The following is a 144,179-nucleotide window of genomic DNA, read 5'->3' on the forward strand; positions in this document are numbered from 1 at the left end:
GTGATGAGCCAGTTTTACTTCAGAGAAGAGTCTAAAATTTGAGTTTAAAAGACAAACAAGCAAACCAACCAAAAAGATAATGTTGTTACACGCTTGTGCATTCTCCTCACTTGGGTGGAGGATTGAGCTTTTCTTCTGGTTCAGGGTTTTTGCAGTCCAGGCTCAATGAGGAAGGACTGCTTGATTCTTCTTTGATTATTGGAAATATAACATCCTTCCAGGTGTGATACAGTTTGTTTGTATTAATATTTAGAAGAAATTTAGTCCAAGTGATCTTCCACAAGGAGCATTAGCATTGTGTAAAGACTATGGCCACATTGTTGGCAGGCTCAGGAGGGTCAATGCTCCCAGATGTTTACTGGCTGAGAAATGATCAGCAGCCACCGCTGGCCGAGATGCTGTAGGCTGCAGGCGGTTAAGCCTTGGGACTGTTCGCCTAACACACAAACAGTGAAGAGGACCAAGCGTGGGAGGAAGCTAAATTTCCAAACTCTTTACTGGTGGTAAGTTGACTTGGAATTTTTAAAATTATTGTTGGTTTTATGTTTCTCTCTCTAGTCGTACAATTTTACTGATCTGCGAAAAGCTCTTTGTATATTAAGGATATCAACTCTCTGGGATATTAAGCAAATAGTTTTTCTAAATTTGTTTGCTCATTTATAATTTCTGAATTTGTATCAAACATGGGAGCAAATCTGGTGCAGTGGCTCTCATTCCGGGGTGATTCAGACCCCGAGAGACATCTGGCAGTTTCTGGAGGCACTTTTGGTTGTCACAAGTGGGGGCAGGGTGCTCCAGGCATTTAGCGGTCAAGACAGGAATGCTGTAAAACGTCATAGAACACACAGGGTACTCCCACCACTAAGAATCATCCAACCCCAACTCAATAATGCTAAAGTTGAGAAACCCTGATCTAAACATTCATCTTGGCGTGTAGTTGTTTCCAGGAGTTGAGTTTCCCTATTTATAAAAGAGAAGGTGAAGGTTTCCCAGAATCTTCCAAGATGGTCGTATCTGTTTATTTCCTGATTTTTTAAGACTGACTCGCTAAGTAGCCATGAACTGGTTGAGAAAAGTCAGATGCAATCACCCCTGTTTGTTTTTTCTCTGATGAATTAAGGGTACTGTTAGGATTTTAGAGGCCTTGCAGAGAAAACTGCTCAAAATGTAAGACAGGCTCTTACATTAAATTCCCCAAACTAGCAATCCTTCTCTAGAGGACCTCACTGTTGAACTGTCCCTGACCTGCATGCCACCAGTTCCTAACCTGCCAGCCACCATGCCAGTAGAGGGGCTGCTCTCCCTGGCAAGCCCGTCACCCGGCAGAGTGACCTTTGGCTCTTTGCTGTCTTTACCGTCAGAGTCCTGATTGCAAGGCCTTGTTCTTCCAGGATCTGGCCCTTTGTTTTCTATGCCAAATTTCGCTTAAAAATTCAGCAACTTTATTGAGATATAACTGACGTACGATAAACTGCACATACTTAAAGTGTGAGTTCCGACATACGCCTGCACTGACGAGACCTCCGCCACAGTCAGACAGGGAACATGCTTTCTGCTTGCAGGAGTGTCCTTTGCCCTGTGTAATCTCTCCGTCATGAGTGTGTGTGTGTGTCCTACCTCCTCCCCTCATCCTCAGGCAGCTGCTGGTCTGCTCTCTCTCAGTACAGTACATTAGTTCGCATTTTCTAAGAATGTTACAGAATTGGAAGAGTCACACAGAATGTATTCTTTTTCGGTCTGCTTTCTTTCACTTGGCACAATTATTCTGAGACATATCTGTGTTGTTGAGTGTGTCAGTAGCTCAGCTCCTTCTGTGTTGAGCAGGATTCCGCTGTAGGGGTACACCACAATTGATCCAATCACTTTATCCAGTTGTACACCCAATAAACTCTACAGAGTGAGGAAAAAAGACATCAAGTTCCAATACCTTTTTGAACTTATTTTTATGTAATAAAAGTTTTACCCTATCTCTTTACGCTTACTTCTGTAAGCATTCAAAATGAATTTATCATATGTAAATAAAAGGGTCCATTGGACCCATATGGTAAATTGTAGTGACTATTTTTTCTAGTATACTGAGGGATGACCAAGGAAAACTCTAGAATTTTAACCTCTACTTACCAAAAATATTGCTGGAATACAAGTAACTTTTTTGAAATTTGACAACTCACTTTGAACAAGGTTTTATCAAAGAGAAATACATTGACAAACATTAAATGACCACCACCAGCACCACAAAAACAACAGAAATGGAGGGAGTGAGCAGCTGTTTCTCTTGTCGATGAAAATAACCCATAACCAATCTATAAATGAAAATTTGGGTGAGTTTATTCTGAGCTGAAATCTGAGGGCCATGGCCCGGGGCCTTTCTTCCCGAAGGAAGAAAGGGCACCAAAGAAGTGAGGTGTACAGAGTGGTTATATACCCCCAAGCAGGACATTTCACATACGATTGAAATGTCCCTCCCACAATAGTCACAAGATTGCCCTGTCGGCACAGCGCTTGATGGACACAGCAGGTAGTGGGTCTGCTATCTCAGAGGGTGTAATAGGAGGCAAGCCTATTCTCTCGAGCTGGGTGGTCACAGGTGAGTGCAGCAATCAGTTTCTAGCCTAAGGAAAGATGCTTAATCCTTAAGGGAATGCCAACGTTGGGAGGGGGAGGAAAGTTGCACCTTTATCTCCAGGGCTTTTGTTCTTGCCATAGGGAGTATCTAAAGCAGATATACAACGCATGCTCAACGGCCTCGGTCAGGCCCTTTTGGAAAGACAAGGTCAGGCCGAATTAGGTTTACACAAAATGGCTCCCTCATATTCTCCAATATATCCTATTGCTTGCCATTTTTATTTGTCACTCTCCCGTCTTTTAAAGCAGTCGGTGTTGCAGGTGCTCAGCGTGAGGGAACGACTGCCTCCACGTGGAGAGCGGCAAGCAGCAGGGAAGATCAAAGCCCCTCACGGGCACCAGGCACCCGGCCCCTCAGCCTGGGCAGCTGCCCAGCCTAACGTGAGCATAGCGAGCTGCCTTTCCTACCTGGATGAACCATAACACATATTTCAGATTCCAGCACTTTGGAGGGCTTCCATCTCTCCAGTTCCAAGTGAAGCACGAAAGTTCTGCTTCCGACCGGATTTAGAAGAGGCCGGTTAACGACGACCAGCCAGGAGGCGGGAGCAGTCTTTTCCGACCTCGTTACTTCGCCCTCCCTTTACGCTGACTTTAAGAGCTTCAAGTCATGGTGTCCATGAGTGCTACATTGAAGGACACCACATGTCACCAATCCTAAACTAGTAAGCAATTTCTGGTTATTAAGGAGTTTTTGAGCAGAAGGAAACCTGTGGCACCAGAAGCCTTCCCGTCTGCAAGTCGTTCAGTGGAAGGAAGCAGGACAGGGAAAGAAGGCTCGACAGACAACTTCCCCATTGGCCTTCCAGCCTTCCCTGGACCCATGTGCATGTCCAACCTGGCCTCTTCTCAGGGAACGTTCACTATCCGCGCAACAGGTAACACATTTAGCTGGCGAGCGCGTCATAAGTTTTTTTAAATCTAGCAATTAACCTATACATTGGTAGAGCTAATTGATTTGATTAGGTCTAAGATAGTCTCACGGAAGCTGATTAAAATATGAATTTAAATTCTACCATCTCTTTATGGAAAATTCGCACAATCACCATTTTTTAAAAGGCTCATTTCTTATCTTTTATTTTAGAAAATGAAAAATATATTTTCCTAGTATTACCAAGAAATGCCACAGGACCCACCCAGATCCCAGGCTACTCATTGTCCTTTCTCTTAATTGCTTTGACGTCATTCCAAGCCGCGAGTTTGCACTTAACATACGCTGGATAAACCCTGCCAGCCTGAAGGATGGCAGTCTGTCTTACATTCCTCAGCCTGTGAAGCATTTTTTTTCTGCTTCACATGCCTAAAGGGGCAAAGGTCAACCTCCTCAGCTGCAGATGAGGTCATTCCTGCTGACGGTCTGCAGCTGATCACAATAAAAACAGGGTCTCCCACTAGACCCGTCCCCCTGCTGGGGAGCAGTGATGTCATCTCTGGTGAGACAGGATGAGATGTGCAACTTGTTTTAAATTGAACCACATAAATTTTTCTTCCGACTTCACTGCAACCTTTTATTTATTTTAGCAGAAGGACTAGTTTGGTCATCATTTCAAACTAAAAAACAAAGATAAATGAAATAAAGGGAGCTTATATTTTACAAGTAGTCTTTCATTCCTATTAGGTTGGGCTAGATGAAATTGCTGCTTTTATGTGTCAAAATGGTTGGATGTTGGCAATCTCATACGGTTCATCCTAATTCTTGCAAAGCACCTCCCTCCAGGAATAGTCCATGTTCTCACGAGTCGCAGAGTCAGGCAGACCTTAGTTCCAGTTCCTGCTCTGCCATTTACTAGCTGAGTGACCTCAAAAACTTTAGAGTAACTTTCTGAGCCCTTATTTACTCAAGTTTTTAAACTGTAGAAAGGAATATGCTATTTATATTATGTTATTTAAAATGTAGAAAGAACACAGGGGTAAATTTAACATGTATGAAGTGCCAAGAAGACCACGTGCCCACAGGAGGCATTCAGTCCCCAGTGTTGGCAGCCACAGCAGTAACACAGGTGGTGGAGTGGCACAGGTCCCCTAACCAAAGCCCCTGGGACCAGATGTGCTTTAAAATTCATAACTTTCCAGATTCTACAAAGGTACCAAAGTGCTTCTACTCAGGACTAGCTATATAATTTGCAGGGCCCTGTGCAAAATGAAAAATGCCAGACCTCTTGTTCCAAAATTATTAAAGATTTCAAGAGGGTGACAGCAGAGCTTTAAGCAGGACTTTCTAAGTGTGGGGCCCTCGTGTGACAGCCCTGCTTACACGATATCTCAGTTTACACCCACAGCCAGGGGCTGAGAACAGTAATGAAACACATTGACATTTCTCTAGTGAAATGTGCGAATATTCATATCAAGTGGGAGAAATAAAGACTGTAGATGTCCTCGTGGCAGCTCAGGTCAGACCGACCACCAGAGTTCATCATACACTTAAGAAAAACTTAATGCTCTCAGAGCTTTTTGCATTTTGCGATTCCAGATAAGGTATTGGGGTGGTATTTGCATTGCATTTTCCAGGCCAGTCACACATTGGGCATTTATGTGACAGACCTAAAGGACCATCAGAGGACATTGGGGCCGAGGGGAACTGGGTTTGGATTCTGTTTTGATCCATGTTGGTTGTGAGACCTCAGGCAGGACATTGGGGCAGCGGTGCAGTGTGGTTCTCACTTCAGTGGAAGGAAGCCAGGCTGGGGGTGAGGAGGGGTGAGAGAAACCAGTGCCTTTATTTATAAGTAGTGGTGGTTGACTGGGCAGCAGGCTTCTAAAATCAACAACAAAACAACCAAAACAAATCCCTACAATTTGACTTCCTTCTACTGAGTGGAGTTCTGCGTTCATACGCTTTCCTCTGACGCCTTTTCATCCTTGTGTCAACCTGTCATGCTGACATACTTTCTTCACAAATGTGCACAAAATGCAGAATGAGCTCAGACAGTCACTGTGCCTCCTGCCCCAGCCCTGTCTTTGGTTAGAGTTGAGGCTATGGAATAATAATGGGTACCAGTTATTGAAATTCACCATTTCTGTGAACAAAGGGCAGATGAACCCATGAACAGTAGGGGCTTGCATCTGGGCTTCCTATGAGTGGATGTGATTTATTTATCACGAGCTAGATACACTAGTGATGTCCCCTAATTACCCAGTAGAATGATGCCTGAGGTAAGCAGTTTTAATGAACCAAAACTAAATATAAGTATATATTTATATTTTCCTCACAATGCATAAAGAAATCAGGTGATTTTAATATGTATAATATTCATTATGTTATTAATATATAATGTTGTTAGGATATAAAATAAATGGGCAGAATTTTTAACAACTTAAGAGGATAGAATTTAAGTGGAAAATTGAAAACCAGAATTGAACAAAAATAGATGCATACACATGCACCAGAAAAAAATTACTGGTTTTTAATATCCTTACAGAATAAGAAATAAGACAGTTGATGGAACTGTCCTCATAGAATGCAAACTCTGCCATCATTTCAAGCACGCTGGATGGAGAGGATTAAGGGCAGGACCCATATTTCACACCTTTGCTTCCTGGGGAATGAGGCTGCCTAAGAGAGAGGCATGACCAGCTCCTACTATTTTCCACAAGCTGCGTGTGCAATTGTGTTATCATTCAACAGAAGTTCAAAGTAGGAAAATATCTTATTACAGGTGGGGACACTCCAAGAAATTTCCGGATTGTTAGAGTGAACAGAAATATTCAGAAACGAGCCTGTTTACCTTAAAATATCTGAATGCCAGATGCAAAATGTTTGAACATAAGTCCCTCACTTAATAAGCAGAGATGAACACAGTCATGTGGTCACTGACAAGAAAGGGGTGGATTTATTTGATAAGAACTGCAGATGAGTACTCTTCCTGGGTGAGAGAAGTTCGGATGAACTGCAGACTCCAAACCAACAACATAAGTGCCATCAGAAGCCTTGTAAATGGTATCAACAATACAAGATGGGCTTTAAAAAAATACCGAATAGGCCTCCTAAAAGAATAACATTTTACCACCAAATTCCCTTGGTCCAGGGCCGCAGAAGAATGTGCCTCTACTAGATGCCTGTAACATTTCCCCCTTCGCTTCTCAGGCTGGAGAGGCTCCACAGCCATCTCCAGTGACCGTCCCCTCCAGGCCTGATGCTGCACACAGTCACTGATTCTGACAGCTTTCTTTCTTTTATCTTCCATAAGGTTAAGGGTTTCCAAAAGCCATTAGGACCCAAGAGAGTAAAACCAACCAAACGAAGAAGCATAAAATCTCCACAAACATAAGGAATCTGCATGGTTAAATTTCTTCTCCAAAGTCGCCTGCACCCCAATTCCATGTGGCTCTGCCTTCGGTAGGCACCCATTAGACGCCTCTGCTCTCCCCTTCCGGGGAGAGTAACAGAATCCCCCGTCTGCTGAGCCGCTTGTGCATTTCGTGGGAAGCGTAGGATGCTGTGACCTCCTTCAGAATTCTGTACTAACTTTTTACGGGGGAAGCCTCCTGCTTCCAATGTCTAGAACTGTGGAATCTCTAAATATGCTTTCTTTTTTTGTCACGGTCTTCCTCTTTCCAGTTTCTTAACATGGTTTTGGTTTCACTCCTCAGTCTTTCTCTTCGGTTTTGCCTGCGACTTCTGCTGTACAAATTCAATCGTAAGAACAGCCAGACTTCTGTAGCACTGACTCTGCCAGCACTCAGCCAGCCTCACGGCCTCTCTCTGTGGGGGGGTCATGACTGTCATCTCCATCTTCAAAGTGAGAGATGGAGTCAGGGAGGTTAGACACCCGGCTCCAGGGGGCAGCACTGAGCAGCGCAGAGCCCTGACTCCATGGCAGCCCGCTGCTTCCAAATCCTGCTTCTGCCTGCCCCACAGCGCTCCCACCTACCCGCTTCCCTCTGGAGGGTGTTGTCCTCTGTGCCTTTGGTCCTGGGTCATCTTATCCCCCCGTGTTTAGAGTCTTCAATTCTCATAAAAAAAACAGAAATAAGTGCTAAAATATTTGGAAGCCCTTTTTAACTTTTCTGAGGTGAGATATTTTCCAGTTCTATCACCATGGACTTAACAGTCCCCGAACCCCAGGAGCCTCCCTGATGTGCAATCCAGGGATTTTAATAACCACCCTGTGCTGTTATCATGACAGCAGATATTACACAAGCACAGCGGGGCCCCTTCATCCAGCTGCTGCGATGGGCCTTCCTACTCGGCTCCCTAACTCCAGAATCTTAATGGTCAGTGAGGGTCCATCCAGTCCAAGAATCTATTTATTAGTACCTGGAGAGGATCTTGATTTTAGAACTTTGGGAATACAAAAATTTTTTTTGAGAATCATCACGTTCTCTGTTTAATTACATACAGGTTCTTATTCATAAAATACACCTATCAGTTTATTGCCTCGGCTCCAAGTTCACTCTCCAGTACCTGCTCTGGGATATTGGCAGGGCGCTTTTCGGTCCTGGTGCCTCCTGGGAACATGGATGCTCACATTCCTTCACCCTGTGACCCTTCCTGTGTAGGACACTGCAGGATGCAGCTCCTCTTCATGAAACCAGTTTCTTAACCTTTTGCGGTGTCAGAAATGCTGGAAAAGAAAGCCATAAAATTATGGTGATAGTCAGTGGAAGACAGTGAGACATTTTAAAATCCATAGTTCCTGAAGGACAAATCATGAATGTCCATGCATTCGAGCTCTCTGTTGACCGAGAATGGCTATTTATCTCCCACAGGGAGGAACCGGTGAGGAGCCACGGAGAGCGGAGAATAAGTCTTAGCCTGGGGGACCTGCCGAAGGAGCGGGTGGTGCGTGGGTGAGGGGAGCCCCTTTCCCTTTGCCTCTCTCGCCAGCCCCGCGTGGCTCCTGACCGCTCTCGGATGACTCTCCTCTGGTAGCACGATGTCCCACGGGCTCCTTTCTGCTCCTGCAAAACAGCTACGCAGTGGGCACACTAGAGCATGGCCCTGCGTTAAACACTCTGAAAATGAGAAAGACGGGGAAGAAACATCCGTCTCTGGCTTACGTCACGGAAGAATTATGGTGAAAAACATGGCATAAGGAGATTCGCGTTTTTTCCTAGGACAGTATTCCCTCTGCTGGTGAAAGCCTGGAACTTCCCCCCACGAATGCAGCTTTATAAAGAAGCAGCCGACCGGGACTGTCGTTTCTGTATTCCAGGGAACACTTGGCGTTTTCTTGCACACCACGTGTTGTTTTTAGAGTCTGACAAAACCTCCAAGGAAATCACCAGTTACGTCTTTTTTTTATTTTCCTACATATTCAATTCTGAAGTTTTCTCTTCCCCAAACGAAAGCTTCGTGTCTGAGGAGAGACTGCGTTTATTTACTAAATGAGCATCTCTCTCCCAGGGTGTGGTTTATTTTCCATAGAGCCCAACATTATGATTTAGAAGGAAGCTCTCCCAGTGTGGTCCCTGAGATGCTCTCTTGGTCTCCCCGGAGAATTAAAGAGCAGTTGTGTCCCAGAGGCTAAAAGTGATAGATATCTGTGTCCAATTCAGTCGACTTAATAAGATCCTTGTGACCTATACTTGAGGCTGTCCTACTCATTTCTGCCTTCGGAGGAAGCTTACGTCAGCGGTCCTGGAGGAAGCGGCCTGTTCTAGTGACTCACCTGGGAAAGCCGCGAGGAGACGCCTTCTTGGACACAAAGAGGATGCCAGAGCCCTCCAAGGGCTACACAGCTAACACTAGTGTGATTTTTGCACTGATATTTAACACACTAAGAAAGTAAGAAATAAATGTAAATAGAAGAAAAAGGAAATTGACTTGGATTAGACTCCTCTCAACATTTTGATGAAGGCACTGGGGTCAATAATTAAAGCAGTAGATTTACCGGCAATTTTCAGAGTGGCACCTGAATACCGTTGTTACCCTGGAGGGCCTGCATCCTGTGTTACCCGAGGAAATGTTTCAATGTATCCTTGCAGCTCGCCAACAGTCACTCCAAACTCAACTTCCAGTTAATTCTGACAGCGCGGGGTCCCCTTTCCACTTTCTGTTTTTAATTGTTTTTCCTCCTGTGTTTTGAGTTGAATATTCACTTTCTCCTAAAACTGAGATTATTTTGAAGAGTGTTAAAAGGTAAATTTCAAAAATGGTTAAAATCGTGACTCTCATGGAGATAAAAATGAGCAGATGTTAGAGATTTTATTCTGCTCGTTAACCAGTGAGGGAACCAGGCAGATGTCATACCTGGTTTAAAAGAGAATCTGAAGAAATGGTGCATTTATAAATCAGGAATATTGAAGTGAATGTGCAAATGGAGGCAAAGTTGGTTTTTGAACAGGAGGAGACAGGACATTAATTGAACCTCTACTGGGCAGGGCACAATTTGCATGTCAACAGACAAGAGTTATTTTGCACTGTTACTACTTATCTTTGATTTACAGAGTTGCAGAAGAGCTCAAGGCCGGAAAAGACTAGGATCAGAGAGTCCTGCAGTGTTCTAGGGCCCAGACAATGCATGGTTTTCCAGTGAAGCACAACTTTTTTCCTACAAGAAAAAATAATTTTCTGCTTGAGGCTCTTTCTATCAATTTTCTTAGAAAACAGGCAGATCCAAGGCTTGGTATGCAACCTCTGGGTTTCTGTGTCGGATTCTTCTTGTTTCTCTCACACAGCATATAGTGAACCTCCATGAGAAATTGCTAAGTACACATATGAGATAGTCCGCACTTCGAGAGTCCCCCCAACAATGAAGTTTTATTTAACTACGTGAAATATCCAATTTTCTCTTGTTCCTTAGCATTCTTTCTATTTGTTTAGCAAATATTTACCAGTCACCCACTCGCCCAGCGTCAGGGCTAAGAAAACAGAAGTAGATCGACAGGGGGACCGAGGCAAGCAATGAGCTCAAATACAACAGACAGGAATTTTCTTCCAGAAACTCAGAGGTCCAAGAAATACCAACATACGTTATTTTCTTTAAATCAAAGAATCTGAATCTGAGACCCAGATGCCTGATTGGCAGATAATTTAATCTCAGTCATTATCCAGCTTCCTTGGGGTCATGGGAAGGCCCAAGGATTATAAAAAAGCAAAATATTTGTGGGGTTTGTCTGTGGTCTTTGGTCCCACAGGGAAAATTGTGCAAGACTGTGTAATTTAGTAGGCATTCTGACTGGCTCGTCCGTGTGGGTCGTGTCTGCTGTCGGTTGTCTTTGACTAGGTTATTTGACAGCTCCATAGAGATAGATGTTAACTTGTAGAGCATGAATAATAACCCAAATGTTTCCTGGGCATAGCTAAGCAAATGGTTCCTGTTCATGGCAATGCAAATTAATTTTGTTTGATAGAGAATATAAATCTCTGGAAGTCAAATTTCCATTTGAACTGATTGTTATATATCTTACTGGTTCCCTTATTAATTATTGAGTTAAATGAAATCCTTGACGTACTCATGTTACATTTGTATGTGAATTATGATTTTTCCCTCTTGTAAAATGTGTCCTGTTTCATTCCCACTAAGATATCGCCCTGAAGGTCACATGTCATTTGAGTTGGCTTTCCTGCCTCAGCAGGGACGAAAGTCCTGGCAGGGATCTGTGGTTTCAGGACTCCCACGTGGTTGTGCAGAGTTGGTAGTACTCAATTCTAGGGGGCGCCGTTCACGTAGGCCAAGAGTAAAATTTTTCCCTTAGTAAACATGCTGCAGGCTGTTGGTCTCTGTCATGACCACTCAGCTCTGCCCTGGTTGCTCAAGAGCAGCCATAGGCAACACACTGATGAATCGAGGTGGCCGTGTTCCGAAAAAGCTTCATTTACAGAAACAGGCAGCAGCCCGCAGGCTTAGTTCACCAGCTCCTGACGTACACCGCAGTAGCCTGTCTGAAATCCTTGGAAAACTCTAAGAGAGTGAGAAGTAGGGGCTCACCATTTACATTTCTTTTTCCCCTGTGCCCTACTTGCCCCGCAAAAGGCACTGTTTTTTTTTGTTTCTCTTTATCCTCTAGCATAATTTTCTCAAAAAGTCTAGTCTTTTGAAAACAAAAGATGGAGGGGATACTGTTGGGACATTTCGCTTTGGCCCGTAGTGTCCCTGAATCAGAGGACAAGAAGACTGCCACCATGATGTAAAAGGAGAGGAAAAACACAGGATCAAAACACTCATTGATAAATTATCTGGTCACAAGGATAAGACCTATTTCTTCTATAATCGTTATTATTATTATTTTTTTTACAATTTTCTTACTTTTATGAAGTGCTATGGTTTTTCAAAGCATTTTTCAACATGTTCTCAGACATAGCCAGCAAAGCAAGAAGAGCTAAGTCAGCCGTCTTCTAGTCAACGTTCAACAACTGGCTAAAGACTTAAACTACGTCAGAAAAGGCCATTGGCTTCCATCTGGTGCTTCTGGGATGCTTGCTGTGAAGGAGACTTGCTCCCCTGTAGGAAATCGGACTACCCCGCGTCCACCTTGCTGGAGGGAACACATGTAGGGACTTTGGTAGATGGCCACCATTACCTGCAAGACATACGCGCAAGCTGTCTTGGACATCCAGACCGGTTAAGCCTTCAGACAACTGTCGCATCAACTGATGTCCGATTGCCACTATATGAGGAACCCCAAATGAGAACTGCCCAGGTGGGCCGTTCATGAATTCCTGACCCACATAACTGTGAGCAAAATGAATGATTATTGTTTCATGTCACCAATTTTTAGATTAATTTATTTGGCAATAGGAACTGTAACAGGAAGAAAGCAACAATGTTTGGAGAGTCATCGCACACGGAGAGTGAAGGAGAGAGAGGAGTCAGAGAGGATTCTAGAGACTGAATCTTTTAGAAAATAATTTTGTCATCTCGGGGAACAGGAAAGTGAGTTGAAACAAAATGAAGGAGGGAAGACGATGCAGATCATCTTGAGTACATTAAATTTCGAGTGTGTCTTCGTCAGTTCAGCCTGCTGTAAGATAATCCCACAGATTGGGTGGCTTAAACCACAGAAACTTACTTCTCACAGTTCCGGAAGCTAGGAAATCTAATCAAGGCATGGGCAGATCCAGTGTCTGCTGACATCCTGCTTCCTGCTTTGCCGATGGCCATCTTCTCATTGTATCCTCACAGGTCAAACAGAGAGAGAGAGCCAGAGAGCAAGCTCTGGCGTCTCTTCTTATAAGAGCACTGTGATGTTGTGAATTACAATAAGAAAATACAGTAAGAGTATTCGGTCTTCGTCCCTGTTCCTGGTACAGAGCTCCTAAAGCCCTTATACTTTCCTAAGTGATAGAGCAATGACGGTGTCTTCTCTTATTCAGAACAAGCCCCTTTCAACCACACACGAGTTTTGTTAATGAGGTGATTTTTGGAAAGCCCCTACGTTTGGGGGCTGGTTCCCAGGGGAACCAATCCCCTGATTAGAGGGTTAGAACTTTCAGCCCCCACCCCGTCCTCCAGGAAAGGGAGAGAAGCTGGGTTTCTCTTCTGTACACATGTTGTTAAACCTTGATTTTTTTCCTGTCATTCTGTCTCGCATCAATGTAATTCTTAGGCCGGCCGGAAGGACCTAGAGGGGAGAGGAATTGTCTCCCTTCTCTGCAGCTTCATATGAGCCATGGAGGCTCGAATCCCATGTCACTGTGGCAAAATCGCTAGATTTCATACATTTTCTTTTAAAAATGTCAACGACTAAGGTATTTTCTTTCATTGAAGAATTACTGCACATACATGACAAAAATTCAAATAGTTCAAAAGAGTATATTATGACCAAGGGAAGCTCTCCTCTCATTTCAGACCCCTTTCTCCTTTACCAAGGCATCCACTATAAAGAGTTTCTTGTGGATCTTTCGAAATATATTCTGTACTTATGCAAACTTATATAGATGTATGTATAGACACATAGACATCCAGTGTTTACCCGAATATGTTCTTTGTCTTGAAGCACCTGAGAGACTATTCCTTTCAGATCTACTCTGGTCTTTTCATGGTGGCACAGCTTTCTAACGTAGGACAGGACCAGTATCCCATGTATATAGTATAACATATAGATGACTCTATATTATGTTTAACATGTTTCTTATTGGTGAGCATTTAGGCTGCTTTAAAATTTTTTTAAATTACAACTGCAATTAGCATGTGTGTATATACATATTCCATACATGCATGCATATAAGTATATATATCAGTGTATGGATATGAGAGTGTAACTATAGCATAAACTTCTAAAAATGGAAGTGCTAGGTTAAAGGGCATATGCATTCTATATTTTTAAAAGATAATATCAAATTGCCCCCCAAGGAGATTTTACTAGCTTCATTCTCACTGCCTATTTTCTCACATCCTTACCAATTAATGTTATCATTGAATAAATTATTTTTACCATTCTCATTGGTGAAAAATTATGTCATTGCTCTAATTTGCATTTCCTTAATTATTAGGTCGGTTTAGTTCTTTTAATACATTTTTGGCCAGTTATATTTCCTTTTCCCTGAACTTACCCATTTTTAATAGATTTTCAAGAGTCCTTGTGTATTCGGGACTATTAATCATGAGGCCTTCAGTTGTAAATAAGTCTACTGCTCAGTTGAGGAGTGGGGCCAATGGAAGCACATTCCTGCCATCTCACCATGTGGGGACAAGTGAATGAAGCAGGGGACCATAAAGTCAGAGCTCTCCTCCCAATAATCCTGGAAGGAGCAGGAAGTCTGTTCCAGGGACTTCCTAGTTCTGAAATGAGCCTATATTGGAATATAACTATTATAAACACACCCTGATGCATGAATAATAGTCAAATGGCATATATTTCATTTAAAGGACAGTGGAACAATGACACAGAGTGTTCTTAGATTTACACTGAGACATTAGACCTGGCTCCTACAGTAGTGACTTAGCTGGGCTCTGTGGCAGAGGGCTCACTTTAGTCTTAGGTACTTCCTTCCATCGCTTATTTCTAGAGTAGATTAGCAGAGATGGAATGTTTAAACATTTAGGGACATTTTGGGGCTTAAAATCAAATGGTATATTTCTTTCTGTCGCAGCCTTTGCTCTGCCAGGGAGAGCTATTTTCCCAGGTCTGATCACTGCTCCTGGGTCTACAGAGCAACCCAGAGACCAAATGATTTAATTTTCTCTTACTAGGGATGTTAAAAGTGGGATTTGGTGTTCTTTGCTCAAATAAGGACAACGGGCTGAGAAGCTGAGCTACCAGCAGCCCTTACAGAAGTCAGCAAGTATGTGTGAGCCGCCCAAGGAACACAGTGAGGTTATGAATTGAATTCTCCTCTCGTCACAAGTGGCCAGTGCCCAGCAGGCCCTGCAGTCTAGGCAGGAAAGAAACATTTCTTCTCTCTGTGACTGCAGTTGCCACTGTCATTTCGCACTGGCCTCCAGGTGGCTGAGTTTCCTGCAGAGCTTCAGCGGCCAGAGACCTTGGGTTACGCTCCCAGCCTCCAGGTGCTGCCATACAGTTCCATCCTTCAGAGGCTTAGAAGAAGTGATAATTTAGAGGCCACTTGCTAGATGAGTTCAGAGACTGAAATGTCAGCCAATACCTGAGTCACAGGCCGTTGGGTGCCAGATGCTTATAATCCGCTGTCCGACGGAGGCTTTACACTTGACAGAGACCTGATATTTTAAAAGAGATGAAGTTAGTCACCACATAAAATCTTCCACCGATATCCATGTTGTTCTCTGTTTTTATCCAAATACTGAGGTGGGAAGTGCTCTAATTAAAAAAATGTGCAGCATATCTAAAAATATAAAAATGATCAGTAATTGGATTGATTGAGGTGATGGATTAGAGAGGTCCTGTAGACAGGAAGGGGTGAGGGATGCAGTGAGAAGCATTGTCCAATGCTGTGCACTGAGTATGGGGTATCTGCTGGCCCAGGAGACAGCTGACATTTTTGCTGCATTTCCATATCTGCAAAAATTCAAGTTGACATGAGCATATGGTAGCACCTCTAGGAATGGATTCAGGTTATGCATCCTCAGCAGCAATGTCACAGAGTGATACAGTCTTCCCATAAACCCTAGTGGAGGCACATATTTTCAACCTATTGCACTACTAGTGATGTTTAACTTTGATCACTTGAATTAAGTTGTATCTGCATTCACGCATCTCCATTGCAACATCACACTTTCCCCTTTGTAATTAGAGAATATTTTGTGGAATGATACATTAAGTCTATATAAATATCTCTTTCCTCATCACTTTCCATTTACTCATTTATTTATTTATATCCTATTTAGTTTTCCTATTTAGTTCAATGGGTGATAACCTGTTACTATCATAATGAATTTGATACTCAGATTCTCCCATAGTTGGCCACTGGGAGTCCCGTCAAGCTAGCTTCGTTATCCTTTTGACGTGGTCCTTTGTTCTTTGAGTTCTTCCTGAGTTCCTATCACAAGATATTCCAGGTTCATTTTGTATTTTCTCTTTCCCAATCTGAAATCAACCATTTTTCCAATGTGACTCTTAATGGAGAATTGTGGTTAAACACCATGATCGGGGTACTACGTGCTCATTGATTTGGGGTGTTGCTGTTCACAGTTACTTTCAGTGGTCACATATAAACATATACAACTCTACACATTTACTTTTCTATATTTTAAAAATAAACTTTATTGAAGTTTAACTTATGTGCAATAAAATGCACCCATTTTAAGTATCCAGTTAAATGAGTTTTGACACATGTAGACAATCTTGTAACTACCTCCCCAATCAAGACAGGGTGACTTTCTATCATTCAGAAAGCTCCCCTGTGCTCCTCTGCAGTCAGTCCTCCTGACCCCACCACAGGTAGACACTGAATGGATTCTATCACCTTCAGTTGGTTTTATCTGCTCTAAAATTTCAGAGGAGAATCATACGGTGTAGTTTTTTGTGTTGGCTTTCATCACTCAGCGTGTCAATGAGATTCATTCACATTGCTGTGTGTATCAGCAGGCTGTTCTTTCTTGTTGCTGAGTAGTGGTTCATTGGATGAATAAACCATGATGTGTTTATGGCATTGACTGCTCATGAACATTTGGGTTGTGTTGAGTTTTTGCTATTGTAAATCAAGTTGCCAGGAAAACATGTGAAGTGTTTTTGTGGACATATGTTTTCTTTCCTTTTGGGTAAATACCTAAAAGTAGAAGAGTCGGTCTTAGGGGAAGTGTTGGCTAACTTTACAAGGAAGAGCCAAACTCTTTTCCAAAGTGGCTGCACCATCTTAGACTCTTATCGCCAGTGTATGGGTTTCAGTTGCTCCATACTTGCTGACACTTGGTAATGTCAATCTTTTTAATTTTAGCTAATCTAGTGAGTATGAAGTGATATCTCATTATAGTTTTAATTTTGATTTTATTGATGACTAATGCTGGTGAGAATTTTTATGTGTTTATTGATCATTAATGTATCTTCTTTCTCCATGTTCAAATATTCTGACCATTTATGGGGGTGGTTTGCTTTTTCTTATTGAGTTATAAGAGTTCTTTTATATTCTGGATGCAAGTCCTTGGTCAGATATATATATATAAAATATTTTCTTCTAGCCTCAAGGGCTTGCTTCACCTTTCAGTTTTCTTAATGGAGCCTTTTAAAGAGCAAAACTTTAAAATTTTTCTGGAGTTTGATAATTTTTTTCTTATGTGCTTGGTAATTTTTGTGTCCTGAATAAGAAATCTTTGCCTAAGTGAAGGTCAGAAAGATTTTCTCCTGTGTATTTTCCCAGGAGTTTTATAGTTTTAGTTTTTAGTTGAGTCTTTACCATCCATGTTGATTTATTTTTGTGCCAACAAAGAGAACAATTAAATTGTATCATACATTTGAACTTTCATGAAAGCTCTAATAAATATATTGGATCAAGAAAGATGCTGGGCCCGGCCTGGTGACATGGTGGTTAAGTGCACACATTCCATTTCGGTGGCCCAGGGTTCACCGGTTCGGATCCCGGGTGCGGACATACGCACCACTTGACAAGCTATGCTGTGGCAGGCATCCCACATATAAAGCAGAGGAAGACGGGCACAGATGTTAGCTCAGGGCCAGCCTTCCTCAGCAAAAAGAGGAGGATTGGTGGCGGATGTTAGCTCAGGGCTAATCTTCCTCAAAAAAAAAAAAAAAAGAAAGAAAAGAAAGATGCCTTCCTCCTTTTAAACCAAGAGAAAGTCACTTTGGGATTAAGCCCTGGATGTACTTCCTTAGCGTTCTGGGTGAAAATGTTTTGAGCAAATGCATTTAGGAATCAAATTCTTGGGTGTTCCAAATTTAGTTTTATAGCAAGAAAAAAAAAATCAAAGAAGTCAAAACATACTTAGCCCAAATCAGACTGATCTTATCTTTTTAATCATTTGTTCAGTGGCTTTACAGCCCAGAAGAGAAAGTGTTAACTGCTTTGGCCCATTAGCATGTACAGTCAAGGGAGTGATTTTCTCCACTGAATCACTTTTCTAGTTCTTATGGGGAGGCCAGCCCATCTCCCCCCCCACCCCGTCTTGTTTGCCGTTCTCATGGTGGATATTAGCCAGGTTGTCTTTCGTACCCACAAAAGCTCTCCTCATAAACCAGACTGTATCATAAACCAGAGTTTCTCAACCTTGGCACTATCGACATTTTGGGCTGGAAACTTGCATGAGTTTACTGAGGCCGCCATAACAAAATACCACAGGCCATGTGGCTTCAACAATAGGAATTTGTTTCTCACAGTTCTGGAGGCTGGAAGGCCAAGATCAGGTTTGGTTTCTTCTGAAGCCTCTCTCCTTGGCTGGCAGATGGCTGTACTCTTGCTGTGTCCTCACATGGTCTTTCTTCTGTGAGAACATCCCGGGTGTCTTTCTTGTGTCCAAATTCCCTCTTTTTATAGGGACATCAGTCAGATTAGATTAGGGCCCACCCTAATGATCTCATTTTAACTTAATCTCTTCTCTAAAGGCCCTTGTCTTCAAATGTCCCCGGGCAGGGCCGGGGGAATTGCCCCTGGTTCAGAAGCACTGTCTTAAAGGAACTCAAGGACAGTCCGCAGTTTGCTCACTTTCTGCCCCTCAGCCTTTACCACGATTACATAAAATCACTCAGTGGTTGAGATAATTTTGAACCCAGATATTCCTTCAACCTGAATCTAAAAACCGCATCCTTTCTATTACATTACGTTCTCCTTATAGCCTAAATATTCAAAAAAGTTTAAGTGAATTTGGGAACATAAATTAGTGGGTACTAATTAGCTGCCATATGCTCTCTCTCTCTCTCTCTCTATCCATCCAGCCATCCATCCGTTCATCATCTATCATCATTTTCAACTCAAATCCAACCACACAGGATTTTATGCTAGTTTCCCCTCTTTCCATATTTGTTCTGTCCTTTTTTGACACTGAGAAACCCCCTTTTACGTATGTGGGGTGTATATATATATATGTATCTATATCCACCCCATGTATGTATCCAATCTCTCATTGCCACTGTTACCACTGACATCTCTTTCCTGCTGTGTGTGTCCTCCTTGCTTTGCTGGGCTCCGGTACCCCTGGGCTGCTCCCCAGCATAGACTCCCTTCCCGCACTGTTCAGGCTTATGCCCTGCGCTGGGGTACCCCTACATAGTTACCCCTCCTCATCCTGCTTGGGTTCTGATGCCTCATGCTGGCCACTCCTGCATGGACACTCTCTTTACTCCTCACATTCTGACATTCTACATTAAGCAGCCCTCATAACATACACTTGTAATCTGATCCCCTATGACAGCCGCACACTTCTACCCTACACAGGCACTCCCCTCCCCCTGCTCAGACTCTGACGGCCCCTGCTGCCCTGACACCTGGTGTGGATGCCTTTGTTGCTTTCTCAGATTGGGTAACTCTGCTCCCCACCCTCCTGCATGGGCATCTACTGGCTTTAGACTGACTTTTTCTCAGGAAAGGAAGGGAAAGATAGGGAAGGGGTTGGAGGCAGAAGAATTTTAAAGGGGCTACATGGAAGGGAAAGGAGTTGGTCAGGAGGGACCTTGTTCAAATCAAGATTCATTGTCTTTCTTTCCAGGCCAGCCCTTCCTCCTGTTTCCATCTGTGGTGACATTCTCCTAATCAGCAGTAAGCTCTTTGGTGAAAATAGAAAATTAGAGTCAATGAGCATCTGCTAAGAATTTTTTCCTAAGCCGTGGGGGTATCTCCCTTATGTCAAGTACCTTGAAATCATTATTTTGGAGCTATAAAGGTATGGGATCATATAATGAAAAAGAAAGACTCTTTCCTAAATGTCATAAGACTACCAACTTCTCTGGTATCTTTGGACCCTGGGGTGGGAAGGTTACCTTTCATGTTGGACAAGGGTTATATCCTGGCATCAAAAATCTGTTTAAACCTTGAAAATCAAATGTACTGATTCTCATTCCGAGAACTGTCATTAATGTATTGTTTCATTAGACAAGTCCTGGACTTCGGTTTCTCTTTTGGTCAAGTGAGAAGAGCATTTCTCATTGGCCAAAATAAGCAGAGGTCAGTGCAATAAAAAAGTTAAAACCAAGATGTGCCATGCTTCTCAGGTGAAAGGTTTTATGTAAGTACAAAATATTGATTTATTTCTAAAATACCTCTATCTTTATTAGAAACACTCCAGAGGGCAAAATACTCTTATTATTTTGGAAATTAAATAAAAGTACCAGCAAATATTGGCTTAAACTAACTAACTGGGCCATTTTAAAGACAATCATTCATGTCATTGACATTTGAAATAAAATAATCATGCAAAAATGAATGTTTTGGTTATTTGTGTTGGCTTCTTGGTCATGGAGTTTAATAACATTAGTAGGACTTTGTGGATGCTTGGAGAAAGGCAGATTGACCAAACCACCTCTGGAATACTTACGCTTGATATTATTTTCCATATCTATTTTATTCTTTCATCAAACAAAATTTCAGAGTTCATACACTTTATGACCTGTAGTTTTTATTATAAACCATTAGTTCTGCTCCTAAGAAGTCATTGGCCGAGATCTCTCTGTGTTTTATTGACTTTAGCTGAATTACATTCAGATACAGTTATCAATTGTTATAGTTGGCGGGGGAGGCCAAATGGTTGAGTGGAAAGCACGCTTCCCGGGAGTCCTGGGATCCGGGTTCACGCTTCAGGTCTGTGGAATCTTAGTTTTTCTCCTCTTTGGGCCTTGGTTTCATTTGTCAAATAGGGGATGAATATATTGCATCTATCCATCTCAGGGGGATTTGTGTGACAGTAAATAAGTGTGAAAGCCATTTTGAAATTCTACAACACTGTACTACAGAAGATACTCATTTATGTTTAATTCCCTCTGCATTTGTTAAGTGAATTTATCTTCATTCCCTCATCTACTCCACTTTTCAAATACCCCTTTTCTATACAATTACTTTCATTATACGGGCTGGAGAGTTTGTAGACCCATTCTGTTTTTCTGTTACCTTTTTCGGCTTTCTCCAACTTTTCATCAAGCTCATTAGTTCTTCCCCCATGTAACAGCTCAGTTTTACTCTATCACTCTAGCATCATTGCTGTCAATCTGTGTTGAGCCTACTCTTCTTCAGTAATGAGTTAGGAGATGGGGTAGCAAGGACCTTTCTCAGCTTTACTCCTCCTTCAGAGTCTTAGCTCACCAAAGAGCCCTTAACTAGCGACATTGTGACTAACACTCCCCAATAGAAAGCAGAGTATGGCTTTTATGTTTTATACAGTGAATCCTCTTTCGGCGCAGGCACTTTGGGGACACCTGAACTTGCATAATTGGAGAACCTGATATCCAGATGTTATGGCCACGACTGTGTATGGAAGACACTCAGGGAAAGGGTTAAGGGAGAGGTCTTCAAAGAATTGAGATTGTGCCATTCTTGAACACAGCACAAGGTTAGGGACTTGAGGAGTGGGAGATACTTGGAAATCCGGAGTGGGAAATAGTCAGGACCTAGGAATCTGTTATCAGGGAGCAGAGGCTCGGCAGTGAGCAGGAGTCTAGACCTTGGGAGAGGGACTCTTGAGAGCCGGTCATGTCTTCAGCCAAGGATGAGGAACTGGGGGTAGGAGAGTATACCAGCTATTGATTAGAGGTGAGGGTCAGGCTGTTGACAAAAAAGAAGCAATGTTGTCAGAATGGGGGATGATGGAAGGTAATCTAGCACCTTCTTTAACTCGAGTGAATGATGCTGCGTTCTACGAGTTTGGTTCAAAGCTTATTAAATCCTCTCTTCCTGAAGTCAGGTTTGTCCTAGGGACTGAGATGTTGCTGAACTACTCCAGCTATGGAGGAAGGAGTTCTCTGGAGGCCGGGAATGAGGCACAATTGGCTGACAGCTGCACCATCAGGGAAAGAAAACTGGCTGTGAAATCAAGCCACCTGCGTTCAAGCCCAGCCTCATTCTCCCTGCAACTGTGAGCAAGTTATTCACTTTCCTGAGAATCAGTTTCCTCGTCTGTGCAGTGGGGATGATCTTGTCTATGTAATAAGGTTATTTTAAGGCTTAGGGAAAATAATATATAGTTTTGGGAACTATCCTGTGCTATATATTCATTGATATTCTTACTGATTTAAAAAATAGTATTCTACTACTTTCATGGGTGAGAAAAGCAGAAGCTTACAAAATTTTTTGAAACTATGTGCATGGCTGGCTTTGTTTCTTGGTTCAATTTACTCCCTTTGTGAGTCACTGTCTTAAACAAAATTAGGGTTTTTAATTTTTGAGCAAATGCTAACAAATCCTCCTTCATTCAGCAATTATTTAATGAGCATCTACTATATGTGAGGTGCTGTTCTAAGTGCTTGGGATATTTCATAAATAAATCAAACAAAAATCTCTTATAATAGAGCTTACGTTCTGGTGGGAAGAGATGGACTAGAAACTGAACGTAATACATATAATTTATCAGACTGTGCTACGTGCTATGGAAGAAATAAAGCGGGAGAAATGTTAACATTTTAAACAGAGTCTTTAAGGTAGACCTCATTGAAAAGGTGATATTTGAATAAGGAAGTGAGTGAGTAAGCCATGGGGATATTTGGAGGGAGGTGCTCATGGCAGAAGGAACAGCCAGTTCTAGGGCAGGTACTGAAAAACTACAGCCCATGGGCCAGATCTGGCCCTCCAACAGTTTTTGTCAATAAAGTTTTATTGGCACAAACAGGCCAGTGCTGAAGTGAACTGAACAAATAATGTTTTACTTTCTCTTTTTCTGTGAAGGAACAGATTAAAAAATTTTCATTTATTTACCATTTTCTTTGTGGAAGTTCCTTTTTAGCTTACTTAGACTATATCTAGTGAAAGCACAGTATTAATACACAGATCTGTTTTTTTGACAGATCAAATAAGGGACTCTCTTGCCTTTTATCATATTTATTCCCCCTAACAATGGCAATCACGCTTTTATTTGTTCTTTAAATTTTGCTTATGAAAGAAAAACACCCAGCCTGTTCCCAAAGAACATTCAAAAACAACGGGTGAACAGAAGTGCGATACCAGACTGGGTCCAACAGGTGGCTGTATTTCTCAAAGTTTCAAAACCAGCCTGCCTGCCTGTCGGGTGAAAATTGACGTCCCAGTCTGCAGATACCTCACTTAACTCTGTGATTCCAGGATCACTAATTTTATAACAAACGGATAAGCAGTGGGGAAAAAAAGAGAGATCATCATACAACCAGAAATTATTTCACGGGCTTTGTTCAGATCAGGGCTTCTATTGCTCTTTCAACAGATTTGTGACCAATATTTGTCCACATCTTCAGTCTGCTTAGCTACTCTGTGGCACCGTCTCAAACTACATGGGAAATATGCAGAGTTGGGACATCGGGCGGAGTCCTGGATGCATCATATAGCAACTGAAGGAATTTGAAAGCTATTTGCCCCCTTGAGTAATTTAATCAGTAAAAGACTTTAATAATAATTCCTACTTCATAGTATTCTAGGAAGTTTCATATAGGATGTTGGTAAAAGTCCTTAATTTTCATCAAGAGGTTTTATACTGTTATTATTACTATTCACTCTTCCTTCCTCTTTTCTCAAATGTTTTTCACAGTCTGTTTTATTCTATCAGAAAATGTCTGTGCATAGATCTCATCTTACCCACTTGGAACGATCTCTCCATGATTGCCCTGGCTTACTGTTTAAAAGATTCTGAATTCATCCTTGTTCCCTTGGCACTAATATGTGGACAGCTGAAGCCATGTCATCCCAAATATTTCCCAGGTATTTTCTCCTGAATATGCCTGTTCTGTGTTTGTCTCCTACAACGCTATTGTCCAAAATGGAATCTAGTTTTACTTCAAGTTACTGTTTTAAAATCTTTTGTGCAGGCGAGTGTGTTTTTTTGTCAGACCTAGTCTTTCCAGTCCTTATAAAATAATGCTGTCCCTAGGCCGTTATTCTGATAAGTCAATGTACAGAAAATGAAATTCAGCAATTTACAAACAATGTGCAAGAGGTTTTAGTATATAAAATTCTAACCCCAGGAAGGTTACAACCGAATGTGAAACATGGTAAGAGGAGATCATTCTCGGTGCAACAAGTCAGAATAATCTTTTTCTCCTACTCCTTCTTTACCAGATATCCGCTTCCCGCATCACTCTCTCTCTGCAGAAAATCTAAAGAGGGGTTGGTGGACAGGAAAGATGTTGGTGGGTTCTCTGTCCACCTGAGACACACGCCTATTCCCACAGATTATAGGTCAAGTCACCATGCAGCCCTCAAGCTCCTCCGTACCCCTGTGCCTTAGGGATTCATCCTGAGATAGAATCCTATTATCCACCCGGTGGGGAAGAGATTCCTATATTATTTAGTCTTTGGAATACTGGAGCCTATTCTGATCATTTTACCTAACACAGAATTTGAAAAAAGTACAAAGAGTAAAATAATGAAGAGCCTGTATTGATTAGAGAAGCTCAATGAAGAAGATGACAATTTCTTCTCAGCGTTAAAAGATACTAGCTGAGTTGAAATATAAATTTCTATATTCATTGCAAATGCTAGCAGCAGATGAGACCTTAGTTATTCCCTTGAGGTTTACTCATTAGAGGTTATGGGAGTTACAGTCATGCATTAATTCAACAAACATTTATTTAATGATTTTTCTGTGTCAGGCACTATGGTTGATGCTGAGGATATACTGATAACCAAGACAGACGTAATCTCGTCCTCATGGGCGCATTAGCTTTCTACAGCTGCTGTAACAAATTACTACAAACCATGGCTTCAAATAACACAGAAATTTACAGTTCTAGAGGTCAGAAGCCCAGCATAGGTCTCACTGGGCTAAATCAGGGTGTCAGAAAGGCTGTATTCCTCTCTGGAATCTCTAGGGCAGCGTCCTTTTCCCTGCCTTTTCCAGGATCCAAAGGCTGGTCTTGTGGCCTCTTCCTCTATCTTCAAAGCCAGCAATGTGGTATCTGTCTGACCCTTTGTCCTTCATTGACTCTTTCTATGACCACAGCTGGGAAAGGCTCTCCACTTCTAAGAACTCATGTGACTAGCTGGGAAAATCCAGGGGAAAATCCATCTCAATGTCTGTACCCTTAACCACATTTGCAAAGCCCATTTTGCCTTGTAAAGTACTATTCACGGGTTCTGGAGAATAGGATGTGGCCATCTTCGGGGCTGTTATTCTGCCCTTTACGTGGAGCTTAAAGTTGAGTGCTTGAGTAGCAAGCTCAGATGTCATTTGGGCAGCAGGTGACTGAAACGCGGGGGGTCGGCTGTGAAGGCTCTGTGACCAGGCGCATTCACGCGGATTGTTAGCGCATGAATACACTGGCGCCATGTTGCCACATCTTTCCATATGTCAGGGAAAGCTGGAAATCTGGATTATGTGAAATCTACCAATTTTTAAAATGTGAGCAACTGTCTTCGGTTGTCGCTTCCTCAGAAGCAGACCCTGCGTTGGGAATTGGTATATAAGTAGTTTACTTAGGAAGTGCTCCAGGGGAAGCGGGAAGGGGGGGTGATCATCAGGACCAGGAAGGGGAAGAATCCCAGCCAGGGTGCAGGCTCAGGCACAGTCCTACAGCCTGGTCCCATGGGGAAACTCTGCAGCATGAGTCATAGCCCGTGGTTACCCCCGTGCGGAGCAGGGGAGCTGGGGGCGCGCAATCGTGCACGGCTCAGCCGTTGGTTAAGAGCTTCCTGAGGGCGCACAAACTGCCCGGTATCACTCGGGTGATCCTGGATAACAGTGCTCATGTTATTTTCTTACTTGGTCTGATGTTTATATGCCCCTAGATATCAGAGGAACAACGATTCCCAAAAATATCCATGTGGCTAGCTGACTACCCTAATTCTAAATGCCCTTCTAAATCTAGGAAAGTATGCATGGGAGATTGTAATCACGTCTTATAGGTCAGGAAACGGCCTTACAGTCCAGCCAGTTGAGCTCACATGTTATTGTAGAGAGGGCATGAGAAGTAGAGCAGGCCAGAGTTGGTGAGAAAAATGCTTTCCTCGCCCTTTGGTCCTTTCTTGGAAACCACCATCCATTGCCTGAAACTGTATCTAACGCTTGGTTTTGTTACTCAAAAGAATGTCATCAGTACCTTTGCTACAGTTTCATGAAGTAATCTGCCTTCTTTTCAAATGATAGGTTTTCTGTGTCTTCTGGGGGTCACAACTAGTTTTTATTCGTGTATCTTCCAAAGCACTAGAGGAACCCATATGCATTGAAACATTGTCACATGTTAATTAAAACGTCCAGGAAAATTGGCCATTTTTTCAGAAATCAAAGAAAATAAGTCAGTTGATATTTAAAAAACTATTTAAGAATATTTGTGACTCTTTTTGTCGCTCCTTTCTGTAAGATTTTTGCAGGTATTTTGGTGAGCAAATTTGGTGAAGGCATTTAGTTACAAGTCAATCTACTCATTTTTGGATGACTTGAAGAGATGGAAATGGCATTAAAAAGTAATAATAAGGCAGCTGAAAATTTGGGAAGCCAATATTTTAATTTTATTGTTTACAGAGCTGAATGAAACTGGAGAAAGAGAGCAGTTGACTCTTTATCATGCCCAAGAGTACATGTGGTGTTAGTCTGGGGATAATCTCATGAGTCTTATTAAAGAAAGATTATATGACTGTGCATTGAAGGCTTTGGCTCAATTTTGATTTTATAATGCTTAACCCAGTCATAATTATATCTTTACAATATTCTAGATGTTGCAACCACTAAACACTTGCCCAGCTAAACCACAGATTCCATATGGACACATGCATCTTGTGGAGTTCACGTCACAATTTTTCATTTTTAAAAATATCTTTTAATTGGTTTAAGGCACCAACACCATGTGCTGAAGTCTGCTAGTGCACTAATTTGAAGACCAGCTCATAAAAAAAGTACCAGAAATATCTGTATGTTAAATTCCTAGAAGTTTTCCATGAGGTCAATAACTTGGATTTGTTTTTATGGATTGTTGTTGAGTAAATTGCATATATAATTTGCTAATATCTCTTACCGTATGTTTCATCTTTAACTGTCATGAGTTAGGTCTCAAATATTGTCAAACCTACAAGAACATGGTAGAGATCGGTGAGGTGACTTAGTCAAGCACGTGTAGGGTGTAGGCTATTTCTCCAAAAATGATGATGGAGTCAAGAAGACACCAGTTTCAAAGTGGGAAGCCTTGGTTATGACTTTTATTAGCATGTGGCAACAGATGAGTATCTTAGCATCTGGATATCCATTTCTTCATCTCCAAAATGAGGAGTTCAGATTTAGACAACTTTCGAAGTCTTTCCAACTCTGCCATTCTGCCTCGTTCTCTGTTTCTCCATTCAGACAGGCTAGAGCTAGGTCAAGATGACATCACTGTCTCTTCTTTTGCTCAACAGATTTATCCTACATTTGTCAGGCCATTTCTCTTCTAATCTGGAAATCCAAGTTTAGGAAATCCTGGCTTGTGTTCTAGAGTCACTAGACCCTGTAAAAGGAGGCACTGGACTTTCTCCTAGTCGGTCAAGTCATTTGTTCCCTGCACGAACACCATAAAAACAATCTTTCTGTTTCCATTCCTTTTGCTTTGATGCCTGTGCAGTGAAGAAAATTGCTCCCAAGATACCAACCAAGCTTCTTTTCTCTGGCCACTTTCAACTGGTGGTCCTGGTAGGGAACAGGAAGGAATTGACAAGCTGGTCTCTGGAGGAAACGGGCTGTACGGCTTCTTCCACCCGCAGCCTCCAGACCCTACTGGACAGACCCTGCTGAAAGCTCTCCACGGGGATCAGGGCTCTCGCCTTTGGAAACAGGGCCACTCTTCTTTCCTGGACTGTGGGGCTTGTTTGAACAGTTCAGAATTGCGTTCACAGTGATTACATGTTCTTTTTGGATTTTTCCCCTTGTCTCTTTGGTTCTGTGTTTTTGCTAGAATAACCTGCAAGCTCTTTTAGAGCCCGATGTTCCTTTTCATGAAAGGAATTGTATCGTCTGTAGAGGAAGGGAGAAAAGAGGAGAGGGGAAGAGAGAAAATGGCCCAGTTCCACTTCCTTTCCCAGGTCCCCTTCCTGTTTTGGAGATTTTACTACGAATGACATAGGGGGAAGGCATGGAAAGAAACACCTACTTTCCTCTCAAACCCTATAAGAATGCGTATTTTCTGTTCAAAGACTTAACCACAGTGAGAGGGGACAAGGAGAACCTGGGATTTTGCAGCCTTGGTTCTGCTTCCAGGCAGCTTCCCTTGGGGCCCTGAGCCTGAAAGCTAGATGAGGCTCTCAATCCCGAGAGCCCAGCACCGTTGCCCAGCACCTATTTCCTGTCCATCGCCTTGTTCCGAGTACTTACCGGGTTCAAAGACAGTCAAGTGAAAAAAAATCATTCTCAACTTTAAAGTTGTGTGATGGGGCTATGTAGAGAGAATAGAAGAGATTTAGAGGGAGATGTCTTTTGTGTCTTGGGCTTTCTCAGCCTTGGCACCACTGACATTTTTCTGGATAATTCTTTGATGAGATAGGGGGAGTAGGAGCACCCTGACCATCGAAGGATGTTTAGCAGTATCCTTGGCCTTTACCTGCTAGATAGCAATAGCCTTCCCCCTGCATCCCTAAAGTTGTGACGAGCAGAAATGTTTCCAGATATTGCCAAACATCCACTAGGGGACAATCTTCGTTGGTCAAGACCACTGCTCTATCCTAAAAAAATCGTGGTTTTACACTATTCTATCATGTTCGACAGAATGGTGTCTGCCATACAGAAGCAAGCTGATCCACCCAAATCAATTTGATAACAGCCAATTTCACCAAATGCCCATTTGCCAAAGGAGCAAATGCCAAATGAGTAATTCACAAAATTTACCATATTTACCCAATTCATAAAAGGTTCTTTTAAGGAATGCTCTTCTTGAACATATTAAATGAATTTTTAAGGAGAATATACATAGTCCTAAGAAATGTATACTTTCCTTCTTTGAATAGATTTAAAAATAACATCCTTAAAGGCGTTCTTAGCAAATCTACAAAGCTAGTAGACACAGCAAATTGTTTTCCAATGAATTGGCTTTCACAGAAGTGATGTCAGAGAACTAAATTAGAGTCCGACCACATCTGTTGCCATGGCAGCCAGAGTGGTGTCTATCCTGGAAGGGGCCCTGGTGACCACGAATGTGACTCGGTAGACCTGTTGAAATGCGTCTCTTGAGAAGGATAAGTGACAGATATGTTGGTGTCGTTTCTTTTTGTGGCAAAGAAAACCACTGGTCTCTGATCTTGGGTTTGTGTTTTAGACATGGATTTACATAGCAAACGTGTGTATTAGAGGCATTTTTGAGTTAATATCATGGTTCCTGTGCCTATGTTAAAACAGTGTCTTGGTCTTTAAGCTGAGGTAACAGGTAGTACCTACCTAGATGGAACTCTCCTGCATGGCCTCCTTAACTGACATAATCTTTATATTTTGCCTATATTACTTATAAAAGCAGCGTCTGTTTAGAACTGGACAAGAGAAGCAATGCCATGGTGCACCTATTGTATTCCGGTCAATATATGGTATTTTTTTTTTTGAGGAAGGTTAACCCTGAGCTAGCATCTGCTGCCAATCCTTCTCTTTTTGCTGAGGAAGATTGGCCCAGAGCTAACATCTGTGCCCATCTTCCTCTATTTTATATGTGGATCCCTGCCACAACATGGCTTGATAAGCGATGCATAGATCTGCACCTGGCATCGGAACTGGTGAACCCCAGGCTGCAAAAGCGGAGAGCGCAAACTTAACCATTATGCCACCAGGCCAGCCTCAATATATGGAGATTTTACTTAGGAAGTTTATGGGGGCAAGGGAAGTATAGGTGAAAAAATGTAGAGGAGGAAAATAGAAATATTCTAAGACACTTCTTGCCCTGAAATACCCCTAAATCTCCAGGACTAGATTGACTGCTTTGGGTTACGTAGTCAGATTGGGAGGAACAGGTCGGGAGGGCATGGTCTCTCCATAGACAGACATTATGTAGAAAGGAGAAGGGTTCTGGGCTGCCACTGAGCATTTAAGCATCTTTTAAACTTGTGTAAGCCTTAAGATGACCAGTCTACCTAGCTGTCTTCTTAGAGAACACTCTCAGAGGGGTGATAGAGTATACAAGATATACCCACTTAATGGAGACTGGCAGGAAACCCTACAAGCGTAAACCCAGTCCAAAAAAGCCTCTAGTTGGGTCACTGGAAGTCAGAGATGTCAGCCAGCAAGCACGGGTGGTGGAGGTGGGAAGGGAGAGAATGTTTCAAGAGAAGGTATTATAAATAGGTTCAGGCCGAATCCTTCCTTTTGATATTTATTATTTAAACCAGGGTTGGCCTGGTTGGCAAAACTTAGAGAAGATGCTTCTGGCTGTTTGTAGACTTCATTACTCCCCAGATGTTAGGTGTTTAGAACTGCTGTAGGAAGCATGCTGTTGATTTCCTTCCATTTCAGACGTGACTGAGATGGTACTTTTCCCTGATTAGCTTAGGCGCAGCTTCAGAGTCCGTCTCCTCATAGTGCTTTTAGCAGCCACTACCGAATAATCAGAGTGGGCACACAAGTCAAAGCTCAATCACCATCTCGGATGCTTGCAGGTCAAGATGTATACCTATGATTACTACCCTATTATTACTAAGTTCTCCTCTAAGAAATCTCCACAGTCCTCACAAAACTTCGTCAAACCCAGATCCTTGTCTTTGTTAGTGCCATGCTTTGTATGTACTTTGGAATATGCTTGGCTGGAGATTAAGTAGCTTGGAAGCTTTTCCCTGAGAAGGCACATTGTCTCATTCTTTCATAGTACTTTGAAAATCTTAAATCTTTTATTTGAAGGTGGAGGATTTCAAGCACTCAATAAACACTTGTTCATTTGACTTGTTCCAAATTGTCACATCATCACCAATGACACACGGTATACAGAAAGCACGGTTCTGTACAACTCAATCCTCATTTTCACGAGCGAGCTAACTGTCTTGCCTCTAGAGGGAGCCGGGAAGCCCACCTTCCATGGAAAGACAGAGTTGATGCTGCGTGATGATTCTCACGCGGCGTTGGACTCACTCTGTCCACGACACATCTCCATTATGCTCGGTTTCACCAAGGCTGGGTTTTTAGGAACTTTATCAATAAGCTTCAATTACATTGAAATCTCTCTTTCTCAATAAAATTTATAACTTTGGTCAGAATAGATGTACTCATGCCTTGCTGGTTCTCATATTTCATGTTTCCTCAACTGTCTTAGACATTTTTCTTTAAACAAGTCAACTGCAGTTGCCTATTTCATAATCTTTTTGAAAGAAGGTCAAAGCCTTCTTTATTTTATACTCATATTCATCATATACACACCTGTATGAAATATTTCAACCTTCACACCTTCCGTGAGACACGTTAACGGTGTCCTCGGTAGGCTTAGGTCTGCACTAGGTCACCATCTGCCCGTTGATTTATTTATTCAATCAACGAGCATTGAACCTCTACTGAGAGCCAGGACTTACGATGGAAATAACAGGAGAGAGGATGCTGGGAGATGGCGGCATTCTCCTTTCCTGGTAGGTGCAGAACTAAGGTCAGTGCTCTTATGCTAGAATAACAACAGGCTAATCCTCATCTCTCAACTTAGGGGCCATCAAATTAGTTTTGTGTCTTCTATACAGAAAAAAATTAATGTTCTATTGGGTAGCTTTAAATTCCATTATCTAGGTCATGTTATTGGCCTGTATCTGTATTATTAGGTTCATTGTCAACTAAAATCTTTTATATTCTTATGAGCGCTGCTGTTAAACCACATTCCTTTTCTCCTGAACTTGTGCAATTCATTTTCTTCTTATTCTAAGCACAGTTTATTTCATTATCATAAAACTTCAAGTCAATATTAGCCGTATTTTCAAGCCCAGAGAGAATGTTTTGAATTCCTATTGATGTAGATCTCAAAAATATTGGTTTTCTGAAGATTCTATGGACATGCTTTTGCCTTCACATGAGTAACTGATAAACCCATGGACTAGGACAATGCCAAACACGAGTCCTGAATCACACTATCTCTTTAGTCAGGCACAAATGTCGCTCACTGTGCCAATATCCAGCTGACATTTCTTCACCTTATCTATAAGCTTATTTTGAAAGAGTTTTTCAAATGTTTTAAGACATTCCCCCTTATCTTCAAATTTTGTTTCTCCAAATTGTAAATGAAATTACTTTGGAATACCTTCAGCGTAGACCCAAGGACGGGCCATTTCCAATTCTTAAGATGGTGCAAAATATGGAAAGCATCTCTCTAAGAAAGATAAATCAGTCAGTGCATCTGAGGCTGGATTTGAGATGGAAAGATAGGAAAAAGGGACACAAGAGAGGAAGCCATTGACACAATCAAAGCAATAGGTAATGAACCCCAACTAAGGTGTGGGGAGTAAACACAGAAAGGATGGGAGAAATCCGATGTGTTCTGGAAGGAACAGAGCTCCTTGACTTCAAAGGGGATTCAAGGATGACTCTGGGCACCTAAAATGAGGAAATTTGGAGGGGCAATATTCTAAGATGCACAGGTTGTGTAAAAAGATATCTGAGTAGTTTTCATTCTGTCTTTCATAACATTGTATCTTATGTAGCATTTGGTATAGAACAGGAGACATTAATTATCACTGTCAATTCTATTTGAAGTAACAAGTATAAGGACACAGACTACCCTTCATTCATGACACATGACTCCACTTAGGGTCCCCCACTCCCATTACCCTCAGCTCTTCAGATATCTAAAACAGGTGAGTCTGCAACTCCAATGTATGGAATTGAAGGTTGGGCAATATGTTGAGGCTGGAGATGGAGACAATGTTGGCAGTCATACAGGAGGAGAAACAGATGCCTGAAGATCGTCATTTCATGCAGGGAGGAGAGGAAGGAGAGGACTGGAAGAAACATTAATTGGCCAGTGAGGTAAGAGAAACAGAATAGGAAGGAAAGCCAAGACAGGGTTTCTGGTAGAAGAGAATGGTCAAATACGTAAAATGTTACTCAAAGGAGATATGTGGATTTCTTTAGAGTGACATTATTGCTGACTACATAGATTGATTATAGTAGACTTGAGGGGATACATAACAGATTACAAGGAATGGTTGGTAAAAAAATAAAGAAGTGGATTGGGGAGATGTGTGGGTTGACAGAAAGAACAGCCACATTGAACTGCTTCTATTTTAGATGGGAGAGTGTTTGAGGCAGGAAGAAAAAGGATGGTTTAGAGAGGGAGGCTGAAAATACGAGAGTTTTCCTGCAGTGTGGACTGTGGGAAAGAGGCATCTGTAGAGATGAGAAGAGCTGGCATTGAAAGGACAAGAGGAAACCTTGTGTTCAGTAAAGAGGGAGGCCGCTTTCTCTGAGACTGGGTGAGAAGGATAAACATAAGAAGGGCAGCTGAGCCAGATAGTGCCAGAGGACTAGAGCCCTCACTTTCAGAACTTCTTAAGAGTAGTTCTGCTGAGTTGAAACGTGACTTTCCAATGTTCACTTGCTCATCTCCTCCTTACCTTGATTTAGGACTTTGCTAGTTCATCCTCTGTGTGATGATCAACACCCTTCATTTCCCCTTCTCCAAGCCTTCTGAAAACCCCATTACAGAAAGATATGAATAAGGAGCACAGGCAGGGTCCCATTTACTTGGACTCATTTGCTTAAGGTCCTAAGTATAGGGCCATTTAAGGGGCATTGAGGGGGCTTCCTGATCCTGAACAATTGTTCTATCAGTGAAATAGTGAACCAGAAACTTCACCTTTAAGTGTTTATCTTTTGTTTTACCAAGTGCCTTTTAAAAATACAAAAATTCCTTGGGATTTTGACCTTTTCAGATTGGCCACAAGTTGGGTTTTTTTTTTTTTTGTGAGGAGGATTGGCCTTGAGCTGACATCTATTGCCAATCTTCCTCTGTTCTCTCCCCAAAGCCCGAGTATATAGTTGTATATTCCTAGTTGTAAGTCCTTCTAGTTCTTCTATGTGAGATGCCACCACAGCGTGGCTTGATGAGTGGTATGTAGGTCCATGCCCAGGATCCAGACCAGTGAACCCCCAGGCTGCGGAAGTGGAGAGTGCGAACTTAACCATTATACCACTAGGCTGGTCCCTGTGGCCACAAGTGGTTTTATTTTAATAAATATTTAATAAATATTTATTTAGGGTTGCATTTTTTTAAAAATCTTTTCTTTCTCCCTTTGTTCCTTGTCTTCTATCCTCCCTTCCTTTCTTCTTACCTTTCTTCCTACTTTTTTTCCTTCCCATCTTCCTTCCTTCCACAAATAATAAGCCCTTTATGCTGTCCCAAGTACTATGTGAGGCTGAGGAGACAAGGATGAATTCATAACCCTCAAATACCTCGTAGCCTAAAGAGCCAATGGATATTAATGCAATGACAACATGGCGAAGTAACTAGTACCATGGAGGTGTGCTAGGATCAAAGCACTCAAGTTCAGGAGTTTTACTGGAGCATTAGAAAGAAGGGAGATGCAACACTACTTAGAGAGGGGTGGCTTGGGAGGAGAATCCCAGGAGGGAACCCTGGCAGTCAGAGGGTAGCTCTCAGGAGGTGGGATAACCCTGGAGCTACAGAATGTGCCTGGGTCTGTCCTGAACACAGGAGCGGGGAGGCAGCCTAACTTAGTTAGCCTAACAATGCCTAACTCTTGGCTTCAATGTTTTTGTTGCCTACCAATGAGCAATTAGCACACAACAGTATGTGGATCCAATGCAGGGTTAGAGTGAAAGGTTTCAGTAAGTTATGTCTCCACTCTCAAACAATGCTATCATAAATTTGCCAAGCTGATCTTGGAAGCCAGAGCAGCCCACATAAATCAGTTTTAACTGGGAAGGTTTAGATCTACTCTCAATTAATAATGAACTTCAAATGGGATGTTGTCTTTCCTCCAGCAGTTACCCAAATAAATATAGATCATTTATATTTTGACTTATCCCCATGGCTCTTGCTGTTAGGACACTGGAATTATTGTCAATGGCAAAACACAAAAGGGGAAAGGCAAGAAGGGGACTGGGAAAATGAATTTAAGTCCAACTTTTTCTTACCAAACACTTCCCTTCTGTTGAATTTTATTATGATTTTCACAAAGCTATTAAATGTCATGTTTGGAGTAAATGTCATTAAAAATCCAGAGGCAAATTAGAAAAATAACATCTGAACTTAATACGAAAATATCTGCTTAGAGCTGCACAAGCTCGTGGAAAGAGGATGCTCTGTACCCCCCACCCCCATGCTCCAAACTCACCCCACTCCCAACCCTTCTTCTCCGAAAGGACGTCTAATGACAGTGCACTTGACCAGTGAATGACAACTGTCTCACTGGCTTAGAATTTTGTTAGCTACTCTAGTTATGAAAGAACACTTTATTTTTCCAAAAACATTCTCCTTAGGACATGATGCAAACCATCCCCCAAATTGGTGATTTGAGAAATTGCGCATGATATTTACCAGTTGCATTCTTTGCAAATGTCAGCAATGTGCCAGCCAACACTCAGATTGTGGAATTGGAATACTCTAATTTTAGAGAGTTTTTAAGGGGAAAATCTTAGTTGCCGCGTTAACCTATGGTGAGAAATGATTTTAGGTTGTTTTAAAGAGACTATTGCAATGTTCAGATGTCCTGCTTAATGACAAAATCAGTCCCCCACATTGTTGATGGCCCTTTGGGAATGCTGATCTGATCCTGCTGCACATTGTTGTGGGTTTAGAAATATCTAAGATATTTGTTTTCTGTTAGATCATAGCTTGATCAACAAATTCTTTTTAACAATGATTCAATCTAATTGTTTGAATTCCTTCTTCAGATCAAGGATTTTCATAAACCTTTGGAGTGGTGGAGAAAAGGAACAAATATCCATTTAATTCTTTGTCTCTTCCAGGGACTTAAAAATGACTTATATCTTAGTATTTTCACTTGCATCCTTTTTTTTTTTTTTTTTGAGGAAGATTAGCCCTGAGCTAATCTGCTGCCAATCCTCCTCTTTTTGCTGAGGAAGTCTGGCCCTGAGCTAACATCCATGCCCATCTTCCTCTACTTTATATGTGGGATGCCTGCCACAGCATGGCTTGCCAAGCAATGTGTATGTCCACAACCAGGATTCGAACTGGCAAACCCTGGGCCACCAAAGTGGAACTTGCGAACTTAACCGCTGAGCCACGGGGCTGGCCCCTTCACTTCATCCTTTTGATAATAATATAATTTATTGGGAACCTACCGTGTGTCAGATTCTTTCTGACAACATTCCATATCTTGTCTCTAAACTGCTCAACTGCCTTGCGTGCTAGGTATCATTAATTCTCTCTTAGAGGTGAAATAGCTGAAAATGGCAGACATACAATTTGAGATCAGATCTAGTGAATCTAGAACCAGATTAGAATGGTATTGCCTGTGCAAGAAACGATGACATCACTTAGACAGGTTTTTCTGTCCACACGTGCAACACTCTTCCATCAGTAGCATCGCCCCCTAGACTACAGTAAATGTCATTCAAAATCCAGAAGCAAATTAGAAAAACAACATCTGAGTTGAGTAGGAAAATTTCTGTTTAGTACTGTACAGACGAGTGGAAAGAATTCTCTGTGCCACCACGACACGTGCCCACAGACACCTGGGATAATGCACTTGTCCAGTGAGTCCAACCATCTCACTGGCTCCATGAGCGAGAGGGCATGCACATGGTTTGAAAGGTCCCCCTGCACCAGCAGCCCCCAACGTAGCTGAGAACCACCGCTATCCAGACGTCATCACAGCGTTACGATTCTCTAATTAATCATGGACCTATATATAAAAAGGTTCTCCTGAGAGATGTGTATGCACCTTCATAAAATCACTCCTGAAAACAGGCCGCACTGTAATTGAATGTTTCTTAAGAATCATTTGGACGCACCCTTCTTAGAGTTCAGTTCCAGGAAAATTTATCTTTCCCGATGAAAGAAATAACAAAAATTAAGAATGTTAATAACAAAATAACTCTGAAGAAAATAGCATGAAGTGTGGTGAAGAGCTCGTCAGAGATGGCGACCAGTCAGGCTTCATTTGTGCTTTGTGCTTTGGCTGTCAGGAAACCCAGATTCATATTTTGTGTTAAGTTGCAGCCCTCGTCTTTATCTTAGATTGCTGGTACAAATGATCCATCTTTTGATTGCTCCCATTGTTAGACTTTAGTGTTTTGTTCTTAATTTAATGTTCTGTTTTACATGTCTTTTTTTTAAGCTGTCTCAAATAACTTTTTACATAAAAGGATTGTAAATAATGCACTTAAAAATAAAAGTTTCTAATTGTTCCATTTAAGACTACCCAAGTCTCTAAGTTTTCTTCTGACACTTTGTTTTCATTCTAATCATTCACATATTCTTTTGATTCTTTCTTAAGAGTCTTTCTTCCCTTCCCCTTACTCGCACTATTTCCTCCTGCAGCATCCTCGTCCAAGCTCCCTCATTATTGCCCTGCTCATCCAACTGATCTTCCTCTCCCCAATCTCTTTTCTTGCCAGTCCTTCCTCTCTCCCTCCTGCCCATAAATGGGCATTGGTCACCACTCTTTTCCAGTTTCTATGTACTCCTGATTTAATGATGAACGAGATGGACACTGAGGACAGACACTAAATGAATAATACCATAAAGATGATGAATCCTGCAACAGAAATGTACAGGGCCTCCTCTGATCTAAGGCAGGGGTTCTCAAACTCTTCACTGTTGACATTTTGTGGTGGATAATTCTTTGTCAGGGGGCTGTACTGTGTACATTGTGGGATGGTTCGCAGCACCCTTGGCCTCTACTCACTACATGCCAGTAACACACCCCAGTGGTGACAGGCAAAAGTGTCTCCAGACATTGCCAAATGTCCCCTGGGGCAAAATTGCCTCCTAGTTGAGAATCACTGCTCACCTGCACTACGTGTCGCTTAGGGAAACGTTTACCTGTGATTAGGCCATTTGGATGGGAAGCTGAAGGGTGAGCAGGAATTAGGTTGTGGAAGGAAGGTGGTAGGAGGCTTTTAGAGACGAGAGGGTTCTAGGAGGTACATGCAAAGACCTGAGGTGGGAATGAACTTAGAACTGAAAGAAGGCCAGTATGGACTCATACAGAGTGTACTGAAAGAGCGGCTACGACCAAGGTTGAGCGGTGTATCCATCTGGCCCGTCTGTGTAGACCAGGCTCAGAGCTATGAGCAGTGAGAAAAACAGAATGATTTTTAGCAGGAAAGTGACAAGATACTGCGTTCAACCAGGATATGGCAGGAGTTGGGATGAAGGGGCGGACTGAGCCCACAACAGCGTCCTCAGCGATGGAGGTTGGGGCCAGGCAGGTGTGTTGATGACAGCAGGGAGTGGAGCCGGGGTCTGGCTAACTGGTAATGGCATAAGCCTCAGGAGCAAAGTATGCATATGTGTATGCATGTATTTATGTGTGCCTGTGTATATAAGTATGTGTGTGTGTGTATGACCTATCTAGCTATTTTAACAAGACAATCAATTTTGAAAGAGTCTTGGAAGGCCTTTAGAGGATGATACCAGCCACCCCTCCCAGTCTTGCACCCCTGGGGGAGGGGAGGTGGGCGTGGTGCAGAGGTGCGGCTTCCACTGGAAAGGGGCCCAGAGGAGGCAGCATTCCAGGAGATACGGCAAGAGGAGGAAGGTCTGATGAAGAGGATGAAGGCGTGGGGCAGTTTTCTCCTCACGAAAGTCCTGAGGATGCTGCTGGAAGCTGGGAAGAGGGGCGGAGTCTGGGGTGAGAGGGAACAGAGGCGCAGACTTTTCTGGGGAAGACAGCATGGCGTAGTTTAGATGTCTGAGGTCGCTGTTCCTTTGGGCAACGAACAGGGAAGGCTGGGAATGTGGCTCACGGTAGCTTGGTTCTGAGTATCTCATGGTGGGTGGGGGACTCAGGGATCTAACAGGGAGACCTGGAGATTTTGGTGTCATGAAATAAATCTTCCCAAACACCCACTTTTATAACATTGTGCTCTGATCCTTTCCTCCCCGACCCTTCCCGGAAACCTGAGACACAGGGGGGGCCTTTCACAGCCTGTCTTCCAATCCTTGAGGCATTCGTTAGCTGCACAGGAGCTCGGCCTGGCCTGGTGTCATTGTTCTCACAGCCGGCCCTGTTCTCTTCCCCACCTCCATGGCCCAAATCTGTCTTTTCCTCTTCAAATGCTGCCCGTTTTTAAAAGCCTAGCTCATATCCTGTCTCCTCCGTGGCACCTTCCCAGACCACTGTGCCCACAAGTGCTGCCTGTTCTTTTTAATTGGCACTTAATTACAAGCTGCCTTGGGGCTTCCTTTGTACTGGTATCACACATCGTTCACTTTTCATGGGTATGAATTTGTTGTTTCTAAAATTAAACTGCAGATTTCTTGAAAGCCAGTATCAGGCTCTGCGCCTTTTAATACACTCCAAAAGGCCTGAAACAGGACTGACACACAACAGTCACTCAACTCTTGTTTAATTAATGCATTGGCTGAGATGCATATCGCTTTTCTGGGAGAGATGCGGAGGAGCGTTGGAGTCAGCGTCACGCGGCATGTAGACCCAATGTGTGACTCTGCCCACACATTCGTTGCTTTCTCCTCTGCACAAAGACTCTGGGGAGGATCAGACTCATGATTTTATTCATCTTATAGAGAACCCGTTGTCCTTTGTCAGATGACTCTGGGACAGACACAGGTTGTCAACTTCAAGTCTTCAGCTTTGGCAACAAGGAGGCGAGAGCAGCTCCAGGCATGGATGCAGTGGTCAGGTACACAGGCAAGGACCAGACCCAGCCAGAGCATCCCAGGGGATGGAAGCCCACTGGGGCCAAGGGGAAGAACAAGAGGGTGAGGGACGTCAAAAGGAGGTGAGTATCCTTCAGCAATGTGCCTCAGGTGTGCGTTGTAAAGTTTCAGTTGTGAGCTGCAAGGAACATTTCAGAGAGAGGGAACAAACTTTAGTTCCCAATGGACAGACTTTTACTTCTGTGGTCACAATGAGAAATATACACCTTCTTCCCAAATTTACGCTTCCAGACCCTCAGCTGAAAGCAACAGGAGTGAGGAAAAGAGAGTTTGGTCTCAGCAAAAAATGGAGGAGTGGTGGTGTGTGCCTGTTTGACCACTTGGAGCATCCTCAAACAAAAATGTGGTTTTTACTCTGTTTTGTATAATGACACTGTCTTTGCCATCTCCCCTCCCCAGTGGTACGGGTCATCGTAGGTCTATTCTCCCTTGTCTTTGGTTGGTTGCTCTTTGGCAATTGACAGATGTTCCATCTCCCTCTGGGTTGGGGGTGTGGACAGCAGAGCTGTAAACCAGGCAGGAGCAACGTTAACAAGGGGCTGACTAATGCCAAGGGCGGTGGCAGGGTTACTTCCTCGTGTCTCCATGTTACCCTTCTCTTATTCCAGCTCAGGTTCGTTTTCACCTTTACAAATGGCATTGATGTCTGGTGAGTCCTTGAGCAAGTTTAAAACTGAGAACTTGCTTGCTTTTAGGCTTGGAGTTAGTGTTCCAGGTCTCACTGCCTCTCTTGGATAGTTTTAGATCCAAATATACACCTATGGTCAGCTCAGAAATTCCTACCAATTTGGAATATGCTAACAGTGTATTAACCATGTCCTTCATTTTCAGATGCTTTCACATCTTAGGGCCCTGCTGACTCTGAAGGGACTGTTCCTTCCAGGTTAGCTAATTCCTAGAGACAGCAAGCCTTCCAGTACACCTTTGCTATGCAAACCAACCAATCCAGAGGCCACACCCCAACCACCTCATCTACAGGGCTGTCATACTCCCGGCCGCTACCCACTTGTCCTAATCTCCCTAGGACCAGGTACCAGACATATAGGGACAGCCCCAATGCCCCAGAGTCTGATGAAATTATTCACATGAGCCCATCCTAAGCCTGCTCAGCCTGGCTTGCCTGTTCCTTCCTGCAGAAACCACGAGAATGGCTCTTGCCCACGTTTTTCCCTTGGTCCTCTGCTCCTGACTGACGCTGGCACTTCCCCGTGTGAGCCCTCATGGCACTGTGTCCCGCTTCTCTTGGAATCTGTAACAAGCTGTCTGTTCACTGTCAACCATCTCCTGATCTGTTGGCCTCCCCATACCTGAATAATAATGAAACCTATAATTTAAAGCATGCCGTTATAATGTTGAACCCACTTTTGTCGTCACCTTATAAACAACACGGTCATCGATATAGTGGACCCCATTTTTGTGGATTGTATTAATCTTTTCTGAGCCACAAATATGAATGTTTCCAAACCTTCACTGTACGAGGCAGTGACAGAGGACCTGGATGTGTGTTTTACTATTATTCACGCAAGTTTATCTCACTGCATAGATTACTTTAACATCGTGTTCTCATAACGAGATTATGAGGCCTCTGAGGGACGGGGAAATGGCTAGACGTTTTTTCTTTTGTACCAAAGGAATAGGATAACTTCTTTGGCATTTCTGGCAGGACAGTGAAGTGGAACCAGTGCATACTTTTGGCCAAATAGACTCACCCTCCACCTGAGAAGTTCCTTTTCGGTTGAGTGGGCAGATTTGGGCGGGATACAGGTAAACTGGTAAGAGAGGACAGAGGCGCTTATTAGTCAGTGAGAGAAACCAGTCCAGGCCTGTGGCCACTTCAGTCACCTTTGACCCACACACCCCTCTGCCGTGTTAGTCACAGCGGGGGGAACTCGCGAGTCAATGAGATGAGCTGCTTGTTGAGTGTCTTCCCTTGTGTTTTTTGTGGAAGTTGCATGTTACGATCTTCTGTGTCTCTCTAAACAGAGGTCACATTAACTGTTAATCCCTGCTCCTACAATAGGATCTCGAAACAGCCCCAAGTGTATCCCAATTGTTTCTGAGGGTCCCCAAAGCGTATCTCTCACCAAACCAGGGCGTCAGCTACAGTTGACCGTGGTGTATTGTTTTGCTCCTGCTGTATCTCACCAGCCCATGTCTGCTGTCTACAAGGATCCTTAGAGAAACCCCATGGCTGGCTCAGCCGAGGGTGCCCCTGATCAGTACTCCTATGGACACCAGTGGTGCTCCTCCCAGCTCTGGGACGTTCCCGAGGCTGCTGGCCCTGACGCGCCAGAGCTCGCTTCCATGGAGAGACAGAGAGAGGCACCTCCCCCTAGCCCCACTGTGACATTTCCACAGGGCCCAGAATTGCTCAGAATTTCCTGTGCATAGTTTGGCTTTTGGGCTTCATCGCTCTAACCATGGAGGTTCATACCCAGTTCAAGGAGCCAGAGGGTGATAAATTTACCATGCCACTTGCTCACTCATCTCTCCCCTGAGCTCTGACCTTCCCTCTGTCCACCAAGCAGCCTAGCTTACTCCAGAGGCAATACTCCCACAAAGTTTTTACAATACTGGAGTCCACACATTTCTGTTTCACCTGGGAAGCTCTGCTTCATGTAAGAGACCCCCGGAGATGGTTTTCTCAGAGCAGAGTAAGATCTAAGTGAAAGGTGAATTCAAGTCCCCAGCATTTGCGATGAGAGAACACCTCAGTGCTTTGAAGTCAGAGTACTTCTTTCTTTCACTCTCTCTGTCAAATTTTCAGAGTTCTTGGGGCTAATTTAAAGCTCAAGGCCAACAACTTCTTTCTCTTCAATTGTCTTTGCAATAAGGCAGCTTCTACTAATCCAGTAGTTTGCAACCTTGGCTGCACAGTAGAATCACCTGATGGCGGGGGTGGGGTGGGGGTTAAAATATATTAGTGACAGAGGTCCACTCAAGACGAGTTAAATTAGGATCTGTGGGGGCAGAGCTCAGGCACTGATAGCTTTTTAAATCTCCCCAGATAATGACAGTGTACAACCAGGGTTAGGAACCATGGATGTAAGCACATGACCTGGGGGCTGGGCCACATCTACCCTTCCTGCCACGTGAGACTTCAGGAGTCACCATCTTTTTCCTTGTTTGACACGTAAATGGAAACTCAATCTAATTCTTGCCAATTGTTATTCCATGTTATGTGCACTGAGTCTTGAAAGGTTTGTACTTGTTAGACCAGCTCTCTGGTCATTTTCTTCTAGGCACTTTGCTTCTCTAAGGAGACGTGGTCTCCAGATGGGCTTCTGGCCGAAACACCTAGTTTCCCCTAGTTGTGGGTAACAATGGGATTAACACATTTGTTTTCCTCCAAATTCTCCTAAAAATAGTATTTTTCTTGAATTGGGCAAGTGTGTATACTCAAAAATAAACTATATGCACTTTTAGAGCATGGGTTAAATAAGTTTAAAACAAAAACCTAGATATATTTTTATTCTGTATTCACTAACTCTGAATTACTGTTAAACAATACTTAATATAGTATGGTTTTTTCATGCTTGTGCAGAATTAGCTCCCTCTTAACATCTTACTCAAAGTGGGTTTATGTACCAATCTCAGAAGCTTTCCAAATTTTGACAGCTCCACTAGGAGTCGAAACTCCTGAAGTCTTTTATTCAGGCTTCAATTCTCCTAACATTCACTTAGCATTTTCTTAGAAAAGGCATCTGTTTGGCTTTTCAGTTTCTTAGCACTTTGTCCCTATCTGGTTTCAGTTGGCAAAAGAAGAAAACCACAGAGAAAAGTTATAGGGCTCTGACCTTGGTAAACGAGTCATTGTTGCCCCTCTCATGGAAACTGTCTTTATTGAGCCCTTCTCCCAGTTCTGGCTCCCTTGCACTGGTATTTGCCACGCATCATGTGCCCTGGAACTCTTACCAACCAGATCAAACCTAGAGGTGTAGATAGACTCCATTTCTTCTTCAAGTGTTAGTTACAGAGGTCTCAGTTCACCAGGATAAGGCAATTAAACAGAACATGTGTTCTAAGTATTTAAAAATATATTTAAACAATGTGGTTTCTCCATAACCCAACAGAAACAAGACTCTTATTTTTAAAAGCATAATGAAAATTTCTTAATATTCTCATACACAAAAAATATTTTCCAAGAATATCAAGATTTCTTTTTTTTCCATTGAAACATAATGCTTTCATTGATCTGATCTAGGAATTAATTAGATGTTTATAAAAGTTAACTTAATTGACAAAGAACATATCAAGAATTTTCCATATTATTGTATCATTAAGGATTGGTAACTGTCCATATTGGTAATGGAATATTGTTCAGCACCTGCAGAAGAATAGTATATCTTTCAAGAAACTATAAAAAGGCACTATTGAAATTACACATCCAATGAAGATAAATATAGGAGTCTTGGAACAAGGAATTCATGCTACCCATTATCTTTTTTATATTTCCACTTAGCATTAGTATAGGGCCTTTCTCACAATGAATAAAAGGGTGTTAAGTTTCATCTTGTGAAGCTGTATCTTTGCTCATTTGAGTACCATGATGTCTGTCCGTTACAGACGTGGGAATGAACCGCACTGTGACTGACTACAAAGTGCGCGATGCACCGCTTGTTTTTGCTTAGTTGTCTTTCCTATTCAGTTGTCTCAGCTATTGATTGCCATAAAAAAAGATCAAATGAGTCACAAGGTCAATAGGATTGAGCTCAAGACTACTGTTGTGCATATTATTTTAAGTAAGTGAATTGTCATAAGAATCTGTGCTTTCCGATACTTTCAGAGTGTAACTCACCTTGAACTTGCACCGAGAAGGGCAGCCTCTTATGTTTCTACCAAGTCCCCACCAGTCATCTATACAGCCTCATCCCCGGTGTCCTTCACAGTTTTTAGTCAAACATCCACACATGCTTCTAATAATTGTTTTTGAGAACATACTAAATGTAACGCTAGATGCTCTATGAAGACAAAGATGAGTGAAATACAATCCCTCGACATAGAAGGTTATGTTCTAGTGTGAAGGATGAGCCAAGTTCATCTTTAACTGCAATATAAGTACAAGTACGTCAAATGAAAATATGAAAAATTGAAGTAAAGCTCATTGTGGTTCAAAGAAAGGAGAAATACCTAGCTCGAGAACTAAGGCAAATCTAATAGAACTGATACTTGATCCACTCATGCATTCATTCATTAAACAAAGACAGGCAACGAGCATAAGACTCAAGGAGCTGGAGGGGGCACAAAGGACTTTCAACAGGTGGGGGAGACTTCCAAGGAAAATGGTGCAAAGCAGTGCTCTTGAAGGAACATTCATCGAAATAATACATAACTTTCTATAGATCAGGAGTTAAAGATAGGTTTTAATCCTTAGTTTGAGGTCTGATTTAGGAAGATTCTGAATTTTGGAACCAAGAGCTTAAACTTCATTCTGAGTTTGATAGAAATCCATTGTAGATTATTATATAGGAGAGACCGTTGCTTTGGAAAAAAAATTGATAGTGCAAATTTCATAGAAAAATTTGAAATGTGGGGGTAAGCTAGAACCAGGGAGACCTTTGGGGATATGGAGGCTGTTGCAGTAGTAAAGGGAGATTGTGAGAAGCTGAACCAAAATGTTGGGAATAAGAAAGGAGTGAAGGAAGAAAATATGAGAGGCATGTAAAGTACAAAGTTGCCTTCCATAGGGTACACATGAAAACGATTCTCCTTGTTTGTAGTCACATTTCCATGGATATACGTATATGCACATTATATATAATGTGACCATGTATACCTAACAGTGTTGCGGAAAGGAGTGTTCCATACAAGTATGTTTTTCATAAAACCAGGCTGTTATCTGCAAAATGCTATCTTTGTTTGGTAAAAAATTACTATTTTTGATAAACATTCTCTAAAATGTGTTACATACCTCAAGTCTTAGATTTTAAAACAGTTTCTTTATAGTTCAAGGCAATTCAACTGATTTTTACTGAATGACTACTTTTTAAAGCCAATTTTATGGATGTGTAATTTCCAAAATTAAAGTACATGTTTTAAAATGTAGAATTTGATGCATTTGACAAATGTAGATAGTCATGTACTCACCACCACAGTCATGATTTTCGACATTTTCATCACTCCCCAAACAGTTCCCCATTTGTGGTTAATGTCTGCCCTCCCTCCCAGCCCCTGGGAGTAATGATCTACTTCTGTGACCTGTCTTTGTGCTCTTTTCCCCCAGTCATCTGTTTCTTTTAATTGACGACTAGGGTTCCATTGTTTAGCTCTATCGCAATTTATATCTATTCACCAGTTGATGGACATTTAAGTTGTTTCTAATTTGTGGGTATTATGAATAGAACTGCTATGAATATTCAAGTACAAGGTTATGGATGGACGTAAGTTTTCATTTCTCTTGGGCGAATATCTATGAGCGGGATTTCTGAGGTGTATGTTAAGGGTAGGTTTTTTATAAAAACTGCAGAACTGTTTTTGAGTGGTGTACCATTTTGCATTTTCACCAGCAAAGTGTGAGAGTTCCAGTTGCTCCATGTCCTCAACAGCACTTTGTATTGTTAGTCTGGTTAAGTTTAGTCAAGTTAGTGGGTGTATAGTGGCATCTCATTGTGGTTTTAATTTACATTTCCCTAACAACGATAATACTTTTCGTGTGCTTACTGGCCATCTGTATATCTACTTTGGTGAAAAGTCTCTTTAAATACTTTTCCCACTTTTTATGGGGTTATTTGTTGTAAGATATTTTTATGTATTTATTTTGATTATAAGTTCTTTATCAGATCTGTATTTTGCAAATGTTCTCTCCCAGGCTATGACTTGTGTTTTCATTTTTTAACAGTGATTTTTGAAGAATGTCTACTTTTTAAATAAATGAACACACAAGAAAATATAAGCATTTAGTGATGTGCAGATAATTAGAATAGGTCGATGTGACAGAAAGCAGGCGAGTGGCTACATTAGGTTGGATAATTGAAGCAAGTCTCTGTGGAAATGACATTTAAACTTAGGTTTGAGTCAGGAGAAAGTATTCCAGGTAACAGTAACAGAAGGCCCTAAGATGGGTACAAGTTTAACATGTTTGAGGCACGATAAAAACACGAGCACAGCTGAAGTGTAGCTGTCAAGGGGAGAGTAATAGAGGATGACATTGGAAAGGAAGTTGGGGGTTTGATCTTAGAGGATTTGTAGGTCACAGTAGGGTTTTAAGTTTTATTTTAATTACAATGAGAAACCACTGAGTAGGAATTTATACAATCTAATACATATTTTAGGAAAGCTGGTGGTTCCTGGGAGGAGAATAGATCATAGGGGACCAAGAGTAGAATCCAGAAGTCCAGTGTGGAAGTTCTTGAAACGGTCCAGGTGAGTGATGATGGTGACTTGGCCTCGGGTGTGATTGTTGAGATGGAGCAAGGAGGATGGAGTCATTATTACTTTTGAAGATAGAGTCAATAGGATTTGTTGTTGGAGTAGCCATGGGAGGTCAGAAAATGACAGGAATTAAGACTAACTCCTGGAATATTCCTTACTTGAAAGTTGCATGTCACAGGGATGCCATTTTCTGAGGTCATAAAGAGGTGGGATTAAGTAAAATCCCTATCTGACTTTCGAAAGAGATGCCAGTTAAGCGTTTGGATCCACAAGTGAGGAGCCTTGAGGAACGATTACAGTTGGAGATACAGATTTAGGAGTTTTAGGCATACAGGTGGACCTAAAGCCATGGGACTGCATAAGGTCACCTAGGGAGAATGTGTGGCTAGAGAATGGTACAGGGCACATCCCTAGAGAGTCCAATGGATTATCAGAGAAGGAGAAACTAGCAGAGAATAAAGAGAAGGAAAGACATTGTTCTAATCATCAGTTATCATATTGGACTGCAATATTCTCAGAAGCTATTGTAATATAAAAGGGAATTTTCATCCTTTGCGTCTCTGCCAACTGACTTGAGCCTGCTGCGCTTTTCCTGACTACTCCTCCTCATCCAAGCTGTGAGTTCTTAATTTTCTGCCTCTAATTTACAGTGTATAAATAGATTTCTCTTCTTGTTGAAGTAGAGTGAAAAGACTTAATTAGACAAAAATGCCCACCCACACCACTCTATCCAACAATTGTACAGTGGATCTAGTGTAATAAGACAAGGAAACAAATAAAAGAAGAATTGGGAAAAAAAAGTATAAGAATTGGAAAGGAAGAAACAAAACGATTATTATTTGAAAATCATGTGATTGGCTAAATAAAATATACCATATAGTCAACCAATCGTTAGAATCAACAGCGGAGTTTAACAGAGTAGTGGACATAGGGAAATATACAGAATGAAGTACATTTGTATGTAGCAGCACAAACTGAGAATATATCATAAAAGGGAGAAATCACTTAGAATAGCAACAACTAAATAAATCTAACTAAAGATTTGTAAGACTTTTATAGAAAATACTACAAAACTTCAAAATAAAGACATCAGTTCTCCCCAAATTGATCTATCCCATGCAATTCTACTCAAAAACTCAACCAGTTGTTTTGAGGAGCTTGCCTAGCTAGTTCCAAAATACGTAGAGAAGAGCAGATACCCAAGACAGCCAAGCCATTCGAGAAGTAGGGTAAGGTGAGAGATTTATGCTACTGGATATTAATATTTATTACATAGCTATTGGAGTCAGGACAGTGTATTATTGGGACACAGATGGACATTCTGCCCCAAACAGATCAAAGAACCCAGAAACAGATCTAGCATGATGCAAAATTGATACAGGACAGAGGTGACTTGATACATCACTAGAAAGAGGATGAACTATTACATGTGAAAACAGTGAATTTGAATTCTTACCTCACACAAAGCACAAAATTCGGTTTGAGAGGGATTATAAGAGTTGAATGTGAAGTACAAAACTTTAAATGGTTTAGAGGACGTATAAGAGAATATCTTTACATTGGTGTAGGAAAGGATTTCTCAGATGTGACACAAAACCCCCAACTATAAGAAAAAAGAAAGTAGGGAACATTAAAATTAAGAACTTTTTTTTTTGTTTTAAAGATTGGCACCTGAGCTAACATCTGTTGCCAGTCTTCTTTTTGTTTTCCTCTTCTTCTTCTCCCCAAAGCCTCCCCGTACATAGTTGTATGTTCCAGTTGCAGGTTCTTCTGGTTGTGCTATGTGAGACGCCACCTCAGCATGGCCTGATGAGCAGTACCATGTCCGTGCCCAGGATCCCAGCTGGTGAAACCATGGGCCCCCTAAGCCAAGCACAAGAACTTAACCATTTGGCCACAGGGCTGGCCCCAAAATTAAGAACTTCTGTGGATCAGAAGGCACCATAAATACAGCAAAAATATGGGCCACAAACATGGCGGACACATTTGCAACATGTAAAATGAATAAAATGTCAGTATCCAGAATTAGGGAGGTAGCATTGCACAATTTCAAGGCAAACAATTACCTTCTCTTCTAAGTAAATGGCAGCCTCTTGATTTGAGAATGTGCTTCTTGGAATTGTGCAACATAGTGACATTGTTTAAAATATATAAAGAACTCATAAATAATAAAATAACAAACTAAATAGAATAAGTTAAAAGATTTAAACAGCTATTTCACAGAAGAGCAAATACAAATGGCCTATACGTTATAACAAGATGCTAATCCTAATTAGTAATTAGGAAAATGTAAATTAAGATCACAAAGAGATATTAAGATCACAAAGAGACTGATACTGCAATTGGCAAATTTAAGCTGATTGACAATACTAAGAGTTGGTAAGGACACAAATGATTTCGAGCCAGAATTATACTGTATACGTGTATTCATCAAATTTCAGACGTTTGACTTTCAACCCATTTCAGGAATGTGTTATATAGGAAAATGAAGTTTAAAAGAAAATTTAAAATAAAACCCCTGAATTCCATGCAACTGAATAAAAATGCTCTGTTTCACAGGACAATATGAAAAATCTCTGAGTAAACAGGAGCCTGTAAATGTATGGGTCTAATGAATAACTACCTCTAAAATTGTCTTTGAATTTTATTTGAAAGTAAAAGATATACTGTATGTGCTCCTCTCTTGAGCACAGAAGTGGATAGTTTCCTCAGACTCTCTTGCGGAGTCTCATATGAGCTGGCTCTCCAGAGTGTAAATAAGCCATTTTCTTCCTTTGCCGATGGCACCTTGGTAATGCACGAGCTACGCTCAGCTTTGGGGTAGAAATGATCTTCTGAACTTGCCAAACCTCCCCAGCGGCTGGCTGAGTAGCAGTCTGTCACACGAAGAAAGGTATTCTCATTTGGGAGGAATTTAAATTTCTTTCTTTTTTTTTTTTTTTTTAAAAAAAGATCCTTCCTAAACAGTCTTGTGGTCTTAGCCTTTTGCTTGTGGTACGTGCTGGTCTTAAAAGTGGCTCGGGTTTATTATATGTAAAAAACAATCTTCCAAGGAAAATACTAAATACATTTCTAATTTTGTCCTTGTGGAATTATTCCATTGGAAAAAATTATGTGAAGTCTGGGGACAGGTATCCAAAACCAGCTGGACGTCCGGGCAGTGGGGAGGGCACGCAGCCCCAATGTTTTGTCTGCAGAATCTGAACTTCTTTAATTTTATTCCTTCTAAATTTTGTTTGAGACATTTATGTTTTCTCCAACCTTTCCTTGGAGACATTTATTTTTAAGATTTGGTCAAGGATTATTTTCATGGGCCTGCTCTGTAGAGTCCTGACTAATTGACAGAGAAACATGTTTTTGCTTTGACTGATCTAGATATTTGCCCAATACTCTACTGCAGCTGTTCCTCATCTTTCTGGGGCTGTCGATTTCTTTGAGAATACGATAACAGCTGTGATCCATCTCCAAAGGAAACTTTTTTAAAGTTGACTCTAAGTTGAAGGCTAATGGAGTACCTAGACTAAGCTTCTATTTCTTTTTTTCCAGACTTATTGGATATAATGGACATATGACTATGTGTGTGTTTGAGGTATATGAGGTGTTAATTTGATACATTGATATATTGCAAAACGATTCCCACCATAGCATTAGCTAACACCTCCATCATGTCACATAAGTACCGTTTCTTTTTTATGGTGAGAACATTTAAGATTTACTCTCTTAGCAACTTTCAAGTATATAATAGAGTATTATTAACTATAATCACCATGCAGTACATTACATCTCCAGAACATACTCATCTTTTAACTCGAAGTTTGTGCCTTTTGACCATCAACTCCTCATTTCCTCCACACCCCAGACCATGGCAATCACCATTTTAGTCTCTGTTTCTATCAGTTCAGGTTTTTTAGATTTCACATGTAAGAATCTTTCTCTTTCTAATTTATTTGTCTTTCTCTGCCTGACTTATTTCACTTAACATCATGCCCTCCAAAGTCCATCTATGCTGATGCAAATGGTGGGATTTCCTTCTTTCTCATGGATGAATGATATTCCATTGTATGCAAATACCACATCTTTATCCATTAATCTGTTGATGGATACTTAGGTTGTTTCCGTATCTTGGCTGCTGTGAGTAATGCTGCATTGAACATGGGTATGCAGATATCTCTTCGAGACAGTGATTTGATTTCCTTCGGATGTATAGCCAGAAGTGAGATTGCTGGATCATATGGTAATTCTATTTTTAATTTTTTGAGAAGCCTTACAGACTGTTGTCCATAGTGGCTGTACTGACTTACATTCCCACCAACAGTACACAGGAGTTCTTTTCTCTCCACACCCTCACCAACACTTGTTGTCTCTCGTCTTTCTGATAATAGCCATTCTAACAGGTGTGAGATGATATCTCTTTGTGGTTTTGATATGCATTTCCCTCATGATTAGTGATGTTGAGCATATTTTCATGTACCTGTTGGTCATTTGTATGTCTTCTTTGGAAAAATGTCTATTCAGTTCCTCTACTGTTTTAAAAATCAGATTGTGTAATTTTTTTTTTTTTTTTGCTATTGAGTTGTGTGAGTTCTTAATACATTTTGGATATTAACCTATCAGATATGTGATTTGCAAACATTTCCTCCCATTCCATAGGTTGCCTTTTCCTTTCCTTGATTGTTTCTTTTGCTGTGCATAAGCATTTTAGTTTGATGTAGTCCCACTTGTTTATTTCTGCTTTTGTTACCTTTGCTTTTGGTGTCAAATCCAAAAAATCATTTCCAAGACCAATGGCAAGGAGCTTACTCCCCATGTTTTCTTCTAGGAGTTTTATGTTTTCAGGTCTCACATTCAAGTCTTTAATCCATTTTGAGTTAATTTTTGTGTATGGTGTAAGATAGTGGTTCAGTTTCATTCTTTTGCATGTGGATATCGTTTTACCAAGACCAACACCTTTCTCCACTGAGTATTCCTGGCTCCCTTTTCAAATATTAGTTGACCATATACGTAGGGGTTTATTTCTGGACTCTCTAGTCTGTTCCATTGGTGTATGTGTCTGCTTTTATGCCTGTACCATACTGTTTTGATTAACATAGCTTTGTTGTATAGTTTGCAATCAGGAATTGTTATGCTCCAGCTTTGTTCTTCTTACTCAAGATGGCTTTGGCTATTTGGGGTCTTTTGCGCTTCCATGCAAATTTTAGGATTCTTTTTTCTATTTGTGAGAAAAATAGAAACTTCGTAGGGATTGCATTGAATCTATAGATGACTTTGGATAGAATAGACATTTTAACGATATTAATTCTTCCAATCCATGAGCACACGATATCTTTCCCTTTATTTGTGTCTTCTTCAATTTCTTTTTGTCAATGTCTTATAGTTTTCATTATACAGGTCTTTCACCTCTTTGGTTCAATTTACTCTTAAGTATTTTATTATTTTTTTGATACTATTGTAAATGGGATTGTTTTCTTAATTTCTCTTTTCCAGAGTTCATTGTTACTGTATAGAAATGCAACTGATTTTTGTATATTGATTTTGTATTCTACAACTTTACTGAATTTATATAGTAGTTCTAAGAATTTTTAGAGGAGTCAGAGTTTTCTATAAATATGATCATGACATCTGCAAATAGAGACAATTTTACTTCTCCCTTTCCAATTTGGATGCCTTTTGTTTCTTTTTCTGCATAACTGCTCTGGCTGGGACTTTCAGTACCATGCGAAGAGGTGAGAATGGTCATTCTTGTCTCATTCCTGATCTTAATTCCTGATCCATTAAGTATGAAGTTAGCTGTAGGCTTGTCATGTATGGCCTTGATTATGTTGATGTACTTTTTCTCTGTATCCACCTTGTTGAGAGTTGCTATCATAAACAGATGTTAAATTTTGTCAAATACATTTTCTGTATTTATTGAGATGACTATATTATTTTAATGCTTCATTTTGTTAATGTTTTTTATCACATTGATTAACTTGCAGATGTTAAACCATCTTTGCATCCCTGGAGTAAATTCCACTTGATCTTGGTTTATGATCCTTTTAATGTACTGTTCAATTCAGTTTGCTAATATTTTGTTGAGAAGTTTTACATCTATGTTCACCAAGAATATTGTGCTATAATTTTCTTTTCTTGTACTGTCTTTGTTTGGTTTTGGTATCAGGATAATGTTGGCCTCATAAAATAAGTTTACAAGTGTTTTCTCCTCTTCTATTTTTCGGAAGAGTTTGAGAAGGATTGGTATTAATCCCTCCTTAAATGTTTGGTAGAATTCACCAGTGAAGCCATCTGATCCTGAACTTTTCTTTGTTTGGGAGGTTCTTAATTACTGATTTAATTCCCTTACTAATACATAGCCTGTTTAGATTTTCTGTTTTCTTCATGATTCAGCCTGGTAGGTCGTTTATTTTTAGGAATTTATCTACTTCTTCTAGGTTGTCTAATTTGTGAGTTTATAATTGTTCATAGTCTCTCAGATCCCTTGTATTTGAGTGGTATCAGTTATAACATCTCCTCCTTCATTTCTGGTTTTATTTATTTTAGTCCTCTCTCCTTTTTTCTTGGTGAGGCTAGCTAAAGGTTTTTTTAAATTTAATTTTCTGAATTTTTTATTTTCATTATTTTTAAAAGTTGAGTTATAATTGTCATATAACATTATATTAATTTCAGGTGTATAACATAGTAATTCAATATGCATACACTATGAAATGCTCACCACAATAAGGCTAGTTGCCATCCATCACTATACCTAGTTACAATTGTTTTTTCTTGTGATGAGAGCTTTTAAGATTATTCTCTTGTAACTTTCAAATATGCAATACAATATTCCTATCTGTAGTCATCATGCTATACATTATATCCCCATGAGTTATTTATTTTATAGCTGGGAGTTTGTGCCTTTTAAGTCCATTCACCCATTTTGCCCACTTCCCACCTCCCCTCCCCTCTGGCAATCACCAATCTGTTCTCTGTATCCACAAGCTTAGTTTTTGTTTTGTTTTGGTGTTTTTGCTTGTTTTGTATTTTTAGATTCCACATACAAGTGAAATCATATGGTATTTGTCTTTCTCTGTCTGACTTATTTTACCTAGCATAATGCCCTCAAAGTCTATCTATATTGTCACAAATGGCAAGACTCCATTCTTTTTTATGGCTGAGTAGTATTCCATTGTGTGTGTGTACACACACACACACACACACACACACATATATATATACACTACATCTTCTTTATCTATTCATCCATCGATGGACACTTATGTTACTTCCGTATCTTGGCTATTGTAAATAATGCTGCAGTGAACATGGGGGTACATGTGTCTTTTCAAATTAGCGTTTTTATTCCTTCAGATAAATACCCAGAAGTGAAATTGCTGGGTCATATGATAGTTCTGTTTTTAATTTTTTTTGTTGAGGCCATAGTAGTTTACAACCTTGTGCAATTTCAGTTGTACATTATTGTTTGTCTGTCACCGTATAAGTGCTCCCCTTCACCCTTCGTGCCCACCCTCCAACCCCCTTCCACCTGGTAACCACTGAACTGTTGTCTTTGTCCATGTGTTTATCTTCCACATATGAGTGAAATCATGTGGTGTTTGTCTTTTTCTGTTTGGCTTATTTTGCTTAACAGAATACCCTCAAGATCCATCCATGTTGTTGCGAATGTGATGATTTTGTCTTTTTCTATGGCTGAATAGTATTCCATTGTGTATATACTGCATCTTCTTTATCCAATCATCAGTTGATGGGCACTTAGGTTGCTTCCATGTCTTAGCTATTGTCAATAATGCTACAATGAACATAGGGGTGAATAAGTCTCTTTGAATTGTTGATTTCAAGCTCTTTGGATAGATATCCCGTAGTGTGATAGCTGGGTCATATGGTAGTTTTATTTTTAATTTTTTGAGGAACTTTCATACTGTTTTCCATAGTGGCAGCACCAATTTGCATTCCTACATATATTACAAAGCTATAGTAACTAAAACAGTATGGTGTTAGCATAAAAACAGACACATAGATCAATGGAGCAGGATAGAGAGCCCAGAAATAAACTTACCCATATACGATCAATTAATTTGCAACAAAGGAGGCAAAAATATACAGTAGGGAAAGGACAGTTGCTTCAATAAATAATTTTTTGAAAACTGGCCAGTCATATGCAAAAGAATGAAACCAGACTACTATCTTACACCATACACAAAAATTAACTCAAAATGGATTGAATGTAAGACCTGAAACCATAAAACTCATGGGTGGTAAGCTCCTTGAAATCGGCCTCGCAGATGATTTTTTGGATTTGACTCCCAAAGCAAAGGCAATAAAAGAAAAATAAACAAGTAGAACTACACTCCTGCACAGCAAAGAAAATTATCAACAAAATAAAAAGTCAACCAAGTGAACGGGAGAAAATGTTTGCAAGTCATATATCTGATAAAGGGTTAATATCCAAAATATATAAAGAACTCATACAACTCAATATAAAAAAAGATAAACAATCCAATTAAAAATTGGAGAGAGGACCCAAATAGACATTTTTCCAAAGAAGGCATACAGATGGCCAACAGGAACATGAAAAGATGCTTAACATCATTAATCATCAGGAAAATGTAAATCAAAACCAAAATGAGATATTACCTCATGCCTGTTAGAATGGCTGCTATCAAGAAGACAAGAGACAACAAGTGTTGGCAAGGATGTGGAGAAAAGGGAACCCTTGAGTCTAGTTAAAGGTTTGTCTATTTTGTTTATCTTTCAAAAAAAACTCCCAGCTTTTAGTTTCATTGATCTTTTCTATTTTCTTTTTAGTCTCTATTTCAACAATTTCCACTCTGATCTTTATTAGTTTATTCCTTCTACTAACTTTGGACTTTGTTTGTTCTTCTTTTTCTAGTTCCTTGAGGTGTACAAGTTGTTTATTTGAGGTCTTTCTTGTTTCTTGATGTAGGCATTTATCCACTATAGACTTCTCTCTTTCAACTACTTTGGCTGCATCCTGTACATTTTGGTATATTGTGTTTCCACTTATGTTTGTCTAAAGATATTTTTTGATTTCTTCTTTGAACTATTGGTTGTTCAGTAGCATGTTGTTTAATCTCTACATATTTGTGAATTTTCCAGTTTTCTTCATGTCATTGATTTCTAGTTTCATATACTGTGATTGGAAAAGATGCTTGATATGATTTCAATTTTCTTAAATTTATTAAGACTTGTTTTGTGGCCTAACATATGTTCTATCTTGGAGAATGTTCAATGTGGACTCAACAAGAATGTGCATTCTGCTGCTGTTGGATGGAATGTTTTGTAAACATCTGTTAAGTCCTTCTGGTCTAATGTGTAGTTTAAGTCCAATGTTTCCTTATTGACTTTCTGTCTGGATGATCTATCCATTGTTGGAAGTGGGGTATTGAAGTCCTCTACACTATTATATTACTATTTGTCTCTTCAGATCTGTTAATATTTGCTTTATAGATTTAGGTGCTCCTAGGTTGGGTGTATATTTACAAATGTTATAACCTCTTGACGTATTTACAAATGTTATAACCTCTTGACGTATTGATTCATTTATCATTATATAATGACCTTCTTTGTCTCTTGCTGCAGTCTTTCGCTTAAAGTCCATTTTGTCTGATAGAAGTATAGCTACCCCTGATTTCTTTTGGTTTCCATTTGCATGGCATACTTTTTCTATCACTCCACTTTCATTCTATCTGTATCCTTAAATCTGAGGTGAGTCTCTTGGGTTTTGTTTTTTATCCACTCAGTCACTCTATGTCTTTTGATTGGAGAATTTAGTCCATTTATGATTAAAGTAAAATTTGATACTTATGGACCTATTATTGCCATTTTGTTAATTGGTTTCTGATTGTTTTTAATTCTTTTGTTCGTTTCTTCCTCTCTTGCTCTCTTCCTTTGTGGTTTGATGATTTCCTGTGTGCTTTGATTCCTTTCTCCTTCTCATTTATGTATCTACTATAGGTGTTTGTTTTTGTTACCATAAGGTTTAAAAAAATATTATATTTGTAACAGTCTATTTTAAACTGATAACACCTTAGCTTAGAACACATGTATTCTCAGTTAGCAGTTTTTTCTTTCAGCATTTTGAATATATTGTGCCTCTCCCTTCTGGCTTGCAAAGAGTCTGCTGAAAAATCTGCTTATAGTCTTGTGAGGGTTCTCTTATATGTAAGAAATTGTTTTTCTCTTACTGTTTTTAAGATTCTCTCCTTGTCTTTAACTTTTGACAATTTAATTATAGTGTGTCTCTTGGTGTGGGTCTCTTTTGATTCTTGTTATTTTGAATTCTCTGGGCTTCTTGGACCTGGATATCTGTTTCACTGGGGAAAGAAAGTTTTCAGTTATTATTTTTTCACATAAGCTCTCTGCCCCTTTCTCTCTTTCTTCTCTTTTTGGGATTTCTATAATGCAAATGTTGATCCATTTGATGGTGTTCCATGAGGCCCTTAAGCTATCTTCACTCTTTTTCATTCTTTTTTCTTTTTGCTCCTTTGATTGGATGAATTCCACTGCCCTGTCTTCCAGTTCACCAATCCTTTCTTCCACTTGATCTAGTCTGTTGCTCAACCTGTCTATTTAATTTTCCAGTTCAGATATTATATTATTCATCTCCATGATTTCTGTTTGGGACTTTTTTATATTTTCTATCTTTTTGTTGAAATTCTCACTTTGTTCATGCATATTCTCCTGACCTTGGTGAGCATCTCGATGATTGTTATTTTGAACTTTCTATCAGGTAAATCACTTATCTCTGTTTCATTAAGCTCTGCTTCTGGGGGTTTATCTCTTACTTCTGTTTGGAACGTCTTCCTCTCTTTATTCATTTTCCTTGACACTGTGCATTAGATAAAACAGCCACCTCTCACAGTCTTGACAGAGTGGTCTCATGGAGGAGACGAACCTCGTCAAGCAGTCTGGCCTGTGATCTTGATTGTCTCACAACCCTGGTGATTGTCCAAGCTGCCTTCTTTGTTTTTAGTGGTTCCCAGTAGTTGAGAGTGTGCCAAGACCCATCATGTCTCCAAGGGGAGGATTACTGTTCAACACCTAGATGCAGGCCAGTTGGGAGCTGGACCCTCAGCCAGCAACAGGGAGAGAATGTAATTCAGCACCTTCCAGGGAGAACCTGGAAGGTGGGCCTTTTTTCCTCCTTCTTCTGCTAAGCTTCTATTTCTACTTGAGGGAAAATTGGGACATAGATTTTGTTTTTGCAATGCCTTCATGGTTTCTGCATCAGAAGCCTCTTCTTTCTCTCTCAGAATTCCCTATCTGTGCCACTTATCAAGTTACCACGTCTCAGTTCCATGCTTCTTTGTCCTGCTTTGTGCTTGCTCACCTGGGCCCTATAAAATTTCTCCTTTGCCAGCTGGCTCAGTGTTAGGCTTTATTAATAGAGGAAGTTGGAAGAACATCTCAAGGCATGGAGGGAAATATGCTTCTCTTTCTGCTTCTGGTGTGCTTTATTTTTAGCTCCATACTATGACTGACAGTGGGAGACCCAGTGGCATTCATTCTTCAGCAAATCATTTCATCATCTCAGCAGATAGTTTCCTGAAGACCAACTCCAGCCTGCTAGCACCCCAGGAAACTTCTGCTTTCTCCAGCAGGCCATGGCTACACCTTCTTGAATGAGGTCTGATTTACAGTCTGAAGAGGGTGGGGGAGGTCTTCCTCCAAGTTCTTGGTTCCATCCTTGGGTGCTCTCCCTCAGCTCTAGAAGCTGTTTTGCCTTTGTTCTTCCTTCACTCCTTCCAGTCTCTTTCACCTCTTTTAGTAGCTAACCACCTTTTCTTACTTAATAATTCATTACATTAAATTTTCTGCTCAAATTACTGATGTGGTTTCTGTCTTCTGACATGTAATTTCAACTTGAATGACTTTTCCTTTTTCAAATAATATCATTTAGGCTACTAGTTGGCTGCTCAAGACAGTGGGAAGATTCTGTTCAGGTCACTGGGATGACAGGGAGATTTCGCTTTCTGCAACTTGAGTGAAAGGTCACTGTTGGTAGCACATCTGGACGAAGCGAATGGAATGGTGAGTTTTTAAAACGGCAGGAAGTTGCCACAAGAAGTAATGAGTCCATTTCAAATAATCAAGCAAAACGACAGAATTCATAACTAAACACTTGCAAAAATGTTTCTAGGGCCACAGGACTGAGAAATTTGTGATAGCGATGAGAGGGCAGTTATTAATTGCTAATAAAAGGAAATGTTCACCTTTCAATTTTTAAAGTAGTCAATGATTTTAATTACATAATTGACTCTGATGATAAAATATCTGTGGTGATGAAAAGAAAAACTACTCCCTGACATGATAGAACTGAAAGTGTCGGGTTGGGAGTGAGAGGCAGAGCATTTCCCAGGGAAGTAATTGCCAAATGCTGGGGATTTGTTTTTGTGAAGGAGTGTGGAGAGACCTGCTGTCCTCTTGTTCCTGAGGAAGCTTCAGGGCGTGCAGTGGGTGGGATTCATGTCCTCATTGTTCCTTGTCAATCTGTTTCATTTAACCGTCCATGATAGGTAACAGGCATTTGCAAAGCACTGTCTGAACGAGGAGCCTCGCCTTCCTGCCCCTGTCATTTTTCTCTCCTGAAGAAGATCAAGGCAGACGCTAGAGAAGGCTCGGAAGTGACTGCTTCTTTTGCGCTTTTCAGTTCAAGAGCAAAGCACTTCCAGGAGCTTAAAATCAGGGCACATAGTGGTAGATGGAAAGCGGCTCCCACACGTGGAGCAGGGTTGTCCCACTCCGGGTCAGGAGAGCAATGCTCCTCAGCTGTGTGTGGATCGACCTTCCTTTATCTCTTCCACTAACTCAGCTTAGGTCACTATGCTCTTTCTGTGTATTAATGGACCTGCGCACATTAATGGACCTGTACAGGTGCTATGTAGAGCCCAATGCAGAAGCAGCCCCACCTGCACCCTCCATTCGCTCATTCATTCAGCAAATATTGATTGAATGGCTACTATGTGTATATACCATGCTAGGCACTGGGGGATGTCATGCTGATCGAGATAGACACATACAGAAAGACAACCTAGGTGGGGTGCCAAAGCAAAATCCAATAAATAGCTATATAATCACAATATTTTTTGAGGAAGATCAGCCCTCAGCTAACTGCTGCCAATCCTCCTCTTTTTTCTGAGGAAGACTGGCCCTGAGCTAACACCCATGCCCATTTTCCTCTACTTTATATGTGGGACAACTACCACGGCATGGCTTGACAAGTGGTGCCATGTCTGCACCCGGGATCTGAACTGGTGAACCCTGGGCTGCCGAAGGGGAATGTGTGAACTTAACCACTGCGCCACTGGGCTGGCCCTTAAGTAATCACAAATTTTGATAAGATTGAGGAAGGAAAAAACCAAGATGCTGAGATAGAAAAAAATAGAAGAGAGGAGCAACGATTTTGGTAGAAGCACTGGAGGAGGCTGGTCTATGGAGGTGGCATTCGAGCTGGTGTTTTAGCCAAAACTCCAGGGGTGAGAAGGAGATGACCACGTGAAGACTGGGTGGAAGAGCGAGTCAGGCAGGAGGAAGGGCATATGCAAAAGTCCAGAAGTAGGAAAGAGCTTGGCAAGTTCTTGAAAGTGAAAAGAGGCCAGTGAAGTTGGAGTGCTGGAGTAAGGGGGAAGGACGGCAGGAGAGCTGAGACTGGAGTGTGGGCGGGCTGTCCTGTAGGGCCTTTTATTCCAAACACAATGGGGAGCCACTGAGGGCTTTCTGGCTGGGACTTAGCATAACCGAACTTCTGTGTTAAGGTCACTTGCTTCCGTGTAGGGTATGGACTAGAAGGAGAGAAGAATGGAAGGATATGGAACTGTTAGAAAGCTGCTGCGTCATCCAGCTCAGAGAAGATGTTGGCCTGCAGGAGGAGGGGGAGGTGGAGATGGACAGAAGTGGACAGATATTTGTTAGGCAAAAAGACTATGTTATGTGTATGGAAAGAGATGCAAAGATTCCATCACAAAGTATGAAGGCAACTCTTGCATATCAAACAATAATAGAAGTAACTTATAGATGTGGTCCAATCTTTCTATTTTACAGATCAGTCTGAAAGCCAGAGAGGGGAAGACTAGTTAGCAGGAGACTCATTATCAAAACCCCTCTTCTGGGGGCCGGCCCTGTGGCCAAGTAGTTAAGTTTGCGTGCTCCACTTCAGCAGCCCAGGGTTCGCTGGTGGATCCTGAGCACAGACCTATATACCACTCGTCAAGCCATGCTGTGGGGCATTCCACACAGCGGAACTAGGGTGACTTACAAGTGGGATATGCAACCAGGTACTGGGGCTTTGGGGAGAGAAGAAAAAGAAGATTGGCAACAGATGTCAGCTCGGGGCCAATCTTAAACAAACAAACAAATAAAAAAACACCTCTGATTTCCTCTTTGGTACTTTTTCCATTATAGAACATTGTGAACTGTAAGAATAAAATTGTGAGGTACTCACTTTTTAATTGAGTATATTTTGAAATTCTGAAAATAAAGATGGTTGTAGCATCAGCTAAAATCTGATGAGATCTGTTTGCCCTGAATCCTGTTTCATAAAGATGACTGGTTGAAGACAAAAAAATTTTTGGAGAGGGGAGAGGGAGGACCAGCCTTAGAAGTATTTAGATAGTTTAGAACAGCACAGTATACCCGAGCTTAACATCCGAGTACCAAGAAAAGAAGATGTAGTTGGCTCCACAGGCAGATCTTTAGCCTTTTGGAACTGTAGTGTCTACATTAGCAGGAAATATGAATAGGTAGAGAGAAAGGTGAGGCAATTAGAAAAAACTGCCTCCCTTCCTGGGTCTCCAGCTGTCTTTGGCTTCTCTTTCCTCCCGGCAACTGTTAGCCCAGAGTAATCAACCATCAGTGAGTCGGAGCGGCTGAGGTGGTGATGCTCTGTACAGGGATTGCTTCATGGACTCTTAGACACAAGGCTAGCTCCTGCCTGGGCTAACTAGCTAGACAGATATGGGTTTGGGAGATTTGCCTCACTCTCCCAATACAGCCGTCTGCCTCCATGGTCTGGGAACATCGTCTGAAATCTTCAAAGCACGAACTTTTCATGGTAGTGGTCATATTGCTTTCTTAATCTACCGCTGTCTGCCTGCCACCCTGCTTTTCCATAAGTGCCTGATTTATTTATTTTTTAATTAATTTTTTTAATTTTTATTTTTTTTGGATGTACATCATATTTCAAATTCTGGATACATTACATCATGTTCACCACCCGAACACTGATTATAGTGCATCCCCTCACATGTGACCCTAATCACCCCTTTTGCCCTCCCCCCTCCCCCCTCCCCCAATGGTAACCAGCAGTCCAATCTCCAATGCTATGTGGTTTTTTTTTTTTGTCATTTTTATCTTCTACTTATGAGTGAGATCATATGGTATTTGACTTTCTTCCTCTGACTTATTTCATTCAGCATAATACCCTCAAGGTGCATCCATGTTGTCACAAATGGCTGGATTTCGTCATTTCTTATGGCTGAGTAGTAGTCCATCGTGTATAAATACCACATCTTCTTTATCCATTCGTCCCTTGATGGGCACCTAGATTGCTTCCAAGCCTTGGCTATTGTGTATAATGCCGCAATGAACATAGGGGTGCAAGTATCTTTATGCCTTTGTGTTTTCAAGTTCTTTGGATAAATACCCAGCAGTGCAATAGCTGGATCATATGGTAGATCTATCCTTAATTTTCTGAGGTTACTCCAAACTGCTTTCCATAGTGGCGGCACCAGTTTGTACTCCCACCAGCAGTGTACGAGGGTTCCCTTCTCTCCACATCCTCTCCAACATTTGTTGTTTCCTGTCTTGTTAATTACAGCCATTCTGACCGGAGTGAGGTGATACCTCATTGTAGTTTTGATTTGCATTTCCCTGATAGCTAATGATGTTGAGCATCTTTTCATATGCCTGTTGGCCATCTGTATTTCTTCTTTGGAGAAATCTCTGTTCAGATCTTTTGCCCATTTTCTAATTGGATTGTTGGTTTTTTTGTTGTTGAGCTGTATGAGTTCTTTGTATATTTTGGATATTAACCCCTTATCTGATATGTAGTTTGCAAATATCTTCTCCCAATTGTTAGGTTGTCTTTTCGTTTTGTTGATGGTTTCCTTTGCTGTGCAGAAGCTTTTTAGTTTGATGTAGTCCCATTTGTTCGTTTTTTTCTTTTGTTTCCCTTGCCTGGTCAGACATGGGACTTGAAAATATGCTGCTCAGACCAGTGTCATAGAGCGTACTGCCTATGTTTTCTTCTAGAAGTCTTATGGTTTCGGGTCTTACATTCAAGTCTTTAATCCATTTTGAGTTGATTTTTGTGCATGGTGTAAGGGAATGGTCTACTTTCATTCTTTTGCATGTGGCTGTCCAGTTTTCCCAACACCATTTATTGAAGAGACTCTCCTTTCTCCATCGTATGCTCTTGGCTCTCTTGTCGAATATCAGCTGTCCATAAACGTGTGGGTTTACTTCTGGGCTCTCAATTTTGTTCCATTGATCTGCGTGTCTGTTTTTGTGCCAGTACCATGCTGTTTTGGTTACTATGGCTTTGTAGTATAATTTGAAATCGGGAAGTGTGATACCTCCAGCTTTGTTCTTTTTTCTCAGGAATCCTTTGGCTATTTGGGGTCTTTTGTTGTTCCATATAAATTTTAGGATTCTTTGTTCTATTTCTGTAAAAAATGTTGTTGGAATTTTGATGGGGATTGCGTTGAATCTATAGATTGCTTTAGGAAGTATGGACATTTTAACAATGTTAATTCTTCCAATCCAAGAGCATGGAATATCTTTCCATTTCTTTGTGTCTTCTTCGATTTCTTTCAGCAATGTTTTATAGTTTTCAGCGTATAGATCTTTCGCCTCTTTGGTTAAGTTTATTCCTAGGTATTTTATTCTTTTTGTTGCAATTGTAAATGGGATTGTATTCTTAATTTCTCTTTCTGCTACTTCGTTGTTAGTGTATAGAAACACAACTGATTTTTGTACATTGATTTTGTATCCCGCAACTTGACTGTGTTCCTTTATTATTTCTAAAAGTTTTTTAGTGGACTCTTTAGGGTTTTCTAGATATAAAATCATGTCATCTGCAAAGAGTGACAGTTTCACTTCTTTTTTTCCCTCTTATTTCTTTTTCTTGCCTGATTGCTCTGGCTAGGACTTCCAATACTATGTTAAATAAGAGTGGTGACAGAGGGCATCCTTGTCTGGTTCCTGTTCTTAGAGGGATAGCTTTCATTTTTTCTCCATTGAGAATGATATTTGCTGTGGGTTTGTCATATATGGCCTTTATTATGTTGAGGTATTTTCCTTCTATACCCAATTTATTTAGAGTTTTTATCATAAATGGATGCTGTATCTTGTCAAATGCTTTCTCTGCATCTATTGAGATGATCATGTGATTTTTATTCTTCATTTTGTTAATGTGGTGTATCACGTTGATAGATTTGTGGATGTTGAACCATCCCTGCATCCCCAAAAGGAAACCCACTTGATCACGATGTATGATCTTTTTAATGTATTGTTGTATTCGATTTGCTAGTATTTTGTTGAGGATTTTTGCATCGATGTTCATCAGTGATATTGGCCTGTAATTTTCTTTTTTTGTGTTGTCCTTGTCTGGTTTTGGTATCAGGATAATGTTTGCTTCGTAGGAGGAGTTAGGAAGCCTCCCCTCCTCTTCAATTTTTTGGAAGAGTTTGAGAAGGATAGGTATTAAGTCTTCTTTGAATCTTTGGTAGAATTCACCAGGGAAGCCATCTGGTCCGGGACTTTTATTTTTTGGGAGGTTTTTAATTGCTGTTTCGATCTCCTTACCGGTGATCGGTCTATTCAAGTTTTCTACATCTTCTTGGTCCAGTTTTGGAAGGTTGTATGTTTCTAAGAATTTATCCATTTCTTCTAGATTATCCAATTTGTTGGCGTATAGCTTTTCATAGTATTCTCTTATTATCTTTTGTATTTCTGAGGTGTCCGTTGTGATCTCTCCTCTTTCGTTTCTGATTTTATTTATTTGAGCCTTCTCTCTTTTTTTCTTGATGAGTCTAGCTAAGGGTTTGTCAATTTTGACAAAGTTTCGAAGAACCAGCTCTTGGTTTCATTAATTTTTTCTATTTTTTTTTAGTCTCTATTTCGTTTATTTCTGCTCTGATTTTTATTATTTCCTTCTTTCTGCTGATTTTGGGCTTTGTTTGTTGTTCTTTTTCCAGTACCTTTAGGTGCACTTTTAGATTGTCTATTTGGGATTTTTCTTCTTTGTTGAGGTAGGCCTGAATCTCTATAAACTTCCCTCATAAAACCGCTTTTGCTGTAGCCCACAGATTTTGGCATGTCTTGTTTTCATTTTCATTTGTCTCCAGGAATTTTTTAATTTCTTCTTTGATTTCTTCATTGACCCAATCATTGTTCAGTAGCATTTTGTTCAATCTCCACATTTTTGTGGCTTTTCTGGTTTTCTTTCTGTAGTTGATTTCCGGTTTCATACCTTTGTGGTCAGAAAAGATGCATGGTATTATTTCGATCTTCTTAAATTTATTGAGACTTGTTTTGTGGCCTAATATGTGATCAATCCTGGAGAATGTTCCATGGGCATTTGAAAAGAATGTGTATTCTGTGGTTTTTGGATGGAATGTTCTGTATCTATCTACTAAGTCCATCTGGTCTAATGTGTCCTTTAAGGTGAGTGTTTCCTTATTGATCTTCTGTTTGGATGATCTATCCATTGGTGTAAGTGGAGTGTTAAAGTCCCCTACTATTATTGTGTTACTGTCTATTTCTCCTCTTATGTCTGTTAATAATTGCTTTATATATTTAGGTGCTCCCATGTTGGGTGCGTAGGTATTTAAAAGTGTTATATTTTCTTGTTGGATTGTTCCCTTTATCATTATGTAGTGCCCGTCTTTGTCTCTTATTACAGTTTTTGATTTAAAGTCTATTTTGTCTGATATAAGTATTGCTACCCCCACTTTCTTTTCTTTGCCATTTGCGTGGAATATCTTTTTCCATCCTTTCACTTTCAGTTTGTTAGTGTCTTTAGGTCTGAAGTGTGTCTCTTGTATGCAGCATATACATGGATCTTATTTTTTTATCCAGTTGGCCACCCTATGGCATTTGAATGGAGCATTTAATCCATTGACATTTAAAGTAGCTATTGATAAATATGTATTTATTGCCATTTTGTCACTTTTTCCCTTTTTTGGGGGTGTTTTAGTAGCTCTTCTCCGTTCCTTTCTTTTTCTCTTGCTCTCTTCCCTTGTGGTTTGATGGCTATCTTTAGTAATATGTTTGATTTCTTTTGTCTTACTTCTTTTCCTGCTTGTTATAGGTTTCTGGTTTGTGGTTACCATGAGGATCCTATTTAATATACTATGCATATAACAGTCTATATTGAGTAGATAGACTCTTTAGCTTGACCTCTTTCTAAAAGCTCTACTTTTTCACTCCCCTCCTCCCACATTATACGTTTTTCACATCATATATAGTCTTTTGTTTAGTGTGTGTCTATCCATTACCCTCTCATCATTGAAATAGGTAATTTTAGTACATTTGTCTTTTAACCTTCATATTACCTTCACAGGTAGTTGATCTGCTGCCTTTACTATACTTTTACCTTACAAGTGATTTCATTGCCTGTTTTTTCTTCTTGTTGTATTGGGTTTTTTTGATAGTTTTTTTTCTTTTATCTCTATTTGTGGTCATTACTTTCCCACTTAAATAAGTCCCTTCAGCATTTCTTGTAGAACTGGTTTCTTAGTGATAAACTCCTTTAATTTTTGTTTGTCTGGGAAGCTCTTTATCTCTCCTTCCATTCTGAATGACAGCCTTGATGGATAGAGTATTCTTGGTTGTAGGTTTTTTCCTTTTAGCACTTCAAATATGTCGTACCATTCTCTTCTCTCCTGTAGGGGCTCGGCTGAGAAGTCTGCTGACAGCCTGATGGACTTCCCTTTATATGTCACTTGTGGCCTTTCTCTTGCTGCTTTTAGGATTCTCTCTGTCTTTAATTTTAGACATTTTGATTATAATATGTCTTGGTGTGGGCCTCTTTGGGCTTCTCTTGTTTGGAGCTCTCTGTGCTTCCTGGACTTGGATATCTGTTTCCTTCCTCAGGTGAGGAAAATTTTCCTCTATTATTTCAACAAATAAATTTTCTGCCCCTTTGTCTCTCTCTTCTCCTTCTGGGATCCCTATAATCCGAATGTTAGCACAATTGATATTGTCCCAGAGTTCCCTGACACTGTTCTCATTCTGTCTAATTCTTTTTTCTCTTTTCTGTTCTGCTTGGGTGATTTCCTCTAATCTTTCGTCTAGCTCACTGATCCGTTCTTCTGCTTCCTCTACTCTGCTATTGAGTCCCTCTAGTGAATTTCTCATTTCGAGTATTGTATTCTTCATTTCTGATTGGTTCTTTTTTATATCTTCCAATTCTTTGCTGATATGCTCGCTGTGTTCAACCATTCTTTTCTGCATATCTGTGAGCATCCTCATTATATTTTGTTTGAATTCCTTGTCAAGGAGGTCGCTAGTTTCTGTTTCACTTAGTCCTTTTTCTGGGGTTTTCTCCTGTTCCCTTGCTTGGAAAGTATTACTTTGCCTCCTCGTTATGCCTCTTTCTCTGTGCTATTTTCTTTGTACTAGATGAGTCGGCTATGTCTCCTGATCTTGGAGAAGTGGCCTTATTTATGAGATGCCTTATGAGGCCCAACAGTGTGCTTCCCTCTCATCACCAGACCATAAGAACCAGGAGTGACCCCTTTGTGAGCTACTTGTGTTCTTCTGCTGTGGCAGGGTTGCTCCCACTGCAGGTACCCAGGGAGTCTGATCTTTCCTTCCCTGGCTAGCTGTTTGTAAATCCGGTTTGGAGGGGCCTCAGCACTGTTGGCTACAAAGTCTATTAGCACACTCCTATTACAAGTGTCCTCTTAATTGGGTTGGAACCCAGTGTAACTGGTTGCTAGGCTCAGGGGCGTACAATTGTGATAGGCCTGAGGCCAACAAGGCTGATGTCAGTTCTCTTAGGAGTGCAGCTGAGTGGGGCTAGCCCTTGGCATGGAGGCACTCAGTTGTTTCAGGCTCTGGAAGGTGGGCCTGATCCTTTTTATGGCTATTTGTGAAGCACAAGTCTTCTGCCGCTGATAAGCCTCACCCCTCTCTGGACCACATACACTGTCAACACAGTCCTGGTCCGTGCACACTTCTCAACCCCCTGGAGCGTACCCCACCGTCACACTGCAGAGGCCCCCACCTCTGCCCCAATGCCCCTCACAGTTCACCTGGTCCTCACACAAGCCCTGCCCCACAGAGGCAGACACCCTTGCCTGCCTGTAGAGGATCAAGGCACTCAGTCAATGCAGGCTGAAAAGTAGCCTGAGGGCTTGCTGTTAGGTGGGGCCAGTCCCTAGGGCGGGTTGCCTGCCCTGGCTGAACTGGATTAAATCTGTGCTCTAGTGGGTGTGGCAGACCCCTGGGCTAACAGCCCAAGGGACGCACCTCAATGGTCCCCACCTATCAGCACGCCTGGACCAGCTCAGAACAATGGCCCCCACCAATGTCTCAGTCTCAGGAGAGGATCCTCCTCTCACCAAGATGCCCCCAGAGCCCACCAGGTGAGTCTTGTTTCACCAAAGGACAGTCAGCCTTCTCTCTGGTGATTTTAGGTTGCTGCAATGAGTGAGTTTGTGTGTGGGTCCTTTAAGACCCGGATCTTTTCGGCTTTCAGCTGATAGCTTTTCTGGGGTATCCTCGCTGCAGTTAATAGCCAGCAAAGCCAGATAGTAAGACACCCATCTCAGTTGGGCTGAGTCCGAAGGATGGTTATAGCAGTATTGCCCCCGCTCCGGACCTCACTCCTCCAGGGAGGGCTCGTACCTTAGAGTGGCTCCCGCCTGGCCAGCTGAGAAGCTCCGCTGCTCCCAAAGGTGGCTTTTTTCCCCTCCAGCCGAAGTTACTGCCTCTTCTGCTTTCGTCAGGACTGTCCATTGTCGTGGGGGTTCTTTTTATCCAGTTGCCAGTTTTCAATCCAGGGTGAGTCTTCCCAAAATTGTTGTAAGCTGGTTGTGTTCGTGGGAGGAGGCAAGTTCAACGTCTGCTGACAGCGCCATCTTGACAAGTACCTCCCGTAAGTGCCTGATTTAATTGAACTAACCTCTTCCTTTAACTCAGGATGTAAGTAGGCTTGGGTATAATTGTCCTTGTCATAAAAAACAATGAATTAGACAAATGCCAACCTGGCAAAGTGAAAAGGCAAACAAAAACCAAACCCTGACTCATTTATGATCCTACGATTTGGCTGCGATCTTTGTTGTCAAGACTTCTTTCATCAGGCACCTGCTCATCATTTTCAGAGATTACAGATCCGTGCTTCACTGCTTTCTACTCAAATTTGAAAAAGTTAAATGCAAATATCCTGCCACGATCATAGAGGAAAGTTGGTAAAACTCAAATTCCGAGGTAACTTGCATTTTAAGACCTACTCCCATTTTCCTCTTTTCTTATCCCATCCCCCTCATGTTACTCCTTATGCAATAAATGAGGTCAGACAGATAAAAAACATGAAGAGGTACACCAGGTAGAAGGAGTGTAGATGAAGAAATAATCCTATTCTATTTATTAGCATGAAGTAGGTTTATATAAATCCACCACCAGCTTCCAGATAAGTCTTTCAGGTTTGGTATATAGTAACTGCCTCAGGAAATACATAAGATGCGTTTAGTTTGCCTCAGTTTACATTAAGTTCTAGGCAAGATCAATTAAATTTATCTAAATTTTTATGAAAAAAGACACGGTGATAATCTCTGTAGATTAATGCTATTATAAATTAATTTCATCTCTATTTTTATATCTCCCACAAAGATGATAGTGTTCAAGCATGGGGTAAACCACAAAGCTTAACCTCAAACATCCAGGCAATGTGTAGTAATTTAAAAAAATTTAAATTGAAATGAACAGTCTAGTTCTGCTAGAAAATATTTCTAGAAGTGACTCAGTGACAAAGATCAAACCTAGTACAAGCTTTTGAATGTCTAATTAAAGTAAAACAATTGTAGAAGTTATGTGAAAATTTTGTGTGGATTGGTTTATAAAGCATTTTAATTTCCTAGTTAAGAGGCAGTATACATTTGGAAAACCAGTGAAAAAGGGAGGATTTTGGCTGTATTTGCAAAGATTTATTTCTTTGGAAAAGGGGGGAAAAACTAACCAAACCAAGTAAGGCCAGATTTTGACATCTATTTTATTTTGCTGGTGGCTACATAGGTATCTATTCTTATTTTTTTTATTTGTTTAAAATATTTTGTAATAAAATTTGTAAGTGTGGGATTGTTGTCACCATCATTCCCTCCCCCCTCCCCCCCCCAGCTTTTAGAGATGCAGACTGAAATACGTTGGGATGGAAATGACATATCTGGAATTCTTTAAAATACTTTAGGATTAATAAGAAAATAAAATAGTTAAAAAGATAAACAGGACAATCGTGGCACAATCTTGGCATATGTCAAATCCAGACGATACGTCTACACTCACACAAGTGGTCTACAATGAGGGACAATTCGTTATCTTAAAATGGTTGAGACAAGGAAGCTGAGATGAACACAAAAAGGAAGTAATCATAGATTAGTTAAGGAAATTAATATGTATTCTTTTGCACTGATTCTGAGCTTCTAAAAGTTTCAATTATCTTGCTTATATCAAATTTTCAAGAAGTTTGACTGGCTTATTGTTGATGAGCACAGAATAAGAGTAACAAGTTAGACTCCTGGGAACTTCCAGCTCTTTGCTTTGCCTATGGTTCTTTAAGCATTGTTTAAGTCACCTCCCAACTCTGAGTCACCCACCTGCTCCCTCCAGATGAAGACTTTGACTGTGAGGGTCACCTTAGAGCCATGTTCTAGGGGGAAAAGAGGAACGGCAGGAGTTAAGTGAGGAACATTCTGATAAGTGCATTTGAAATTGAAAGGATGTGGAACACGCTTAGCAGGATAGAGTCCTGAGACTGTGAACATTTACCACATCAACGTCTATGACTAGTAAGTAGTTCAAATTTACTTATCAGAGCTCATCTAAATAAGCATTCTTTTTCAATTATGTGCTATTTCCCTGTTTCCTCCTGTAAACACACTTCACAGAAGAAGTCACTGTAATGTGAAGTTAGTTTAGTTCTTGGAATTTTTGTTAAGAAAATATTTGCACATAAAATGAAAAGACCCTGTTATTTGGAAATTAGCACACATCTTTTATCCTGCCCCAAAGGCAGGATAAATCCTTGATTGTGTTTCCTTACTTTTTTCTGTGTCCTGTGTATTTTGGACTTGACCGCCTTGCGTTGTATCCTGTGCTGGTGTTTCTGTTTTGGTTAACCAGACTGAGTTCAGGACTCCGGACTTTCAGCGCTCATCCCAACGCACGTTAAATCAATCATGGAGGCACAGGGTGGAAGTGAAAGCATTTCTGCCCAAAAGGCCCTGCTAAAGCTGTTAGATTCAATTAGGCACACGTTCTGTCTTCAGGATTAGAGTTTTATACTCCAAGCCAAAGCTCAATAGCTCTACCCACACATGCCTCTTGCCACTGAGGCTATGTGCCCCCGCCATGCTGTCCAGTCCTGAAAAGACACAGTGTTTCACAGCCCTCCTTCTGAGAAGTTGATGACATTCACAAGTTGGATTTGGAAGAATTCTGAAGTCTTCTTTCTTGAGGGGAAGTGGGAGAGGGCATTTTTTGTTTGTTACTACAGGAGAGATTTGGGTTTTGGATTTCAGTTTCATACCAGGATTGAGTTGCTGAGCCGGAGATCGAATTAAAACTGGCACGTCTCTGTGGCTTCATTTGCTTTTCTTCCCGCTATGGGGCAAGCTGGCACCAAAGCCTTGGTTTGAAACCCTGAAATTCAAGCCTTAGACAGTGCCAATAGTGTGAGTTGAATTGCTTGGTTTGAATTTCCATAGGATTGTGAGGACCCAAACGGAAAGGTTGAAGGGGAGTTTGTCTCAGCAGCCAGCAGAATATCTTCTTCAGGTGGGCTTGGTAAGGAATTCAGGCATAGTCTCACAAAATGTGTAAAAGTTAAACTGGACCAGCCCTTCCTCTACTGTGTATGGGAGAAAGGAATTGGCGTGTAAAGGCCAAAAAGAGAAAGCATGGATTGTCGTGTTTTGAATGAGAGTTTGCACGTATTTTGTAGAAGGGATAGAGGAAATTGGGGCAGCTGAATCTGTTCAATGTGGAACCTTGGGAGAAAAATGGATGAAGAAGATTTTTAGAGAAATTTTTGCTATATATTGTGAGTGGAATTCTCTTTGGAAACACTTTGAGAAACTTAAGTAAAGATTTAGATTTCTTTTCAGTGACTCCCCACCTTTTCTTTTTTTGAAGGTTGGATTTTAAAAATGGAGTGCTCAAGTGCTTACAGAGATTCAAACGTGCCGTCCATTTGGACTTATTCTCATGGTAAGTTGCGTAGTTCACCTAATATCCTAGCTTTATATTCAGGGAGAGTTTTAAACCTCTGTTTTCAGTAGTTTTTCTTCAATATTACATTTTGAATTGGGAAATATCTTGAATCCAAGTCAACACAACAGGAGATTTAATTCTCTCTCTTCATTAGTTTTTATCCAATATTAGATTTTATAATTGAAAATATTTCCAATTTCAGGCAGCGTAATATGTTATTGATTAGTGGAGAGTCCAGAACGTGTGATGCTCTTTGTAACTGCAGGCTGGTGGATGACTTCTACGCAAAATGACGACCAGGTAAGACAGCATGTGAAGACACTCGCAACCACGGGACTCCTTGGATTCATTCTCATTTTCCCCTCAGCAGTACTATATTTTAGTAATATCTTAAAAATAGTCACAGACTATGAAATGTAAAAGAGAGAAATACAGAGAGGAGAACACTGCTGCATCTGTCATGTGGAAATGATAATCAGCTAGATTGTTCAAAATGCTTTGAGTCCAGTTCGACGGCAAGAACGAAATGGGAATGCTGTTGATGCGCTTCTACAGATTCCTTTCCAGGTAAATTGCCTCTGGATTCAATATTTACAGTTTGGTCCAGGTATGAATTTGAGAGGAGGAAAATGGATTTTGATATTTTCTATGGATTAATGTGGTTTTTTTGGCCTTGGACAGACTTATATAGCCTATACAGAAGCACAGATGTTGAAACTTAGAAGTGTGATAAAGGCTTGTGTTTTTCTTCAAAAAAATAAAACTCTGTTTACCTACTGGACAATAGTCAGATTGAAAAGCTTTTCATGAATGGCGGTCTCGGTGTGAAATGTGAAGCTTGGTTTAATGCCCCTGGGCCTTCACATCCTTTATTGTCATCTCCTATGAGGTATATTTGAAGACACACAGGCCAAGAGGGATAACTGATAGGACTGTGAGCCTTGGACCAGTGACACCTCACATGGCTTAACAAGAAGTGGTGCTAGCAGACCTCTCACATTAGGGAAGCTAAAGACACATACCATATTGTGCCAGCTTTGAGAATTGCCAGTGTTTGTAATCCCACATCTGTACCTAATTTCATTAAACGTCCCTGGTTGTTCAAGTCTCACTCAGTGCACACTCTAGTTCTACTTCCATGCAAAGCTCAGAGTTGTTGGTTTGCTCCAACCTGGCTGTTTAGCTAGTAGCTTTTGGAAGAAAAGAGCTTAACCAAGCATTGGAGAATGTTATTCTTTGATTTGGGAAAAAGTTAGACATCACTTTAAGTATGATTAAAATATGTTTTTAATCAATACATTATAAAAATTGTGATGTTTAAAGTGGAATGAAGGAAGAAAGTTTCTGTTTATTGAGGCATTGATGAGGTCTTGCTTTCCACATCAGTCGTCAGAGAGGAAGTGGGGAAGGAGTGAAGGTCACATTCGTCACGCTTCGAGCGGGTCTCAGCGTAGGCCCAGGTTAGTTTCTGTACTTGGTAGATAATATCACGGCTAAATTAATCAACTTCTAGGTGAATTCAGACTTTAATGAATTTCAGAATCAAAAGGTTTCTGAGAAGTATTAAGACTGAAAACAAAAACCGTCCTACTGAACTGAAGAAAACAAAGCCGGTGAATCCCAACTTGCGGGAATCAAAGAGACCTTCCAGCTCCAGGCAGACCTCATCCCAACTCCAGAGAAGACCACACTTCAGCTCTTGTCCATAGGTGAGTATCTGTCTAACTCTAAAATTCTCCTGTTTTTAGAGGAAAGAATTTTATTTTGTTCTTCAATGAATAAAAATTCTGAGGGTTTTCCCTTTGAAAACCTGAATGCCTTGTACGTTAGCAGAGCTCACACTTAGGTGGTCATCCATCCTGGTAGGATGCTGAGACAGAACACAAAGGAGAACATAGAATCTCCTGACATCATTATAAATGTGCCGACAACATCGAATCAAGGGGAACATTTTTCAGCTTTTGAACTCCTTTTTCCTCCCAAGTGATGTTTTATTTTGCTTGAAAGGGTGTCAGAAATACAAGAACCAACCCACTGCTTAGTCTCTGCCTGTGCGATTGAGGATGAAACACTCTGAGTTGAGGATCAAACGAGCTGTGAGGTGAAAAAGTGCTTGAGTGTCCCAGAGTTGTATCCAAATGTGAGAGACGGCTTCCACGGCTGTCACCCCGACAAGCTGTGTTGTGTTAGGCCAGTCTTTACACCACACAAGGTCTCAGTGGCCTCATAAGAAAATGAGGAGGTTGGATTAAGTGATGTTTAAGACTGCTTCTGGTTCTCACATTCTATGATTTTAAGATGTTTGCTTTTCAGTTAATTCAAGTCTGTTCTGAAAAATAAGATGATGATCCCAAAGGTAGATATCCCTGAAATTGTGTCTCCAAGTCATGGGTGTGGGAATATTTCTTTAGTAGGTATTTATTTCTTTTTAAAAATAATTCCTGTTCTCTTATAACCTGGGCCATTTAGGGTAGACTTCTGACGTCTTGTACACCTTCTGACTTCAAAAGAGGGCCAAACTTTTCTGGATAAGAAGTCCTAATTACACACCAAACATAATCAGAAGGATCTGGCAGAATATGTTGCCCACAGTGTCCAGAATTTTCACATTCTGTGCTGCTTTGGGACATTGGTTTTTGTTAAATATTTTCCAACATCTCATTGCTCTTAATTGAACCCTGAAGGCTTTTCTTGGCAATTGATTTCAGCCTTCGCTGAGTCTGAGAAGGCCCCTGAATGTGGGCAGAAGCAGCGTGCTGTTAGGGTCCTTGATTCCCCTCTCAAGGCTCTGCTTAGGCAATCAGAGGCCATCTCCTGCTGCTTGATTGATGCCTAGACAGGATTTCCCAAGACAGAGATTGCCCATGCATAGGGTTTAAAACAAACCCCACGACAGCTGCCAAGGAATATGGTTTCGAGACCGGAGGTTATATATTCACATCTCTCTCCTCCTCTTGGAGTCGCTTCTGCTCTCCAGGGAGTGAAAGGAGTTGGCTAACAAAGTTGAGTAAGTTAGTGATTGATGGTATTTTCTCTTTATTGAAATTCGTTAGTATTTAAGATCTGCAAGTCGGTGGTCTGAACATTCTTCAAAGGTCTGAATAGTGACAAAGTATAGCTTCTGTCGTCTTTGTGCTTTTCTCTCAAGAGGCCAGAAGTAGCTTTCTAAAAATGAAAACACATTTACAGGAAAATGAACAAGTGTTACTTTGTATATTTGCTGACATAAAGACAAGGTGCGGTGCTAATGAACTCGGATTGTGTTACGGACTGAAAACCAAGACATAGGCTGGGTCATAGTGAAGGGAGAAGGGACCTCAGCACTCTTCACTGTCATGAAGGATGTGTGACGTCTGGTAAAATGGTTTCAGATTCCATCAGGAGGAACCTTATCAGTCACAAGTGATACGGTGTCGCAGGACGAAAGGAGAGGATTGGAGGTGATCTCTGGGTTCTCTTACTCAGTTAGGTTGGTCTGCGTCCCACCAGGTGACATGACTGTGTGCGCAGGATCAGTTTACTAGGCAAGGCTTCCAGCACGTGCAGCTCATGGGCACCAGGGCCAAGGCCTGCTTGCTGTCTGTTACCCAGGGCTGGTTGCTATAGAAAGTGGTTTGAACATTTGGAAGAAAAAAATTCCTGAATAGACATAGATGGTCAAAAAATTTATTTATTTTTAATATTTATAAGAATAACACATTCATAGAAAATCAGAAATTAGAAGAACAGAAAAAAATCATGGGTATTTCTACCACTTGTGACAACCAATAGCAACAGTTTGTGTATTTCTAGAGTCTTTTTTCCTATGCATTTTCAGTCATGATTATGATGATAGTGAATATAAAATTTACGTTTGCCCTTTCTCATTTAACATAGGCATTATACAAAAATATACTTTAATTTTCCTAATAATCTTCAAATAAGGTTTTAATCTTTAAGAAAGACCAGCATTTCCTCCTCTGAAAAAATTTCTGTTTTTAAGTAGGTCCCGTTTTCATATGCTTGACTTGGGATTCTTCGATTTTACCTCCAAGAAATTGATCATCTCAGTATATTCTCTAGAAACTGAGGACGGTACTTATCAATATTGCTTTTGTCCACCTCTTATGGACAAGAGCTTGCAAGATTTGTATGTTTCCCTCTTGTGCCTTTCTCCAGGGTTCTTCTTATCCTTGGCTTCTGCACGTCTCCCTCATCCCCTGTTAAGGGACAGACAGAAAGACAGGATGGCGGCTGTGCCAGAACATGCTGATCTTTAGGGCAAAACATTGCTCAGCCCATATTCTTTTCCTGCTGTATCAAATGGGCTGAGGGGGAATCCTAAAAATGATCCAAGGAGTTCCCATGGCTATGGAGCCTGCAGACCCAATTTCAAGATAAGAATTAATTCATGCTAAACAGGCATAATGCCCTGGGCTTAAGGTTTTTCTTTTTCTAAAGAATTGGACTAGGTCATTGGTTCCTAACTTAGAGACCCTCGACTCCCTTCCTCCAAGATATTTGTGAAGACTAAGGAGGGTATGCTACTGACAGTATGTTATTAAAAATATCAGAAATAATATAGTCGCCAAAGCCTAACTAAAAACTCAAGTTTCTTTGTTTTTTTGTTGGTTATCAACAGTTGTGTTAGCAGTGGTTCCGAATCAGCAGTTCTGACTAGAAGTTTTGATTTATATGCTAACCGTGCAAAAATAATGATTAAAACCTGAAGTTTGTCTCATGGATTCAACTACCACCTCTGCTCTCAGGACCACAAACCCTGTATTTTTAGGGTTCATCTCTGTCTCAGCTCCAAAATCAAATATCCAACTATGTGACGAACATTGACTGCCAGAGACCTCACTGTTGCTGCGGGTGAGCTCATCCCTGTCCCCGCCCTCCCAACTCTTCTGCCCTCTCTACGTTCATCCCCAGCACCCTCTTCGCATTTCCTAAGCGAGGGGTTACAGAATCATTCCCGGTTTCTTCATCTCTCTCTTTCTCCAATTGCAGCCATTTAATTCTGTCATTTTGTTTCATTCCAGAAATACAGCTCGTCTGTGTCTTTCCCTCTCCATGTCTATGGCCACACCCTTGGTCTAGGTACTGAACTCATGGTTGGTAGTATCATAAAAATGTCCTGAATTGGCTCTTTGACTCTTTCCTCTCCTCTGTAAAGTACACTCAACCCACAGCCACCGCAGATCTGACGGTGGTGTTTCTGTTTTTAAAATCTGTTCCGTATTATCCAGAGAGCAAGTCCAAACTCCTTAGCAAGCACACAGGCTTTTAATTCATGGCTTTGGTCTAACAACCACCTCATTTCCTGCTATTTCTGATCCCACCTTGGATTCTAACCTCTCACTGAAACACCCACACACACTCTCATGTCTCTGTCGGTGTCCTCAGCCGGCACTGCTCCTCCCTCCTTAATCTGTCTGGTTACCTTCTACTCATTTTTTTAAAGCCCAGCTCATTGCCACCTATCTTTAGTTTTTCTTTCATGTATATTAGTCATTCTTTTTCATTGTATCCTTGCTGTGCCATTTTTCATCATGTATTCATCCACGTAATCATCCATTTGTCCAGACACTCATCTACCTGTTCATCCTTCCGAATATTTATTGAGTGTCTACTATGTATTCTAGTAGCTGATGATACAGCAGAGAATAAGACATCTTCACCCTCATGAATTCATTATACATTCTAGTATGAAATAATAAACAAATAAATAAATGTTGAAATAATATGATTCAGGTAGTGATAGTGCCAGAAATATAAATAAAGCAGTTGAAGAGGCTAGGAGTTCAGGGAGCTTGGGGAGGGTGGCCACATTAAGTGAAAAGATCAGGGAAGGTCTTTCTAAGGAGGTGATGGTTGAGTAGGGCTCTGAATTAAGTACGGGAATTATGCTGATAAATTTATAGTGGATTGGATGTAGGGCATGAGATAAAGATGAATCAAGAAGAAAATCCAAGTTTGAGACACAAGCATTTGCGTGAACAGTGGCACCAAGTACTGGGATGAAGAGGATTCAAAGGGCAGGAGGTAGGGAGGGGACAATACGTTCATTATACACGTATTTATGTTTCTTGTTAGTTTGTGAGTTCCTTGAGGACTGGTGTCATGTTTTCTTTGTCTTTGGACTAAATAAAATAGGCAAATATTTAAAACAGGAAGGACTATTGGGGAGAGAGGGCGCTCATAAAAAGGCCACTGGGTGGCCGAAATGTTAGGGACCACTTAATTATGTTATTTCTACAGTCATTTCCAGCTCTATAATTGCATGCATCTAACTCTTAAAATTTGACAATGGGTAATTGTTTAGTAGTTGAAAATAAAATGCTTATTACCAACAGGTATTCAGAATAATATTCCCCATATACAAAAATATTACCTGTTCTCTAGAAGCTTTCAACTTAAAATAGCATCTTCAATATGATGCAGAAAAAACAACATAATAGCAAAAAAAAAAAATTTAGCTGAAGTATAGTTAATAATAGAGAATTCCTGAAGTGAAACTTTAGGCTCAATGGCATCTTTTTCGTGAAGTCTTTTTGATTACTCGCATGGTCCTTCTCTTTTCCAAACATCCATCACATTACAGATCACTTCCCACGTACTAAGGAGGCAGTGCTGCAGTGCCAAGGTGGCAGCTGTAGTAAGAGCAGAGGGGATGGGAAGCTAGGCCATAGCCACACTTCTGCCACTTATTAGATTGGAAACCAATTTAAGACCTCTCAATCTTGTTGTCAGTGATGGTGAAATGGGGGTCACCGTATAGGCTCTGCCCATCTCACAGGGTTACAGAGGCTCTGAGTCAAGTGCCTTCATGAATTTAAAAGTTTTTCATAAACTGTAAAGCTTAATTCACAAAGTGATCCCTTTTATTTATGAAATATTTGCCTCTTTCCAGATGCAACAATTGCCCCAAAGATTAATGAGACAAAATTGCCCTTCCCTGAGAGCTTACACTCTGGTAGGAGAGAGATGAGCAGACTCCAGGAACGAGAGAGATGCGCAGCAAGATCAGGAGGAGTGGCTGTTCATGTCGTCCGCACTGTAGTGATTGGTGCACTCACTCATTTCCCAAAGAGGCAACAAATTCCTAAAGGGTAGAGACCATGTCTCGTATACTGTTCTTATATTTCCGCTATTGGCAGAAGTTAGGAGCTCAATAAAGATTAGTTACGCGAATGAGCCCAAGTAGGGAAGCTGAGCTGAGGAGCCATATCACTCCATATATAAACACTCTATAAATCTCCTGGACCGTATGTACCATTCCTGTGCTCCGCCCTGTGTCTCCCTGCTTTTGGGCTTTGGAATGTCCACTTTATGGAACTAAATTAGTTTTCTTAGGCTGTACTCCTTATTCCTGGTGTTAAGATTACTCTCCCATAAATATTTCCAAAGACATTCCTGAAGATATGCACACCTCAATTTTCCTAAGAAGAATATATTTCACCCAAATGTTTTGGTAAATTTACTTCAACTTCTTGAAGCTTGTGGAAAAGATGGTCTTGACCTATGGTTCTTCTTATTCACTGATCTTAGTACATCCAACAATAGCTTGTTATAGACATTTTAGTAATTGCTTGTACTAGAGTTCCCCAGCACCCCAGAGGAGTCATCAAGAGGATACTCCCAGGTTACATCCTGATACCTCCAGCTTCGTCTGGTTGACTTTGGGGAGGTTGCTACAGATGCAGGAAACAGCTGCAAAATGACACAGTTTGCCTGGAAACTTGGTTTCTATGGTCTCAAGCCAAACTTGCTATCTGAATACACACTTATGTGCAATGATGTCTTTCCCAAGTGCATCCCAAACACATTGTGCCAATTTTTAGATGTCACTCAGCATGAATATTTAACTTGCCTGACTTCACAGAATATGTGACTCAGTCTTATAACAGATTATAAAGGATGGAAAATGACTATTTGATCATTTGTGGTATGTCATGACCTTTTCATGTCCCTTTAAGGTCATGGTACATTCAATATATCTTCCAATAATTGTAATTGGCTGAACATTTTCAGTTCACGTGAATTTCGTTGTTGGGTCACGTTGATGTGAGCATGAGAAACACGGTGAGGTACTGGGGAATTTCCTCTCTCAGAAGTTAGGAGGACAGAACTCTGGTTCTATCTTTGTCACTAATTAACTTAACAACCTTGGATAAACCATTTCACCTTTGGAAACCCACTATTCTTACCAGTTAACGGAGAGAACTGGACTGAGTTCATGATGGTCCTTTCCAGCTGGAACACTTTTTAGTACTGGTAACTTTTAGCATTAGATAGTGTAAAGTTAATTAATTATTTAGTCTAGGGAGAGCAAGGTGTTTTGGGAAAGTTTTGAATGGCAGGAGGCAAAGTACTTGGTGACTTAAGTGAAAAGAGAGCATTTATATGCATCAGAAGCAAAGTATAAGACTAGAAATTGCAATATAGAGAATAATTACGTTAATAAGAGGATAACAACAGGTTAGCCTGCCTAACGTTCTAATAAAGTTATTTAACGAGTCCTGTTGGGGCCAGACCTCTTCAGGTCTTATTAAAAGGTGACCAAACTGGCTCTTTTATTCCAAATATTAAGCTACCCTGCCCATCAGTCTACATGAGCAGACTATAGAAATTTGAGAATGACTGGAGATCAAGACGAGAGAGCTGGAACTTTTCCTTCCCCACCTTGGAGGAGGTAGAATAGTGCTTTTTTGTGGTCCCCAGATCAAGGGATCCAAGAGAATAGAGACTTGAGGAGTCAGCCATAGTGGGAGTCTGGCATCTCGTTGTCTGGTGGGATATATGTCCAGGCAGGGGACTTGCTGAATGTCCTCTGTGTCAATTTGAGCAGAGGAAAGGGAAATGGAGAGAATGGGAAAGGACTGAGGGAGGGGACAGGAGTGACACAGGAGTGCACCTCACTCCTACTCTTTGTCATGGCAAGAAGGATGCAACACCCGTGGATCAAAGGCCTTCCAGGCGAGGGCAACCCAGAAGCAAGATCACCACGGGAAGGAGCTGATGGACAGTGAAAATGTCGAGCTGGGACAAATCTCCCATGCAGAAACTGTGCAGTTAGAAGTCCCCACAAAGTCCTCTAAGGAACTCACAAGCCCTCTAAAGAGCCATCAAGCAGAGATCATCTCACAGTGAAGACTATTGTAGCAAGAGATAAGCAAGAAACATCTGCTTATGATCTTTCATTTCTCCCCCATTCCCAGCATGCCAAAGACAAAGGGACCTGGAAAGGGGACAGGAGGTGTTCCAGGAGCCCCCTAGACTCCTTCCTCATTCTGTGATCTTCAGGCCAAAGCTAAACTCGAGCTGGGGGAAGAAGAGGGGATATGAGGTTACAGTTTAAGATGATTAAATTGGACTGGCCTTTTTAACACTGAAAGTGACTATAAAACTGAAAGTGACTATGGAAACAGATTTCACAAAGAGACAGGAAATGGAGATTCCGCCTGGCACAGTGAAAGCAGCGTTGGCAAAATAGAAAACCATTTCACTTTGTGTCCCACTAAATCCAGAATGCCAGCACTATTGGTCTAGTTGTTAAGATCCATGCTGTTACAGCCACGGCCTGGGTTTGTGTCCCAGTCAGGGAACCACACCACCCGGCTGATTTCAAACACCAGCAGGGTCACCCATGGTGGACAGGTTTCAGTGGAGCTTCCAGACTCAGACAGACCAGGAAGAAGGACCTGGCCGCCTGCTTCTGAAGAAATTGGCCAGGAAAACCCTGTGAACAGCAGCTAACAACTTTATCCTACTGATATTTTTTAAAATGGACATTTACAACCAAGTAAGCAGTCAATTTTAAGCCCAGAAACTAGTATAAAACATTTATATTTTATTTCTACTATGGGATAAATTTTTATAAATTATCTTAAAGATACTGATAGTTTAATTCATTTTCAAAATGAAAGGATTCGATTTTGTATTTCTTAGAAACAACATTGATCCTATTAGAAAAATACATTATCATGACCTGTTATTCAGAAATAAATTTCCTGAGTATTGGGTGGATGTTGTAGATTCCAGAGTTAAGGCCTAAACTAGGTGCGCATTTTGAATTTTGACCCAGCCGGGTGTATCTGTAAGGGCCAGTGGGACAAATCGTGTTTTAATGAAGATCTGGAGAGGCAAGCTTGGCTGGATGAGCTGGGCTGCTGGAGGTCAAGGGTCACATCTCTCACTCTCCTGTAAAATGTAGCACAGGGAAAGAGAGCTGGGGTATGAAATGATAGAAGTCAATGAGGAGGCATGATTCACTTAATTTGTCCTTCTGCCTTGCCCCAGAAACTTAACCCAGGTTCTTAGCAAGAAGCAGACAAAAATGAACTAGCTGACCTAATAAGATGAAAGATTTTATCCCTTGATGAGGGGACCATGATGAAGAGACCATGATGAGGCAGAAGCAATAATACAAACTAGCATATTTTGTGATCAAATTGAAGTTAGTTCAAGAAACGTTTACTCAGCTCCTACTGTACACGAGGGACTGTGTTCCGAACTGGGGCTTAAAAGGTGAATGAGACACAGTTCCAGGCTGTGCATCGGGGGGTGATTTCAATATAAAGTGGAAAGTGCAAGGACAAAGTAGCAAAGACACAGAGATGGGAAGCAATGTGACGTCCAAGGGGAACCGCAAGCAGTTCAGGAAGAGGAGAGCTGCGGTTTTCAGCCTCAGCTGTGCAGTAGCATCATCTCACGAACTGAAAAGACTGCCCGTGCCTAGACCCCACCTCCAACCAATAAAATCTGCATCTCTGGAGGGGGAACCCAGGCACTCGTCATGTGTCCAGTTTCCCAGGTGATTCTTGTTGCGTTTGGGTTGCAACCCACCGTGATGGTCATCATGTGTGAAGTAGGGCTTCATGAGAGAGAACGCAGTTTGTCCATCTGTAAAACAGGGCTAGTCTGTAAAGCACGCCTAACTGGCCTAGTCCATCGGGTTTTTATGAAGACATCTGAATCTAAGAACACACTTGAAAATGCTCTGTAAACCACAAAGCCCTGTAAATATACGTGATAATATCAGCTCTCCTGCCAGACCGAGAGCCCTTTGAGAGCCCTAATCTTCATAATATTCCTCTTATTAATCTTTATATCCCCATACTTCCCAACACAGGATCTGTGCATAGTAGGTGTCCAAATTTATTTGCCTAATGGGTGAATGAATAAATAAATCAACGATAAACACATAGCAAACTCTTGAAACAGCAAAAGTGGTTTAAGCGGAAGTATATCCTCATGGTTAAATTCAAAGGGAAAGTTTGTAGGGACATATTAGCTTATGGAGTGATTCAAATTAAGTTGATTTATTGTAACTTTCAAACAAAGTGTGAATAAACCTTAAAAATATGTACAGAAACATTTCCCTGATTTTGAGTGTTCCAACTGAGAACTCGACTTGGTGTGTAGACAATTTAAACAATAGGAGATTTCCAGAAAAAAAGTCAATATTTGAAGTCTGAACATAGTGGACTTCTTGGAAAGAAATCACATTTTCTTTGGAGTCTCCCACTTTTATTTTTTACATGGTCTGACTTTGAATAAAATCATATGTAGTGTGTGTGTAATTGATGTGGACTTAGACAATATGGAGATGTTCAGATAAAATAAATCTGTAACCCGAGAGTGATTAACAGGCTTTAAATTTAAGAAGAAAATGATGTTTCTTGCTTATTCAATGAATGAGGAAAGGCAAAGACCTATGAAGGCATTGTACTTGCACTCTGCCCTTTGAAATTTTCAAAGAAATAGCATAAAATATGTCCTCATCATTGATGTCAAGGAAGAGCTAATCTTTTTGTGCTTTTGCTGCAATTTGACTTTCTAACTGGCTGGTCACCAACTCGTCTTCATTCTGCCTCTGATGCGCTCCCATTTATCAGCTTCATTTCCCAGGAATAGATTACAGTACGCCTCCATCCAATGCCAGAGGAGTGCACGTGGGCAGAAAGGAGGATAGAAAGGAGTAGAAATAGCACATGAGGAGGTGAAAGAAAGGCGTAGAAATAGCACTCCCAGAGAGGTGCAGCTGTACAATGAATATTTCATAGTTCAGAATCAAACAGGCATCAGTGTGGAATTAGAACTCTGTTGTAGGAATGCAAGATAATCCATGCATAGCTTCAGAAGTTTGACACCAAGATGCTGATAACCTTATTTCGTGTGGTATCACGTCCAAGGAGATCCATTTGGAAATAAGGGAGTGTGAAGAGCAGACAGGAGGTCAAAGAGTAGAACCAAGTGAGCAGGCCAGGGTGCAAAGCAGCACTCCTGGGGCCCTCTGATCTAGGTGGGGAGATGTCAGGATGGAGAAAACCAAGGACTCAAGGAAAGGAGGCAGCTGCCCCAGGGGTGTTCAGAAGGCCTGCCCCTGCTAATTTCCTCCACAGATGCCTCATGACAGTAGAAAAGACCAGTTTTCAAGAAGCGCTATTTAGTGAGGTCAGAAGTTTTGCTGTAGTGCTGGGGTAGAGTCTGTTGGTCCATGTAGGCTAATCCACAGGTGGCTAGCGGCTCATTTGACAAACTGGATGAGACTGAAATGGACGGGAGTGAACACATTGTCCCTTAGCCTTGTTCACGTCATGTCTTGGTATTATTACCGTGATCCTCTGTGCAGGCCCCCTGCCTCCAGTCTGCTTCTACAATAATCTTCCGAAAATGTCAGTCTGATAACATCACACCTTAACATCACTGCTTAAAAAACCTTCAGGTAACCCACTGCCATGCGGTTAAGCCCAAGAATCTAAGTGTCATGTAGAAGGAACTTGTTATATATTTTCCAGCCTCATCTCCAGCTACTTTCTCCTCTCCCTTTCTCTACTCACAAAACACAGCTCACTGTCCAATGGCCATGCCGTGCTCTTCCATGCTTGCATTCCTTGGATCTTACTGTTTCTATGTCTGGGAGACTCCCGGCTCCAGGCTGCGGAAGCTCCACACATCCTTCAAGGACAGGGGCAGATCTTATCTCTGAGCAGTCTTGCCCAAGTTTCCAAGCTAAGCTATCTTTGACTACTTGGTTCACTTTCTTTCTGGCCATTCTACAACACAACAAATTCAAATCGTATATTTCTGTTTGTCTCCTCCATAAACCTGTGGGGTCATCAGAGGAGGGAGTCCATCTGATTTGTCTTATTATCCCCAGTTTCTCAGCACTCAGCATGGTACCCAGTACATAGAACATCCTCAACATTTTTTGTTGTTGTGTGAATAGATAAACATATATTGTATCAGTTGGGATTAGGTTTGATTCAATGTAATAGAAATTCTAAACATATGACTCAAACAAGCTGGAGGATTTTTTTTTCTTTTTTTGGCTTCAAGTAAAGGAAATTCAGAGACGGGCAGTCCAGGGCTGTATAGTGGCTCCATATTGGCATCACTGTCACAAGAGCCTACTAAAATTCTGCTACCTGTCTGCCATAGACTGAATTGTGCCCTACAACCCCCACCCCAATTAGTAAGTTGAAGCCCTAACCCCCAACGTGTCTGTATGTAGAGACAGAGCCTGTAAGGAGGTAATTGAAGTTAAACGAGGTCATAAGGGTGGGGCCCTGATACAATAGGATTAGTGTCCTTGTAAGAAGAGAAGAAGAGATGCCAGAATGCTCCTCCCTATCCTCCCTCTCTCCCAACCCTTGCGTGCACAAAGAATAGGTGAGAACACTTCAAGACGGCAGCAGCCTGCAAGCCTGGAAGAGAGGTCTCACCAGAAACTGTCCATGCTGGCACCTTGATCTTGGACTTACCAACCTCTAGAACCATGAGGAAATAAATATCTGTTGTGTAAGCAAACCAGTCTGTGGTATTTTGTTGAGGTCACCTGAGCTAAGACACCAACCTTAGCTTCAAGATGTCCTTCCAGTGTAAGATGGCTGCTGGAGAACCAGTGATTACATCTGAGTTCCAGGTGATAGAAAAGAAGAAGGGGAGAAAGAAAAAAAAAAAGCAAGAAATCGTCTCTCCTAGCTGGGTCAGTGCTCCTTTAAGATTTCCCAGACATCCGCCTAAGTACCTCTGCCATTCCTGGCTTCTGAGAAGGCTGGGAAATTTAATTTTTAAGCTGGGCACGTTGCCATTCTAAAGTAAAATCAGAGTTCTGTTTGTGAGGAAGATAGGAGAAATAGATGCTAGGTTGGAACCTAGCAGTCCCTGCCACAAATGTCTTCATGGTCCTTCCTGACAGTTTTGGCTTTTGGACAGAAAGTCTGTGTCCTTTCTATCCAAAATGGATAGAAATGAGGAATGGGGGGTGGTCGCCTGTGCTGCACTGAATTTGTGCAATGAGTTGTCGTTTGGGTACCGTAGACAAGGACCTAGACAATAAAAGTTGTCTGAAGGTTAGGACGTTTCAAATGTTTTCTCATTTGGTTAAAGTGTTGAGTGGCACAATACTTTAGAACATTGCTGGAAAGAGTTTTGAGAAGACATCCTCTTTTCCTCCCCCTCAGGAGAATCTCAACTAGAGATGCCTAGAAGAATGAGAATCCACCTTGGACCTATCACTTCAGAAATGCTGATTACACTACACTCATCAGAATCCATGTAGATGACTCAAATTGTGCTACGGCACCCTCGTCTCAAAGTGAGGTAGACCAACGGCTCTCTTCTTCTGGGTGAGGGGAACAGAAGAGGGTAACGGGTGGGGGCCAGGTGGGGTGTGTGGTCTCTGGGGAATCAGTTTCTAGAACTGCACAGGTGGAAGGTGAACCTCTGCACGCCAGGCTGCTTCTGCAGCAGTTTTCCAGGTGTGAGCCCACAAGGCTAGTTCCCCACCAATGGGGAGATGCCTGATGCCTGAGATGCTGTCACTCTCCTGGAATTCCCAATTACCCCCGAAGAGCCAGAGGGCCTTCCATGTTTAAAGTGGATAATTGCCCCTTTGTAGTCAGACCTGGCTTGGAGAGCCTGTCCCCTGGTCCCCCCAGCTGGCTCGCTGCCCTTTCGTTCAGCGGGCAGCAGTACTGCGGTTATGCCATAAACGCAATGCCACGTTTTACCCGATTGAATTTTTGGATACCATTATGGCACCAGGACCAGGCTCTACTGTTCTCACATCACCACCTGAAAGGGGAAAGGAAATCACGCCCGTCAGTGCCTGCCGTGTGTCGCGTCTGGGTCTAAAGCCCTTCTGCCCATCACTTTGAGTGGCATTCCACCACCAGGAACCTGACTTTATTTGATAAGCATCTTCCTTTAGAATGTAGCTACCTGGAGGTTACAGAACTTTGCCCAAGGTAACCCAGAGTTCTGGTGGCTGAGCAGAGGTTGTAGCTCATGCTGGGCGTGTCTCAGCTTCGTTTAGGGTAACAGGTACCATTTGTTGAACAAAAACTATGTGTCAGGCTCTGTGTTCTCCACTCCACATCTATCACTCCTGTTTACTCTGCAACCCCTCCCCCACCCCCTGAGTTCTCTCGTTCCCATTTTACAGACAAGGAAGCACAGAGAGGTTTTGTAACTGGCCCAGCAGGCAAGCAGTAACTCATATCAATTTTCTTTTACTTCCACACTTGTATTCTTAACCATATGCCAAATTCCCTAACATAGAGGGAGGAAGCATATTGTCCTAATTAGGAGCTTGAGTTCTGGAATATGGGTTAAAATCCTACCTCCGCCTCTTACTAGATCTGTGATATGGCACAAGTTATTCAAACTCTCTACAGTATCTTTCTTTACCTGTAATATGGGAATATTAATAATACTTTCTATGGTTGGAGTGCATAATAACTGAGAGAAAAATGTCCCATGGCTCTCCAAGGTATTCTCCAGTATCACTGTCATCAGTGAGCTGGGGCCCTTCCCACAGCTATTTGTTATTTGAGAAGATATATGCTAAATTCATTTATGATGAGTTAATATTAGTTCACTCTGTTATTTAAGCAGAAGGACTTTGAATACTGTGATGCTTTAGCATGCATTTTAAAGCAATTGAAATTTACATTTCAACAGAAATCTCTAGTGAGAGCCAGTATGTAATCCAGACAAGAGCAGAAGTCTAATTGGAATTCCTCTCAGGTTTGGGTGGCTGGGTAGCGGTGGTGATGCTAGGGGTTGGGATATGTGGGAAGGTCAGTGGTGCTGCTGAAGGTGGTAAGCTCAGCCTGGACACGCTGGGCTTGCCGTAGCTGCAGGACCTCAGGCAGAGGGCCAGCTGGTTGGCATAGGGAGTGGCTCAAGCTCGGGACCGGTGGCAGAGTGGAGACACAGATACGGAGGGGATGGGTGCTGTGGACCTCATGAGGTGGAAATCAGTCAGTGTTGGGTGGTTGCTGAACCCAGATATTTGGAATGAGCATGTAGCATGGAGAAAGAACCAGGGAGAGAAGGGGAAACATATCCTCCAAGGACGGTGGAAGAATCCAAGAGGAAGAGCATGAGAAGGAGGCAACTATAGAGAGGAGCCACAGCTGTTCAGAGACACAAATCATCTTCTCCCTGCTGCCATGTTAGGGAACATACCGCCCCACCCCCGCTCTGAGTCTGTTCCCTCGGAGACCTCAAACTACTGACCAGAGCTGACCGGAGACCAGGACTTGACACAGGACTCAAGCTGGTCAAGCAGCTCTCCTCTCCTCAGGGCGTGTAGCAGTAATGGAAGACTCCCGTCATTCTCCGGGGCTTTCGAATTGGAGGCCACGTGGACCTAGGGGCAGGACAGCCATCCAGTACTGAAGCAAAGCAAACAGATCTGAGGAGAAGTTATGAGAGATTCCGTGGGAGACACAGGAGGAAACCTGGGTGGCGGGTTGTCACCCAAGTCCCTCAGAGGTCTGGAGGAGCACGAGCCTGCGGGTTCTGTCATTTAGGCCATCTTGGGTGGCTTGGGTGCCCAGCAGCCAGTGATCCCAGACTGAGGCAGAAATCAAGGGAGGAAAGTCTTGTAAGGAGAGTGTAGTTAATAGCATCTGGTGTTGCTGTAAGGTTAAGGATATAGTCTGAAGTAAATCCATCCATTTGGTATAGAAATAAGGGATTGGCCTTGCTAAGGGTGTCTTCCGAGCACTGATGGCGACAGAGACTTATGCAGTAACTGGAAGAATGAAATAGAGACAATCTGCCTCTGAGGGGAGAAGAGTGAGGGTTAGGGAGGTGCAGATTTTTTTTCAACTAAAATTAAGGGAAATTTGCCGGGAGCAAAGAGCCAGTAGAAGGGGCGTCTTTGCTGAAGCGGTGGTCTGCAAGGTCGGGGTGTGGGGTGCCGTGTACCTTATGAGGTACCTCAGGATTCACTAGGGTGCAGGAAAAAATATTGGAACTTCTATTTATATTTTTTCTCATTTTAAATTATTTTGATGTATTTTTATAATGTACGTAACGTAAACACGCACAGTTGTATAATTTATAAATAAATATGTGTACATTATGGGTGTGTGGGCCATAGTTTTGTTGATTGTGCGATCAGTGCGTTGGTATATGGTCAGGAAATTTCGAGGTCACAGAACTGAAGCATCAGAGAAGCAGCGTGTTCATACTCCTGGAAGCTCGCGCTGCGCCCGGCCCTGGAGCTGGCCCCACCAGGCAGAGGGCCTGCAGTGGGAAAGTTAAATAGTGGGAACAGGTGTGTCCTAATCCTAAAGAAATTTTACCTTGTTCTCCCTTTTACTTTGTGCTTTCTGGAAACCTTTACTTCTTTTTTAATTAGGTGAGCTTTACAAAGCCGGGAATGGAATGGAGCTCAGTGTTTTCTATTTCATTACTTTTCCAGACCAAAGACTCTCGGTCCTCAATGAGCGAGCAGAGCATACCAAGAAACACCAGGTATGAAATAAAACATTTCTATAAAGTAAGTGCCAGAAGAATCTACTTTGCTTTTTTTCTTAACTTCGGTCGTTTTCGGATGTCCTAATGGCTCATTCCTAATCAGTCACGGAAAAAAGGCTTTTTGATTGCTAAAGCTAAGGCAATCGCTCCCTCCTCCTTTTTGTTTTTCACATTTGAGGTAGAAAAACAACACAAGAGACAGAAAACGTCTTGTTCCAAGCATTGAGAAACCCTTGGTCTTGCTACAGCTTTATAATAATTATAATAAAAAACCAGTTAATTGAATGGCCACAGATTCGTGCTCACATGCTGGGCATCTTTCGGCTCCTAGAAGTTCACAGCTTCTGTGAAAGGGCAGAGTTTTCTCTTTAGTTCTCCAATCAGGGTGAGACTAGGAGACTGCAATAAACAACTGAGGCGACGGAGACATTTTGGGCACAATGGTGTGTATGAGAAGTAGACACTCCTCGATGGAGGGAAAGCCAAGATCCTGGGAAAGAAGTGGGGTGGGAAGAATACCGACCAGGAGGACTGGGCTGACAGCGAGGAGTGGGTGGAAATCACAGAGAAACAGCAGACGACCTAGGCCAATGGCGAGCTGGTCACCAGAGGGCATCCTATAGGAACTAAAGGTGGGTCATTGGAGAAAGGTTAAAGAAAGTACTGCTTTTATATCATCTTTTAGATTCTATGTGTGGGAACAACCACATGAATTCCTTTCAGCTCAGAAACCTCCTAGAGGCTGCCATACCTAAGAGATTCTGCATAAGTGGACACCAGACCACCACCTGGTTGCAATATTTGCCCATCACTAATTTTCAGAGTTAAACTGGCAGAGTCTGTCCACCAGAGGATGTCACCCTTTACTCCAGAAACTATGACTATCTCCAGAAACTTCCCATAAGTCAATGTCTGACTTTTCCAGAGAGAGAAATCTAACCGCAAAACCTATCATTGAGTTTGTACTAAGTGTCAATATTATTTCCATACTGTGCTTAGTTTTAGTGGAAATTTGAAATCTTTATTTCCTTACTACATTATTACAAAATTTACTTATGGTGTTGATTTAAGTTTCAATTCACTTTGCCCTCTTTTGGCATATCTATAGGTCTAAGAATGATAGATTCCAAATACTATCTTTTCTAGGCAAAGTCTAGAGAAGAGGCCAAATGACACCTAGAAGTATGAGATTGAAAGAATTTATGACAAGTCTATAGTTCATATTTCATATATTTGTAGGTTCATAGTTTGCCACACTCGTCTGAGCATATTTAAGTGATAAAAATTTGAATTATGCATAAGATAGTGTGACGGTTAATTTATGGGTCAACTCGGCAAGGCCATGGTGCCCAGTTGTTTGGTCAAGCATCAGCTGAGATGTTGTGAAGTATATTTTAGATGTGATTAGCGTTGAAACTAGTCAGTAGACTTTGAGTCAAGTAGATTACCCTCCATAATGTGGGTGGGCCTCATCCAATCAGTTGAAGGCCTTAAGAGAAAAGACTGAGGTCTCCGGAAAAGGAGCAATTCTGCTTCCAGACTGCCTTTGGAATCATCAGCTCCTGCTGGAACATTCAGGCTGCCAGTCTGTCCTGCAGATTTCAGACTTGCCAGCATCCACAATGGTGTGAGCCAATTCCTTAAATTAAATCCCTCTCTGACTTCCTCTCTTCCTCCCTCGCTCTCTCTATATATAGAGAGAGAAAGAAACATAATATAGGAAGAAATATAAATCAAAAGAAAAATGACTTTTTTCTTTTTTTGAGGAAGATTAGCTCTGAGCTAACATCTGCTGCCAATCTTCATCTTTTTTGCTGAGGAAGAGTGGCCCTGAGCGAACATCCGTGCCCATCTTCCTCGAATTTATATGTGGGATGCCTGCCACAGCATGGCTTGACAAGCACTGCATAGCTCTGCACTCGGGATCCAAACCGGTGAACCCCTGGCCACCAAAGTGGAACGTGTGACCTGAACTGCTGCTCCACCAGGCCAGCCCCCAAGTCGAAAGAAAAAAAATCCCAACTCTTTATAGATGTTTTCCTTCTCAAAGTAATTGAATAAATTGGCATTATTTTGAGAATAAATGACACCTGTAAACATATGGACACCAGTCCCCTTTATCCATGATTTCACTTTCTGTGGTTTCAGTTACCCACAGTCAACTGTGGTCTGAAAATACTAAATGGAAAATTCCAGAAATAAACAATTCATCAGTTTTAAATTGCAAGCAGGACTGAGTATCATGATGAAGTCTTGTGCCATCCCGCTCTGTCCCTCCCAGGATTCAACTCGTCTCTTTGTCCTGAGGATCCACGCTGTAGACACCACCTGCCCGGTAGTCATTTAGCAGCCTCTCAGTTATCAGATCGGCAGTTGCAGTATCGCAGTGCTTGTTTTCAAGTCACCCTTATTGTACTTCATAATGGCCCCAAAGCGTAGTGATGCTGGCAATTGGGGTACCCCAAAGAGAAGCCATAAAGTGCTTGCTTTAAGTGAAAAGGTGAAAGTCCTCAACTTAATAAGGAAAGAGAAAACATCATGTGCTCAGGTTGCCAAGGTCTGTGGTAAATTTTATTATAGTATACTGTTATAATCATTATATTTTATTAGTTATTGTTATTAATCTCTTTCTGTGCCTAATTTATGAACTTTATCACCAGTCTGTATGTATAGGAAAAAACATAGTATATATAGGATTCGGTACTATTTGAGGTTTCAGGCATCCCCTGGGGGTCTTGGAAGGTATCCCTGGCAGATAAGAGGGACTACTGCATTCACATATCAAATTCTTTTACCAAGTAAATGGTGGGAAATGAGCCATAGGTAGGAACATACGTGTCCAGAGACTGTGAGTTTCACCAAGTGCACCAGTGAGAGCCCTGGAGCTACGTTGACTTCATTTTTAAATGTCCTGTTGATTGTCACCCCCTCGATTCTGTTGTTAGTTCCAACACCTGCTAGTTGGGAAAAGCACCGCCAGCTCTGAAGTGAAGTCTAGATGATGGCAGCCCTACTTCACCCAAAACATCCTTTGTGGAAGTGCAGTCCAAGCATCTCAGTGCTGTGGTTAGTCCACTGTTAAAAACTGAACCAAGATTTTGAAGATAACTAGAAGTTTTCCAGATGCTGAGTCTATACAGGCATTCTATCTGAAAACAGCCCGCTTAGGTACACAAAGGTCTACCCAGTAATTATGAATGTTTGGCTTTGGCTGCTGCCCAATGTAAGCAACTCTAAGAGGTTCCAGTCATCTTCTTCCTTGATGTTCTGATATTTAATAAGTTAGAAATGTCTGTATTTCAGCAAACAGATTTTATGACTCATCTCTTAACTCTAAGGTATCTGTCCCATTGGACTGGAATTATGGAATTCCAAAATGTTGGGTAAGTTCAAGTGCTTCATTTAAATCTTTGGCTCCACAGATGTTCCCTGAGTTACAAAATCAACTTCATGGTAGATTTCCCCTGTTGGGGACTGTCCTTTATCCTTTCCTTGGAAAGCTGAACTGGTCTGTCCGGATGGCCTGATGCTCCCAGAGGGTCATATTGAACCGCTATATTGAAATACCTACATCTTTATATTTTTCAATTCTGCTGCAGTTGTACAAGCACAGATAGAAAAATAAATAGTGGCTTGATTTTAGACTTTAATCTTGTCTAATTATGGAATAAATAAAGTACAGCTTAAGAAGAAACTCATCCAGGGTCAGTGAGATGAGCCATGGAAACCCTTAGACCAATTGCAGACATTTCTGCCCTTCCTACACTTATCCTTTCCTCTACAGATGTTCCCTGTTCAGGGGTCACGTGAGAAGCCCGGGCTTTGGGTGCACTGGGATATTCGAAGAAAATGTGTAAATACGATGCATATTTAATCATAGTCATGTCTCATGTGGTGTGTTTTTAATGAATTCCTTGCCTTTCTAAAAGGTACAATCTTTCTGCCAATTTCAGCTGTCCTAGGTTCTCACAGCTTCCCTTTGTATTCATATCAGAAAGGAGTCTTAGTTTTTGTAGGGCCAAGAAAGAAAAATAGTCTATACTTCATTTTGTCAGGACCAAACTGGACCAAGGAACCTAGGAAGGCAAGTTTAAGTTGTCAAAGGGAAGAGACATAGATAAAAAGTACCTCAGACTAAACATTTACACACTGTCTATCTGGACTTGACTTGGACCAGCCTGTGTCTAAATCTCCGGTGATGTGTGGCAGACGGCAGGATGAGCGGTCCTGAGGGCTGCCAGCCTCTCATCCAGGGACGCAGGTGGCCCAGGCATATGACCACCATTGTCAAGAGTCAGAACGTCTGAATAAACATCAACGTTTTCCTAAGGAAGCTGAGGAATTCCAGATGTCCCACCCCAGTGAGAGAAACGCTCTGGAAAGGAAATCATGGCAGACGCTCCCACCCATCTTGGACAGACATTCATGTTTCCTATATGGGGGCACCCACTTACCCCCAAATGTGAGAACTGAACAAATACCGCTTTCACAACCCAGTCCAGTGATGGCGTATTTTGATTCCGGAAATTTAGGAAGCTGACCGAAGGAGTCTACCTAGGAAAATTCCTGGCCACTTCCCCCAACCTGAGACAAGAATGACAAGGAATATTTTCTCCCTCAGGAAAGAGAATCCGGCTGAGATTCAAACTCTTCATTCTAGACAGTGTCTGGCTTCTAGAATTTTAGGCAAGACTGAGTCAGTTAAAAGATATCATGTGTAGCAAAATCAAACACACAGAGAAATGCTATGAATGTTTTTGAGTATTGTTACATAAGGTGATTTAAAGGGAAGGGATTATGTTTTTATAGGAAGTATTTAGAGGCCAGAATATTTTTCAAACATTTCTTTCTTCTAGGTTTGCTGTGCTCCTCTATTCAAACTCATTAAATGAAGAATTGTCTTACTTAAATGTGGTAGAGGGGAATTCAGCTCAAAATCGTTAATATTGGAAATGGAAATTATTCTTTCTGGACGCCATGGCTCTATCGCTCCTCTGCTGGTTGTCAGGTGGACTTTAGAACAGTATTTCCACATATTCTGTTTCCTCTGTAGCTGGATGCCTCCCTGAACGAAGGCAGGACTCCACACTGCTGTCTGCTGTTCCAACACATGTAAGGGTCCACTCACCAGCCTTGAAAAAATTGTGACAATATACGTCTCCAGATTTTTAGCAAGAAATATTCAAAGTGTTACTTTTGAGTTCAAATTCAGTAAAATCAAATAGTTTTAGCAAATGAGTTAAGTTGTAAAAGCCATTTATGTAGAAAGTATTTCCGTTAGAGGCATCATGCATTCCTTTGACGTTTATTGAGTAGCCTCCTATGTTTATATGTATTTTAAGTCTTTAGTCTCTACCTATGGAGTGAAAAGTTTTGTTTCTCTAAGAATTTTCAAGTATGTGAAAATAGAGAGAGAAATCTAAAAATGAAGAAACGGAAATAGGCCTGGTCTTGCAGAGCAGTAACTCCAATGTCCCAACCAAAAATGAATGTTTTACTTGATTGGCAAATGGGAGAAAAGAAGATGCTAACAAAGGAGTTTCTTACTACTGAAAATTTGTCTGTTTCATTTAGACCAGGATTCGATTCTACAAATGACAGCATCGCCAACATGATCGTGTTCTAGCCTCTACAGCCATGGAGGGGTCAATTTCCGTTTTTCCTTATTTCTGCACTTTGTGAGGCTATTCTTTAACCCCTTACAACCTAACTGAAAAGCAGACTTGTGACAGAAGAGCAGTTAGAATAAAGGAGGTTAATAAAACTCTAGGAATGCTCCTTATAACTCAAAGTTTATGGTCTATGCATTGAGTAATTGAGACCAGAGTCGTCAGAAAAATAAATTAGGAGCAGTCTGAGAGTTCAGTGGATTCTGGCTGTTGGCTTGCTTGCTCCACTCCACACCGAGAGGAGTGTGGCCTATTCAGCACAGTGGGGTTCTTGCTAGCTCTGTGCTGTGGTCAAGGTTGAGCCCGCCATTGCACTGAGCGTGGGCCCCTGCACACTTGGATTGAATGAAGTCGGGACTGCCAGCCAGCCATTGTCAGTTAGTAGCTGAATTGCAGAGATCTTGGCACAGAGGGTTTAAAAATATGCTCTGGCTAGTCCCAAAAGAATTATTTCACTTTTAGAGTACTTTGAAAACACACAGATCCTATAGCAAGGCCAGATGTGTGTTGGCACAGGTTTATCTACTATATTCATTTGTATATGTTCATGGTACCCATTGGTACGTCTAAGCTTTTGTACGGAAAAATAATATCCTTGAATGGAAGTGATTGGAGGAGAATCCATTTCCTCTGTGAGCTGAGGCTGTGATAATGACATGCATACAGGGGTCGGGGTCAGCCAAGCTGGTAGAATGACTGTGCATTGTTTATCATCTATATTTCACATGGCAGAGCAGTCCATTTCTAAATCGATCAGTAGCCTGGCAGGGATGCTGACTTCACTTCACATCGGACAAAAGTATATATAAAATAGAGTCTTCCCCGGGATGGCAGTGCAGTGTTACATAAGGAGAGCTGAACCAGGAATCAGGAACACTTGGTCTAGCCCAGTTCTTCTGCAAACTCATGGCGGGACCATGGGCAACGCGCAGTCGCTCTGGGTCTCCTTCTCCTTATTTGCAAATCGAGGGGGTTTCACTCTCTCTAGTATGTATTCCACGCCACTGTTCTCTTTTTTTAAAATTATTTTATTGAGGTCGTGTTGGCTGATAACACTGCATAAATTTCAGGTGTACGCCATCATATTTCAGTTTCCGTATAGACTGCATCGTGTTCACCACCAGTAGTCTAGTTTTTATCTATCACTGTACGTTTGTGCCCCTTTTGCCTCCCCCCAGCCCTTCCCCTCTGTTAACCATCAATCTGTTCTCAGTTATTTGTTTATCTTTGACACATGAGTGAAATCACACAGTATTTGTCTTTCTCTGTCTGGCTTATCTTGCTTAGCATCACACCCTCAAGGTCCATCCACGTTGTCGCAAATGGCTCGTTTTGTCTTTTTTTATGACTGAGTAGTATTCCATCGCGTTCATCCATTGATGGGTACTTGGGTTGCTTCCACATCTTAGCTATTGTGAATAATGCTACAATGAACACAGGAGTGCATAGATCTTTTTGAATTATTGATTTCATGTGTTTTGGATAAATACCCAGCTCCACTCCATAGTTCTTAATCTTCAAGTGATGATAAGAAAGGGTGCGAATATGATTAATAATGAGACAGCTTCCCAGATTTTGTTCTTTCCCAAATGCCGTGTCTGCAAGTCTTTTTTCAACAGCTCTAGAAGCTCTCTTTTGCAAGTTCAGCATTACCATAGGCAGTCAGGAACCAAAAAGAATGGCACAAACTAGTGGGATTCTGGAGACATGATGATTTAGTGGCTTATGAGGCCAGATGAAAGTTGCTGTGGAAACGGCTAGTTTCATAAGCATTCTGCATGGTTAACTTTAGGGACCATGATTGGAGTAAGCAAGCTTTTTACACCAAGCAACATCTGGAGACAGATATTATGACTCAGTCCAAGGACTTAACCTCTTCTCAGTCTCTGTGACAAAAGGCCTCGGGCCTGGGCCAGCTTCGTGACTCCACAGGCCGCTTACTCCTTCTTGTTCTCACTTCCCTGCCTATAAGGTGAGGTGCTATCTAAAGTCATTTACTGTTCTGATATTCTATCAATTACAGAATATTTGGGCCCTAGGATAGAACAAAACAGTCAATCCTCTTCCCTAAATGTATACTCTGCAAAATTAATTCCATGGATTAATTTTTATTGTAATATATAACAAGCTGGTGCCATGTTTTAGTCATGTGGAATTATCAGCCTATCTTTGGATTTCTCCTGTTCTTTTAACCCGTGCTCACCAGATGTAGGCAATTCCTTGTGCATCACTTGCTTACCAGCTTTATTAGGCCTTTCTTAAATCCAAAAAATATCTGTTCTTAAGCACTCTTTGAATTACTCTGGTTCCATAAAGAATTCATTCTTTTTAAGAAAAGATACAAAGTCCACTGTAGCAAGTAGCAATGCCGGTCAGCCCTGGGATGTTGGCAGATAAAGCTAAATCTGTATTAGTTTGCTAAGGCTGCCATGATGAAGTACCAAAAATTGGGTGGCATAAACAACAGAAATTATTGTCTCACAATCCTGGAGGCTGGAATTCTGAGCCCAAGGGGTCAAGTCAGCAGGGTCGGTTCCTTCTGAGGCTGTGGGGGAGACTCTGCTCCCGGCCTCTCCCCCAGCTTCTGGGGGTTTGCTGGTAATCCGACCTTTCTTGGTTTGTAGAGGTACTGCCCTGAGCACTGCCTTCATCTTCACACGGCCTTCTCTATGTGAGCATGTCTGTGTCCAAATTCTCTCTTTTTATAAGGACTCCAGTAACTAACTACATCCTCAACAACCCAGTTTCCAAATAAGGGCACATTCTGGGGAGCCGTGGTTAGGAATTTCAGGGGGACACAATTCAATCCATTACTATGGCTTTTCCAACATTCCTACTGTGAGGAAATCCCATTAATGGCATTGGTTTTACATTTTGCACCAGGGCTCAGCCACAGTAACAGTGAAGTCCTGTGGAAAGCTCTTGGCCAAGTTATGAAGAAGGTGAATTTGCTGCCTCCTTCTGGGTCCTTTTGGCCCTTTTTGGCCCTCCATCCTTCGTCCTTTCATGTATCTGCCCTTCAAAATGCATACGTAATTCATAATATTAAATTTTTGCTGCTGCCTTTGCAGCTTTAGGGAGCATTTCTGATCTGTCTTTGTTAATCCTTACAGAATTTGGGGTCTGTTTAGCGTCTTAGCTGGCAGCTTTATCGGACATGCTCATAGAATAACAAGATACTGTATTTCATAGCCATCTCTTAATTTTTCACTTTAACTTTTTATCTAAACTGAATTCTTCGCCCTCTTCAGCAGCCAAGTAACCATTCTAGCAAGCTCCACTTTTCCGTGACCAGTTCTTTTTGTCTGGTTCAAGGAGGAGAACCAGAGGCCTCTTTAAATCTTCTCTCCCTTCCTCTCCAACATCCGCTTGTCAGCAGTCACTATAATTTGTCCCTTTGACTTTCTGTCATTTCCACCGTGCCTGGAAGTGGCAGGCATTTGTTTTAAGCACTTTATTTGGGGAAAATATTCCTGGATTTGCCTATTCACAGCAATATCTATAACCTGTTCTCTGTGACGGAGAAAGGCAAGAGATGGGGCTGTTTCATCAAATTCCAGCCCCTCCACCAGGCGCTCTGCATCACTCACCCTGTTTGAATCTTACAATAACTCGTGAGATATTTTTGCCTAAATTTATGAACAAAATAGAGACAAACTAAGGAATTCATTTGCGATCATGAACTGGTAGCCAAGAAGAAAGGGTCTCTGGAGTTCTTTCCATTTTAAGAAGGATTGGTGAACTTTACTAACATTTTGAGTGATAATAGTGGTGATGATTTCACAGTTATGACCGCTTACCCTATACTGCGTGGGGCCCGCAGTACTTTGCTTACTTTATGTCATTTTGTCCTCACAACAACTCTTTGAGGAAAGCACAAACTGTGTTTTTTTCTCATTGAGATATGATTGACATATAACATTATGTTAGTTTCAAGTGTACAACATAATGATTCAATATTTGCATGTGTTGTGAAATGGTCACAGCAAGTCTAGTTAACATCCATACCACACATACTTACAAAGTTTTTTCTGTGATGAGAACTTTTAAGACCTACTCTCTTAGCAACTTTCAGATCTGCAATATAGTGTTATTAATTATAGTCACCATACTGTACATTACATCCCCAGGACTTGTTTATCTTATAACTGGAAGTTTGTACCTTTTGACTCCTTCATCTGTTTCACCCACCCCCACTCCACCTCCCCTCTGGCATCTACCAGTCTGTTCTCTGTATGCATGAGCTTGGGTTCTTTGCCTTTTTTTTTTTTTTAGATACCACATATAACTGCAATCATATGGTATTTGTCTTTCTCTGTCTGACTTATTTCACTTAGCATAATGCCCTCAAGGTCCACAAACCTTGTTTTACAAGATGAGAAAATTGGCGCTTAGGGAGTTAAAATAACTTGACCAAAGTTTTATAGCTGGGAGTTAGTAAAACCCCTATTGGAACCCTGCCAGCTTGAATTAAGACCCTTCATTTTTAAGCACAACATTGTACTTGAAAGTGAAAATATCACACATTACTTTTTACTCAGTCGTCTTTTGTGAAACAACCTCCAGCTCTCTTTATTAAACTTCCCAAGTAGGAACACTATGCATTTCCCCATGGTGTCTAGCCAAGGGTTGGGCACAAAGCTTATGCTCAACACATATTTTTCCTTATAAGCAGCCATGTCAATATAACCCCTAAACTAATAATAAACACAACTGAGAAAGTCATCACTGAACTCTGAGCTGGGGGAATATTGGACGGAGAGTTAGGGGACCTGTGTTCTGGCCCCGTGTGACACCTGTGATGCTAGGCTCCCTCATCTGAAAATTAAAAAGCTTGGTTTTAATGGTTTGGGTTCAAAATGGTTTTCAAATACCTCACATTTTGCAGTTCCAATTATGTGGGAAAATATTTTCGCTTCTGGTTAACAGCAAAGAATATATGGAATGTCAATTTCAGTGTAGCGGTTTTGTTCCATGGTGTTTAGGAATGCAAATTATGTGTACATGGGTTTTGGCCAACCTACGTATTTGGGGTGTGTGTATGTGTGTTTAACATCAGTGGTCAGATCTAATCTAATCCGTGTATTCCCTCAGAAATACACACATGCTCAGGGCTCAGCCATATTAGCTATAAAATTGTTGGTAACAAATGCTATCTTCCTTGATACACCCTATCTTTTTCTTAACATTTAGCTTTTAACTCTAGTCCTTAAAAAGAGACCAGTTAACACTTTCCAGGCACAACAATTGGCAGCAGATGAGCTATAGTCTGTTAGTTATCTATGTGAGACCCAAACAGGCAGGCTTCCTTCTCTGGGGGATCAGAATTGGTCATCTCGAAATGTGTCTCTTTGCCTTGTCTTGGTTATTTTTAAGAACAAAAGGTTCTGAGAGAAACTTTGACCTCCCCCGTAACTGCCTAAAGGAAATTTAAAATAAAGGCCTGTCCCTAGGACAGGCCATCACCATAGATAACTCTGGGTATCCGGAAGACTGGGAGGATCCTTGCTAAGCCTACTCTTATCCAAGTTCTATTTACCAAACATTTGATTTTCCATTTCCATGTAAGTTGCCTTCCTCTCCTTTGAAGCCACAAACCACCCCCCCACCAATACCCCCTTTTGTCTTTAGCTGAGGATGGCATTTAAGATGAGATTCTCCGCCATCTTGGCGAGTTGCTGGGTTTTCCTGAGTGTCTTCCATGTATACTTGCTATAAAGCTTTCTTTGCTTTTCTCCTGTTATTCTGTCTCACGTCAATTTAGTTCATAGTCTGGCCAGAAGGACCCAGAGGGTAGAGGATATGTCATCCTACCCTACACTTCAAATATGGTATGATGTCTACAGCTAGATTTTATTCAGGGTTTAGTATTTGTCAGACACTGTGTCAGGAAAGTACATACCTGTATTATTTCCTTTAATCCTTATAACAACCCAATGAGGTAGGTGACATTAACCACTCCATCTTACAGGTGAGGTGACCGAGACAGAGGGGCTGTGTAACTTGCTCAGAGGCAGACAGCAGACCCCAGCATTTGAGTCCATGTAGTGTGGTTCCAAGGCCAACCCACTCACTACTCTCTAAAGTGGAAATCTGAACAACTTCCCACTCAGTGATTTTTTTTTAAATAGAAAAAATTATTTATTAAAATTGCCATACCTAATAAGAGGTAAATGAGCCCTGAAAAGCCAGTTGGTAACAATGAGGTTTCAGTGAGATACTCTCCTAACCCTTGGCTGTTATCAACTTCCACTTGATTTTCCGATCTGATCTTGGCCTCCACAGAACACTTCCCTTGGCTATAACCTAGTCTCCTTATTTGGAATGTTCCTAGCTCCACTATTTCCATGGCTTCTCCTGGCCCTGAGCTAACATCTGTTGCCAATCTTTTTTTTTCCTTTCTTCTTCTCCCCAAAGCACCACCCCCCCCACCCCGTACATAGTTGTATATTTTAGTTGTAGGTCCTTCTGGTTGTGCTATGTGGGACGCCACCTCAGCATGGCCTGATGAGCAGTGCCATGTCCACGCACAGGGTCTGAACTGGTGAAATCCTGGGCCGCTGAAGTGGAGTATGAACTTAACCACTTGGCAACAGCGCTGATCATTCCAGGTATAAATTTTTTACACATTTTTTTTTCCTGCACTGAAAGTTCTCAGTGTCCTTAGGAAATGAGTCTTAATTGTGAGTCACACAAGGAGACATTTAAAAAAATCTTTCTGACTTTTCTCCACTCTTAGTTGCTGCTAATGTGGGCTGTGGTGAGGAGAGAAACACTTTCATTTCAGTGAGTTCTATAGAAATTAAGTTGCTAAATCAATAAATAAATGGGTTTTCTTAGGACTAGCTGGAGAGTAAGTGCAGCTTGTGTGTATTCATCCCAAGTGTGCCTTCAAGTCAAAATCAATGGGTAGGCAGTGCCATGGTCCTATCCTTCGAAAAATATTCAGATTTTTGACGTAAAACAAAAGATTTTAAATTAAAAATGGAAGATTGGCAGTAACCATTTATTGCCCTCCTGTACACTACCCACACTCAACTGAAAGGACAGAAAAAACCATGAAAACATGTCTTATTTTCTCATTTTCATTCATTTTGGATCATTCAGGTTAATTCTCCTGTGAATTTCCTGTTCCCAGCCTTCATCAATTCTTCTATTGTTTGCCTTTTTCTTATTGATTTGTAAGAGTCCTTTATATATTTTAGATACTGGTTATTGGTTCTAGGTACTATAAATATTTCATTCCAACCTATGGTTTATCATTTCACTTTACTTATGGGGTCTTCTGTCAAATAAAAGAGTTAAATTTAGTCAAATGCATCCAGCATTTTCTTCATGGTTTTGCTCTGTGTGTCTTGATTAAGAAATCCTTTGTTACTGCATATCATGAAGATACTCTCCAATATTTTCCTCAAAAATTGTTGGCTTTTCAAATTTAGCTTTTAAATTGCCTATTTATCATCTATTTTTTATATGTAGTATGATGTGAGGTAAAGATGTAATCTTATCTATTTACCATATGGGTAGCCAATTGTCTCACATTTATATTGGATAGCCCATTCTTTCCTCAACAATTAGTAATGCCTCAGCTGTTTTCCAAGCCCCTGTGTAGACAGAAGTAAGATTCTAGGCTCTACAATATCATCAGTGTTCTTTTTGTCACTTCTTGCATCAATATCACATTGTGTTAATTATGGCAAATTTTGGTGGTAAATCATCTCTTATTTTTCAAGACTTTCTTTGTTATTCTTGATTCTTTTTTGTTTCATGTACATTTTACCATCAGCTTCTCACATTAAAAATCTATTTGGGAATTTGATTGGAATTACCCGAAATTTTTTTTTTATTGAGTTAATGATAGGTAACAATCTTGTAAAATTTCAGTTGTACACTAATGTTTGTCAGTCGTGCTGTAGGTGCCCCACTTCACCCTTTGTGCCCACCTCCCACCCCACCTTTCCCCTGGTAGCCACTAATCTACCCGAAATTTTAAAGACATATGTATGTATGTATATACGTAAGTATATACATACATGCATATGTACACACACGTTCTGGGAGCTGTATTCTTGTGATATTACATCTTCTCATCCAGTAAGATATCTCTCATAGATATCTCTAGGATTTACAATAAGATTTTATATTTTTCTTCATAAAGCTTATGCACTTTTATTGCCTTTATTTATAAGTATCTTATGTTTCTTGTAAATATATCTTTTTATACATTTTATACATGTTTGTTGCTGCTTTGTAGAAACGCATGTAAATTTTAAATGATTTGTATATTAATGCTGTATCCAGCATGACTTTGCTGAACTTTCTTATCAGTTTTAATAGTTTGTCAATAAAATTCACCAGAATTTTTTTTTAATGTAGATAGTAAAATCATTTGCAAGTACTCCACTGAACGGAAGTGATAATGTTATTCATTTTGGACTTGAAATAATACTACACTGAACATCTGTATACCTGCCACCTCTACTCAACTGTGAACATTTTGCTATACTTGATGTATACATATTTGCCCGTCTATCCATCCTTCTGTCCTTTTATCAGTACATCTTATTTCTTTGATGTTTTTGTGTCCTTGTTTTCCTATATCTTCAAGTCTGACCTTTTTCTCTTTAATCCTGTCAATCATATTTATTTCAGAGTCTCTGCTGGGTTGTTCTACTGCCTGCCATTATTGAGATTCAAAATCTCCTGTTTATTGAGTGGCTGTCTCATTCATGATGGATTATTTCCTCTTATTTTATAATTGCATTGTAAACTCATTTTCATTCTTATGGGAAGCCTGTGCAGGCTTGGTTGAAAGCGTGTCCTATCAGGGAATTTTTGTTTCTTGTTCCATGACTCTCAGAAGTATTACTGTTACGAGAGCAATTTTTATGGTAATTTCTTTTCCAAAACAGACAATGTTTGGTACAGGCCCAACACAGAGAAGAAAATTTTCAGATGTTCAGAATCTAGACTAAAGTAAACTTCCTTGTATTCTCCCAGTGTCCATGGGCTTTTCTTCTTTCTTTTTAACCTTTTAATTGAGTGCAGGCCATTGAGGTCCCAACTCTATGTTGGTGGTCTCAGCTCCAACTCCAGGCTTTCCTGAGGCCCACAGTCTCTGCCCCTGTTTCAATTTGTGTGGAAACCCGAGATTAGCACATCCCAAGAGGAGATACGCCGGAGCTCCTGTGCTCACCATGTCTGTCTTTTGGTTCCCTGTGTCATTTCTGGTTTCCCACTGCATTTCAAGAACATCTGTTTTAAGAGACCCCTTCGTGGTCTCTGCTTCTTGTGTTCTGACGAACAGAAGTCCACCTCTACTTCACTCACTTAGAGTTCAGTTTTGTGCCTTTTCCAGGGAGGTGCCTATTTCTATTTCTTGTTGTTTATTTACCTACACTAACCCACCTGAATGCTATACTTTTTATATTTTTCTAATGGAAATTCCCTTTATTTAAAATTCACCAATGGAATTTTCTCTCCATTCTACATCTCTTTAAAGGTTACATGTTATCATAACCTAGGAAAAATTAGAAATTGGGTCGAATAGACGCGCAGGATAACCTCTTAGCTCACTGCTCGGATGAGCTGGTTCTCTCTTTTCCCTCTGTGAATCATGGTGATGATGCTCATGGCACGGTAAACATGCATGACCAGTAGACTGTTTTATCCTCCAGGCCACACTGGCACTTCTGTTCCCGTCAGCTGTGCTTTAGGTCACAGATATAGGTGTAACGTTACAGGTTAGAGATATGAGTCAGTTTCGTTGTTGCCTCTGTTATTATTTTGCTTAATATTTTAATGTTATTTTAAGTTATTTAATTCAAGAAATATTATATAACTTAATGAAATATGAGTGAGAAATAAGGTTATTTCCATCAAAACTAAGTTCATTTCTCAGATCAAGACGTGGTAAATTTGTGCTTCCAAATATAATTTTCTTTTTAAATTAGGTGTAGATAAGAAAATTATAAATGATTGGAGAAAATGTTTTCAAAATCTTAAGAGTTATGCACTAATATTGATTTGCAAATGTGTTGAAATGTTCCCTTTAGAGAAGTCAACATTGGAAATTGGAGACGTCGCATTAGGTGTGATAGTCTATGCAACATGGACTACCACGGGACACGCCGACAGAGAGACATTTACATGGATTAAGTTAAAATATCGTTTTTAAACAACGTAGAATTTAAAAGATATTCCTCACGTTAAATAATTTTTTGATTAGCTAACCAATAACTGGTCCTGATTGCATAAGAGAGAAGAGGACTTCTACTTTATTTGATTTCAATATTATTATTATCCAATCTTCTTGCTGTCTGAAGTGTTACTGAAATGCTTATATTTATTTGAAAACTGGTCCAAGAGAATAGATAGGAAGCAATAAATCTGTTCAAAATAAAATGAAATATTTAAAAAACCGTTTAGCCAATTCAGTTAAAAAAAATAAGGAATGTCAGGTAGTATAGCGCATTTGGTCACCGTGAGAGGTCTCTGACTACCATCCCACCCCACCCTTGCTTGAGGTCACCATGGTTTGTATCACATGACCCCACAACCTTTGAGAAAGCTGACTGGATCAGAGCTGAGGGTGGGGGACATGACCAAAGATATAAGCTATAGAGCTATAAAGGTGGTTGGAGCCCAGCAAGCCTGTCCTGGTGACAAACACACTCAAACCGATCCTCTAAGAGGACAGTAAGTCAAAAGTAGAATAGCTCAGAAAAATAAAAGAAGGTAATGTTACCCAAGAAGGTAATAATAAGCAGCTCTAATCAATAAGATATATGAGATGGAGAAAAGGAGTATAGAGACAGGTTGATTTACATGGAATAAAAAGAAACATCTGGAGACGGAAGCAGGATGTTAAGAGTGGAGGGTGTCATGGGCACAAGAGATGTGCATTCATGCCGGCTCCAGAGATGCCCTCTGGCTTCTCTAGTTTTTATGTCTCCTAAACTGTAATAATGCATGTCCTCGTTCTCCTCAAGGCCTTAGGAGACCATGTTGTGTCCTTCCATACTTCTCCTTGTACCTCAACCATAAACCCACCCAGAACCTGAGCATATGTGCTCCCTGCATGCTGAAATTGCCCAATGTAAGTGGAAAGGGAGGCAATTTACAATTCTATCATGTTTAACAACTAAGATTCTTGAAGGCCTAATCCATATGTCTACCACATTTTGGCATGCTAATAAGGCGACAGAATAAAGACAGTGTCAGTGAGTTTGTCTGCACAATTTTGCCATTTAGAACCCTGTCTCAGCAGAGAGATTTTCCGATCTGTTGATATAACTTATCTCACATCTTTGCCTAGGGTACTGTGTGAAAGGTCGTAAAACATTGGATGGGGAGTCAGGAAACCTTGATCGTAATCAGAATTCAACCATGACGAGGAGTTGGTGACTTTGGGAAAATCGTCCAAAATCTCTCATCCTCAGTTTGCTTATCTTTGGGGCTCACGTGTTTTGACTTAGGCTGTTATAAAAACCAAATTAGAGAATACAGGTGAAAGTGCTTTGTAAATTTGATAAGCCACACAAATACGGGTGATAAAGATTCAGAATCTCAGAGTTGGAAGGGACTCTGCCCCCCGCTCCCCATACAATCCTCACCCAATTCAGGATAATTTTTAATGCTTTTCATCTTCCGTAACTTTTACTTATCCTCTGACTTCCATTACCTGTTTCATTTAAATTTAGATAGTGTTCTAGCATAACTTGTTCAAATGAATTTCCTAATATTCCTAAAACAACATTAGAAACAAAGCACTGGTCTACTTTTCTCTCGAGTTAACTACCAAGAACAGAGGAAAGGAGGGAAGGGTCCATGCTCAAACTCCATGAATCCAAACTGATTGACAGAAAGCAGAGGAACCACCTGAGTTACCACTGGACATGTTTCTGTCCAATGGAACTTGGGCAGAGTAGAAACCTGAGCTGGTGGAGTGGTGCCAGCGCCCTGCCGCCTCCCTCCGTGCCTCTGCTGGGCCCCGAGGCCCTCTCCCTCCCGCAGAGCGGCAACACACCTTAAGTCTGATCTTTCCTCTCTCTTTCCAAAAATGTGTGTGTACACTGGGTTCTGCAAAAAATCACAGGAGTTAATGAAGAAAATGCCTGTTAAGAGAAGAATATATTTCTCACCTTGACTAATATTTGCATTTTAAAAGCTGCCTCTGTAGTGGTAAGTACCTTGAATTGAAGGAATTCCCACCACATTGACAATTCCAGTCAGCTGAGTGTGGAGTCCTTCCTCAGGACCGCCCCTGTGAGGCTCCTGGGTAGGCCAGGAAGCAGGCTAGACAGCTACTTTGTGTCTGTGTGACAGTCTGGGGGGGGAGGGGGGAGAATCTAGAAATTGGCTAGCTATCTCATTTTTACTATAACCCCTAAATGGAATTGCTTTCCAAAGTGATTAAATCCACCCTATTTGTGGCAGACAGTTGGCCAACAGGTGTCAGAGAATGATTTTTCTGATCATTGCCAGGCCGTGTATTGATGCAGCTAGCAGTGACCAGGTTGGAGAAACATTGTTTCTTCATGATCCAAATGCGTGCTGATATCTCATTAGGCCCAGATGTTTATATTCCTAGATAAAATCTTGACACCAGAGCCCAAATCAATTGAATTCCTCAAATTCAGCCCTTCTTTCTACTCCATGGGGAAAGTGTACGTCTCCCACCTCCCTCCCCTAACACCCTCCAGATTACAAAGTGAACAGTTAAAAACAGTCAAAGAGAATGGAAACGTGTTTGGAGCAGTGGGATTTTAGGCAGATTATGGTCATTTTTGTGAGGAGAGCTATGACAGAATAGGGATTTAAGGATTTTACACCTATTTTAAAAACCTATTCAATCTGTTCCTGGAACCTTAGAAAAAGATTTTTCAGAACATATTAGTCACTTAGTACTTTTATTTTCTTCTATAGTTCAAAATATACAGAACTGGATCAAATGCCAATATTGATAAGAATAAACTCTTTACATAGAAAAGTAATTATAGATAAATTATTTTAAGGAAAGATTCTGTAATAAAAATATTAGTAGTGATAGTTTATATCTATTTCTTTATGTGCAGTTAATCTTTTCTTTGATTGGCTGTTCAGAAACTAGAATCTCATCTGCCTCAATGGCAAACCTAATCCGTAGAAGGCTTCTGTTGGTATATTAAAAATTTCTCACAGATGTAAAATTTAAGAATGGCTTTGTTCAGTGAGGTAAATGAGAAGTTACCAAGAGAAGAAGAATTTGCTTTAGGATAGTTTCGCCTATCGAAGTTTTGACAATAAAAAACCATGAGAAGAACCGTTGAGATGCACAATTAGTGCGTCTCCTCCAGCGGCAGCGTATGGAGCCCCGTCAATATGGAGGAGAAAGTCATCTCCCCCAGAGGAGATTTATTCGATAACAGCTTTATCATTTATAGGAAATTATTCCAAACAAAATTAAGTTCCTCCTAATTTAGTTTAAACTCATTTTATTTTGTTTTATGCACATCAGAGTTTGAAAACAACTGGTCGCCACTCACTGACTGAAGTCCTCTTGTATATTTAAAGATTGGCATGAAATGACTGTTGGTCTTTTCTTCATCAAGTCGTATAGTTCCAGCTTTGTTAACCTCTCAATGTCAGTATTCATTTCCAGTCCTTTAATCATCTTCTGGGTCATCTCTAAAGCTCTTCCATGGTCTTTCGTGAGTCAGTTTTACTTCAATAAGCCCTGCAGCTGCTAAGAAACATGTTAGCATTTGTGTTTGGTTGTTACAGTATTTTATGTCTCTTGATCTGTATTTCTTTGAAAACTCTGGGCACAAGGACAAAGCAAAGATGGAGATTTCAGAGGTACAGCTTTGCTTTTTTCCCCATTTCCTTTTTTTTGGTATTCTAATATTATGATAGCTTTACCAGTGAGCCAGAGATTTTTTATCTAAGGGCAGAATCTAAGTTAATTAGAAACAGGAATAAAACCTTAGTTAACATTGAACCCCAGAGATTCTAGATAGCCAGCTTGTTCACTTAGCTGAGAGTTTCCTCCTTTAAGAACCTTAAACTTATTAATTACCATTTCGATAAAAAATTTCCAAAAATATACCACACTTTCCTTCTTTTTATATGTTCTGTACTAAATATGCGTTGGCATTTGTGTTGGATAACATAGATCAACTCAATATATATTTATTGAACAAGCAATATGCTAGGAGGTATGATGGAGACAGTGAATCAGGTATTCGGTCAAGATCTGATTATGAGCTTGCTATCTAGTAGGGGAGATAAATAAGCATGGAAATTACTCTAATACACGTTAGTAAGTGGTAAATGCCATAAAATGATTGGATATACATGTTAGGGAATTTCAGAGGGAACAGAATGTCATGGAAAAAGTCTCTTTAAGCTAAGTGTTCAGGTAGTAGAAATGCTTTTCTCCAAAGCAAAACATTACCCTAAAATCTGAAAAAGGACAGCAAGAGAACAGTTAGAAAGTCAGTTGTTTGGCATATAATGCTCTAAAATAGTGGCAAATTGGCATAAGTGATCTTTGACCAGACTAAGTGGTGATTTGAAATGCATCTAGAGAGTTTATAAATTTTTTGGAGACGGGCAAAATCAATGTCATTTTTTGAAAGTGTAAATGAAATGAACAGGACTGAATTTCCATAAGATTGACTCAATATTCATGAGTAAAATTGATTCAAAATAGACAAACAGTTAAAAATTTCATGGGAATACTTTAGGAGAAAAATAGTGAAAAATTAGTTTTAATAAAATTAACTGAGAAATAGGGAGAGACAGTTTTAGGTGAAATTATATAGTAGATTTTGACAACTAAGAGATGGTGAGAAGAAGAGGAGGCAGAGGAGATTCAAGGGTTAAAGTGTGGATGACGGAAAGATGATGATGCATTTATAGAAAGAGAAAACCTAAGGATGAGACACACTCATTGGAATGGTAAGAGTCAAAGCTAGATTTCATTTATTTTTTACTTTCTTCTCCCCAGAGCCCCGGTACATAGTTGTATATCCTAGTTGTAAGTCCTTCTATTTCTTCGATGTGGGATGCTGCCTCAGCATGGCTGGATGAGCAGTGTGAAGGTCCATGCCTGGGATCTGAACCGGTGAACCCCAGGACTCTGAAGCAGAGCCTGCGAACTTAACCACTCGGCCACAGGGCTGGCCTTGAAAGCTAGATTTTAAAATCAGAGATGTGGCAAGATAACTAATGCAGTAAATATATATTAGTTTTTCATGATTTGATAACCATGAGAAAGATAGAGATGGGGTGTCCGCTTGGGAAAGTATAATTGAAAAAAGATTTTAAACTATGGGAGATTTAGTTTCTTAGAAACGTAATCCTTGTAAACAATGAAAAAATTATGAGAGATGTCAAGAAGCAATAAAATGGAGCCTACAAACAGGAAAATAAAAATAGGAATAGAAGATGAGCCACAGATGACAGAAAGTGGACGTAGCACTCAAGGACTTTAAAATAGCTATTATACGTATGTTCAAGGTTTTTCAGGAAAAAAAGTAGGTGAATAAATGGAGAATCTCAGCAAAGACATGAAAGCTATAAAAAAGAATCAAAAAATTCTAGAACTGAAAAAGCATACTACAAGAAATAAAAACACATTACATGTGGTTAATATCAGAATTAACACTGCATAAGAAAGGATCAATGAACTTGAAAACAAATTAATAGAAATCATCCAAAATAAAGACAAGAAGAAAATTACAAAAACTGAAGAGAACATCAGTGACCCATGGGACAGTATTAAGTAGTTTAAAATACATGTATTCAAAATTCCAAAAGAATAGGATGGAGAGAAAGGAGCACAAGAGTATTTAGAGAAATAATGGTCAAAATTACTTTTAATTTACAATAAATATAAACTCCCAAATCCAAGAAGTTCAGCAAGAAGAATAAATAAACAGAAAATTATACCTGGGCATATCACTCTTAAACTGTGAAAACCAAAAAGATAGAGACAATCCTAAAAGCAATCACAGAAAAAAATGATATATGATATCAGGGCAATTACAATAAGTATGATGACTCACTTTTCAACAGCAGCGATGTGATCCAGAACACAATGGAATGATATTTTTAAAGAAAAAAAAATCAGTCAATCTAGAATCTTATATTCAGCAAAAAGTATCCTTCAAAACTGAAGTGAAATAAAGGTGTTTTCAGTTAAACAAAAATGGGGAAATTTGCTGTTGGTACAACTATACTATAAGAAATATTAAAGTAAGTTCTTCAGGCTAAAGAGAAACGACTCCAGCTGGAAACTTGAACCTACAGGAAGGATTGAAGAGTGCTGGAAGTGGTCAAGAAAGATACATATGTATATCTTTTTCTTTTCAATTTTTCCAAATTTCCTTGGAAGACACTTGAATGCAGCAAAATCAATAGCAATGTATTGTGAGATCTATAGTATATATGGTAAAACATATGAAAACAAAAAAGTCTAAAATCAATGATCTAAGCAAAGTAAACACAACGTCAATGGAAGGAAGAAAATAATAGAGAATAGAAATTATTTATATGGAAACAAAGAGAAAATCCTTAAAGCTAGGTTGGGTCTTGAAATGATTATTAAAATTGACATACCCTAACAACACTGATAAAAAAAGAATCACACAAAGTACAAATATCAAGAATAAAACAGGCAATATGACCATAAACCCTACAGTAATTAGAAAGATAGTGAGGGACAATTTTTAACAAAATTAAGCCCACAAACCTGATGACGTCGCTAAAATAGACAAATTTGTGGAAAACACAACTAACTAAACTGATGAAAACTGGTAAAGAAATTGATTTTTGAAATAAAAAAGCCCCACAACTCCCCAATCTTACTAGCAATCTCACTCACACTCTTTCAGATAATTAAAGAGGAGACAAGATAACACATATCTTAATTCATTTTATGAGACCAGCATAACCATGATATCAAACCATGACAAAGCCACTCCCCAAAATAGATATAGCCTAGTACTCCTAATGAACATAGACACAAAATTTCTTAACCAAACATTAGCAAATTTAATTCAGCAACATATAAATAGGATAATATGTTATGACTAACTAAGGGTTATCCTAGGAATGTGTGTTTCATTTCCAACATCCAAAAACCAGCCAATATAATTCACCACATTAACAGAATAAAGAAAAATCATATGGTCATCACAATAGGTACAAAAAAATCATTTGACCATATTTAACACCCATTTATGATAAAAACAAAAACTCTAGGAAAACTATAAAAGATTCTCCCATTTGATAAAAAGCATCTAAGAAAAATCTATGCCTAATTTAACTTAACGTTAAAATATTGAATGAAGTCTGTTCTTACCACTCCTTTTCAACATTTTACTGTGGATCCGAGCCAATGTAATTAGGCAAGAAAAGGAAACATTGTATAAAGATTGAGGGAAAAGGAACTAAACCTTTATTTTCAGGAAACATGATTATCCATAGGGAAAATCTAAAGGATTCTATAAAAAAATTCTCCTAGATGTAATAAGTGAATTCAGCAGTGTCTCAATGTAAATATACACAAATTCTTTGTATTTATACATGCCAGCAACAAAGAATTAGAAAATAAAAATTAAAAGTTGATGCCATTTATAATCACATCAAAAGATTATGATATGGGGAATAAATTTTTAAAAAGAAATCAAAGATCTTTACATTTGAAAACCACAAACACATTGCTGAGGGAAATTTTAAAATATTAATACAAATGGAGATATACTATGTTCATTAGATGGAAGACTCAATATTTTAGAGATGTTAATTCTCTCTAAATTGATCTATAGATTCATTGATCTAAATTGATCTATAGATTCAACTCCCTTCCAAATTCCAGCAAGCTTTGTTATTTTTGGTAAAAATTGACAATCTGATAGTAAAATTTATATGGAAATATAAAAGACCCAAATAGGTAATCTTGAAAAGAAGAGCAAAGCTGGGGAACTCACACTCTTGACTATAAGACAACAATAAAGCTACAGTAATCAATACAAGGTGGAATTGATATAAGGATAAATGGATTAATGAAACATATTAGAGATTCCAGAAACAGATCCACTCATTTTGGTCAAATGATTTGTTATAAATATGCCAGTGCAATTCAATGTGAAAAGGAGAATGTTTTCAACAAATAGTCTGGATCAATTGTATATCAATATGGAAAAAAATTGGACCATGACCCTACCTCTTACCACACATAAAAATAAGTCAAAATGGTTTGCAGACCTAAATGTCAAAGCTGACACTATGAAGTTTCAAGCCAGCCCTGATGGCCTAGTGGTTAAAGTTTGGTGTGCTCTGCTTTGGCAGCCTGGGTTCGGTTCCCAGACACAGAAACACACCACTCATCTGTCAGGAGCCATGCTGTGGTGGCATCCCACATAAAAGAACTAGAAGGACATACAACTAGAATATACAACCATGCACTGGGGCTTTGGGGAGGAAAAAACAAGAGGAAGACTGGCAACAGATGTAACCCTCAGGGTGAATCTTTCCCAGTTTGAAAAAAAAATTATGAAGTTTCTAGAAGAAAAAACATATCCTATCTTTGTGACCTTGGGACAGGTAGTGGGCTTAATGGAGGCCCTCAAAATATATGTCCTCATCCTAACTCCTGGAACCTGTGCGTATGACCTTGTGTGGCAAGTGATATGATTAAGTTAAGGATCCTAACAGAAGGAGCTGATCCTGCGTTATACAGGTAGGCAGTAAATGCAATCACATCTGTCCTTATGAGACAGAAGTAGAGAGAATTCTGAGACAGAAAAGGAGATGGCAATGTGACCAGAGAAGTAGAGACTGGAGTGATGTGACCACAACCCAAGGGACTTCTGGAGTCACCAGAAGCTGGAAAAGGCAAGAAACAGGGTCCCCTAGAGTCTTCAGAGAGGGTGGAGCCCTGCCAATATCCTGATTTCCAACTTCCAGCATCTAGAACCGTAGGAAAGGAAATTTCTGTTGTTTTAAGCTGCCAAGATTACGGGAACTTGTTACAGCAGCCTCAGGAAGTAGACAAAGATTTCTTAAACAAAATGCAAAAAGCAGCAATGATGACAGAAAAAATGGAGAAACGGGATATCAACATCACAAACATTTGCTCTTCAAAAAAACACCATTAAAGAAATGAAGTCAAAGAGTGAGAGAAAATATTTTCAACACATGTATCCAACAAAAGACTGGACTCCAGAACACAGACAGAATTCCTGCAAATCAATAGCAAGAAGACAACCCTATTAAAATATAGGTGAAAGACTTGGACAGAGACTTCACAAAAGACGTTCTATAAATAGCCGATAAGCAAGTGAAGAGATGTTCCGTATTCAGGAAGTGAACGTTAAAACCACAATAACATTACACACCTACTACAATGGTAAAGTTAAAAAGACTAGCAACACTAAATACTTGAGAAAATGTGGAACAATTCTCAAATCTTGCTGGTGATAGTATAAAACAATACAAACATTTTGGAGAACTTTCAGCAGTTCCCTATAAAGTTAAGCATACACATATTTTATGATATAGCAATTCTACTCCTAGATATTTACCCAAAAGAAATGAAAACATATATCAAAAAACCACTTTATTAATAACAACAAACATTTGGAAGCAATCCAATATTCGTCAATAAGAGAACAGATATAAAAATGTACCATGTTTTCATTCCCACACAACAAAACATGGGTGAACATCTAAGACAGTGTGTTTGTGTTTAAGCAGCCAGACACAAATGAATACACAGTGTGATTCCATTTAAATGAAGAACAGGCGAAACTATTGAAAAATAGGCAAAGCTAATCTATGGGAACAGAAACCAGATTAGCGATTGTCTCTGCAAGGAAGCGGGAGGAATTAATGGGAAAGTAGTAACAGAGACCTTGCTAGGGGGTCTGGTAATGTTATTTATCTTAATTGGGGAGTTGGTTGCACATTTGCTAAAACTCATCTAACTGTACATTTAGAATGTGTACTTTTAATACGTAATAATATATCAATTAAAAATAAACCCATGAATTAATTAATTCAAAATTTTTTACATACACAGTCTCTCTCCTAAAAAAAAATTCTTTCAGAAAGAAAAAATGTTCACCCTGGGGAAAGAGTGAGTTGCAAGAAGAAATGGAAAGCAAGGATACTTGAAAATATTACTAACCTGAAAATGCACTTAGGAATGTGGAATCAAAGTTCCAGTTGGGGCTTTTGGAGGTACTTGAACAGCAAGTTATGATTCTCATATTGTTTAGGAGGAGAATAAAGATATTAACTAACTTTTTACCTTTTCAAAAAAGTATGAAGCTATCTAAGGTTTATAACTTTCAGGTTAGGGTTAGGGTTAGCATAGAAATAAAAGCTGTAACTTCTAAGTTAGCAGAAGAAAAAAGAAAATAGAAAACCTTATTAATACAAGAAGAAATCAGGAAAAGAGATTTTAAAAAAACATGGTTTATAAAAAAAATAAAATGACAAATAAATCTAAAGATATCGATAATCACTACACATTTTCATTGATTCAGTGCACCCAGTAAAATATAGTGACTATAAGAGTGGATAAAACTGTAATATTCACTATCTTATCTACAAGAGACAATCCAAAAGGAACTTGAAGATTTAAAAGCAGAGGATTTAAAATAATAAATTAGGAAAACATCAAAGAAAAGTTGATGTCAACGATGATTCCATGTCAAAAAACCCCTATTTTATAGTATTTAAAAATGCATTTTGACTAATTTTGGCTCATGCCAGGAATTCAAGAACAGAATAACATTAAAATATCTATGTGAGGGGCCAGCCTGGTGGCGCAGAGGTTAAGTCCACACATTCTGTCCTCCGCAGCCCGGGGTTTGCCGGTTCGGATCCTGGGTGGGGACATGGCACCGCTTGGCAAAAGCCATGCTGTGGTAGGCGTCCACATATAAAGGAGAGGAATATGGGCATGGATGTTAGCTCAGGGCCAGTCTTCCTCAACAAAAAGGGGAGAGTGGCAGTAGTTAGCTTAGGGCTAATCTTCCTCAAAAAAAAAATCTATGTGATGTCACATTAATGGATTGAAGAAAAGTCATGATAATTTCAATGGATGCAATAAAATTAGGAAAATTTATTAATTCATATTTTAAAAACATGTTAGTGAACTAGGATTTAAAAAAACTTCTTTAAATTCTTAGAGAATATCTACCAAAAGCTCATATCAAACATTACGCTTAATGATAAAAATCTTTATGAGAAATACTTTCAAAAAAGTTTAAAAAAACCCCACTAAACTAACTACTATTTAATGTACTACTAGCTGTCGTAGCCAACAAATAGATCGAAAAAAAGAAAGAGGTTTAAGAATTGTACAGAACAACGTAAAACTCATTATTTTCACACGGTAATTTCAGAGAATCTAAAAATTGGGAAAAGACTTTTGCGGGACTGCTAATAACAAGATCAACATACAGGGATCACTACTGTTCATATGTATTAGTTTAAAAATATCTAGAAATGGTAGCAATAACATAATCCTATATTTAATAGCAATAAAATCTAAAGCTACTGTGAATAGATCTAAGAAAGGGTTTATAGAACTTTATGAAGAAAATTATTTATTAAAGGACATAGCAGGAAAGCTGAATAAATAGAGGGCAAATATTGCTCATGGACTGGACGATTTAATATAATAAAGATGTCATTTTATCCAAAAGAAAGGCAAGAATTAACATGGCTTTCAACACAATTCCAACAACAGTTAGTGGACTAATAGAATGTTTTAAAAAATTCTTATGAGTGAAAGGTAGCAAAAAGTATCAAAGCAGCCCTGGGAGAATAGTCACCAAGTGAATGACGGTGGCGGCTTCTGAGCAGGGAGAGGGCAGGGGGCCGGCACAGGGAGGAAGGACACGTGTCTCATCAGTCAAATTTTACTTTTCATGATAATATCTGAAGGACCAAATGTGAACACTGGAAAATTCTGGCTTGAGAATTCATGGTTGTTTGTTTTAGTGGTACCTTTACTTTTCTCTACTGTTGCCACTTTTCAGATAAAAAAGAAATAATATTGGTTTTTTGTTGGCAGGGTCTCCTCTGACGGTTGGTAGACAACAGCAAGATGAATTTTTATTTTAACTCATTTAATGTAAAGTACTTAAGCTTTCCACATAGCTGAGTTACACACAGGTGAAATTCTATTCTGTCATAAAAATAAGGGAAAAAATTATCCTCTGAAAAAGCAAGCTTATGGCAATTGGTTATTAACGCTAACTTTTAATGACTGGCACCATTGACTTTGACTGAGAAACAGGAAAAGGGCTCCATTTATTCAGCTATAAAATTTGCCTCCACAATGCCAAGGATGTCTAAAATCCTAGAACTTATCTTAGTTGGTTAGAGATTCATTTCAATTATTAGGAGCTACATATAATAAAAGCACTACTTTTGATCTAAAGTAATTATGAGAAAAATTATCAAGCCTATACCACTTACAAAGCATTCACTTATATACTAGTCTGTGTTAGTCACTAAGTTAGTATTCTAAGCAATTATTTTAGTTGACATCTTTAGGATATTGTCTTCTAGATGTACAGCTGTCTCAGTATCTGCTTGTTTGTGCTTGTTCAACATCGCATTGTCTAAACAGAATGACTTGTATGGTTAGTCGTTCTAACTATATTCCAAAACTTTACTACATATTTATGTTACTAACAATCATTTCCTTCCAATTGGTATAAAAAAATCAGCTCTTATTGTTGTTAGAACACAGTTATCTACAAGTTAGTGAATGTATTTTTTTTTTTAAAGATTGGCACCTGAGCTGACAACTGTCGCCAATCTTCTCTTTTTTTTCTGCTTTTTTCTTCCCAAATCCCCCCAGGAAATAGTTGTGTATTTTCAGTTGTAGGCCCTTCTAGTTGTGGCACACGGGACGCCACCTCAACGTGGCCTGACGAGTGGTGCCATATCTGCGTTCAGGGTCGGAACCAGTGAAAGGCTGGGCCGTGGGAAGCTGAGCACGTGAACTTAACCACTCGGCCATGGGGCTGGCCCCAGTGAATGTATTTTTAATCCAAATTAATGCTCGTGTATTTAGTCTGCCTGAGAAAGTAAAAAAAAAAAAAAAAAAAAAAAGTCAAAAGACTTTCCTAAAGGAGAATCATTTGGATAGAGAGGGGCATATTTCTGAAGGACCCCTGCCCAGCCATGAGGTTGTGCTTCTCCAGGCTTGAGAGAATCAGCCTTGCTCTCGGGCTCTTGCTTTTCTGCTCGGTATGATCTCTGTTTTATTCTAGAGAACCTGGAGAATTTCCTTGTAGAAGAACACAGATCTCATAGAACATGTATCATCTTTGCAAATTAGTACTTATCCTCTCATTTTTGTAGCAGTAATTTATTTTAGGTCAGGAGTTAATAATACTGATTCAATCTTGCATATCTTGAAAGATGCTCTTTTCCATTAAGGATATGAACGAAATTTATCAGGAAGAAAATTATATTCTTAAAGTAAAATTATATTTCTTAACAATATTTTTCAAAGATCATTCTTCCACCTGGTCATTTTAGTACAAGGAATGCTATTCAGGTGAAAGCTTGAATTGGAGTTGGTTAGTCCATCCTCACTAAAGAATGTTCTCATAGACAACAACACATAATGGGCAGTGTTTCCTTTAATTCATTAATTGGCTAGCATCTAGGTAATAAAAGGAGGAACAGCTGGGTGCGTGTCAGAGCATCCCTCTGCATGATTCAGAAGAATTTATCTTATGTCACGAGGCATGGGAAATATATTTGTATGCTCTGGAAAAACTGGTTCTAATCAAAATTAATGGAACTTGAAATCTCTGATCCAAACACATGGTTAGAACTATCTGATATCTAGCTATTGGGGTTTAAGAAAAGGGCTAGGCAATTGGATGCATAATTAAAGATTAAAGGAATTAGGATTATTTGATTTGGAGACAGCACAATTGGGAAGTGACTGACCATGAGTCTTTAAACATAACATTACTATTTGGAGGATGTTGACCAGCTGCTCTCCAGCCCCACTATGTCCCGCATGGAAGAAAATTATTTAAAACAACAACAAGAGAAATACAGGCTAGATCAAACGAAGAACTTACAAACCCTAGTGCAAAGATATTAAAGACTGGAAGAAGAGCTGCATAAATGGCTATTATGAATATTTAATCCTTGAAGGAGCTCATGTCCAGCCGTATGAATCCCATAATATACTGATTGCACAAACATTCTTGGTAACAGATTCATGGCATTCCTTGGACTTAAGAGAAATAACTATTGGCATGATTACACAAATTACAAGGTAATGATTTTTATAACACTATAAAGCAAAAATGTCGTTGCCAGCGTGGCTGTTTTTCTTTTAAATCACTGAAGTCTTCCCCAATTGAGCTAAAGATGGAATCTTTGCCACACGTCTTGTGATTCTTTGATCTCGTGGTCGTAATAGAAGGCATTTACAGAGCGGAGGAGAATCGCATCTCCTCATGTTCCCACGTTGTTGCATTTTTCTCAGTGACAGTTTCAAGCTGAAATAGCTATGTGTCAACGAGGTCTGCACGGCTGAGGCCGTGCTTTGCTCCATTGGCAGAAAGAGACTGGCCTGGCTTGAGACATAGACAAGGCAAACCAGAAGACAGAGCTAGCATGTCAACTAGTGCTAGCATCATGACAGAAAACGAGGACCCGCACCAGGACCAAAACAGATGGAACTTCACCAGATCTGTGTGTAGGTCTTTCCAATTTTTCAGGGTGGAAGTGTTGCAGTTAGCAGCAGAGACGCTCCGTCCTTGTGCCTGGATATGATGCGTTGTAGAAAGGTGACACGACTGACTTATTTAATGACCCTTATTAAGTTATAATTCCCATATAATAAAAGGTACCCATTCAAGTGTACATTTCAATGAAATTTGACGAGTGAATACACTTATGTAGCCACCGCTACAATGCAGATATAGAATATGGCCATCACCCCAGCAAGTTCTCTTGTGCCCCTTCCCAGAAAATATCCCCCACCCTCCAGCCTCTGGCAACAACTGATCTGCTTTCTGTGACCATGGATTAGACTTTTCTCACAAATAAGTGTAATTCCATAGTGTCAACTCTTTTGTGTCTGCCTTCCTTTCTCAGCCCAATTTTTTGAGATTCATCCATGTTGTTATGTGTATCAGTAGTTCATTCACTTATTTATCTATCAGGTCTCTTGTTGATAGACATTTGAGTTGTGCTCATTTTGGGTTTAATGAATAAAACTGGTATAAGTTTTTTTGCATGAGTCCATGTGGATATGCGTTTTCAATTTGAGAGTCAATACCCAAGATTTGAAGTGCTGATTTGCATAGGAAATACGTTTACTATTAAGAAACTGAAAAACTGTTTTGCAAAGTATTTGTGCCATTTTGTGTTCCCACCAACAATGTAGTAAAGTTCCAGTTGCCTCACATCCTTAATAACACTTGCTGTTGTCAGACTTTTATTTTTTAACCATCCTAATGGGTATATTTTGGAACGCTATTGTACTTTTAATTTGCATTTTCCTAATGACTAACTTTGCTGAATGTATTTTCATGTGCTTGTGGCCAATTTGTATATCTTCTTTTGTGAATCGTCTATACAAAATCTTTTGCTTATTGTTTATCAGTTTGTTGTACATACATATATATATATATGGGGAAGTATTCAGTCTTTAACCATTAGTATGATGGTAGCTGAGGGTTTTAATAAATGCCTTCTATCAGGTTGAGGAAAAAAACTTAGTCTACTAAGAATTTTTGTCATGAATGGGTGTTAAATTGTTCAAATGCTTTTGAAGGGGAACTACTTGCACAAATAACATTTATTCCATATATCTATATTTATATCTAGAGATAATCTGTAGACATATATCTATATAATTTATATATATTATAAATACATAATATATAGATATTTATATTGCTAATCTATATAGATATATCTATAGATAATCTAATCAATAGATAATCTATATCTTTCTATATATCTATATCTAATAACATCCACAAGGCCGTGGCTTGCCTTTTAATCACCTTCAAAATATATTTCAAAGATGAGAAGAATTTTAATTTGATGAAGTCTAATTTATCACTTTCTCATTTTACAGTTTGTGCTTTTTGTGCCGCGATTCAGAAATCTTTGCCTATCTCAATGCCATGAAGATTTTCTTCTGGTTTCTTCTAGAATTTTATAGATTTAGCTTCTACAATTACATCTATAATTCAATTTGAGTTAATTTTTGCAGATGGTGTGAGATAAGGATTAAAGTTTATTGGTTTCCGTTTTTGTATCCAATTGTTCCAACAGAATTTGTTGAAAAGACTATCTTTTCCCCATGAATTATTTTGGCACCTTTGTTGAAAATAATCAAGCAGATATGTAAGGATCTATTTTTGAATTTGCTATTCCATTCCATTGATCTATATGTCTAATTTTATATGAATATCACACTGTCTTGAATACCATAGCTTCATAATTTTGAAATAGTTTTGACTATCAAAGTTTCATTTTGATATAAATTTAGAAACAGCTTTTTAATTTCTTAAAATTTTCTTGCAATTTGACTGGGATTGCATTGAATCAGTACATCAATTTGGGGAGAATTTGCATCTTAGTATTATTGAATCCTCCAATCCATGAACATGGTATGTTTCTTCATTTGTTCAGGTCTTCTTTAAATTCCAACAACGTTTTGTAGTTTTCAATGTACAGGACTTGCACATATTTTTAAAAAGTTTTCTCTATATATTTCACATTTTTGAAGCTACTGTAGTATTTTAGTTAAAATCTTTTATTGCAATGTACATAGAAATAAAACTAATTTTGATATATTGACTTTATTTCCTGTGACTTGCTAATCTCAGCTCATAATTTCAGCAGTTTTATTTTTTCCTTTCTAATCTGCATAGCCTTTCTTCATTTTTCTTTCTTTATTTCACTGGGAGGACCTCCAGTACAAATTCGAATAGAGATGATGTGAGGAGATATTTTTGCCTTGTTCCTAATCTTAGGGAGAACGTGTTCAGTCTTTTACCGCTAAGTACGTAAGTGTCATGTTATGTCTAGGCTTCTTTCTCTTTGTTTTTGAATAAATGCTTCTTATGTGTTGAAAAGAATTCCTTTATTCCTAGTTTTCTGAGCTTTATCATGAATGGATGTTGAATTTTTCAAAAATCTTTTTATTGTGGTAAAAAACACATCATAAAATGCATCATCTTCACCCTTTCTAAGTGTACAGTTCAGTAGTGTTAAATATCTTTACATTGTTGTAACATAGCTCTCCAGAATTTTTTCGTCTTGTAGAACTGAAACTCTATACACATTAAAGAATAACTCCCTTTTTCCTCCTCCCCTTGGATCCTGGCAACCACCATTCTACTTTCTATTTCTGTCAGTACGGCTACTTTGGAATCTTCATATAAGCAGAATCATCCAGGATTTGTGCTTTTGTGACTGGCTTATTTCACTTAGCACAATGTCCTTAAGGTTCATCCATGTTGTAGCATGTGACAGGATTTCCTTTCTTTTAAGGCCGCATAGTATTCCATTATATGTTTCCACATATTTTTATGCATTCATCTGTCAATGGACATTTATGTTGCTTCCACCTCTTGGCTATTGTGAATAATATTGTTATGAACATGGATGTGCAAATATCTTTTCAAAACAGCGCTTCCAATTCTTTTGGCTATATACCCAGAAGCGAGCTTCCTGGATCGCATGGTAATTCTATTTTTAATTTTTTGAGGAATCTCCATAGCAGTTGCACCATTTTACAATAGTACCAACAGTGCAGAAAAGTTCCAACTTCTTCACATCTCTACCGACACTTGTTCTTTTCTTTTTTTTTTATAGTACCATCCTAATGGGTGTGAGGCAAGATCTCGTTGTGGTTTTGACTTGTACTTCCTGATGATTAGCGATGTTGAGCTTCTTTTCTGATGCTTATTAGCTATTTGTGTATCTTCCTCAGAGACATGTCTATGCAAGTCTGCTTTCTCACGTGTTTTCAGTAATTTGATTATGATTTGCCTTCATGTGATTGTGTGTGTGTGTGTGTGTGTATGTAACACTATTTGATATTATCTCACATGTAACTAATGCTCTATTCCTTTTTTTTTTTTCTCAGCCATATTTCTCTTCTTGCTTCATTTTGGAGAGATTATATATTATTGGCTTCAAATTTATTGATTATTTCCTCTTCAGTGTTAAAACTTCTGTTAATGCCATTCAGTGAAATTTTCATTTCTGATATTGTATTTTTCATCTCTAAATGTTCCATAGTTCTTTTTTCTAATGTTTATTTTTTCTCCTCATTCTGTTCATGTTTTCTTTTAAATACTTGAACATAGTGTAGTAGCTTTCCTTAACATCTTTCCTTTTAGTTCTTTCAGATCTGCCTTTTTCTTTTTTTTCTTTTCTGATTTTTCTTCCTGATTATGGGTACAATTACCTGGTTCTTGGCATGTCTAGTAATTCTTTATTGGATACTAAACAGCATGAATATTGTGTGCCCAAGTGTATAGATTTTGTTGCCTTCCCTGAAGAGTGTTAGGCTTTCTTTTGACAGGCAGTTAAATTACTTGTTAATAAGTTGGACCATTTGCAGTTCTATTTTTAAGGTTTTCTAGGTCTGAAGTTGCCTTCACTCCAGACTCCAGGGCTAGTTCAACTTTCTTTCCAAAGAATCATACCTCTGGGGTCTTCACTAAACACCTGGTTTATCCCCAAGGGCTCTCGAATCTGACATCAGAGCTCAACTTCTCCATGTATAAGCTCTGGGAATTGTTCAGCCTATAATTTCCAGTTGTTCTTTGCCTGGCCTGTGGAGTTTCACTATAATCACATCCAGCCTAATACTCAGGAAAGAATCAAAGGAATGACTGTGCACATTTCTGGAGCTCCTTTAGGAATGTCTCTCTCCTTTATGGAACTGCTCTACGGTTTCCAACCGTCTCAGTCTTCCTGAGCTGCGAACTTCATCTCTTCAGTTCAGCAAGGTCATTGTGTCCTTGTGCTCTCCCTCACTGAATCTGTGGTTGAGAAATTGCATCTAGGCAGAAAATTAAAGGAATCATAGCATTTATCTTGTTTGTTTTCCTTCTCTCTCTCATTACAGTCCTGTGTTGCCTGTTGCCCAAAGTTTGAAAGAAGTTGTTTCACACATTTTGTCAGTTTCTAATTGTTTACAGCATGAAAGTTAAGTCCAGTATTTGTCACTCCATAATGACCCAAAAAATAAACCCAGAACTGACTTTTACATTTTAAAACTAGGGACTATTTCAAGTATAAAGAAAATTATAGGATGATATATCTGTTTTAACCAGATTAAAAACTATTTTGCTATAATGGTCCAGATTATTTTATTTGAAAGAAAAAAAATGTTGCAGATGTAGTTGAAGCTTTATTCGCCACAAATCCATTTCTCTTTCTCCTATAATAGAGGCAAACATTGGTGTGTAAGTTTCCAAATCACATTTTAATACTTTCATTATAAATCTATTTGCCCATAAACAGTACGTAACATGGTTTTATTCGGATCTCAACTCCATAGCAGCTGCTTTTTACTAAACAGCTAAGACTCTTCTTCTGCCCATTTGGAGCCCATTCTTTGGCCAAAGATCTGAGAGTAACTCACATATAGACTACTGTGTCCTCCTGTAGAGCTGTCACCTCTGTGGCCCCCTAATGCCACAAATTCCTACCACATTAGCAGAGCCAAACTCCTGTGTCTTCTTGCTCGGCTCACTGAGTGCCTTCTGCACTTGGGCATACTGAAGCCCCTTGCCACATCTCTCATGTCTCACCAGCAGAGACATCAATTTCCTTTTTATTTCCAAATCCAATGAGTACTTTCCAGTTCTGATTTTGTCTTATCGTTTACCATTTGACACTGTTCTTGAGACAAGCTCTTCCTTTAGCTTCTAGTTTTCCTTCTTCCCTTACCGAACAGCTTGATGTCCTTGGAACTTTTTTTTCCCTCTACCCATTCCTTGAATCTTGGCATTTCTAAGTTCTCTCCTTTATTTCCATACACTCTCCTTGAAAATCACTTCCACTCATTATTTGTAAGGATGAAAATTAAGCTAATGTAACAAAGAGACGCTCTTAAATCCAATCAAAGAACAAAGAATGCTTTTTCAATGTCATATAACGGTCCACGGCAAGTATTTCAGGTTGGTGGGAAGCTTTGCTCCAGTGACTCAGGTTTCGGCTTCACCATTCCAAGCCCATTGCTGTGGTCTCTATGGTCAATGCTGGGTTATTCCAGGTTCCAGTTATCTAGCCACAGGAAAGAAGAAAAATACAGAGAAGACATCCTAACTGTCTTTACCCCAGTTCAGGGCCTACCATCTCCATTCTCCTACTTACCATTCCCATACCTACCATTGCCACCTTTGGTCTATTTTCTACACATCATCCGGGATGATCTTTTAAAAATACCATTCTGCTCATGTCACTTAAAAGAAAGGCAATGGTTAAAAAGATAAAGTCCAAACTCCTTAACCTGGCTTATAAACCTCTCTACATTCTAGCCCTTATTGCTCAGCTGTACCCATGGTCACTCTTTCATATTTTTGAACCCTGTAGTCCAGCAGCATTAATGCCAGTTTCTTGGTATAGTATGTTCTGTCTCTTCCAGCCCTTTGCATATGCCATTCCCTTTGTCGAGATATCATTGTCTCCTTTGCTTGGCTATTTTCCACTTTTCACTTATTTTGCAGGTTTCAGTTTAAATTTTACTCCCTCCGGTGAATGTGTAAGAGACTTTAAATCTATATTATAAATCAGGGAAATAATGGAAATAGAATGTATAAAATTCAATGAGAAATGTTAGGACAATCCCTAACTTAGGAAGCTATTGTGTTTGCACTCATTGACTGTAAGTTTTAGTACAAGTTTTGTTGCAGATGGCCGGCACATTTGACTGAAAACTGAGAAAACGTAACTAAAATCCACTAAAATTAAGTATCATCCAGTTTCAAACCTTTATGTTTATATGCCTGTATCTGACTGTGGCCATGTAGAAGCAGCACATGGGTATTTATTTAGGCATTTTCCCCTTGCTCAATTGCCATTTTTTTTGGTGCCCTCAAATGTATTTTTCATAACGGGACAGAGCTAGTGAGATCTTCCACAACGTCAGTTCAATTAACATTTTAAAAAATGAAATCTACTGTGCCTGCGCTATTGTTCCCACATGGAAATGGGTAGTTTGGCCTGGGTATCTTGGCACAAATGCTCTATTTATTTTTAATCTGACTCATCTTAAGTTCAACTTGAAAAATTGCCTGTCTTTAACATTGCCAAAGATATTTCATCAAAGTCTGCACTTCATCAGATTTCCAAGAAAGGAGGGAGAGAATTCTGATTCTTTTAGGTGGTCCCAGTAATTTCAGGCTTGAAAGAATTTCAGAAAAAATCTTTTTTTTTTTTTTGGAGACCAAAATCCTTATTAAAATGCCTTCAGTATACAAAATTCATCCCAACAAGCTCCATCAGCTATTCGGCATTCACCACACAGATTTTTACCCAAAACTTCTTTATGTATCTCTTTCATCTTGTACAGGGCTGATTCTGTTTACCTATTTTATCTTGTATAGGATTGATTCTACGATTTTCAATTTCTCAACTAATTATTCCATGAAGTAGAGGGAAAATACTTGCCTTATAGGTTACACAGTACGCAGACAGCGCATACCTAGTGCACAGTGGGTACTCAGTAAATAATTGAGAACTAAGACGTCTACGGACATCAATGAAGCGACCAGTAGGGATTCTTCCTCAGATACTTGAGGAAAAGATATAAGGATATAAAATACTGCCATCAGAATGTATGTTTTATTGCCTCCTTCCAAATAGAGTCATTTCCTGAGTTAATCTCTACAGGCTCCTGATTTTAAGTAAATAAATGCTAATAAAATGAATTACATGTGGTGAACCAAAGAATCAAAATATTACTACATGTTGTGATTGTTCCCATGAAAGAAATTTCCCATGAATCTTTATAATGGGATTATAACAGACAGTAATATGCTAGCTTCTCTTTACTGCACCCAAATTCTCCCCTGAATTTCTGGTGGTGAAGTGAGGAAAAAAATTTTCCAGAAAAGAGCACAGTGAAAGGTTCACTGTGTGGTAAATACATAGATATCCTTTCAGGAGGATTTACGAGGGAGGAAGTAACAAGAGGATTGAGTCAAGGACTCTCCATGAAAATGGAAAATGTCAGGTTAACAACAAAAGTAATGTCACTGGGGTAAAGGAGGCTGGAGATGGTGATGCGGAGCAGAGTCCTGTGAAGTTCCATGAGCCCCACTTCTTCATCCTACTGAGCACGTGTGCTTGTTTGACGCCAAAGTATAGCATGGGGGAGAATAAGAGGGTCAATTTAATCCTGTCCTATTTCTGGTGATTTTGTAATTAACTGAAGGTCCTAAGTATTTAATATTCTTTTTCTTCCTTCCTTGGAGACTAGCAAGGAGAGAATGTATTGTTCTCCCCACAATACACGCTGACATGCATTCTGGCCCAAACCTCTGAGAGTCTCCAACAGGAAAAATGACATGCCAGTAACTTTAGAAGATGTGAGGGTTTCAGGAGTAACAGGGATCATATGGGGGATGGGCTGTCACAAATGTGAATGCCAACTTCACAGCTGGCATATAATTTTCTTGTGTGCAAATAAATGTCTCAACTGCTTTCCAAAAGAATGAAAATGAAAAGGTAAGTAAAGACTAGACTCCCATGAGGTCCAGATGAAGAAGATAGATTTCTATGTCATTCATGAATTCATTTACCCAGGATTTTCCCAAGATCATTGGCCTGTATGAAAGGAACAGGCAAAAGTTTGTAGGCGTGTCTTACAACAAGGTTTCACTGAAACATGGGCATTGTTAATTAATTCTAATTAAATATCAGAAGAGAGTCCGAGAGGCGAGCCTTAGGCTGTTGAAGGAGAAGATAAGGGCTCAAACCTATGTTGACTCTTCTCAAGCATGCATTCCAGAACCCTCTGGATAGTTACAATAAATTTTAACAACATGAAATTAAAAACAGGAGATAGCTTTTGTTTTAAAAAATATTTATGCTAATTAGCTGGCTAGAATCGACATTTGCACTATTACCCACGTTCTTCATCCCCACACCGCAACCCAGCTGTTTAACGTTTCTTTCATGCTACGACGAAGTTGCTAAGGAAAACCAAAGGACAAATCTTAAAGAAACAGACTGTCTCTGCCAAAAATATCTTGCTCCCAGGCCTTAAATTCTACCAAGGTGGTGGCCCCGTGCACATTGACCTTATACGGTCCCAGCATGTTGGAATCTGATGGTGAGACTTAGAAAATGGCATGAGTTTCAACTGGTTTGGCTCATGTTTTTCCTTTTAAGTCAGAGAGTTTAGGTGAAAATACTGTTAGATTATAGTGAGGTAGTGGAAATTTTGGGAGAAATTATGCATCTTTTTGAGACCTGGTAATTTTTGAGCATGTTATAATTTCCAGGCTCAATGGAGTTTTCCAGCAGAATCTACTATATAACATTTAAAAAAATATTACTTATAAGTATATTAAACATACCAAGATAAATCTTTAAAATGCCAATAATTATCCTGACAATAAATAATAGAGGATTTAAAAATGCATGCACACACACACACGCGCGCGCACATAAGCATGCCTTCAAAACTAAAAGAAAGGGATCTTTCATAGGAAACTTACAGACATACTTAACCACTCTAGGGGCCAGGGATTATTAACTTTGTTTAAAAATCTCACCATATTGGTTAGAAATGACTTTGTGCTTGACTTTGAGCATCTTGGTGGCTAGGGCAATGAGGGAAACATGCTAAGAAGTTGTTTTTAGGAGAAAGAATAACAGTTCTTTGGAAGAGCTATGGTCTTTGTGGCCTGGGTCCCTTAGAGCCCTGGTTCTCAGAATTTAGTTATGAACAACAAAGCTAAGAAATTCCTAATGAGGACATGAGAAAGAAGGCTTCTTGCCATGAGTGTTCAGGAAGCAGGTCTCGGGGACCTTGCAAGCACTGGGCCTGAAAGTTTCAAAGGAAGCTGGGAAATAAGCAGTCCTTTAAATTCCTTACCACTCTGCCTGGAAACCTCATTAGGAAAGTATACCTTTTCTCTACGTCGAGATGGTATCCGGTCCATGTAAACTGAAAATCATGCAGTTACAGGTTTGCCACTGGATGATGCTCTTGCCTTTTCAGGAAGGCAAAATGAAGCTTGAATTACCATTTCCCAGCACCCTAAGTCTGGCCAGAAAGTGACGAATGATAGGATGATGACAGCAAATTTTGAAAATAGACACCTTTTAAGCAGCAGCATTGAAGGACTAGGTGGCAGAAATGTGAAATGGGAAGACAGACCACCTTTTTCATTCCGGCCTGGGCATGCTGTGGGTCGGGGATACTTTGATCTGATAACCAGGTGGGTTTCTGTTGTGTTGCTCCCAGGAATGCTTTTATTTATGGCCCTGTGGCTCTCAGCATGCAAAATAGGCCACTGGTATCCATTGCCTCCAAAAACATTGTTACAGCACAATCAGAGAATTTAAAATTCACACTCACTCTCAGCTTTTGATTGCAAAAGCCAAGGTTCCTAAGAAAGAGGGCAAAATACCTCGAGGATACCCTGGCATGATCAGTGAGAGGCCCCTTTTCCTCCTCACCCTGGGGGAGCACACTGGGCTGCACAGTGGGAGAAGGAGGGATGGAGGGAAGTGCAGCATCAAGCACCTGTGCACCTCTGAGAAGGAGCTGCTGCCATACCCTTGGGTGAAGCCCCTTGGGGAGTACAAGAGACATATTATATACATTAACACTTTGTGTATTATATACACTAACTTTGTTTATTATGTACATTAATGCTTCCCATATTTATGAAATAAACTGGTGAGATACAAACTATTTCCTTTTTCCTTCATAAATACAAATGGGCAACTGTGTACCGGAGTGATATTAGAAGAATGCAGCATGAAAGAGAGCAAAGCAGCAAAAACAACAAAAAAGAGGGAGAGGATTGTGTGTGTGTGTGGGGGGGGGGATGGTGAAGAAGGAGATTTATTTAAGGAATTGGCTCACACAATTGTGGAGTCTGGCTCATCCGAAGTCCTCAGGACAGGCTGGCTGGCTGGAGATGCAGGGAAGGGTTGGCATTACAGCTTAAGTCCAAAGACAGCCTGGAGACAGAATTCCCTCTTCCTCAGGGGACCTCAATCTTTTCTCTCTTAACATGATCAACTGACTGAATGAGGCCCAGCCACATTTTGGAGGGCAATCTGCTTTACTCAAAATCTACTGATTTAAATATTAATCTCACCTAAGAAATACCTTCACAGTAATGTCTAGACTAGTGTTTGACCAAATATCTGGGTACTGTGATCTAGCCAAATTTACACATAAAATTTATCACTTTAAACATTAAAACTTTCAGCAGAAGGACTGGAGAATAAAATTTAGGACGTCTATCAAAATGGAAAAAGAAGAGAAAGAAGACGGGATATATGAAAGCAAATGAAGGATGGAAGTCTTCAGATTGCAAGGAATCACAGAACGGCCAGCACAGTTAATAAAAAATGAAAGCTATCTAAAAAATTCTTCTGAAATTTCAGAACGTCAAAATAGAGAAAAAATTCTAAAAATTTTTAGAGGGGAAAAAATTACTTCCAAAGTCATACGAATCATATTGGCATCAGAATTGTCATTAGCAACCACTGGGGCTTAAAAGACAGTGATGCAATCTCTTCAAAATTTAAGGAAAAATGTTAATACCTGACTTTGAATTCTGTTCCCAGGCAAACTGTCAACCGAGTAAGTCAGGAAGAAGGGTTTTCAGACGTGATGACTCAGAAAGGCTATCTCCCACATATTCCTGTTTAGAGAGCTATTTCAAGATTTACTCCAGCAAGTTAAGAGGGTAGAAAAAGTATCAAAGGAGACTGCTCTCCATATACATATCTGAAACCAAACAGCCAAGTTTATGACTTGCTAAGCAGGCGAGAATGGTGGGTGTTGAATGCAGTCTCTGAGCAAAGCAAAAAGCAGACTTTTCTACAGGTCCTGATGAGGGTGGAGTTAGGGACTGGCTGACTTTAGAAGCACACTAGAGCGAAGTGTCCGCTCGACGGGCAACTGTAGGAGGCCTGAGTACTTACATAAAGCTATCAGTGATGGACTGGCATAGGTTTAAAAGCTGTTCTGAGGTATCTTGTTTATGACTTGGGTTTTGGGCAAAATAACAAGTCAGAATTTTGGGCAAAATAACAATTAGTATTTTCTTTTCTTGATCTTGGAGAAGAGGAAATTTTATTCTCAAAACAAAGAGGATGGTATAGGCCCAGGAAAGGTAGAGCCCAGCAAGAGAAGAGAAGTCCCAACTACTTAGCCCTATGGAATCAGGAAGTTGGAAGTCTGCAGGAGAGAGGTACTTAGTGCAAAAGGAGATTGAATAAAATATTAGGTCTGTTTGAGAGTTTGGGGAGAAACGCGATGTAGTGTAGCATCACAGATAGAAACACAAAATTTGGGAGTTGACTGGCTGCGCTTGAGCCCCATCTCTGCTGGTTACACATCTCCACTGTGTGACCTTGAGCATGCTGCTTAATGCCTCTCTGCCTCTCTTGCTTCGTCTGTAACTTGACCATAGTAATAGTATCTAACTTGAAGAGATGTTGTGAGGAGTGCACAATGTGTATTGCCGTCTATTGCTTTGTTACAAATTACTGCAAAATTTTGTGGCTTAAAACAACGATAAGCATTTGTTATCTTTCACAATTTCTGTGGTTCAAGAAGATGGGAGAGGCTTGGCTGGGGAGACCTGACTCAAGGTCTCCGATGATGTGTCAGTGAAGATGATGGGGCTAGACTGGATCACTCACTGGCTGGCAAGTTAGTGCTGGCTGTTGAGAGGAGGGCTCAGTTCCTCTTCCTGTGGGCCTCATCCAGAGATGCTGAAGTGCCTTATGACATAGTGGCTGACTTCCTCCAGAGCAAATGATGGGGAAGAAGAGCCTGGAAGAAGCTATTTTCTTTACAACCTAGTCTCAGAATCACGTTGCATCACTTCCACCCCCATTCTACTCAGTAGAACGAATCATTCTGTCTAGCCCACATTTGAGGGAAGGGGGGATACAAAGGGAGAAGCGTCAAAGAAATTACACAGATTTTAAAACTGTTATATATGCAAAGTGTATAGAACAGTCTTTGACATAACCTAAGTAATGTATGTGTCTGGTATTGTTATTATCTTTATAAAAATTAGACACTTATGTTATTTAGCTTCTTGGTTGTTGATGTAAAGAAATATGTTTGACTTTTGCACGTTTAATTTTTTATCCAATATTTTGAAAAACTGTCTTATTAATTTGAACAATTTGTTCACGGGATTTTGGGGAGGGGACTTTTTATGAATTCAACCACAATGTTGGCAAATAAAGAATATTTTATTTCTTACTTTCAAATCCTTTCATATTTTACTTCTTCGTCTTGTTTGACTGTACCGCCTAGGGTCTCCGGAACCCTGTTGAGAGGGGTAGGGATAAGGGGAATTCTTGGCTTGTCCCTGATATTCAAGGACATACTTTCGACATTTTAATTGTGATGTTGGTAGGATGCTTTTTGCAGATGCCCTTTGTCAGTTAAAATGTTTTCTTCAGGATATAACTTGAGACTTTGGTTTTTTTTTTTTTTTTTTTACCATGCATGGATAGTAAATTTTATTTTATTTTTCTGAGGCTGCTGATTTTTGTCTCTTTGAATGTAAATGTGGTAAACTACATCTTTACTTTCCTCTTCTTCTTTGGATCATCCTAGAGCTAAGTAGGGTCCCATCTGGATGTTTCTAAGTGAAGTAGACCAGGAGTCAGGGCCAAGTCCACTCTGAAAGTTGATCTTTGGTTATTGATTGTTCACAGTTTTGTCTCTTGCAAATCCCTCTCTAGATGGCAAAGTTGACAATTCAGTATATGCATTTATTTTAAGCATTCTTTTCTAAAGTTAATTTTTTTCTACCATGCGTTTGGTAAAAACATTCCCTCAGTTTTGGCAGAAAGAGCTCTCAGTAATAAACCTTCCATAGTGCACTTCCCATGCAATGAAACAGTTAATTGGGCCTTTCTGTAGAAAATGCCAAGGAAGAATTAATATGGAAAATTTACATTTTCTAACTTGTTTGAAACAGTGGCTTGAAATATACACACGCACACACACACACGCACACATTCAAGCAAGCAGCGACTGAACTTAAGAATAGAAACAGACTGGCTTCCTGAGTTAGCCTTTCAGTTGATGTGTTTCACAACCGTTAGCTGTTTTTGCCTTGAGTCGGAAGGTGTACCCGTGGAGAAGCATGAGTTCTGCTTTCCCTCAGGGCTCCTGTGAACAAAACATAACATCACAGAGCTGGAGCGACGGCCGTACACTAGCCTGCATTCAGTAAAGCAGAAACAAAGCCTTATTTTACAAGTTTCCTTCTAAAATTAAAAAAAAAAAAACACACAGAAAGTAGCTTTTCTGTTTTGCCTTGGAATTGAGCCCCATTGACCTTAAAAATTTTACCTCTTCCCCTATTTAACACTCCAGCAGGTAAGAATTACTGGCGACTAGCTAGCTGGAAAAGTAGGAGAGCCCCTCTGAAACTCACTTCCCTTCTCTTTTTGACTGTCCTGGAAGTGGTTCATCCTCTGTCCAGCGGTCAGGATTTTCAGAACATCAGGCCTGCTGTCATAAGCAGCTGCAGGTGGCAAATCCAAATAAATGTCAAATAAATTGTTGATTTCACTCACTTTGCATCCTGTGTCTCTCCTAGAAGAGTGAGGGTTGGTTTAAAGAAGAGAGTGTATGGGAAAAGCTGGCTGAGTCTTTGTACGTGTTGGCAAGGCATAAAGAAGGGCAAAGCTGGCAAGAGACAGAATAATAATTACTACCATGCTTGGACTGCCCAGTATATGCCAGACATTTATAAACATAATTTCATTTATTCCTTTACCACTCCAGGGAGCAGGCATTGTTATCTCCAGTTTACAGATGAGAAGCTGATGCTTAGAGCAGTAAAGTAAATTTTGCTTCGGTTAGTGGTTGAGCTTGGATGTGAACACAATTCTATCCAAGTTTCAAGTCCACGCTGCTCCTTGCCTTGGTCATTCCAGACAATACATTTTCATTTACACCTCCTTGTGCTTGAATACGTTGCCAATGTACATATCTAAAAGTACAAGCAAGTTTTAACAGTCAAATATAATGGTAAATGAACTAGAATAATCAGTTATATGCGTGTTGAGTAATACTGCATCCTGTACTATGTTGACAAATGCCTCCCTTTTTGCGGTACTATGGTGAGACAGTGTCTTGCCAAGTGTTCCAAATTCAATAGGTTGTGGATTTTAATAAACATTCCCTTTAGGCAAATAAGCAGCACAATATTTTTTTTAATGGATCGTTAAAGACAACATTCTGGTGTCAAAGAGCTTTCAGAATTCAAAAGTTTGATTGGTCATCACTTGCTTACGATCATGAACAAATTACCAACCAGTAGTAAGTATACCAGCTCCAACAATTTTATTAACTTCAAATGATACCACCTGCATTAAAACTGTTAGAGAACTAACAGACCTCCTTTCAATAGATACTTGGACAACTGGTTGTTACATTTCCAAATTTATGTTTTTGAAAAAAATCATTCTGCTTTTATTTTTGCAAGCAACTCTTTTTCTATAAATAGCTGTGAATACAGGCCTTCTGGAATTCAGAGAACTACACCGTTTACAAAAGCGAGATACCTCTATGAAATGCAAGAGTCTAATTTTATGGACTTCCAACTTTTTTCTGAGGAAGTTTCTGTGAGAAGAGAGGAGAAACTGGCTGTATCCTGAGGGATATGTCCGTAATGGTGAATAAATGAAGGTAAGCATGGTGTTTCCATCCTATTAAGGAGGTAAAAATTGTGAGTTAGATTGACCTTCAATTTGGAATAACTATATAAATAAGCAATCAAAGAAGAAAACTGTAATTTTATTTGATATAGCTTCTCCAGTTTTATTTCATGCATTCATTCATTTATTAATGTTATTTACTCAATAAACAACCAACAATTATCAACAACTGACAATTTCCCAGGATAGAGTGCAAGGGAATTTTTTGCTTTTGTGGAAAAGGGACAGAAAAGAGATGTGTACAATGTGTGGGACACTTAGGAAGAATGAAGTAGCATCCTGTAAGGGGACCTTCCACCCAGTATGGTTATAAGAATCTATCCTCTCCATTTTTTTAAGGATTCATTGTGACACATAATAAATACTTAGAAAGCATCCAAATAATTTAAATATGTGTAAAGCAAAAAGTGAAAGTCTCTTCTGATTTGTTTACCCAACTCTGACAATTTTTACTAAGTGTATATCCACTGAGACTTTTCTTATGCTTATATACAAATACGTATTCGTAAAGATGTTACAAAATGACATCACGGTATATGTATTTTCCTGCTTCATTTCTATTACAATGTTATGGTCCTCTTCCTCTATCAGTGCATTTAAATCCACCTCATTTTTTTTAAACAGATGCAGAGTATTCTATGATATAAATACATCACAATTAATATAACCATTGCCTTATTCATGGATATTTATAGTGTTTTTATTTTTCCCCTTATTGGTAGGAACTTCCGGTTCCTATCAATATAGTAATCATCATGAGCTTGTAAATTCCCTTCTCCCAAATCAACACTGAAGAAATTGTAGAGGGAAACTTGGACTCAAAAATGTGAGACAATCTAGGGGGGATGAGGGCTGCTTTGAATAATGTGGAGGAGACTGCGGTCGTGTGAGGTAAAAGGCAGCTCTTGTAAGTGTAGGAGTCTGTGTTACTGAGAAGTAGTTGATAGTTTCTTTCATCTTTTCCCCACTGTTGCCTTGTAACAGTGACTGTTTGCCCCTTTTCTGCAGACACCTGAGCAATGGTCTGGATTCCTGCAGTATCCAGAGAGCAGCTCAGAAACCTTGAGAGGTGAATGGCTGGATCAACTGGTGGACGCTGATTAACCTTTGACATTGACTCCTCCATTTCTCCCTTTTAAGGCCACAGGGCAGATGAATTTTCATCTCTTGAGACTTCCTCCTCCATATGCTGTTTCTCCCCAGAGGCTTAAAAATGAAGGCCTGACCTAAAGAGTTGTTTGGTGAGACGACAGAAAATGTGAGTGATTAGTTGTGGGATGCTCCACCTTCAGAAGAGCCTTAAGGTTCCTCTTCTCTCCTCTTGAATTACAGAGCTAACACACATTGGGGAATGACTTTCTGCTTTACCCAGTACACACTAACAGAGAGAGGAACTGATATTCTCAGGGAGAATAGGTCACAGGCCAAAATAATAGGATATCTGAAGAGGACAGCTATCATAAAGGAAAATGCCCAACTGAAAAATATAAACCAAAAAAAGCAGGTGTATAAGAACAGATGGACCACAAGTTGAAGGGTATTAACTATACTAAAATGGATAAGGGAACACATTAAAAATATGGAACAAGAACAAAAAAAATCACAAAAAAATAACCAAACGGAAATAGTAGCTTTGAAAATATAGTAGTTAATAAGAACACAATAATAGAGATAAATAATGGAATAATATGCACCTAAAGAATGTATTAGTGAGTTGGAGGATCAGTCTGGGGAAACTTCTGAGATTACAGCAGGGAACAATGAAGAAATTGTAAATTAAAAAGAAAACTTAAGAGATTATGGTGGATAGATAGAAGGACTGATATCCAGATAATAGGCAATTAGAAGGAGAGAAATAAAAATGAAGCTGTATGAATATTTTCTAAAAGAAATGATAAACAAATTTAGGGGCCAGAGAGGAGAGAGAAGAAAAAACTAACACTTAGGCAAATATTAGTGAAATCTAAAAAAAAGAAGACAACAAAGTTTTGAAACCCTCTAGAGCCCACGAGTGGATCATCTACAGAGAAATAAGAGTCAGACTGACAGCAGACTTCTGTACAATAACACTGAATGTGAGAAGACAATGGAGCAATACTTGAAAATATCAGAGGAAAAGAATTTTCAGCTTATGGTTTTATATTTATAAAAATTTTTATTCAAATGTAAATGTCTAAAATAAATGTTTTAGCACACAATACCTGAAAAATTTGCTACAGAATGACTCACATTGAAAACTATTTGGAAAGAAGTTCTCAAATAGGAAGAAAAATAAATATTAGAGGAGATCGGGTATTAGGTAGTCATAAGTATTGGAAGAGTTTGTAGTTATTTTAAAAATGGTTAAGGCAAAACAAAAGTAAATGAAGAAGAATTTCTATAATAATTCAATTAATATTCTAGATAACGTCTGCAACATGTTGGTAGATGGAGCATGAAAGGTCATGAAAGCACAAGAAATTCAAGTCGGGGGAGACATACGACTGCTATTTCAAGCCACAGTTTAAAAAGCAAGAAAGAAGAATGTAAAAGCATGAAATACACAAAAGGTGGAGCAAATTGAAACAGAAAAAGAAGAGAGTAAAGTCCAAAAATGTCAGCAATCACAGCAAATTTAAATGAATTAAACTCACCACTTAAAACATTGTCAGATGGAATAAAGAAATGTCAAGACTGAAAGTAAAGGTGTTTAAAAATGAGATATAACAGGCAAATACTAATTATAGGGAAGATAGAGTAGCTATAGCATTATCAGACATATAGACTTTAAGGCAAAAGGCAGCCAATTCATTGAACAGAGATCATATGGTTATGAGGTGTATATATTTACTAGGTTAAATTCACACTTGTGAATTAAATTACAAAGCAAATGCTACACATCTGCTAGCAGTTCAATTAGAACCATTTGTGGTAGAAAATGGATGGGCCAGATTCATTCATTATCATGCTTACTGATCTGCATTTGCTGGAAGATGGAGCAATTATTTTCATTTTCTTCATGTGGCTGCCAGGGCTATGATTTCTTTCTGTATTCAGTCAGCAATGCCAGGTACCTAGTAATACGATGAGACAGCACTCTTCCAACATATAGGCCCCTTTCTTTATCAACATCACACTTCATGACCAAGTTTAAAGCAGCCTCATGAGTGCCACAGGATTCCATGCCCAGAAAGGATGGTCAACAGAACACCTTTGGAAACACCACTTTTCACTATCAATGGTAATCAGCTGAGCATGAGGAAGCCGGTAGCTCTTCTTCTTCTTTTTTTTTTTCTTTGAGGAAGATTAGCCCTGAACTAACATCTGCTGCAAATCCTCCTCTTTTTTGCTGAGGAAGACTGGCCCTGAGCTAATATCTGTGATCTGTGCCTGTCTTCCTCTACTTTATATGTGGGACAATGCCACAGCATGGCTTAACAAGCGGTGTGTGGGTCTGCACCCAGAATCCAAACCAGTGAACCCTGGGCTGCCGAAGTGGAATGTGAGAACTTAACTGCTGATCCACCAGGCTGGCCCCGCCTGTAGCTCTTCTTGAAGGAGGAGGAAGTAATAGTAGCCATCTCCTGCTCAAAGTCCACAGCAACATAGCACAGCTTCTCTTCAGAGTCATTCAGTTCCATTCTCAGCTATGGTAGTGAACCTAGAACCTCTCCTGCTTGAAGTAGTCTGTCAAGTCACAGCCAGCCAAGTCCAGGCATAGGATGGCATGCGGCAGGGCATGACAGTTGTATATGGACACTACATTAGTGACACTACCACCAGAGTCCATAACAATACGGTGGTATGACCAAAGTACTCAGGGACAGTACAGCCTGTAAAGCAATGTACACAGAGGTTCCACTGAAGGTCTCAAACACAACCTGTGGCATCTTTACTTTGTTGGCCATGGAGTTTAATGGAGCCTCAGTAAGGTTTGTTGTCGAAGGTAGATGCCAGGTTTTCTCTGTGCCGCTTAGTTGGTGATGATGTCCTCAATGGGCTACTTCAGGGCCAGAATTCACCTCGTGCTTTTAGCCTTATCACCCATGATGCTACTCTTTAGTCTCACGTCTTCCATGGTATCTTGGGCATCCAACAAAAGAGGGAAACACGGTTCCTGCATCTGTACTGAGATAACCATGAGCTTACAGACTTTCTCATGAAGTTCCTGACAGTAAGGGGTGCAGCCTCATCACCACAGCTGAGAGAGATACTGTGTATGAGTCAAGAAGAAGCTAAGCTATCCTGAAGAGGGGCGGTCATATCCAGAAAAATCATGTCTGCCAGCATCAGAGCCATCATTGTTGCTGAGTGTAGAGATTCCTTTCTCCATCTTGAGCCACCTGAGCCCATTACTGCATTGGCTGAGGAAAAGCTGGGCAGAGAGCACGTGAGAGCAGGAGAATCTCAGATTGAATTTTACTCATTGTGATTTTGAAATATTTCAAGCAAACACTGGATTGTTGCATTGAAAAAATATTACTGCTGGAAACAATAAATGTCCTATACTTTAGAGCTAACAAGCTTATGTGTAATTGTTGTGTCTTCCCCTAGTTATATTATAATATCCTGGACACGTGCTTAAAATGTATTTGTTAATTTACTGATAAATTGTCTTCGTCATAGGGAATAATCATTTTACGCATTGGTAGGCTATTTAAATGTGTCGTTAAATACTTTCTTTCCAAATTAATTATTAACATATGTTGATTAAAAAATGCACATAATATCACAAGAAAATTTTCAAACCATTCATGCTTCCACTGATGATTTGGTGCTAGATGGGTTTTAAGTAATTAATTACAAAAGGATTTGGTTCTGACAAGTATCATGGTGTTAAGCAATTAACACAAACATTAGCATATGTGGATTTTAGAAATCTGCCAAATAGCAAAGCTGTTGAAATAAATTAGATGGTTTTTTTGGTTTTCATTTTCTGCTTTAAATGACAAATATCTACAGTTAACACAATTAGAGAATAGCCTTTAATTTTAAGCTATCAAACAAGATGTATTCGCTGAGAAAGCGACTGTATATGTAGGTGTGCCTTTATTTTATGAGGCTGGAATCCAGTCATGAAAATAAGCTCTGGTCTAGGTGCCCAGTGTCTGAAGAAATCAGATCACCAGATCTAAAGGAAAGTTAAAACATGCATGGCCCCTCGTTCCTCCCTTTCTCTTTGTTTAAATTTCTTAGGTATTTGTGTTTAAAGGAGCACTCCCAGTGTATTTGTTAAGGGCAAAAGCTTATATTTTCTTAGTCTAGTGAAAGACAAACACAAGAAAGAAATGAAGGGAGAAATGGCTAAAAGGGAAATCAGGAAATCTGCTCAGATATTCTGTGACCGCATCCTCACGTCTACATCTATGATGGCCTGAGCCACGTGGTTCGCCATGATCTTCTAACTGCCTCTCCACATCTCTTCATGCCACCTCTACGAGCAGCCAAGATGCTATTTTAAAAAGATGAGTCAGATCCTATTTCTTACCCATTTAAATCCCTCCAGTGGCTTCCTCATGTCCAGAGAATAAAAGCCCAACACCATACCGTGGCCTATGAGACCTGACACAGTCCTGTCTCCCATCCCCCACCCCGCCTAGCTGTTCTGCCTCACTGAGAGCCACACCCCCACCATGCTCCAGCTATGAGGTCTCCTGGCACAGGACAAGCCAAGTTTTCCTGCCTTAAGGCTTCCCAGCTGTTCCTCCCTCTGCTAAGACAACTCTATTTCTAGGTCTTTGCATGGCTGGCTTCCTTTAGGCTTTCACATCTGTTTAAATGTCGCATGCACAGAACTTTCCTGATCACATAAGATAATGCATCTTCTGTTCCATCTCTCTCTATTCCTTCACTCAGTTTTGGTTCTTCATAGCAAAAATCACTTCCAAAATTCTCTTGTTTGTGTATTTATTTTCTTCAGCCCATCCTCTACTGACATGTAGGCTCTGTGAGGGCTGAGACCGGAACCATGCTGAGTGCATAGCAGTGGCTCCAGGATGTTGATTGGGATTGCATGGATTGGGAATACGTCTGAGGACGATTTAAAAGGCTAGCACAGTGTTCAAGTTTAGGCCTCTGAATGAGATTTCTCAGAGCAATATATCCTTATCTTCTTTTTTTGTGGTTTTAGAGTATTTGGAGGATGCGAATACCATCTGTCTTGTTTGATTATGCTTACAATCCCGTCTTCAAAGAGCGGTGTTGGAATAGCATCCATAGTTGGTTAATCAGATGCTGTCACATGCATCCTCACAGATCACACTTTCAGGGAATCCATGGGAGAACTTTGTGGCAGAGTGAGTAGAAATCACTTAAATTTACCTTTACACATTCTAATATGGTTCATTGACTTAGATGTCAATGATATGACATTGTAGTTGTTCATTTCTGAGAGCTGAAGAAAATAAAATACAATTTATCCAATACTACTAGGTTCTACATCTAGCTACTACACTAGGTAGTAACTGATGTACAGGGATAAAAAAGAACCGAATCCCGCTCTATAAAATCCTACACTGGGGTGTATGACACTCAAATAAATGACCATGAGATAAGGCCGACCACAGGAAATATTGTTGTAGAAGAATAAAAATTCATTAATTTAACTTATGAGATTTGGAAAGGCCTCATGCAGAAGGTAGAATTGATTAAGTCCTTGAAGAATGATATGACCTTGACAGAAGGGAGCTGGGGGACATGAACCCAGCTAAGGACAGAACCCAGTTGAATGTTTCATTTAAAAGAGGGTTGAGAGACAGAGGTCAGCAGAGGAGCTGAAGAAGAATAGTTCAAACAGACAAGAAACAGACGAGCTCAGGGTCCCAAGGGCCAAGAAGAGAAAATTAAAGGGTGGGGTTGTAGATTCAAACACTGCAGTTGTATCAATAGTGGCTGAAAAATGAGAAGGATGCTTTTGCCAATAAACCAGAAGTGTGTCATCACACTAGCCAAAGGGTAGGGGCCCACGTAAGTGTTGAGGACTGATGCAGAGGCGGTGAATTAGAAGAGAATGCAGACCTGGCTTGTAAAATGTTTACAGTACAGGGAAGGAAAGCAGTGGAAGAATAACCTGAGAGAAAAATAATGTAGAGGGATTGTCTTGGCTCTTATTATTTTTAGGATAAAGAAGATTTGAGCATGTGTAGAGGTCTGGGGGAAGTAGCTGAAGGAAGAGTTTGGACATGAGGGATTACCGGTGGCACAAGAGGACAGGAGAGACAGCAGGAGTGACGCACAGGAACTGACAAAGGAGTCGCCTTGCAAAGAAAGAGAGAATTTCTATTCTGAGGCAGGAGGATGAGAAGAATAGGAAAGCAAAATATAAGTCATGATAGACTAGGCCTTTTTGTTCTATTGTGGTAAAATTCACATAACATAAAATTCATTGTTTTAACCACTTTAAAGTGTACAATTCAGTAGCTTTTAGTACATTCATAATGTTGTAAAGTATCTTATTCCAGAACATTTTCATCATCCTAAAAGGAAACCCTGTGCCCATGAAGCAGTCATTCCCCTAAACTTCCTTTACCCTGGAAACCATTGACCTGCTTTCTATCTCCATGGATTTACCTATTCTGGACATTTCATGCAAATAGAGTCATACAACACGTGGTGTTTGTGTCTGGCTTCTTTCAGTTGGCATAATGTAGTCAAAGTTCATCCACATTGTGGCACGCATAAGCCTCTTGTTCCTTTATATGGCTGTATAATGTTCCATTGTATGGATACACCACATTGTATTTGTGCATTTGCCAGTTGATGAATATTTGGGTTGTTTCCACTTCTTGGCTATGATAAAAAATTCTGCTATGAACATTCACATACAAGTTCTTGTTTGAACACTTTTTTCTGGTTCTTTTGGATTCCACCCAGGTGTAATTGCTGGGTCATACAGTAATTCCACATTTAGCTTTTTAAGGATACACCAAACTGTTTTCCACAGTGGCTGGATCAGTATACATTCCCATTAGCAAAGTATAGGGGTTCCAATTTCTCGTCATTCTCATGAACAGTTGTTATTCTCCATTTTATTACTACATTATTATTATTATTATTGTTATTACCTTCTTAGTGGGTGTGAAGTAATCTCTCTTCGCAATTTTGATTTGCATTTCCCCAATGATAACGATGTTGAGCATCTTTTCATGTCCTGATTTGTCATTTATATATCTTATTTGGAAAAATGTTTATTCAAGT

General features: G+C 40.1%; 1 long non-coding RNA gene across 1 annotated transcript; it reads left to right on the forward strand.

The window, feature by feature from the left end:
* The first annotated feature begins 398 nt into the window (after positions 1–398).
* On the forward strand, positions 399–90,438 carry LOC123285586 (uncharacterized). Its single transcript, XR_006527338.2, has 6 exons — positions 399–503; positions 72,517–72,591; positions 72,797–72,894; positions 74,135–74,303; positions 87,048–87,186; positions 90,305–90,438. It is a non-coding gene; the product is annotated as an uncharacterized lncRNA (long non-coding RNA).
* Positions 90,439–144,179: the final 53,741 nt, after the last annotated feature.

This window comes from Equus asinus, chromosome 5 (genome assembly GCF_041296235.1).
Source record: "Equus asinus isolate D_3611 breed Donkey chromosome 5, EquAss-T2T_v2, whole genome shotgun sequence".
Taxonomy (NCBI): Eukaryota; Metazoa; Chordata; class Mammalia; order Perissodactyla; family Equidae; genus Equus; species Equus asinus.